We start from the raw sequence: 144179 nt of genomic DNA, 5'->3' as shown, positions 1-144179 counted from the left end.
AGCACAACTTAGCACTGATAAGTTGCTGACTTTAGCTAGAGAAAAAGCTCGTTCTCAAGACTTCGAGTGTGATTTTTTGAAAAGAATGATTCATATTGACTATTTGGAAGCAAACGATTTCCTTGCTGCAACTTTAGACACATGCTCCTTGTTGACAAACCAGGATGTGCTTGAGCTGAAGGTGAAGCGACTGACACATTTACCAGGGAGGCAGTGGCACTGGGACACCACAGAGGACAGCAGTGGCTGCCTCAGGCTTTTCCTTGCAGGTTGTATCGGTTACTTTCGCTGGAATAGTTCTAACGCTGACCTCTTCGTTACAACTAGAGAATATGCTGCTTTAACCCCCTCTCTGTCAACAGTTGAGCTGGTGGTGTCCGGGCGGTGGACTGAAACAGCACACCAAGACAAAAATGACAGTCGAGGCTTTGGTCACCTCCTGCAGTGGCATGAGCAAGGGGCAAGTAGCGAGAGTGTCGCCTCATCCACATTTTATTTTTCCCCCCAGAATAGCACCAGTAGGAGGTCAGATGGATCAGCACAAATATAGGGTCATCTCACCACTGAGGGAACCCCAGCAAAAGTCTCTTGCAGGTTTGTTGGGGAGGAAGAGGAGGGTGAAGGGCTGGGGGTGTGAAAATACTGAATGCTGAGTCAGAGTGATGAAAATCATCTTCATGGCCCCCAATAGCGTGGTCTCGGCAGGGGCCCCGAGAAAGACCTGAGCTCACAGTCTGCAGGTAAGGAAGCCGCTGAGTGGTGTGTTTGAGCTAGGAATGCGGATACAGGCAGGGTCACGCCAGGGGGACCCAGACTGTGGGCCAAGTGTGGGGTGAGGAGGGCAGCTCTCCCTGCCCAGGCCTACCAGGAAAAGTCTTCGGAATTGCCTAGGGTTGGGCCTGAAAGATCACATATAAGATTTTGGCTTCCTGGCCTTTTCGCCAGATGCCTTACTCCTCAGCTTGACTGTCTTGGGTTGTAGAACCCAAGATGTAATTGGGTGTGGAAAGCGACTTATGTCACTATACAAAGGGATTCAGAATGTCTTATTGAGTATCATTCTGAAACCGCCTTTACAAAAATTATACCCGGGAAGATTATGACAGTGAAAGAGGTCTGAACTAACGACTTCATCTTGCTTCTGACCTCCAGGCTGCCCTTGTTCATTCCTGGGCATAGGCCAGACTGACTTTGAGAAGACTTTGGGTTATGGTTTGACTTTGAAACAAAAATATAACAGCCCTTTCCCAAAATAAACCCTCTTCTTGCCTGGGGACTAAACTGTCTTTATAGGACTGATACATTAGCCACAAGATTAGAAATTATGGTTCAGGAGTCATTGTTGAAAAACCTGAGGCCGGTTCTTAAGATATTGCAGACCCTGCATTCTAGTGCACCAACTGGCACCACCCAGATCAATAAACTGGCTCATCAGGTCTTGTGGCCACCTTCCAGGAACCGACTCAGCGCAAGAGGACGGCTTGGACTCCCTATGATTTCATTTCTGATCCAACCCGGCAGCACTCCCCAATTTCCAATTCCCTACCCACAGGATTATCCCTACAAACTCTGATCCCCGAATTTTTGGGGAGGCTGATTTGAGTAATTATAAAACTCTGGTCTTCCATACAGCCAGCTCCGTGTGAATTAAACCCTTTCTCAGTTGCAATTCCCCTGTCTTGATAAATCAGTTCTGTCTAGGCAGTGGCCAAGGAGAACCAGTTGAGTGGTTACAATTCTGTATCCTAGACACACATTTACTCATCTGTTGATTTTTTCCACAGATACTCCCTACAATAGAAGTGTTTCCCACAGTAAATGTTTCCCATAGGATCTTGATCTTTTTTACAAATACGATGTTTTCTTTCCTTAAAAAGCAAGCCAGGCATGGTGGCTCATGCCTGTAATCCCAGCACGTTGGGAGGCCAAGGCAGGCTGATCACAAGGTCGGGAGTTTGAGACCAGCCTAGCCAATATGGTGAAACCCTGTCTCATCTCTATTAAAAATACAAAAATATTAGCCAGGCGTGGTGGCGCATGCCTGTAATCCCAGCTACTTGGGAGGCTGAGGCAGGAGAATTGCTTGAACCTGAGAGCAGAGGTTGAAGTGAGCTGAGATCATGCCTGTGCACTCCAGCCTGGGCGATAGAGCGAGACTCCATCTCAAACAACAACAAGAAAAACACAACGCTATGAAGTTGGTATACTGTTTCTTTCTAAGGCATTCAATCTGTTTTGCACTGTTAGCAATGGATATGAATGTTCAAAAAGGGAGGCATGAAACTAATGTCCACCAAAAATAAGACGCTGAGCCCTTCTGGCTGACTGAACAGGAGACAGACGGGCAGGTTGGTTTCCTGTTTTAAGATGGTCTAGAGGAAAAGCAAAAGGAGCCCTCACCCATGCTGTAGCTTATCTAACTAACTCAGCCAATCAGCAACAAAAGACCCAAGAAGCGATTAACTGCAAGTTGGTATTTCAGGGGGCCTAGGGACTTTCCCAGAGCCCTATATGTAAAGTTAGACTTAAACTCCAGACTAGTTACCCCTTTTTCATTGAAGTGCTAAAACTCATGCCAAGGGATGGAGACTTAAAACGCTAATGCTACATACAATGTATAAAGAAACAGGTTGAATTGCTGTGTGTTAGAAAAACCCCTTCTGTAGATGCCAGGATGTAACCCTTCCTTTTACAAACGCCCTATAAAACTAACCCGCACAGTACTCTCAGGGAACAGCACATTCTTTTTTCTTTCTTGAGCACAAGCTAAAATAAACTTTATTCAGGAGGCCTAGGCAGGCAGATCACCTGAGGTCAGAAGTTCAAGACCAGACTGGCCAACATGGCAAAACCCTGTCTACTAAAAATATAAAAAATTTGCCAGGCGTGGTGGCAGGCGCCTGTAATCCCAGCTACTTGAGAGGCTGAGGCAGGAGAATCGCTTGAATCCAGGAGGCAGAGGTTGCAGTGAGCTGAGATTGCACCACCAAACTCCAGCCTGGCAACAGAGTAAGACTCCATCTCAAAACAAATAAATAAGTAAAGTTTCTCTTTGCTGCTCTATCTGGTGGTCTCTCTTGATTTCTATCCTGGGACATTACAAGAACCCAGGGCATTGGTAAGAGTTTGACCTGGAAAAGCAAGACATCTGGAAGCATGGGCTTACAGGTCACAGGGGCATTCAACGATTTTCTGGCTAGCAATTGGTTGAAAGCTTTGTCTAAAGACTTGAAGTCAGTAGAAAGAAATACTTGAGTTAAGGTAAGGTGAGTTGCGGAAGCCACGGTTCTTATGTAGATGAAGCCTCTAGGTAGCAGCCTTCAGAGAAGATAATCAATGTCTCTTTTCAGACCTTAAAACGTGTCAAACTCTTAATTAATCTCCTCTAATTAATGCAGGGCCAGGCTGCATTAACAGAGATTCTCTGCATTTCCCCCATAAAGACGGCTTTCCAGCACCATTTCAAAATATGTCAAAGAAATATATTTAGGGGTAAAATATTTTTATATCCTTCAGGGTCTGCTATCTGCCATGTGATGCTAACCAGAGTCAGGTTGAAATGTGGAATCTTCTTGCCACAAGAGTCTGTTCTGTCAGTCTTATGATCTGTATTTTCATGTTAATGCTGGTCAGTTGTGCCTAAACTCCAAAGACAGGGGTTATAATGAGGCTTGTCTGAACTCCCTTTCCATCGTGGCCACTGGGAATTCAGTGTTTCAGTTTTCTCTGGGGTCTCATTGGCCCAGAGGGAATATATTTGTTACCAGTGCCCTGAGTTTGAGTCTGCCTTTGCAAAAACTATAACTGAGAAAATTATGACAGTGAAAGAGATCAGATCTTGCTTCTAATGTCCAAGCTGCCTTTGTTTATTTGGGGCGTAGGCTGAACTGACTTTGAGAGAAACTTGATAGTTTAACTTTGAAATAAAGATGATAAAAGCCCTTTCCCAAAACAAACCCCCTTTCTGCCTGGGAACCAGACTGTCTTTGCAGTACCAACAAATTAGCCACCAGATTAGAAATTATGGTTTAGGAATGCAACTGGAGGATGTAAGATTCTGAGCCTCCCCCCAAATTCCTCCTGGGGATAAACATCACTACTGTTAAACATAAGATCAGTGCTTGGAATATTTTGTAGACCCTGCATCAGTGGATCAGCTGGCATGACCCAGGTAGATAAACTGGCTCATCTGATCTTCTGACGCCCCATTCAGGAACTGACTCAGCGTAAGAGGACAAGCTTACCTCCCTATGATTCATCCCTGACCTGACCAATCAGCACTCTCTCGCTTTCTGACCCCCTACCCACCAAATTGTCCCTAAAAACCCTGATCCATGAGTTTTCAAGGAGACTGATTTGAGTAACAATAAAACTCTGGTCTCGCCCACACCTGCTCCGTGTGAATTAAACTCTTTATTGCAATTCCCCTTCCTTGATAAATCAGCTCCGTCTAATCAGCAGGCAAGGGGAACCCGTGGGGTAGTTGCAGTTTCAGGTAATCTCCCAGGATAGAAGTCAAGAGAGATCGCCTGACATAGCAGCAAAGAGAAAGTTTATTTTAGCTTGTGCTCAAGGGAGCCAGCATTGAGAAAGTAAAAAGAATGGGCTGCTCCCTGAGAATGGTGTGTGGGTTAGTTTTACAGGGTCTTTGTGAAGGAAAGGGTTACATCGGGGCACATGTAGGAGGGGTTTTTCTCACGTTTGCACAGTGGTTCAACATGCTTCTTCATACATCATATGTAGCATTAGCATTTTAAATCTTCACCCCTGAGTATGATTTTTAGTATTAAAATGTAACTGTAGGTTGGAGTTTAACTTTACATGGAGGGCTCTGGGGAAGTCCCCAGCTCCCCTGAAATAAGAGCATGCAATTAATCACCTGGAGTCTTCTGTTGCTGATTGGCTGAGAGTTAGTACAGCCTGAGTGAGGGCCTCCAGACCAGCTTACAGTAGGAAGCCAACCTGCCTGCCCATCTCAAAACCGATGTATACTTCGTATGTATTTGTTGAAAAACGTGAGCTTTGACTGAAGAGACCTTCCAAACAGGCTTCGTGTGAGCAACACGGCTGTTTATTCACCTGGGTGCAGGTAGGCTAAGGCTGAAAAGAGCGTTAGCAAAGGGCAGTGGGATAGGAGTTGGTTTTATAGGTTTGGGTAGTTTTTTGGGGGGCGGGGGTGTTGCAGAGTAAGTTCAGTTACGGTGATGGGGTTGGGTGAGAGGTATTTACATTATCATAAGAACAGTTCAGATGGCAGGGTTGGGTGAGGGGCTTGTCCGGGGAAGCTCACTGGGCCATCAGGGAGGGGGTGGGAGACTTCAGCCGAGGCAAGCAGGACTTCCGACTTTCAGGCTCCAGGCTTGCATATGGAGAGCTGACAGTATTGATTTACATCTTTGCTTGTTTGTAACTCCTGTCTCCCTAACATGTATAGAACCAGACTGTAACCTGACCACCTCAGGCACACTTTCTTAGGTCCTCATGAGATCTCCCTGGGCCATGGTCACTCATAATGGCTCGGAATAAACTCCATTAGCACTAAGGAATGAATTCCAAGCACAAACCTTTCACCCCAGATCTGTGTCTTTCTACCACTTCCTCCACCGTTGTGACAGTCATTCCTCTCCACACCCGCCCACTTTGTAAAAACCCAGTGAGGAAATCAGTGTTCCTTCCTAGAGCAAGGTCGAATCCAGGATCCCACAGGAATGTTAACAGCAATCCCTAAAAGGCTGAACTATACTGGCTTAGCTTGGCCTCGTCCTTGTGTAGTCTGGGTGAAGTAGGATGTGCCATCTCCTTAAGACCTCCATTCCCCAGGGCACTTGGGTCCAATTTAGTGGAGTTGAATGTAGCCCTCACACTGGCCTGCCTTGGGATTGACCAGAGTCATGTGTATTTTATTAAGCTCTTGAGTCACCAAGATTTCTTTTGCTTTCCTTTTTGACAGATAAGTAGGTAGAGTTTAGGAGGCTGGCCAATTCATTATCTAGGATAAGGTAGAGGTTAGACTTCTAATGCTCTGGAATTTTCTTAGACTCAGTTTACTCCTGTTGACCTGAAATAAAGAGAAAGCCTCACACCGTCAGGATGGCCGAGCGGTCTAAGGCTCTGCGTTCAGAGAAAGCCTCTTACCAGCTTGAGAAAGGAAAAACTCAAAAATATTTTCCCTCAACTTTCCCATCACACAGAATACTTCTGTGCCCAGATGTGTGAGGTGTCCCCACCCACCAAGCAATTCTACAGCAGCCGACAGCAGCTGAGTGTCCTGTAATTCAGTTGTGACACCATCCACCTGGAAATAGTGTCAGATCCCACAGGTCAAGTACTCCATCCTAAGACTGTCCTCTCCCCACCGACCCCTGACTTCTGATGAAAATCGGAAGCCTCAAATTGTTTTGCCCATGCTTCCGACTGACTTGCTGTTAACTGGGATTTGCACATCCCCTCGCTGGGCTCAATTAATTTTCTAGAGTGTCTCACAGGGCTCAGGGAAACACCTACATTAATAGATTCATTATAAAGAATATTACAAAGGGCCAGGCGTGGTGGGTCATGCCTGTAATCCTAGCACTTTGGGAGACTGAGGCAGGCAGATCACTTGAGGTCAAGAGTTCAAGACCAGCCTGGCCAACATAGTGAAACCTCATGTCTACTAAAAATACAAAAACTCAGTCGGGCATGGTGGTGAATGCCTGTAATCCCAGCTACTTAGGAGGCTGAGACAGGAGAATGGCTTGAACCCAGGAGGTGGAGGCTACAGTGAGCTGAGATCCCACCACTGAACTCCAGCCTGGGCAACAAGAATGAAACTCTGTCTCAAAAAAAAAAAAAAAAAAGGAAAGAAAAAGAATATGACAAAGGATACAGGTGAAGATATGCATAGGGCGAGGTCTGAGGAAATTGGGGGCAGCTTCCATGCCCTCCCTGGACACCATCCTACAGGAAACTCCGTGTGTTCAGCTCTCCGGAAGCTCCTCAAACCCTGTCCTTTCGGATTTTTATGGAAGCTTCATTGAGGAGGGAGACCCTTAATCCTCTTAAGCTTCTAGAAGCCCTTCCCCCTCGACTTCTACATTGCATTTCAATAGGAAAAGTAAAGGCTAGCAGACCCGGCGCCACCCCTAATCGCACTGCTGTAGATCGCAGGCATGGTATGGAAGAATCTTTCTGGAAGGCATTGTTTTTGCTTAAACACGATCAAACCCCCACCTGGTCACGTGCCCCATGCCTACTTCATGGATCAAGACCCTTTCACATGTAATTTCTAGGATTGTAAGCCTTTAAAAGGACAAGGATTTTCTTTGTTGAGGAGCTTGGTTGTTAAAGTATTTTCACCTGCTGCAGCTCCCTGCCGAATAAATCACCACTTCCTGCCCTGTTCAAAAAGACAGCACTTCGGAGTTTCTAAGGATTTTAGCTGTATGCCAAGAGACCACGGAAGACCAAATATATATTTTCCATGATCATGTTGGTGTTCCTTGTTTGTCTCACCAACCATCTAACAGATTCCTCAAGGGCCTGAGATGAGTCTTTCCACTCTGTAGTCCCAGCACCTAGCACAGTGCCTCTCAAACTGTAAGCACTCTGCAAATGCTGAATGAAAACTTTAGATGCCCCAGGGATTGTCTGTACATTTAGGGCTAAACCTGCTAAGACGGCTGCCACAGTAACACGGGATCTCTCTCTCTAGGTGGCTTAGCCATGGGGGCTCAGAGCACTGAGTCTACAGTAAGACTTTTGAGTTCAAATCCTGCCCCTGCCATTTCATAATACACTGTGACCCTGGTCAGGTTACTTCAGTTTCCCCCTCAGTGAATTGAGGATATCTCTTAAGGTTGATAAGAGGATTATATGAGTTAATGTTTGGAAACCACTTAGCATAGAGGCTGGCACAAAGCTGAGAGCTAAGTAAACAGAACAATTTTCTTGACCTTACTGACATCCTTAATGACATCAAACTGTGGGGGATATTTATAATAACTTACATGGTTCTATAGGACTTTAACTTGTTAGACATCTTTCCTGCTGTTATCTTTCTAAAAATTCTCATATCACTTCCACTTGAAGGAAGATTATTAAATGAAGTTTATAGGGAGGTCACCACTTTGGACTGAGCTCCTGCACTAGGCCCACCAGACCAGATCAAACCAAACCAAACCAGAATGGAGTTCCTCATGCTAGGTGCCACATAATCAAACTGCACTTTGAATGGGCCAGTTTAAAAAAAAAAAAAAAAAAAAAATTCACAGCAACCAATCAGAAGGGGCCTAGTTTACCTGAGCTAGCATGACAAGGAGTCCCGTCTGTTTTAACTTTATAAGGAAAGTAACTTGAAATGACCAATCCAGGCTGGGCACAGTGGCTCATGCCTGTAACCCCAGCACTTTGGGATGCTGAGGCAGGCAAATCACCTGAGGTCAGAAGTTCAAGACCAGCCTGGCCAAACCCCATCTCTACCAAAAATACAAAAATTAGCTGGGTGTGGTGGTGTGTGCCTGTAATCCCAGCTACTCAGGAGGTTGAGGCAGGAGAATCACTTGAATCTGGGAGGCAGAGGTTGCAGTGAGCCGAGATCACACCACTGCCCTCCAGCCTGGGAAACAAGAGTGAATCTCCAGCTCAAAAAAAAAAAAAAAGAAAAAAGAAATGACCAATCCACTGTTTTTCCATTTCAGCCCTTTTTTGCTTATAAAGCTGTAAATAAAAGGTATCTGAGACAGGTCTCAATCAATGTAGAAAGTTTATCTTGCCAAGGTTTAGGATGTGCCTGTGGCACAGCCTCGGGTGGTCCTGACAACATGTACTAAGGTGGTGGGGCACAGCTTGGTTTTATACATTTTGGGGAGATGTGAGACATCAATCAATATGTGTAAGAGGTACATTGGTTTGGTCTGGAGAGCTGTGACAACTCAAAGCGGAGGCTTTCAGATCATAGGTAGATTTAAAGATTTTCTGATTGGGGATTGGTTGAAAAAGTTATTATCAATAGAAAGGGATATCTGGGTTACAATAAGGGGTGTGGAGACCAAGGTTTTATTATATAGATGAAGCCTCCAGGTGACAGGCTTCAGAGAGATTGTAAATGTTTCTTAGCAGACTTAAAGAGTCTATTCTATCTGTAATTTCAAAAGGGAAGAAAGTATAATGAGGCATATCTTGTTCCCTCTTCCCATCATGGCCTGAATTAGTTTTTCAGGTTAACTTTGGAATGCCCTTGCCAAGAGGAAGGCCTACTCAGACAGTGGGAAGCTCAGCTTTTTTTGTTGTTGTCTTTTTTTTTTTTTTTTTTTACAAAGCCAACCTCTTCTGCTCAGCCCAACAGGGCACCTGTCTACTTTTACAGAGATGGAGTCTAATTCATGAATTGCTAATTAAACCAATTAGATCTTTAAATTTGTTGTAATTTCATCTTTTGACAATATTATTGTTCCTATTTTAGGGAAGCAGTAACTGGAGTTCAGATTGGGGAGGTGGCAGCTAGCTAGAGGATTCCAGAGCTGTTACTGGCCAAACTACACAAAACTCAAGGGAGAAAAGGTGGATATGGGAGCTGGGGCAGGCAGGGGAGTATTCTGAGTTGAAATGAACTGTGATTGTGTTTTGTGAAAAATATATATTTCTTTTTTTTTTTTTTTTTTTTTGAGATGGAGTTTCACACTTGTCTCCCAGGCTGGAGTACAATAGCATGATCTCAGCTCACTGCAACCTCCACCTCCTGAATTCAGGTGGTTCTTCTGCCTCAGCCTTCCGAGTAGGTGTGACTACAGGTATGTGCCACCACACTTAGCTAATTTTTGCTGTTTTTTGTTTATTAGTAGAGATGGGGGGTTTCACCATGTTGGCCAGGCTGGTCTTAAACTCCTGACCTCAGGTGATCCACCTGCCTTGGCCTCCCAAAGTGCTGGGATTACAGGCATGAGCCACCATACCTGGCCTGTGAAAATTATTTCTTAGTCATAATTTGCCTGTGAGTTTCACATGCTGAAAAACAAGGTATCCAACAAACTCCAAAGAGAGTGCAGATGTCAACTTGGAATTGTCTGGAACTTACTTGATGCAATTTTAAATTATGCCCCCTCCATGGAGGTTTCATAGTTGGTATCAGTGCAGTGACGTGAGGGACATTTACATCAGGGCTTAATCATTAAGTAGATGGGCCTATGGCTCATAGACAAACGTTCACAATAAGCTTCCATCAGTGACTTGGTCGGCGGGCGGGGGGGGTGGATTTAGGAGAAATTTATGAAGAGAATCCACAGAAATCGAGGCCGGGCGCGGTGGCTCAAGCCTGTAATCCCAGCACTTTGGGAGGCAGAGGCGGGTGGATCACGAGGTCAGGAGATCGAGACCATCCTGGTCAACATGGTGAAACCCCGTCTCTACTAATACAAAAAATTAGCTGGGCATGGTGGCGCGTGCCTCTAATCCCAGCTACTCAGGAGGCTGAGGCAGGAGAATTGCCTGAACCCAGGAGGCGGAGGTTGTGGTGAGCTGAGATTGCGCCATTGCACTCCAGCCTGGGTAACGAGCAAAACTCCGTCTCAAAAAAAAAAAAAAAAAAAAGAGAATCCACAGAAATCATGTTAATATTTTAGTGGGACAGCTTTAGGGACACAAACATATTAGAGCAGACCTGAGTCTAGCCCATCTTCCTTTTCCACGAGCTCAATGAATAAACCAAATGTTACCAGAAAGGGGGCCTGATCCAGACCCCAAGAGCGGGTTCTTGGATCTCACGCAAGAAAGAATTCAGGGCGAGTCCATCAAATAAAGTCAAAGCAAGTTTATTAAGAAATTAAAGGAATAGAGAATGGCTACTCCATAGGTAGAGGAGCAGCTCGAGCTGCTTGACTAAGGATACTTATTGTTACTTCTTAATTATATGCTAAACAAGAGGTGGCTTTTTCATGAATTTTCCGGGAACTGAGAGTTCCTCCTCTTTTTAGACAATACAGGTAACTTTCTGACATTGCCATGGCATTTGTAAACTGTCATGGCGCTGGTGGGAGTGTCTTTTAGCATGCTAATGTATTATAACTAGTACATAATGAGCAATGAGGACGACCAGAAATCATTCTTGCCATCATCTTGGTTTTAGTGGGTTTAGTCGGCTTCTTTACTGCAACCTGTTTTATCAGCAAGGTCTTTATAACCTGTATCTTGTGCCGCCCTCCTATCTCATCCTGTGACTTACAATGCCTGACCTCCTGGGAATGCAGCCCAGTAGGTCTCAGCCTCATTTTACCCAGCCTGTATTCCGGATGGAGTTTCTCTGGTTCAAATACCTCTGAAAAAAACACTGTTTTGGTTCAACCATTTCAGCCTTTCAGTTCCGCTCTATGAGGATGTGTGAGGGGTTGGGCTGGGAAAGGGAGTAAGAGGAATAAATCAACTTCCAACTTTGTGTGATTTTTGTACTAATACTAGACAGTCAAATAAAATATAAAGGATATTTAAATGGAGAGAACATCAGAGAGATATGTCTTGACAGTTCATAATGTCAATCTAAAGAAAAAAAACAGAAGCAGCATTAATGTAGAGTTTATTTGGGCCAGAGTGGATGACAGCTGCCCAAGACACACTTCCCATTTGCCCAGGAGAGTACTTCATTCGGCCTTTGTTACAAGCAGGTTTTTAAAGGCAAAGGGGACAAGTAGTGGGCTGATACAAAGTCGTATGACAGGAATTCTCATTGGTTTACAGAAACAGCATTGATTAATGATTGGCTATACATTGTTGTTTTTTTTTTGTTTTTTTTTTTTTTCTGAGACGGAGTTTCGGTCTTGTTACCCAGGCTGAAGTGCAATGGCGCGATCTTGGCTCACCGCAACCTCTGCCTCCAGGGTTCAAGCAATTCTCCTGCCTCAGCCTCCCGAGTAGCTGGGACTACAGGCGCGCACCACGATGCCCAGCTAATTTTTGTATTTTTAGTAGAGACGGGGTTTCACCGTGTTGACCAGGATGGTCTCGATCTCTTGACCTCGCGATCCACCTGCCTCGGCCTCCCAAAGTGCTGGGATTATAGGCATGAGCCACCGCGCCCGGCCTGCAGCTATACATTGTTAAGCTATGGGGAATGAGTTATAATGTCAAGTACATTATTATTAAGTTAATTTATAGGTACTATGGCAACAGCAAGAGGTTTCATGAGATGAATACATCGCTCAAGGGGGATGTATGACATGATTGCTGGCTCATCTTAATGTCTCTCTGGGCCGGGTGCAGTGGCTCACTTCTGTAACCCCACTACTTTGGGAGACTGAGGTGGGCAGATCACCTGAGGTCAGGAGTTTGAGACCAGCCTAGCCAACATGGTGAAATCCCATCTCTACTAAAAATACAAAAATTATCCAGACATGGTGGTGCACACCTGTAATCCCAGCTACTTGAGAGGCTGAGACCAGAGAATCGCATGAATCTAGGAGGCAGAGGTTGCAGTGATCCAAGATCGTACCACTTCACTCCAGCCTGGGTGACAGAGCAAGATTCCATCTCAAATAAAAAAAGAAATGTCTTTCTGGGCCTGATAATTTTAAATGACTCACCTTCCTCAGATAAAAGTTATTTTCATCAGGGGCAGTGGCTCACACCTGTAATCCCAGCACTTTGGGAGGCCGAGGTGGGCAGATCACAAGGTCAGAAGATCAAGACCATCCTGGCCAACATGGTGAAACCCCATCTCTACTAAAAATACAAAAATCAGCTGGGCGTGGTGATGCGTGCCTGTAGTTTCAGCTACTCAGGAGGCTGAGGCAGGATAATCACTTGAACCCAGGAGGCGGAGGTTGCAGTGAGCAGAGATCATGCCACTGCACTCCAGCCTGGAGACAGATCAAGACTCTGTCTCAAACAAAAAAAAAAAAAAAAAAATTATTTTCTTTCCTTATTTCTAAAGACAAGATTAAAAAGAAATTTTCAGACTACCAAGTTGATTAATAGAGATAAAGTGTTAGAAAGTAAAATAGAGGCTGGGCGCGGTGGCTCAAGCCTGTAATCCCAGCACTTTGGGAGGCCGAGGCGGGTGGATCACGAGGTCGAGAGATCGAGACCATCCTGGTCAACATTGTGAAACCCCGTCTCTATTAATACAAAAAAATTAGCTGGGCACGGTGGTGCGTGCCTGTAATCCCAGCTACTCAGGAGGCTGAGGCAGGAGAATTGCCTGAACCCAGGAGGCGGAGGTTGCGGTGAGCCGAGATCGCGCCATTGCACTCCAGCCTGGGTAACAAGAGCGAGACTCTGTCTCAAAAAAAAAAAAAAAAAAAAGAAAGTAAAATAGAAAGAACAAATCTGAGGCTGGGGGTGGTGGCTCATGCTTGTAATCCCAGCACTTTGGGAGACTGAGGTGGGCGGGTCACCTGAGGTCAGGAGTTTGAGACCAGCCTGGCCAACATGGTGAAACCCCATCTTTAAAATAAAAAAATAAAAAAAATTATTAAGAAAAAAAAAAAACAAATCTGTCCATTACAAGCAGATGTTTTTATTTATTTACTTACTTTTTTACTTGACACAGAGTCTTGCTCTGAGCCCAGGCTGGAGTGCAGTCATGCAATCACAACTCACTGCAGCCCTCAAGGGATCCTCCCACCTCAGCCTCCCAAGTAGCTGGGACTGCAGGCACCACCTGACTGTTTTTTAATTTTTTTTTGTAGGGTTTTGCCGTGTTGGCCAGCCCAGTCTCAAATTCCCGGTGTTATATGTAAATTTTCAGTGCCACAAAAGAAATAGCACTCAAATGTAAATTTTCTCAGCAAGACAATTTTTACTTCTATAGAAGGATGCATCTCACAGGTGGAGCAATGGCGAGTGCACACCCAAACAGGGAAGGGGAAGGGGCTCTTATCCCTGACACAGGTAGTCCATACTGCTGTGTCGTTCTCCTATTGGCTAGGGTTGGACCGCACAGTCTAAGCTACTTTTGATTGGCTATTTTAAAGGGAGCAGGGGTATGAGCCAGAGTAGTGGGGGTGACGACTTGGGAGAAGGACAGTTACAGAACAGGTAACTAAAGGTGACTCAGGTCAAAGTAGGTGACCAGGGGAACAGATGTGAACTACTGATTAGAACTGGCGGGAAAGTTGTTTACTAAAACTAGGAGTTGAGACCTAGGAATTCTCTAAAAAAACAACCAACCAACCAGACCAAAACAAAACAAAAATGGGTGTGGGCAAAGAGAACCAGGAAGTTAAACTTTAAAATGGATAACAAAGAATAGGGGAGCTGAACATGCTGATACACTGGTTCTTTGGAGAGGATCTCAGAACTCATTGTACTTAACAATTTACAGGCTAAAAACTTTGAAGAGAAAGTTATTATATCCTACACTGGGCTCAAGCAATTCTCCTGCCTTGACCTCCCAAAGTGCTGGGATTACAGGTGTAGTAATCCACTGTGCCCGACAACAGCAGATTTTTAAATATGTACATCATCTAACTTTTGTATCAGCCTGGTTTAGGGTAAAGGGATTCTGGGGTCCAAGGGAAAACTTTCCCTTTGCCCACTGAAGGTTCACTGAAAATCAGTGAACAAAAGGCAGATTAATAGGAGAAAAGGCATACAAATGTATTAATATGTATGGGAGTCTTACAAAATATAAAAACTCAAAGAAATGGCCAGATGGTTACCTTTTTTTTTTTTTTGAAATGGAGTCTTACTCTGTCACCCAGGCCGGAGTGCAATGGCTTGATCTCAGCTCCCTGCAACCTCTGCCTCCAGGGTTCAAGCAAGTCTCTGCCTCAGCCTCCCAAGTAGCTGGGATTACAGGCACCCACCACCATATCCTGCTAATTTTTTTTTTTTTTTTTTTTTTTTTTGGTATTTTTTATAGAGATGGAGTTTCACCATCTTGGCCAGGCTGGTCTTTAACTCCTGACCTCTTGATCCACGTGCCTCAGCCTCCCAAAGTGCTGGCATTACAGGCATGAGCCACCATGCCTGGCCAGTTGACCTTTTTATACTGTCTTGAGGTTACAGAATGAATGGGGCCTCAGAGTATGGCCAAAAACAAGTTATGGTGGTAGATCAGTTTATAATGGCAAGACAGGTTATGGGAGGGAGAGAAGCAGAGGCCTGGCCTGCAAAGGTGGTCTTGTTATGTAGATGAAACCTTGCAGGTGGCAATCCTCAGAGGGAATAGATGGGAAATGTTTCTTTCAGATCTTTAAAGGTGTCACTCTCAGTTAATGTTTTCTAGATCTAGACAAGAGAGGGACTCAAAGGCTGACTGTATGGCTGCACGTTTTCTTTGCAGAGGCAAATCTCCCCCACCGGAGGCCTTCCCAGGGCTGCCCATGCTTGCAGGCCCTCTGAAGAGCCATCTCAAAATATGTCAAAGAAGGGTATTCTGGGGTGAAATAATTTGGTTTCTCTTAGGATGATGAATTAGACCACAGGTGATATGCACACGCCAGACAAATCTGAACTGCTTCTCATTTCAAGGTCTTAAGTTCATAGCAGTGGGCAGGCAGCCACGGGGGGCAGGCAAGAAATGGGGAGGGCAGGTAGAAACTCGTGAGGTTTTGTGCCCGCTGCTTCTCTCTCTCACCTTCTGCTGTAACGTAACTAATTCTCACAGACTTATAAACAATAGAAACTCTCAACAGAAACCACTTGCAAATTTTATTTCTCACTCCTTTCTGTTTGAACTGCATCAGCAACAATCACTCTGGAGGCAAATGTTCAAAACAGACACAGCCGTACTGGCTGGAAGCAGGTAGTTATTTCTATATGGTGCTTTTGACTATTTCTATATGGTGCTAAGTTCTGATTATTTGGAAACAAAAAACATATTTTTAGCTTTGGAGTGGAATCATCAGTTATTTTGAAAGCCTTAAAGATGGGCAAGGACCTTGAAGAACTTAAAGGTCAAAAAATAAAATACTATTGTCTACTGAAGTATGCTGACATTTATAAACTCGGAAAGGGGAGCTTTCTTTCTCGTGACGGTTGCTGTCTGCAGTCAGCCATTCTGACAGGCTGAAAAGCGTAGCCTTTGTCCAGAAGCTAGAAACAGACATTTCAAAGGAGGGGTAAAGGGAACAGGAATTTATGTTGAGCAGGTTGGTAAGTATACATATTCAACAGGTTACAGGAGGAGCTATGAATATTCATGAAGAGGAGACTCCTGAATGTGTAGTAGGCTAACGTGTGCAACATGTGTCCCATGTTTGCTTTAGGGTGGAGACTTAACATTTTAATGCATTACAATTAGGCCTTATACATCAAAAGGCGGTGGGGGGGTCTCAGGAGGGAATGTTGGCTAATTGCTATGTGGAGGGGTTCTCTTATCAGGAGGGAATGCTGGTTAATTGCTATGTGGAGGTGGTGGGTCTCTTGCTGGTTAATTGCTATGTGGAAGGTGCACAAGGGAGGGAAAGCCTCAGGCAGTTGTTATCAGCAGTGGAATCTTTTGAAAGAGCTGGTTTTGGCTGCCAGAGGCTCACACCTGTAATCCTAGCACTTTGGAGGCCAAGGCTGGCAGATTGCCTGAGCTCAGGAATTCGAGACCAGCCTGGGCAACACGGTGAAACCCTGTCGCTACTAAAATACAAAAAGCAATTAGCCACCAGAGCATGGTGGTTTGCGTCTGTAGTCCTAGCTACTCAGGAGGCCGAGGCAGGAGAATTGCATGAACCTGGGAGGCGGAGGTTGCAGTGAGCTGAGATTGCACCACTGTACTCCAGCCTGGGTGACAGAGCAAGACTTTGAGAAAAGAGAGGAGGAGAGGAGGGGAGAGAAGGGGTGGGGAGGGGAGGGGAAAGGAGGAGGGGAGGAAGAAAGGGGGAGGGGAGAGAAGGGGTGGGGAGGGGAGGAGAAAGGAGGAGGGGAGGGGAGGTGAAAAAGGGGGAGGGGAGAGAAGGGGTGGGGATGGGAGGGAAAAGAGGAGGGAGGAAAAGGGAGAGGGGGGAGAAGGTGTGGGGAGGGGAGGGGAAAGGAGGAGGGGAGGGAAGAAAGGGGGAGGGGAGAGAAGGGGTGGGGAGGGGAGAAAGGGGGAGGGGAGAGAAGGGGTGGGGAAGGGAGGAGAAGGGAGGAGGGGAGGGGAGAAAGGGGGAAGAGAGAGAAGGAGTGGGGAGGGGAGGGGAAAGGAGGGGAAAGGAGAAAGGGGGAGGGGAGAGAAGGGGTGGGGAGGGGAGGGGAAAGGAGGAGGGGAAGGGAGAAAGGGGGAAGAGAGAGAAGGGGTGGGGAGGGGAGGGGAAAGGAGGGGAAGGGAGAAAGGGGGAGGGGAGAGAAGGGGTGGGGAGGGGAGGGGAAAGGAGGAATGGAGGGGAGGGGAAAGGAGAGGGGATGGGAGAGAAGGAGAGGTGAAGGAAGGGGAGGGGAGGGGAGGAGAAGGGTGAGCAGGTTTCTGTTTAGCCTTTAGGGAAGAAAGCCTAAGGGCGGTTATTGAGGTGGAGACTTGCAGCAAGGTGTGTCTGACCTCCCATCCCCTCACAGCCTAGAACTTAGTTTTCAGGGTTACTTAGGAGTCCTCTTGACCAAAATGGTGTTAACCCAGAAAATCTGAGACAGGTCTCAGTTCATTTAGAAAGTTTACTTTTTCAAGGTTGGGGGCACACCCGTGACACAGCCTCAGGAAGTCCTGACAACATGTGTCCAAGGTACCCCAAATCTAAAAGTTGAAATTATATTTTAAAAATATTAAAAAAATAAATATATATATGGTTTTTGTCTCTGTTCCTGGCACAGAGCTCCCAAAACCCTTGGAATTGCCTATGTTAGATATAGTGAACTCTAAGTTTCTCTTCACAGAATTGGTATGTTAGTATGTTCAGCTCTTTTTCTTTAATTCTCCATCTTAAAGTTTAACTTCCTGGTTCTCTGCACCACCTTGCCTCTAGTTTCGGTAAACAACTTTCCTGCGAGTTATAATCAGTAGTTCACGTCTGTTCCCCTGGTCACCTGCTTTGACCTGAATCACCCCTGGTCACCTGCTCTGACCTGTTTCATAACTGTCCTTCCCACCAAACTACCCACCCCACCACTCCAGCTCCTACCCCTGCTCTCTTTAAAATAGCCAATCGGAATTAGCTTAGACTGCAGTCTAACCCTAGTCAATAGGGGAACGATACAGCAGTAGGGGCTACTTGCATCATGAATAAGTCTTCCCCTCCTTGGTCCAGGTGTGTGCTCGCCAGTACTCCATCTGTGAGATGCAACCTTCTATAGAAGTAAATTGCCTTGCTGAGAAAATTTATATTTGAGTGCTACTTCTTTTGTGGCACCATTACATGTAACACCTAAGTGATGGGAGTCTTTATTTTTTTTACTTTATTTTTAATTATTTTTTATTTTTTAAATTAGGCAACTCCATAACCATTTTTATTCTTCAAAAAGAATTAGGTTGTGTGTGAGGGAATTTTATTTTATTTTTTATTGCATTTTAGGTTTGGGGGTACATGTGAAGAACATGCAAGATTGTTGCATAGGTGCACACATGGCAGTGTGATTTGCTGCCTTCCTCCCCATCACCTATATCTGGCATTTCTTCCTATACTATCTCTCCCCAACTCCTCATCCCCTGCTGTCCCTCCCCTACTTCCCCCCAACAGACCCCAGTGTATGATGCTCCCCTCCCTGTGTCCATGTGTTCTCATTGTTCAACACCTGCCTATGAGTGAGAACATGCGGTGTTTGATTTTCTGTTCTTGTGTCAGTTTGCTGAGAATGATGGTTTCCAGGTTCATCCACGTCCCTACAAAGGACAGGAACTCATCGTTTTTGATGGCTGCATAATATTCCATGGTGTATATGTGCCACATTTTCCCTGTCCAGTCTATCATCGATGGCCATTTGGGTTGGTTCCAGGTCTTTGCTATTGTAAACTGTGCTGCAATGAACATTCGTGTGCATGTGTCCTTATAGTAGAACGATTTATAATCCTTTGGATATATACCTTGTCTTCCACAATGGTTGAACTAATTTACACTCCCACCAACAGTGTAAAAGTGTTCCTATTTCTCCACATCCTCTCCAGCATCTGTTGTCTCCAGATTTTTTAATGATCGCCATTCTAACTGGCATGAGATGGTACCTCAATGTAGTTTTGATTTGCATTTCTCTAATGACCAGTGATGATGAGCATTTTTTCATATGTTTGTTGGCCTCATGTATGTCTTCTTTTGTAAAGTGTCTGTTCATATCCTTTGCCCATTTTGAATGGGCTTGTTTTTTTCTTGTAAATCTGTTTTAGTTCTTTGTAGATTCTGCATATCAGCCCTTTGTCAGATGGGTAGACTGCAAAAACTTTTTCCCATTCTGTTGGTTGCCGATTCACTCTAATGACTATTTCTTTTGCTGTGCAGAAGCTGTGAAGTTTAGTTAGGTCCCATCCCATTTGTCTATTTTGGCTTTTGTTGCCAATGCTTTTGGTGTTTTAGTCATGAAGTCCTTGCCTTCGCCTATGTCCTGAATGGTTTTGCCTAGATTTTGTTCTAGGGTTTTTATGGTGTTAGGTCTTATGTTTAAGTCTTTAATCCATCTGGAGTTAATTTTAGTGTAAGGTGTCAGGAAGGGGTCCAGTTTCTGCTTTCTACACATGGCTAGCCAGTTTTCCCAACACCATTTATTAAACAGGGAATCCTTTCCCCATTGCTTGTTTGTGTCAGGTTTCTCAAAGATCAGATGGTTGTAGATGTGTGGTGTTGCCTCCGAGGCCTCTGTTTTGTTCCATTGGTCTATATCTCTGTTTTGGTACCAGTACCATGCTGATTTGATTACTGTAGCCTTGTAGTATAGTTTGAAGTCTGGTAGTGTGATGCCTCTCGCTTTGTTCTTTTTGCTTAGAATTGACTTGGCTATGCAGGCTCTCTTTTGGTTCCATATGAAGTTTAAGGTGGTTTTTTCCAGTTCTGTGAAGAAGGTCATTGGTAGCTTGATGGGGATAGCATTGAATCTGTAAATTACTTTGGGCAGTATAGCCATTTTCACAATATTGCTTCTTCCTAACCATGAACATGGAATGTTTCTCCATCTGTTTGTGTCCTCTCTTATTTTGTTGAGCAGTGGTTTGTAGTTCTCCTTGAAGAGGTCCTTTACATTCCTTGTTAGTTGTATTCCTAGGTACTTTATCCTCTTTGTAGCAATTGTGAATGGCAGTTCATTCTTGATGTGGCTCTCTTTAAGTCTGTTATTGGTGTATAGGAATGCTTGTGATTTCTGCACATTGATTTTGTATTCTGAGACTTTGCTGAAGTTGCTTATTAGTTTCAGGAGATTTTGGGCTGAGACGATGGGGTCTTCCAGATATACAATCATGTCGTCTGCAAATAGAGACAATTTGACTTCCTCCTTTCCTATTTGAATACCTTTTATTTCTTTTTCTTGCCTGATTGCTCCGGCTAGAACTTCCAGTACTATATTGAATAGGAGTGGTGAGAGAGGGCATCCTTGTCTAGTGCCAGATTTCAAAGGGAATGCTTCCAGTTTTTGCCCATTCAGTATGATATTGGCTGTTGGTTTGTCATAAAAAGCTTTTATTATTTTGAGATACGTTCCATCGATACCTAGTTTATTGAGGGTTTTTAGCATAAAGGGCTGTTGAATTTTGTCGAAGGCCTTCTCTGCATCAATTGAGATAATCATGTGGTTTTTGTCTTTGGTTCTGTTTATGTGGTGAATTACATTTATAGACTTGCGTATGTTGAACCAGCCTTGCATCCCCGGGATGAAGCCTACTTGATCATGGTGGATAAGCTGTTTGATGTGCTGTTGCAATTGGCTTGCCAGTATTTTATTGAAGATTTTTGCATCTATGTTCGCAAGGCTGGTGGACACTGCCCTGCCCCCTCCCAGAGATGGGGGGGGCAGGGCGCGGGGGCCTCCCATTTATTCTACACCTCTCATGTCTCTTCACCATGCCAGACTAGAGTCAAGCTCAACAGGGTCTTCTTTCCCTGCTCATTCCGCCAAGTCTGTTCCCTTGGCTGTGATTTCGTTGGATAGTAGGTAGGGACAGTGGGAATCTCGTTCATCCATTCATGCAAATCACTAATTAGATGACGAGGCATTTGGCTACCTTAAGAGAGTCATAGTTACTCCCGCCGTTTACCCATGCTTCATTGAATTTCTTCACTTTGACATTCAGAGCACTGGGCAGAAATCACATCATGTCAACACCCGCCTCGGGCCTTCGCGAGGGCGTTTTTATTTTTTTTGACACAGAGTCTCTCTCTGTTGCCTAGGCTGGAGTGCAGTGGTGCGATCTCGGCTCACTGCAACCTCAGCCTCCCAGGTTCAAGCAATTCTCCTGCCTCAGCCTCCTGAGTAGCTGGATTACAGGTGCCTGCCACAATGCCCGGCTAACGTGGTTTTTAAATCTTTAGTAGAGACAGGGTTGCACTGTGTTGGCCAGGGTGGTCTTGAACTCCTGACATCAAGTGATTCACCCGCCTCAGCCTCCCAAAGTGCTGGAGTTACAGGTGTGAGCCACGGCACTGGGCCTGATAGTCTTCTGTTATTCATAATGATTTTCTTTTGATCACACCTACATTTATGATAATGAGGTGATCTAGAGTGTTGCCCCTAGATACTAAGGATGTGGCTTGTCACCAGAAAGACTAAATACTTAAATCGTTGTGTGACATGGTAAAAGCCCCATAAAACTGCATACCTCAACCATACCTCGGCTTTCTGTTGAAACTGCTCGCTGTAACCCTGATGTGACAGGCAAGCAGTCCAAACCCATGCTGTCTTGGTCCCCAAGACTTATAATAAGTAACTAAGGTCTGTAATTTCCACCCTACCCAGACAATCTGTAAACTAACGCTTATCTTGACTTCTGTGAACCACTTAAGTAACAATCGGAATGTCCAAAGCCCCTCACCCTCACCCTCGCCCAGGAGGTGGTTTACGGAATGCCCAGAGTCCACTGGCCCTCAGAATGTCCGAAGCCCCTAGCCCCCACCCCCACCCAGGAGGTGGTTTATGGGCATAAAAGGTCTTGACACCCTCCTTTCGGGGCCACAGGTTGGACAGACGTGAGTCCTGCATGGCTGCCGGCAATAAAGACCCTGCAACTTGGCATACTTTTGTCTTGGTGTTGACTTTCTATGCTCGCTCTGGTACAACAGTTGGAACTTTCACTCTGTCCCCGACCTCTTCATCTTATGCAAAAAGGGGGAAAGCTGGAGATAGAGCTGTATAGAAACTCTTCACTAAAGAGACTCAGAGAGCTCCCAGGCTCGTGAACACATTGGTGTTGGGCAGCTGGTGCCTGGGAGGTTGCTCTGTGCCCCTCCCCCACACCTTGTCCTATGCCTCTCTTCCATTTGGCTGTTCCCTAGTTGTGTGTGCGTTGTCTCACTCTGTTACCCAGGCTGGAGTGCAATGGCACAATCTCAGCTCACTGAAACCTCTGCCTCCCGGGTTCAAGTGATTTTCCTGCCTCAGCCTCCCAAGTAGCTGAGATTATAGGTGCGTGCCACCACACCCAGCTAATTTTTGTATTTTTGGTAAAGATGGGGTTTCACCATGTTCACCAGGCTGGTCTCCAACTCCTGACCTCGTGATCCATCACCTTGGCTTCCCAAAGTGCTGGGATTACAGGCGTGTGCCATGGTGCCCAGCCTAGTTGTATTATTTGTTGTAAGTTGGTAAATGTAAGTAAAGTGTGTTCCTGAGTTCTGTGACTCATTCTAACACACTAAGAAACCTGAGGAGCAAGTCATGATGAAGGCATCCCCACCACATTGACAAGAATGAAACGGTTATAATTCAGCGTCTATCAGGCTGCATTCTGGCCCCTTCCTCATTGCTTAAATTGTCAAAGCACCCGACACCAACCATTTGCATTCCCATTATCCCTATAGAAAGGATCTCTGATGTTAGAATCAAAAGACTTTTTTGAGGATTGCTTAAGATGTTTTTCAGATCCTGAATTCCAGCAAAGCAGCTAAAGTCAACCACTCTGAAGACCCCCACAGAGGAACCAAATCAGTGTGAGAATACAGCATCTTCCTCTTCCTGTCCCGTGGCTTCACACTGCACTATTCAGCCAATCCACCATCTCCACACTTCGGCCCACTCCAATACCCTTAAAAGCCCACACCCCAAACTCCTTGGGGAGATGGATTTGAGGGTTCCTCCTGTCTTCTTGTTTGGTGGCCCCACAATAATACCTCTTTCTCTGCGCAACCAGATGTCTTGGTGTACTGACTTGATGCACGCGTTGGGCGGTGGACCTATTACAGTTACAGCAGGAACCCCTGAATTATAGCCAGTGAGTCAGAAGTGCAGGCAGCCAGGCCTTGCAACTAGTATCTGAAGTTGTGGGGGTCTTGTGGGATGAGCCCTTAACTTGTGGGGTCTGTGCTACCTCCAGGTGGGTAGAGTTAGAATTGAATGTAGGATGTCCAGTTGGCATCTGGAGAATCAGAGAATTGGTTATTGTGTTGAGAAAACATTCCAGACACATTGAAAGTAGGAGAGAGAGGCAGATGAAGGTTTAAAGTCCAAACCTGAGTTGAAGAGAAATAGTAAAAACTACTGGCCAATGCTGTCTTCTCACTTACTTCATGGGTAAGACAGAAAGCACTGTGAAATACATATCAACAGCGTGTCTTCAAGTGTGATCCTAGGAACAACGGCATGGGGATCACCTGAAGTGCTTGTTAGACCCTGGCAAATACTCTCTTCCTCGCCTGTCTCTAAGCAGGTACCTCTCAACCTCTCAAGTCTCAACAAGGCTGTGACTTCTGGCCTTCCTTGTTCATCTTTGCATTGTCCAGTTTTAGCCAGAAGCCTGCTAAGTCAGTTTAGCCAGAATGCCCCAACCTTGATATCTGATTGGGTTCCTCATCCTCCGCCAATGCCTAGGTGACATCTCATCACTCTGGCCTGCCTTCAGCAAGAATCCTGTTTGGTCGATTTAGCTGGAATCCCCCCATAGCCCTGATGTTTCCTCTGATCCTCCCGCCACCCCCACCAACTCCTCAGCTATAAATTCCCACGTTTCCTTGTTGTATTTGGAGCGGAGCCTAATTTCTTGCCCCCGACTGGATGCAAAACCCCATTGTGGCATTCCCTATAGCTATGGCGATAGTCTCCCTGAACAACGTCTGCCTTGGCCCTCTTTATCAAGTGTCATGAGCAATTTTTTTTTTAACAACACGAAGATTCCTGGATCCCTGCCTCTCTTTAACATGAAGCACCAGAATCTCAGAGCATGAAGACTTGGCATTGTCATTTTTAACATGATGACTATGACGTATGCTAAAGTTTGAGAACTATGGTCCGTCAAAATGAAGAGTTGTTGCCACATGTTGTGGCTCAAACCTGTAATCCTAGCACTTTGGGAGGAAGAGGAGGACACCTTGAGCCTAGGAGTTTGAAACTAGCTTGGGCAACATAGCGAGATTCCGTGTCTACAAAAACTTGAAAAAAAATTGGCGGCTGGGCACAGTGGCTCTTGCCTGTAATCCCAGCACTTTGGGAGGCTGAGGTAAGTGGATCACCTGAGGTCAGGAGTTCGAGAGCAGCCTGTCAAATGTGGTGAAACCCTATCTCTACTAAAAATACAAAAATTAGCCAGGCAAAATGGTGTGCGTGCCTGTAGTCCCAGCTACTCAGGAGGCTGAGGCAGGAGAATTGCTTGAACTTGGGAGGCGGAGGTTGCAGTGAGCCAAGATTGTGCCACTGCACTCCAGTCTGGGCAACAAAAGTGAAACTTTGTCTAAACAAATAAATAAATAAAATTGGCAGGGTGTAGTAGCACACATCTATAGTGCCAACTACTCGGGAGGCTAAGGTGGGAGGGTCACCTGAGTTTGGGAGGTTGAGGCTACAGTGAGCTGTGATTGCGCCCCTACAGTCTAGCCTGGGCAACAGCAAGATCCTGTCTCAAAAAAAAAAAAAAAAAAAAAGTTATGAACAGTCTCTACACACTCAAAATGCCTTTTACTTTTATATACAATATTAGAGCTGCAAGGGCCTGAGTCTTCAAATGTGGACAACAGAAATTGTAATTTGGCCAAGATCACTTGATCAGTGGCCTAACAGACTGGAATCCAAATATCCCTCGGCCACACACCCACATGCATACTACATTTAACTTGAATCTGTTATCCATTATTTCTTACCGTCTATGCAAGGGACCCACAGACTTTCACATGTGAACATTCACTTTTTCTTGCTCAAAAATCAACTGAAATTCAGACAAATCTGAAAAGAAATGACTTAAATTGGAGTATTTATTTTACCTATGGGAAGTTCCAACATCTTGCTGATAATGATGACATCATAACGAGCACAACAAACATGTTTTGTAAAAAGGTTTCTAAGGGACACCTCAGTGTCATTTCTAGTCATGGCTGCTTCTCACTGCCCAAGTCTCACCAAGGAGGGAGATTTTTTGAGTTCATTTCAAGTGGTAAGTACAATGTTATTTTAATGGATTAGAGTATTGCTTCCCAAATGCAATTTCAAACTGCAAAAGGTTAGATCCTGAGGAATGTGTATGTGTGTGCATGTGTGATAAGCCTTTCCTTTGAAGTATTATCCTTTAACCTGGGATTATGTCCCTACTTCGGGGTTGAGAGGGAAATGATGAGGTTGGAATTAAAATGTCTTTCTTGTTATTAATAATGGGTGATAACTTTAAAAAATGTTACCTGGCAAAAATGAATGATGGATTTTTTTCAAATCCATAAAATCAAAAGTTTGTAAACACAACTAAGTTATATTATCTTATTACTATGTTCTTACATAGTGAATCTCATTTTAGCATAAAATCAATGTTCATACAGAAGAGCACACATCCAACATCCTCACCCTTAGTTCCACATCATTTCCGCAATGGTCTCTTGCATGCCACTTCATTTTTCTTAGTCCCAGCATTTTCATGACCAAATTTGTGGCCCCTCCAACTCAGACAACCCGTTTTTGACCACAGCCTCCATCATTCAGTGCTGGTGTTCCACTCCTCCCACAACAGTGGATCTTCACATCCATCCGGGCCATAAGGCCATGGATCACATGCCTTATTCCCTATTAGTCCCTTCTTTTCATTTCTGTCTCCCCAGCTTAGAGTCCATGGTTCACCAATTCAGTCATTTTGCAGTACCCCAAAATCTGTGCCTTCTCTTTTTAAAATAAATGTGGGCAAAACCCGAAGTGTTGCTGGGTAGATTCACGGAGCAGCGCAACCTGGAACACTGCACGTTGGTAATTGTTGGTTTCAACTGGGCACCTACACATGGCCCAGCGACCTTTCTGGTCAACTCCCACTCCTGACAATGATTGTTTCAAGCCTGGCTTACTCTTCTAGCCCTTGATCTCACTATCATTTCCCTAACATTAACAGAGTTCTTGTCTTCTGCTTCACAGAAAATGTATAAGTTACAGTAAGGGAACTTCCTGCCACAAAAACTACAAATTTAAGTTCATTCACACCCACCCTCTCATACTTTCCCATTAAAAAAAAAAAAAAGTTTCTTTGCCTCTTCACACCCCACCCCCAGATATGCTCGGATTTACTGCTTGGGGCTCTTAGGAACCTTACACTGTCAGTTACCTTTCTGGTATCTTCAGTCTTTCTCTTAACTGGATCCCCACCATCAGCATTAAACCTACTCAAATCTCTCTCACTTAAAAACCCCAAATCTTTTAACTCGCCTTCCCCTTCCAGCTCCAACTTTCTCTCGTGTGGAAGCTCCAGTGTATTTAACCTGTCTCCTTCACAGTTGAGTTGCTGTCATTTTTTTAACACCAAAACAATGTTGATGAAAAGCTCGTATATAATTTTGTACACACATAGATGTATGGGTAGGCTGGATTCTAAGAAATGGGACTGCTACTTCAAAGAACAAATAATTTCATAGGTATTGTCAGATTCCCTCCACAGGGAATTTTACCATATTGCACTCCCACCAATGGGAGAGTATACATTTCCCACATCTTGCCAACAGAGTATGTTCCCAAATGGGTTTTTGCCTGTCTGATAGATGACAAATGATACCTTAATGTGCATTTCTCCTATTGTGATGCAGATCAAGCTCTTTATTGAATTTAAGGGACATTTGGGTTTTCTTTTTCTGTGAACTGTCTGTTCATGTCCTTGGCTCATTTTCCTATTGGGTTGCTGGTCTTTTCCTTTGTAGTACGAGACTGCTTTACATAGCAAGGAGACAAGAATAAACTAGATTTTCCTCAACACTTTATAGAACCACCGCTTTCTTACGGGCTTAAAGAACTCATTCATGCCACTCTTGATTCCTCAGAAACGAAGTCCCCTTTTCCTAATTAGGACAATTTTGTTTCTCATTTAAAAGTAATATATGCTCCTTATGGAAATACTGGAAGAAATTTACAACTACCCACAACCCCACTTTCCTATATTCCTTTTCTAAGCATATGAAGTAAAAAGACAGCAAATTCCTGTCAAACGCCCAATGCCCAGAGGAGGCCATCAGTAAAACATCAATGGCTTGCTGCATATCTCCTTAGGCTGTTCTTCCCATTAGACACATTTAAAATATACCTCGTGGAAAAAGTTTCAAATTCACAAATACGGTCACATTTAAGGCCTGAGATGTATGGAAACAAAATATCTTCCTGGCATTGTGGTCATTTCAGGGTCAGGACCTTCTGCGAGGACCTGGGAAGCATTAGGGATCTGTCTGCCCTGTTCAGTAACTGCTACCTCCTCAAAACACTCGGCAAGGGTTCTGGTGCTTCCTCTTCGACTCTTCCAAATCAAGCTTCTGGTGAAAAACACTTTAATTTCCAACTAGTAGCACAACATCATAAACAAAAGAACAAAAAACTCAAAACACATTGCTAATTTTAAGTTTGAATGTATATTTTGAAAAAAAGGAAAATTTGTACAAAGTTGTCACACAGGAACACACTCAGATACCATTACATGCTACGTGTATTTACAAAAGTTACAAATTTAGTTAAAAAAAAAACTTGTCATTAACAAATGTGAATTCATTTTTTGAGCAACAAGAAATCTCCTGTGAAATGTCAAACTGAAAGCCAGTGAGACTCGGTGCAGTGAGGGCTCAGCACCTGCTGCGTGGGGAGGCCTAGAGTCTGCCTCCCGGGCTGGGTGCGCAGCTCTGGCCTCTGGCTGAAAGCCATCTAAGAGTCCTATGCGCCATCGTCCTTTTCTTTCAGTAAATAGTATAAAACATTACTATTTTCCTTTGATTGTAAACATCAACAGAATATAACATAAGAATTTTACTACAAAGAGTGCTATGAGTTTTATTATGACTCACCATCTTTGGAACATTTCCATTTCAGAAGTTTCTGATTTGGTTCACTTTCTTACTTGGCAATGGGGCCCTGGCGGCATCTTCCAGACACACCAGTGTGTATGGAGAAGCGAGCTGCAGGCCCTTCCTGAAACCATGGTCTGTGGTTCTGCCTTTGGAACAGGCTGTGCCGTTTCTCTGCTCAGGCTCCAACGATCTGCTCTCAAGTTACAGACAGCTCACCCCATACATTTATTGCTTTCCTTACATTCTACTTTTTATTATTTAAGTTGTATTTTCATATGTTCCTATAAAATTTATTCATATGATCTGGCTAGTAATCAACAGTTTGGGGTTCTTATACAAAAGCTCTTCAGATATATTGCTGGTATATGGCTCGACTGATTTGCATAGGGACAAATCAGAAGGTATTTATGCTGGTAGATCAGCTGCATTATAGCACCTTACAGTTAAAATTCCACCCCTCTACGAATGTTATGTTTTAGCCTTAAGAGTCAACTTAGTTTGCTCACACTTTCTCTCACATAAAATACTTAGTGTCTTTCTCAATATTAAACATTATTATTAATTTTTTTTTTTACAACAAAGGTATTTAGGACAAAAATCACAAAACCATTATCCCAGATAAATGGTCTAAAAATGCAGTTGACTCATGTTTGCATATCAATTCTAAAAAAAAGGTTCGCGCTTTTGAGCATACCCATAGATGACTAAGTTCTTCCACATCATTTCTATAGTTTGACAAAACTAGATTACACAGTGTTAAGTGGGAGGAATATCATAAAAATTCATTACTTCAATTACTTTTTCACAATTACTTGAAAATTCATAGCATAGCATTACTATAACTTGCTAATCATGAAAGCTGCAAATTAACAATCATTGCCTTTCATAATGACTGCACCAGTATCCATTTTTATTTATTTCTAATTGAATTCAATTGCAACTACCTGACTGTTTGAGGTAGCTTCATAGTGGATCTACCTGATGGAAGGAGTATGTCTCAAAGTACCCTCTGCAGCATGAGAGTAGGTTAAAATGAGAGAGAAATACAGTAGCAAGTATACTGTCTTCTCACTTGTCATACAAACTAAAAAAAAACACCAGCCAACCATTTCTTTACTGATAAAAATACAGTTCTTTTGTGAGCATGGAAACAATACATGGAATCTGTTTCTTTGCATGAAAAGTAGCATCAAAGGAAGAGGACTCAAATTCTGTTGCCACCTTTCGGTTAACTCGGGTAAGGATGTGCATAAACTCAAGCTTGTTGGCGTACTGTTTCAGCATGGCACAAAGCGACTGGATGAACCAGGAGCCATCCCTTGAATTTCGCCAAGAATAATAACCTACAAGGCAAAATACAACCAAAATACCATGGATAGTTGATTTTAGTTGATTCTATAATTATTATGTAGTCATAAAGGCAAAAATAAGCACAAGCTTATTTACTATACAAAGAAAAAAGACACCTTTGGTTTCAGAAGAAATGATGTTGAAGAAGGAAGAACATGTGCTATGCATACACCCCCAACCCTGCTTTCAGCAAAGGGACCTGTGGACTAGCTTTACAAACACTGAATTATTGAAAGTTTTACTTTCTGGACTCCCCTTTCAATAGGCAATAAGAGCAAACACGCAACAGATAAAATGCAAAAGTGAAGATGTATAAAAAGGATTTTAAGTAACACAGTGTTCCAATCACATTTCACCTTATTTTAATACTGACTTAGCCAAGAAATAAATTGCTTTGAGTGTCCTATTTGTCTACAGAGCATCTGAATAAAGTATAATACACATATTCAAAAGGTCCAAAAAGGGAAAATAGTGTATTTATCGTACTTTTTTTTTTTTTTAGGTTTACTGTTAGACCCACTGCTTTTAACTTAGAGGTACTTCGCTTAGGAAGATGCCTAGAGGATAAAAGAAACCACACTGCGCATATTTTAAAATGCAACGCTGCATAAAAATACATTTAGTTGGCTGGGCATGGTGGCTCATGCCTGTAATCCCAGCACTTTGGAAGGCAGAGGCAGGCGGATCACCTTAGGTCAGAAGTTCGTGACCAGCCTGACCAACATGGAAAAACCCCATCTCTACTAAAAATACAAAATTAGCCAGGTGTGGTGGCACATGCCTGTAATCCCGGCTAGTAAGGAGGCTGAGGCAGGAGAATCGCTTGAACCCAGGAGGCGGAGGTTGCAGTGAGATGAGAGAGCGGCATTGCACTCCAGCCTGGGCAAGAAGAGCAAAACTCTGTTTCAAAAAACAAAACACACAAAAAAATTTCCCATTTCCTTCAGGTGTCAAGACCTCTGGCACTCTCAGTTAGTTGTATAAGTAAATGGTGGCATAATCAACAAATATTTATTTAGATGATGACATGTACAGCAGAACTGTAAAAAAGTGGAGATTAACAGCATATTCATGTATCATTTTTTACCTTCTTTATTATCTCCCATTCCACATCTATCCTCTCATATACTAGTCATGTTTATCTTTTTTATTTACTACCTTTCAAATAATTCCTGAGAAACATACTTCTTTTCTTCTTTAAGATGCAGGGAAGCTCTGTTTTGGCCTCTGTTGCCATGTAATATTTTATTTGGTGAAAAGTCCAATGAATGACATTGCGCTAGTCTACTCTACGTATGCATATTTTCTTTTCTTTTTTTGAGAAGGAGTCTCGCTCTGTCACCAGGCTGGAGTGCAGTGGCACCATGTTGGCTCACTGCAACCTCTACCTCCCAAGTTCAAGTGTTTTTCCTGCCTCAGCCTCCTGAGTAGCTGGGATTACAGGCACGTGCCACCACACTCTGCTAATTTTTTTGTATTTTTAGTAGAGACGGGGTTTCACATTGTTGGTCAGGCTGGTTTTGAACTTCTGACCTCAAGTGATCCACCTGCCTCGGCCTCCCAAAGCGCTAGAATTACAGGCATGAGCCACTGCACCCAGCTATGTATGCATATTTTCTAGCCAAACTTTTGACTAAAGACAACTTTTTGAGACTTCTCTTTGATGAAGGTACCCTAAAATATAGACAAGTTTGTATCTTTAGGAATATCAAAATCTTGACAGTCTCTGAAACACACTCTTCGCTGTATAATTCTATGATTAGTCACAGTAAAATTCATTTAAAATCCACATGTAACATTCATTATGTATAACGTTCTCACCAGGTGCTGTGGAGTATGCATACAAGAAGTCGGCCTCCACTGGTATTTTATGACACGCCATGTCATCATCAACACCACTGTCCGTCTCAATGCCACAGTCCAGTTCTGTACCACGGCAGGCCTGGGTATTAGAAAATAAATATTTATTTATAAAAATTTGTGTGTGCACATATAACTTACTTCTAAGAAATTGAAATGCTATGTAAAAATGGATGTTAATTATGTTGAGTCTTTTTGATATGGAAGTATAAAATTAAAATTTACTCCCTATCTTTTAAGTGGTAGTTTAAGTAAATGAAAAGTAACAATAGTTTCTTAGCTTCAGGAAAAAACCACAAATCCTTTGAGTAATTTACAATTGAGAACATTAGCCCCTGATTAATCTTCAATAACCAAATCACTCAGTTATACATTACCTGAATAATGAAAAGTTTGGGTTTTCCAGTTAGACTTCTACAACAATCCCCTCTGAAAAAGCTTGTTATTTTTTTCAGGTCAAGAGGTCCATTTGTTCCAAAAATTATTCCTTCTTCACCATGGCTCAGAAGCACACAAACAAAACTGCTCCTTTTGCTGTGATCTTCTTTAGAAACTGAAAAGACATTTGCAAATAAAAGGAAAAAAATCCATGACTTCATTCAACAACTTCAGACATACTGTATGAGAACATGATGAAGAAACTGAGAATAAAACTAAGAGATCATCTTAACCTAACCTGGGGCTCAGCAACATATCTCAAACTATTTTAGGAAGTTGGCATAAATAACTTTTTTTTAACTTCTTACTAAAATAGGTAAGATTAGAATTATGTATAGTATAATTCCACAATTCTCATATTTTAGAAGTTCACTCTTCTAATTGTTTCTTACCATTACGCATCAATTCCACAATTTCTTCACATGTAAGATCATTTTTATTCCTGACTTCATATTTCAAGTTCATGAATGTTTCCCTGAGGTTTGCTGCATCGACATCTGTACCAGACCGAGATGCCATTCCTTGGAACAGAAAGAAAGTATTTTTCAATACTTTTAATTGTATTGAAAACAAAGAATAACTATTTTGAAATGAAATGAACTACTCAGCAATTCAAAAGTCCACAATAAATTCTTTAAACGAAAGAGAATTCTAACTATTTTGATCATGGTGACATAAAATCTCTTCAATTTTGTAGCTTATAAGATACTTCAAAATATAACCTTATTAGTGTTATAGCCAAAATATCTTTCACAGCTGTTTAGGTAGTAAAAAACAGAAACAACTTACATGTCTAACAATAGGGGTTTGGTTAGACAAGTTATACTCACTTATATAATGGGATATACTATGTTGTCATTTTCAAAGATAAAATTTTGCCATGGGGAAATCATTGTTTAAAAAAATAAAACTAGAAAACAATATGATCCTATAATACATACATATATCTATTACACTCAGAGGAACTGCGTTTCTCTGATTCTAACTTTCCAACAATTTGGAGATAGCATTATAACATTTATAGTGTCTTCAAGGAAAACCCCCAAACGTTATTACTGTTCATCAGATATTCTGCAATGGGTAATCTTTAATCCTTCCAATCACCGTAAGAGTTGTATTATTATTAGTTTCACTTGTGCAGATGTGGGACATGTAGTAAAGTTAACAAACTAGCCCAAAGTGACAAAGTTATGCTGGGCCTATATCCAGGGCTCCTGGCCTTTCTACCACTCCTTTAAAGAATCTTCCACATTAATGTACAGATTGACTGCATGATGCACTCAGACTTCAAAACGCTGAAATGTTGGTAGGAAACACACCTCAGAATTGAGTAAATTTGATGTGTATGAAGACTAAATACAAAAAGTCTATACACATCTCCAAAATGTTGGTGATTATCTAAGCTGTGTGGCAAGGTCACTGGCTTCTGGTGCTGGTGTGTTGGTTGCCTTTTTAAAAACTTTTTTTTGTTTTTTAGACAGGATCATGCTCTGTGGGCCAGAGTACAGTGGTGCAACCACAGCTCACTGCAGCCTCGACCTCCCGGATTCAAGCTATCTTCCGACCTCAGCCTCCCGAGTAGTTGGGATCACAGTTGCACACTACCACACCCTGCTAACTCTTTTTCTATTTTTTGTAGAGATGGGATTTCCCTATGTTGCCCAGACTGATCTTGAACTTTGGTTCTCAAGGATCCTCCAGCCTTGGCCTCCCAAAATGTTGGGATTACAGTCATGAGCCATGGCACCTGGCCCAATACCAGCCTGCCAGAGATCTCATGAGAACCTGACCTTTACATTGCAAACTAGGAAAGGAACTCACTGAGGGCAAAACCCAGATTGCTGGTCTAAATATGTGGGGGAGGTGATGGTGGTAGAGGAATGATATGCTTGTTTTTGGTTTTTTAAACAATGGATTCAAGTGCGAAATTCTACAGGAAGAAGGTATCCTAACTAGATAAACGTGAGGCAGAATTATCTAGAACTAAATTTTCACATATGCATAAAGCAAAAGTAAACAAGGTTTTTTTTTTTTTTTTTTTGCAGTCATCTCTCCCTAGATACATCTTTTAGAAAAGAGAATTTCTAGAATATGCATGGCCAAGTAGTGCCAAGTAGGAATGTGGACATAGTGAGAATGTGAGCATTTTGAAAATAATAATCTTTGGCAAGATAAATGAATATATATGCTATTGCCATATATCTCCAGTTGGAGGAAGGGGTCTCTGGGTCCTTCTGGAAGGACTTGCTGCTTGTGAGAACTGACTTAGCACTGGTTTTAAGCATTCTATTTTCTTTCTCTCTTTTTTTTTTTTTTAGAAAGAAAGAAAGAGAAAGGGGGAGAGAGAATAGGAGTCTTGCTCTATTGCCCAGGCTGGAATGCAATCTAAAAATAGGTATTAAAAACCTCTTTTAAGCCGATAATTGTGCTTAACAGTGGAGACAGGAGGGAATAAGGGAAGAAAATAACAAACAGCCAACCAATATTTCATTTAAGTCTGTGAAATGCTATGCAAATGCTGAAGAGTGATTTACTTCCAATTATGTGGTCACTTTCAAAATAGGTGTAATGTGATACTGAGAAAAATGTATGTTCTGTGGACCTGGGGTGAAGAATTCTATAAATATTCACTGAGTTTACTTGTTCCAGGTCTGAGTTCAAATCATAGATGTCCCTGTTAATTTTCTATCTCATTGATCCATCGAATATTAACAATGTGGTATCGGAGTCTCCCGCTATTATTGTGCGGGAGTCCAAGTCTCTTTATAAGTCATTAAGAACTTGTCTTATGTATCTGGGTGTTCCTATGTTGGGTGCATATATATTTATGATCACTGACTCCTGTTGTTGCATTGATCCTTTTCCATTATGTAATGTCCTTGTTTATTTCTTTTAGTCTTTGTTACTATTAAAGTCTATTTTGTCAGAGACGAAAGTTACAACTCCTGTTTTTTTTGTTTGTTTTTTTGCTCTCCATTTGATTGGTAAGTCTTCCACCAACCCTTTGTTTCGGGTCTTTGTGTATCCTTGCTTGTGAGATGAATCTGGTTACAGCGCACCGATGGGTTTTGACTTTTTATTCAATTTGCCTGTCTGTGTCTTTGATTGGGGCATTTAATCCATTTAAATTTAGGATTAATATTGATATTTGTGAGTTTAATATTGTCGTTTAATGCTAGTTGGCTATTTTGCCCATTAGTTGATACAGATTCTTCATTATGGAGATCCTCTTTACCTTTCGGTAAGTTTTTGGGATGACTGATACTGGTTGTTCCTTTCTGTGTATAGTGCTTCTTTCAGAAGCTCCTGTAAAGCAGGCCTGGTGGTGATGAAATCTCTGAGTGCTTGCTTGTTCGTGAAAAATTTTATTTTTCCTTCATTTATGAAGCTTAGTTTGGCTGGATATGAAATTCTGGGTTGAAAATTCTTTTGAGGATACTGAATATTGACCCCCACTCTCTTCTAGTTTGTAGGGTTTCTGTTGAGAGATCTGCTGTGAGTCTGATAGGCTTCCCTTTATGGGTAACCTGACCTTTCTCTCTAGTTGCCCTTAGAATTTTCTTCTTTATTTCAACACTGGTAAATCTAACAATTGTGTGTCTTGGGGTTGCTCTACTCGAAGAATATCTTTGTGGTGTTCTCTCTATTACCTGGAGTTGAATATTGTCCTGCCTTGCTAGGTTAGGAAAGCTTTCCTGAATAATATCCTGAAGAATATTTTCCAGCTTGGATTCATTCTCTTCATGACATTCAGGTACACCTATCAAACGTAAATTAGGTCTTTTCACATAGTCCCATATTTCTTGGAGACTTTGCTCATTCCTTTTTTATTTTATTTTATTTTTTTTGTGAGACAGAGTTTCACTCTTATTACCCAGGCTGGGGTGCAATGGCGCGATCTTGGCTCACCGCAACCTCTGCCTCCTGGGTTCAGGCAATTCTCCTGCCTCAGCCTCCTGAGTAGCTGGGATTATAGGCATGCGCCATGGTGCCCAGCTAATTTTTTGTATTTTTAGTAGAGACGGGGTTTCACCATGTTGACCAGGATGGTCTCGATCTCTTGACCTCGTGATCCACCCACCTCGGCCTCCGAAAGTGCTGGGATTACAGGTGTGAGCCACCACGCCTGGCCCTGCTCACTCCTTTTTACTCTTTCTTCTCTAATCTTGTCTTCTTGTTTCATTTCATTAAGTTGGTCTTCGACCTCTGATATCCTTTCTTCTGCTTGATCAATTTGACTGTTAAAACCTGTGCATACTACGCGGAGTTTTCGTATTGTATTCTTCAGTTCCATTAATTCACTTATATTCCTCTCTAAATTGTCTATTCTTGTTAGGATTTCGTCAAACCTTTTTTCTAGGTTTTTAGTTTCTTTACATTGGGCTAGAACATGTTCTTTTAACTCACAGAAGTTTCTTATCCACTTTCTGAAGCCTAATTCTGTTAATGGAATGCACTTGTTCTCCATCAGGTCTTGTTCCCTTGTTGAGGAGGAACTGATCCCCTGTAGAGGGAGAGACACTCTGATCCTGGGTATTCTCAGCCCTCCTACGCTGGTTTCTTCCCATCATTGTAAATCCATCCACCTGTCGTCTTTGTAATTACCGACCTTCAAATTAGGTCTCTGAGTGGACGTCCAACTTGTTGATTCCCAGCTCCGGAATCTGAGCAACCCACTGTGCCAGCTAAAACAGTGGCATTAAGATTGATGGTGCTTTTCTGCCTGGGAATCTCTGGTCTGGCTTCCTTCTTGAGTCCCTTTTTCAATCAGCTGGATAGGCGATTCTGCCTTCCCGGAGCTCCAAACGTCAAACAAAAGGGGACCCAGTCCCGTTTACTCTGCACCAAGAACCGCTGCACCGAGGCACCAGCAAAACTACCGCGCCAGCCACAAGAGTCGTGCTGGCGACCCGTGGGGCTCCTCCGCTGGGAATCTCCTGGTCCATGAGCAACAAAAATTCATCTGAAAGTGTGGCGTCCTCTCGTTCTCTGCACTTTCACTGGGAGCTACAATCCTGAGCTGCTAGTAATCGGCCATCTTCTGTGTTTTTTAAGTTAATGGTTGAAGGTGGCATCTCAACTTATAGCCAAAAGCAATAAAAGTGGTGCCATTTAGAGCTCCATTTTCAGCTTTTATCTCCTCACTCCTTATAACTAACCTGACACAAACCCTGCTATCTTCCCAGTGTAATCTGGCTTCCTTTCATTTCTACCACCACTCTGATAGGTACTGTCCTAAATTAGATCTACTATAGCTTCTCTAACCAAAAATTAACTCTAATATAATTAATATGCCAATTCAAAGAATTGTCACAGCATCAATGTAAAAGGGAAACAGCCATAATGTTCATTCATATAGTAAGTTATGTAAATTAAGTGAATGGTGTATTTTGGGGATGCAGTATTATATAATCATTATAACATATAAAAATTATGCAGCAATATAAAAAATGCTATTACTTTAAGTGAAACAAGCAGAATACAACATTGCTTACATGTTATGAATAAAATCCAGCTTTAAAAAAACAAGAAAAAATATCAATACACCAAATGTTAATTAGCTTTTTTGGTATTGTGAAGGATTTTATTATCTGTATTTCTAAAAAAAATATAATTCTCAAATGTAGTACCACATTCGAGTTTCACATAGTACAGAAACCAAGAGGGGGATCTATCTGGTGATCAGGCCATGACATATTTAAAGAGAGAAGTTTCAGTGGTAGAGACAGAAAATAGAAAAAGACTCAAGAAGGAATGGAAACAAGAGTACAAGCTTAAACTACATGTTTTCAAAATTTAAGGAAGACAGGAGGAAGATAAATATCAAAGGAATTAACAGGAACAGGATAAAAGAAAGATCTTTCTAAGATGGGCAATCTCTGTCAGCTTTGTAGGGTAAGAGAAGACGGGTAACAGAGCACATGAAGATACAAGGAAGTGAAGCAGAACAGAAGATGGATTCAGAGCTTGGGCTTTGGAGCCACACAGACTGAGCTCTGCCACCAGACTACCTGTTCTGACTGTGCAAAGTTTAAAAACCTTTCAGAATTGAATCGTTTCTTTCCAGTTGTCATAAAATTAAATAAGGCAATGCTTGTGATATGTCTTGTAATTTCTGGGGAAACAATAAATACTACTACTCAACTGTTTTTTGAAAACCTTCCATTGGGATCAAAAAGGGAGCAGAAAGACGAAAAAGTAGCAAAGACTGTGGAGAAGTCAGGACAGAAGAAGCCAAGCATGTAGACAGGAAGCCAACTGATGGGAGAAGAGACTGTGAAGTTGAGCAGAAGAGTGAAGAGTTCACAGTATATCACAGGACCTGAAGGTCCTGCCCTATCTCTACTTCACAGCTAGTCTGTGTCACAGTTTAATGACTAATAATACCTCAATACTGCTTTTAATAGTATAGCAAACGTAAATGGCACAAATATTTAAAAAGGATTAAAAATTATGTAAGATACACACCAGTGCTTTTATGAAAGTTCTTATTGTTAATTATTATACATAAACCCATTTGAGGATAATCCATTTTATAACTGTTGTCCAGGGATATTCCAGAGTCCACTGATTTGCTTCCATGTATGATCTTTCTGTTTAAAAAACAAATAATAGCTTTACAAAGGTAGAAATGACCATGCTTTCTGTTTATATTAGTGCAATTTTTATAACTCACAGTAACAGTTAACACTTGTTGAATGTTATAAACCAGACTGTTTTCATTACAATTTCACATCAACACGTTACACATGAGCAAATGACCTGACATGAGGCTAAGTAATGTGCTGAAGGTTATGCAAATATTGTGTCACAGCCAAGAAGGAAGGAAAGTATCTGCTGGACTTCAGAGTTCAGGCTTTTAACTTCCATGTTTTACATTTCCTCTAAATTCTTCAAAATTTCACCAAATACCTTTATAATTTAAAAATTACTTATTAACTTTGTGAAATATTTTATTCTTGGAGGTAAGAGTAAAATCTTAAAAGTTACCCTGAAATGATGGGAAATCAACAAAATATAAATATAACTCAAAGCACCATATTTATCACAATTAATAAATTGTTCCTTAAATCCCATGAGCTAAACAAATCCCATGAGTAATTTATTAATATATAAAAACACTGTTGTAAATAATTGAAAATATCTGTAAGTCACTTATCTAAAAAGAACCTCTGCTATCTAGATAAGGGGGTCAGTAAACTCCTTTTTTTTTTTTTTTTTTGAGATGGAGTCTCACTCTGAAGCCCAGGCTGGAGTGTAGTGGCGCAATCTTGGCTCACTGCAACCTCCACCTCCCATGCCCGGTTCAAGCAAATCTCCTACCTCGGCCTCCCAAGTAGCTGGGATTACAGGTATGAGCCACCATGCCCGGCTAATTTTTGTATTTTTTAGTAGAGATGGAGTTTCACCATGTTGGCCAGTCTGGTCATGAACTCCTGACCTTGTGATCCGCCCAGCTTGGATTCCCAAAGTGCTGGGATTACAGATGTTAGCCACCATGCCCGGCCAGTAAACTTTTTTTTAATGGGCTAAATATTAAGTATTTTAGGCTTGTGGGCCATCTGGTCTCTGTTATAGCTACTAAATTCTATTTTCTTTTTTTTTCTGAGACATGGTTTAGCTCTGTCACTCTAGCTGGAGTGCAGTGGCGCCATCATAGCTCACTGCAGCCTTGAACTCTTCCCTTCCTCAGCGTTTCAAGTAGCTAGGACTACAGATAGGCAGTCCCCACCGTGCCCAGCTAATTTCTGTATTTTTTTTGTAGAAAAAGGATCTCGCTATGTTGCCCAGGCTGGTCTTGAACTCTTGGTCTCAAGTGATCCTCCTCCCTTGGCCTCCCAAAGTGCTGAGATTACAGTTGTGAGCCACTGTACCTGGCCATAGCTATGCAATTCTGCTGGTGAAACTGACCTAGGACAATATGTAAGGAAATGGGTGTGCCTATATTCCAATAAAACTTGATAAAAACAGGCCTCAAGCTTGATCCCTGATCTAGACCAAGAGTCAGGAAAAAACAGGTCTAGGAACAGCCAAATACTAATCCTTACAGTCCATATACCCACACACTTAACCTTAGAGTATCTCACATTATACACAATTCTAAAAATACTGTTGGAAAAAGATTAAATGTAGTAAAAGAGTCAAGTTTAGAAAAGAGTTATTTTTAACTAAAGGTGAAGAGCCTCACATTTACAGATTAAATTTAAATCCTGAAAGTGTGACTTGACCTTTAAGTCACACAGATAATGGATCATGGAACTCTGATTCCCAGATCCTGATGCCCATTCCCTACTCGCTCTGGCTGCGTCCTAAGGAGGTAGGTACTTTACAAGCACATGATAGCTAGTCCAAGAGGAGATGCTCCTGATAAAGGCACTGGCTCAAAAAGCCAGGATAGACCGAGGGCAACTTATCACAGGATCAAAACAACCCTAACCTATCTGGGGCTCTCGTGCAACTTGTTATTGAAGTGATGTTCTGTATGACATGAAAAGGTAGTGCCAGGCAGGGTGGTTCATGCCTGTAATCCCAGCACTTTGGGAGGCTGAGGCAGGAGGATCCCTTGAGGCCAGGAATTGGAGACCAGTCTGGGCAAAACAACAAAACCCCCATCTCTACAAAAATAAAAAACAAAGTAACCAGGCATGGTGGCAAATGCCTGTAGTCCTAGCTACTCAGGAGGATTACTGGAGCTCAGGAGTGCAGTAAGCCATGATCATGTCACTGCACTCTAGCCTGGGTGACAGAGCAAGACACTGTCTCAAAAAATAAAGAAAGAAAAAAAAGTAGTAGGAAAATATGTAAATCACTTTTAAAGGGCTTTTTTAAAAAAGAGACAGGGTCTTACTCTGTTGCCCAGGCTAGAGTGCAGTGGTGCAATTAGAGTTCACTATAACCTCTGGTGCATAGCTAAGACTGATGCATAGCTATAAGCACAAGCACCATGGTGGACTGTTTTTATTTTTTGTAGAGACAGGGTCTCATTATGTTGCCCTGGTTGGTTTCAAACTTTCCACCTCAAATGATCCTCCTGCCACAGCTCCAAGTAGCTGGGATTATAGGAGCAAGCCCCTACACTGGCTAAAATGATTTAAATAAAAATAACAACTTTCTAAAATGGGATTGCATTTCAAAAGTTTTCTTTCTAGAAAAATTCCTTTGCTAAACAAAAATTGTGAATCTTTACTGGTAATCTGTTAATAGTATTTCTGTAATAATGTTGTTTAGTAATAAAATTAGTTTGTAATTTCAAGGGCAGGTGAGAATAATAATACTGGGTTTCAGAAATAAACTTTCAGAATTTAAAGTATCATAAGAGTTCCCAAATAAATAATAACATGAATTAAAGGGAATTTGAGTTTTATCTTTTTCCATCTGTTAGTTATTAGAAGCATTAAGCAGAATATTCCAAAAAGACAAAGGAAAAAAAGGGTAAAATTCATCCATAACTAGGCAATTCCTCCCCGGACTGAAAATTAGCATTGCATTTTAGTCTTAAAAACTCATAAACAAGAGGTCAAAAAACTCCTCCCAAACCCAAAACCACTAATCCTAATCCTATGGAGTGATTTGGGAGGGGAGAAAACATCTAGACTTGGGAGTTCTGCCTCTCCTGTGGTGTCCTTTTGGTTCCAGGACTAGGTTTCTAACCCCGGCAATAGGTCTTTCCTTTCATCTTCCCTTCAGTTCTGTGAAAGTTTTAGCTCCATTTTAAAGATGAGGTTGAGAAAAGAAAAGTTAGTTTATGCAAAGCCACACAACTGTCTGAGGTAGGAAGTCGACTTGGTCTCTCTGGCCTGAAAGAGAGACCACTCTCTTTCTGCGTGCCCCATTCCTCAAGGTTTGTTGTTTTACAAACCCCCATCTTTCTCTGATTATAAAGAATTCCACTGAAATACTCACGGTTCCGAATTTTTAATGGATTTTGAATCCACTGAGTTTTCAGTGTTCTCCATGGATACCTTTATTAACTAGAATATAAAGAAAATAGAAGTTAATAAAAAAATCAGTCATAAAACCACTGCATTATATTATCTCCATGATTATTTTTCCAAATTAAGACCTCATTTTCACCTCTACTGTTAAAGGTTTCTGTGAGTCAGTTCTGGGGATAATGATTTTTTTTGCAGTGGTATATACAATTTAGCCTCTCTCTTTCCCATTGAGCTATAAATTATATATAGTGAATTACATAAAGCATATAGATAGAAAGTGTACACCTAGATTTTTTATATTTATATATCCCCATCAGATCAAGATATAGATTACAGACAGTTTATTTCTTTCGTAAGACAACACATCGGGTCATTTCTAAGAATCGCAACTCAACAGTTAAACCAAAAATAAAAAACTTCCCACCACAATGGTACAACTCACATAATACAATTCTACAATGCTTAGATTCCCAAGATACAGTATCAAGATGTTCCAAATCTCCATTAGTCTTTATTCTTTTTTTTTTTTTTCCTTTTGAGACAGGGTCTCACTGTCACCCAGGCGGGAAGGCAGCGACAAAATCAGCTTCAACCTCCTGGACTCAAATTCTCCCGCCTCAGCCTCCCGAGTAGCTGGGATTACAGGCGTGCACCACCATGTCCAGCTAATTTTTGTATTTTTTGTAGACAGAGGGTCTTGCCGTGTTGTCCAGGCTGGTCTTGAACTCCTGGGTTCAAGCAATCTGTCCACCCAGGGCTCCTAAAGTGCTGGGATTAAGGCAAGAGCCACCACGTCCAGCTTAGTTTTTATTCTTAAACTGGATTTTGGAAGCAAAGCTTCTCATTTAGGGTAGTAAAATGGCCCAGGAAACCTAAAAGTAAAAACTACAGTTTCTGCTTTCATTCTTCCATCACACAATTGTATCTCACAAGGTGAACCAGTTCTTATAATCAAAGCAACTATCACTTATTGAGCACTTAATATATACCAGGTACTTTGCAAGGCATTCATTTTTAACCTTTTCAAAATTCTAAAAGTCAGGAAAGCCAACCCTGGTGGTTAAGTGACTTTGTCGATAGTCACAATCTAAGTGACAGGGCCCTCTTCCCACTCTGCCTCTGAAGAAGCCAGCTCCTTACTAGTTTTCTATAGTTCTACCAGGTATTCTCTGGCTTTCCAGAAGCAAAGGTACTTTCCATGGAATCCACCTCCCTAAATAGAGAAAAACAAGAACAAAGGCAAAACAAAAAACAAAAACAAAAAATCTTGACTGACCTTCTCCAGACTCTAGAAACCCTGGCAATGTCAAATATTCCTGTCAAAATACAACTTTTACCTCACTCCTATGATACAATCAGAAATACCAAAATAATACACAATCCTACAACAGAACTTGCTCACCCACAAAAGCCCTTATAGAAAGTCCTAGGTAACTTCCCCCACTTTTTAAATTTTAATCTTTAAAACTGTGGTAAAATACACATAAAATTTACCATTTTTAAGTGTACAGTTCAGTGGCATTGAGTACAGTCAGATTGTTGGAATCCATCACAGAACTTTTTTATCTTCCTAAACCGTACCAAGGTCCCCATTTTCAAGGTCACTTGGAAAACATAATTTCTTCCCTTCTATTAAGGTAAAGCTAAGCTCCTTTCTCCCCTTCCCCGAGTTTTGTGTGCACCCGTGGTAGGGAAAGGTGAAGAAATTAACACAGAGGAGAGCCAGTGTCATCATCTCATTTTAACCACAGGAGAGGGTGGTGTTGGACCTTCCCCAAGAGCCAGTCTATGTTCCACATTTCTATGAAGACTTTGCTTTTCTACCATCTTACTTCCTGTAGGCTTTCTGGAAAACCAAGGGAAGATGTGAGTACAACTGGAATAAATCATCTTTTAGTTTGTCAGTAAGCAAATACTTTGTGCCAGATATCATCCTGAGAAATACGATAGAGTGGAAGACAAGACAAAGTTCCTATCTTCCAGAAGCTCTTACTTTAGATAGAAGAATAATTAGACAGTAGTATACCTGTGGGGTGGGGGTGAGAAGGTACCTCCCAAGTCTGCCAGTGGATGCTTGAAACTGAATACAGTACTCAACACTATATACAGTACGTTTTTTCCTATACATACATACCTATGTTAAAGTTTAGTTTATAAATTGGGTGCAGAAAGAGATTAACAACAATAACTAATAAGGGTTAATTGAACATAAGCACTGCCATACCACGACAGTTGATCTGACAACCGAGACAGCTACTAAGTGACCTGCCAATATGCACTCGGTGCATATTACATATCAATGTCTTTACATATTAACACATTTATTAATAGTAGCTGTCTCTGGGTGATGGCATTACTGACAACTTATTACTCCTTAATATTATTCTATATCTTCTAATTTTTCTATAACATCTGCATTTTTTAAAGTGAGAAAATAGTAACAAATATTATTTTATAAAATAATGTCAACAAAGGTCAGGATTGTTCTAGCCATCTTCAACTCCTGGCCTTATTTGAAGAGTGACAAAAAATAGGGGTATTCTCCTATCAAAGTAGCCACTCTTCCTTGCCTATATAATGCTCAGTACCATGTTCCCATCTATCTGTCTTTCTCTTTTTCTTTCATATGTACAATAAACAAGTATTAGATACAAGGAAATCTCAAACTTCCTTGAACCATAAATGTCACAGAGACCAACTTGCCCCATGCACATCAATTCAAAGTGGACAGACTACAGCCAAAATAATTAGCCACCTGTGGTTGAGAAACAAATTGTGGTTAACTTGATTGAGAAAACAGTACAGAGTAGCCAACAAGTCTGGGAACATAGGTGAACACATAATAGTTTATTGATACTGCAGTATAATCCATGGTATCTTTGTTTCAAGACTTCATGGCCAATCTGTAGAAAGTCTAAAGTGAGGCTGGGTGTGGTGGTTCAGGCCTGTCATCCCAGCACTTTGGGAGGCCGAGGTGGGCAGATCATAAGGTCAAAAGTTCAAGGCCAGCCTGGCCAACATGGTGAAACTCTGTCTCTACTAAAAACACAAAAATTAGCTGGGTGTGGTGGTATGCGCCTGTAATCCCAGCTACTTGGGAGGCTGAGGCAGAATTGCTTGAAGCTGGGAGGCAAAGGTTGCAGTGAGCAGAGATCGCGCCACTGCACTCCAGCCTGGGAGACGGAGAGAGAAAGTCTAAAGTAAAAATCCAGTGGGCCTCATCAAAGATGTATAGATTGCAAATAATGGGAAATGCGAATTAAAGCAACAATGAGATATCACTACACACCTAGCAGAATGGTCAAAATGCAGAACACCATCAACACCAAATACTGGTGAGGATGTGGAGGAACAGGGATTCTCAATCACTGCTCGTGGAAATCCAAAATGGTACAGCCAACTTGGAAGACAGTTTGGCAGTTTCCTACAAAACTAAACATATTCTTACCATATGATCCAGCCATATGGTAAATACGCTCTTTGGTATTTACCCAAAGGAGTTGAAAACTTATGTTCACACAAAAGCCTGCACACAGATGTTTATAACAGTTTTATTCATAACTGTCAAAACTAGAAGCAACTAAGATGTCCTTCAGTAGGTGAATGAATAAACAAACTGTGGCATATTCAGAGAACAGAATATTATTCAGCGCTAAAAACGAATGAGCTAGCAAAGCCATGAAAAGACATGTAGGACACTTTAAATGCATTATTACTAAATGAAAGAAGCCAGTCTGAAAAGGCTATATATACTGCATGATTCCAACTATCTGACAATTTGGAAAAGGCAAAACTATGGAGACAGTAAAAAGATCAGTGTTTGCCAGTGGCTAGGAGGGAGGGAGACAGCAGAGAGAATTTTTTTTTTTTGAGATGGAATCTTGCTCTTGTTGCCCAGGCTGCAGTGCAGTGGCACAATCTCGGCTCACTGCAACCTCTGCCTTCTGATTTCAAGTGATTCTCCTGCCTCAGCCTCCTGAGTAGCTGGGATTATAGGTGCCGGCCACCAGGCCCAGCTAATTTTTGTATTTTTAATAGAGACAGGGTTTCACCATGTTGGCCAGGCCAGGTCTCAAACTCCTGACCTTGTGATCTGCCTGCCTCAGCCCCTCAAAGTGCTGGGATTACAGGTGTGAGCCACTGTGCCTGGCCAGCACAGAGAATTTTTAAGGCAGTGAAGCTACTCTGTGTGACACTAAAACGGTGGATGCCAAGTCAATGTAAATTTGTCCAAACCCATAGGATAAACAGCATCAACAGCGAACTTTATCGTGAACAGTGGAGTTTGGGTGAGGATGATGTGTCAGTGTAGGTTCCTCTGTAAGAATCTACCCCTCTGGTGCAGGATATGTTGATAATGGGGGAGGCTATGCATGTGGGGGCAGGTGGGATATGGGATATCTCTGTATGTTCTTCTCAATTTTGCTTTGAACCTAAAACTGCTCTAAAAATGAAGTCTAATTTAAAAACTGGGAAATAAGACTTAATAACTTCTGAAACTGAACCTGGAGCTCCTGGCAGCATCCTTTCTAACCCCTCGCCCCGTCTGCCTCAAATTGGCTCTCTGAATGCATTTGCCAAATGCAGGGTTCACAGTCTGTGCTCAGGAACCCCTAAATGCTGATCAGCTTCCACAGACAACCAAGGCCCTAAAGATCTCTTTTGAATACTTCTGCAAACAGTCTAGTAACTCATACTGAAATACTGATTTTTAATAAACTTGTGTCTGTTGCCAGCAATAAAACTGTGGGATAAAATTATTCTCTCCTTGTGACTAGTAACGGAAACTTTAGATAGTGACCAGCTTTTCAAAGCCCTATAATATTTACTTCTTGGCTCAGACCAATATAAGATCTCCTGTAAATATTAGGTGACTTTACTAAAAGTCATTTTCTTTCTATACATCAAGTCAATTAAGTCAAAAAATTCAGAGAGACCAATCAATATAAATAACCATAAATTAATCATTTCTGATATTAGACACAACACATAATTTTGTTTTAGTAAGAGAATCGTTGGCTGAAAGAAAAAAACAAATTATTCTACAACAGGATTTAAAATATTGTCTATTTGAAAAAAATTTCTCAGGAACAAATACTATGGTGTACTTCATTAACTTCATTATTAGCTGAACAATATTGCCTCAGTTATCAGTTTATTTTGATATACTTCTAAAAATTTATATGATGATAAATGAAATCCTTACAGCATCAGACATTGCACATTTCCTCTTTACTTGTCATCGTCTGCTGTTTCCACACGAAAGCACCAAATTCATATTCCCAGGAGGTTCCCGCAAAACTCACTAAAGTGCTGCTTAGCATGACCTCACCTCCATTAGCTAATGCCCAGCTGAGTACAAATTATTCTGAGGATGGTGAGCTCATTGAAGCATAAAAGATCTTATCCTAAGGGAAATATTCACTGCCTTAAATGAAAACAAGAATTTAGGTTCTTATAACCTTTTTATTTGACAAAACATAAATAGGAATAGGGGTTTAAAAAATTTATCCTGGCATAGCAATGGACTTAACACAAATTGTTTCTTACTGGGTTGATTAATTCTTAATTAATTATTTTCATCAATTCAGGATGCTGTTGATAAGAAAGGAAATTTCTGAACACATATGTTTACGGCAAAGTTCTCAGCAGACCAACTGACATTATATGGAAACCTGGAACTCAGGTCTCAGAATCACTTTGCTAATTCCTGGATCCCTTAACACTTGCCACCGACGCTACTAACAGTCAGGCTTTCAAACACTAAAAAATGTCAGTATAAATTTATTTCACTCTAAAACAGATAGTTAGACATTTCAAGCTGTGTTTTCCTACACAAGTAAAAAACTGGAATGTTCTCCCTATTTACATGGTGGCTAGCCAACTACTCATTATAATAATGAAGCAAAGCAGAATACACCATCTACAGCATTAAGGCAGAGAAATAAAAATTAATTTCTAAAGTGAAATTTCTATATTAAGCTACAAAGCATCAACAATTTGAAATAACCTGTTATTAAAGAGTGAATGTGTGAAAGTGTGCTTTGGTAGGAATTCAAAAGATGTTAAATTAGGATTGCCAGTTTTAGAGATTCTTAATCAGCTAATTGTTACTGGTTATTAGGGTGTTGCTGGTTCCTATCCTACAGGGAAACTCTGAGGTAAGAAATAAAATCTGCTCTCTGCTCTAAGGGTTTTTAATTCTCAAAGTGAGACCTAAAAACCAACTCAGTTAATTTCTGAATCAGGTCCATGAATATAAATGCTTTTAAGAAACATTTACTAGTAAAGATTTACCAAAACAGTAGCCAAAGGAAGAACAGTGCTGCATGTGACGGGAGAGGTGTGTGTAAAGCGCTGTGTGATGACTGTCCCTCTTAACTGCTGGCTCATACAGACTAGGTACTAAACTCAAAGTACAAGCTATTTTTCGTGAGTCCTCCCAATGACACTCTGAGGCATAAGGATCCCCACTGCAGAGCTCAGGTGACTGAGGCTAAGAGAAGTTAATGAACTTTAAAGTGGCACAGCCAGGATTCAAACTAGGATCTTCCCAACTCAAGAGGGTAGACTCCGACTATTCTATGGACAGTTTAGTACTATGTAGGAGTGATAATGCTTAATTTCAGGGAAGGAAACAAAACCTCAAAATCTCAGAAGCTTTAAATAAGACAAAAAACATAAATAATAGGATAGAAAGTTACTGCAGAGATACCAAAATAACATAATGCACTGAATTCTAATGAATGAAAAAAATGGCAAAAACGATTATGGCATTTCTGATACCACTAGGTAGTTTACTTCTATTTTTCCTTTCTTTCTTCTTTTTAAATTTAACAAACCTTGCATGTGGCATTCAATTTACTTCTAAAGTGAAATAGGCCAGACATGGTGGCTCGCACCTGTAATCCCAGCACTTTGGGAGGCCAAGGTGGGAGGACTGCTTGAGGTCATGTGTTTGAGACCAGTCTGGGCAACACAGAGAGACCCCATCCCTACAAAAAAGTAAAAACAAGTAGATTGGCATCGTGGCACACACTTGTAGTCCGAGCTACTCAGGAGGCTGAGGCAAGAGGATCGCTTGAGCATAGGAGTTGGAGGCTGCAGTGAGCTATGATCGCACCACCACACTTGAGCCTCTAAAAATAATAAAAGTTAAATTACTGTTTTTATGTTCAGCTTTCAGTATAAGTCATTAAGACATATTTCCTGTAACTCTGTTTTCCTCCAAAAGAAAAGTGAAGCCTGTCCAGTAGGACTTCTGGGGAAACTACATTTCTGTCAAACAACTTGAAAAATATCCAGCTTATATTTATGACCTGTCAGAGAGGACAAAGTCTCAAAAACAGTCACTTTCCCAGATTTAGCAAATGAAACAGAAAGAACATCTGTTTCACAATAGTTTGGGCAAGAAATGACTTTGGTTGTAATGTACCAGAGGTTTCATCAAAATCTTTTCCCACCTGGTCTCTGAATTCATTTGGGTACACATAAGAATTATCAAACTGGCTATTGTCATTGGGCCTGGTGAAGCCAATCTTTTAATATTTATTGTGTAGTTAAGGTAAAAATATGAGAACAGGAATGTAAAATCAAATACAGAATAAATCTAAATAAGTTCCATTGTACTATACAAACAAATAAACCATCCTTTCCTTGGCATGGGCCAAGTGACCAGGAAGATGGTATAGAGCACTCCCCACTATTCAAAGCCTATGACACCAGACAGAAAGAATGGCACTTACTATGTGCAAAAGATCTGTCTTCCCTTTGCCAAATGAAGTCCTTTTGGATGGCCAAAAGGAGAAAATGGGAAAGCCTTCACAGATTGGAATAATCTGTACGATATAAGTGTAAAATGGAGGATCTCAGATGCCTTTTTATAAAAATTACAGATAACTTTAAAGCCTTACCACTCCCATCAAGAACCACTACTTTGCAGAATCAGATTCAGGTTTAAAATCACTTGAAGAAATAAATCCTGCTGTCTGGAAGATAGAAGCTGCCAAAAGTCAGATTCAGTAGTATTTATTCATTTGATATTTGGACCATAACAATTTACTGAACACCAACTGTGTGCAGAGTACTATACTAGATCCTGAGTGTATCAAGCAGTGGAAGAGACAAACCCTATCCCTCCGTAGCGCTTATACCAATGCTCGCTGGTATTCAAAAGAGGCTCAACAAGGCAGATGCCAGATGGTGTCCAATACATACCAGGTAGCTTTATCTCATTATTGTAAAACAAAGAAGCTCTACAGGCAACATGTGAAGGCAAGAACAAAACATGCAGAGAAAGAACATTACATAAATCTAAGAATTCCCACATCTTTTTCTGGGCCCAAACACCAGTGTTTCCTATCTTTGGGGTAGAGCTTAAAGATCTAATAGAATAGTAGGCACCAGAAGCAATGTAATATATCATTCATGACAATAAAGACTGCTTTGTAGGGGTATGAAGCAGTGGCAGATTGTGTTACATTAGGTTTGAAAGCAAAACAGTAAAGAAGCATTATAATTGCCTATATCAGATGCCAGTCTCTTCAAATGGCAAGAGGCAAGGCCTTTTTTCAGGATAGCAAAAGCAAATCTGATTTAACTAGGTACAATGTCTAATGTCTGTTATTTTGAACAGGTTTTATTGCCCTACTCCAATAAACTGTTCGCCCATTCATTAAAAAACATTTTCACTTTCAAAAACCTTCTTTTGCAAAAAGGCAAAGCAAAACCAGAGTTCAAGCATCGGGCTGTGATAGAGATGATTTAAGCTTTACGTTTCATTTGTAGAGATCATGTAACCACAGCATGCACATTCACAGTGGCTGAGCCCATCTTGATAGAGTGTGGTCTAACCACCTTGCCTGGCCCTCCTTCTGCTATCTTGCAGGGTTACACTGTTACAATGACTCCATATGTCACCTCTACCATTTCTTTTCTAATTATAATTTGCTAAACAATCCTAAACCAGGTCTACTTTTTCTAGATAGGGCATAATAGTAAAAACACAAATGGATGGGCATTCACTGTGCTGTGCCATGCCCCACATTTGGGGGAAGACACTAAGGAACACCCAGATAAACCAAGGCTGTCCCTCATGGAGTTTGCTTACAAATGCAGCAGGGAAGACAGTAAACAAGCCACTGCAAAGGATATGACACATCTCTCTTAGGAACAGCTGGCTGCAGAAAGAACACATTATAGAAAGATTTAACCCTGAACTGTCTAATGAAAACAGAAATCTAAGTAGGAGCTCTTACTTCTAGGCAAACGTGATGGAGGGAGAAAGGGAATGCAGAGGTGTCGCAGGTAGAACCAGGTATGAAGATCAGCACTGCTGTGCAGAAAGTGAATCGGGGCTAAAGATAAGGCGGGGGAGGGTGCTCGGACCCAACACGTGCTGGGGTTTGTTAGCCATGTTAAGGGCTGGGTTTAACCTAAGGGCAAAACGAGCTTTCTAAACTTTCATTCATAAAGATCCTTCTGCCTGTGCTGAAATAAATAGACTGCAAAGGAGCAGGCGGGTCTGGAAGTGGGGAGACCAGGGAAGAGCCGTGGTCAGGCGGCTGAAATCAGAAATGGAGAGATGTGGACAGATCTGGCAGACATTCACAGGTCGACAAGGCTTGGTGACTAAGTGGGAAAGAAGTAGGTGGGCGAGAGGGGGCTGAGAAGGATGTTTTCTACTTTCCTGCTTGGGTGCCACTTACTGAGAATGGGGGAAAAGAAGCAGGTGTAGATCACCCCCATTGAAACCCAGAGCGCCGAGGGTGAGCAGGCTCGCTAACTCCTCGCGGCCTGGGATTTCAAGGTGGCACCACCCGACTGTGGCCAAGGATACACAGCGACAGGTAAGAGCTGCGAGCACTCACGAAACTCTGCAGGGCCTTAAAGGAATTGGAGTTTCAACCCTGCAACTACCTCCATGGAAGAGCTAAACCGCAGTCAACCCGGGATAATCCAGGCCCCAGGTATGGAAGGCAGCAGAGACCGAACCCTCGTCCAAAACTGGGATGATCAGCCCCGGGGGCCAGTAGCTCAGTCCGCACCCGGCCGCCCCAGCCCTCTTAGCGCCGCTTCCCGGGGCCACTCCTCCGCCGGCGCTAGCGCTGTCCCTTCTCCTGCCGCCTGGCCCGGCCTCCGGCTCCCGGCCCAATCGCTAGGCCTCCCGCCCTCAGAGCTCGGTGTCCCGTGCCCGACCTCCCGGCCCCGGACTCGGTTCCTCCCGCTGCCTGGCATCCCCGGCTCGGTTCCCCGGCCCGGCCTCCCGCTGCCTGGCTTCCCCCGCCCCGGGCCAGGTCTCCCGCACCGCGGGCTTCAGTGCTCGCCTCCGCCCCGGGTGAGGTGGCAAAACAAAGGCTCCGCCACTTAGACCGTGCCCATCTCCTCAGTCTCCCGCACAGCTGCCGAGCCGGGCGGGTGCCGGGCGGGCGCTGGGCCTGGGAGGACGCAGGGAGCAGGCGCAGGACTGACGGCCCGGGGCGAGGGCGGCACTCACCGCAGAATGTCCTCAAACCTTCCACAGCCGCCGCACAAAAACAGCCACCAACTAGGCTCCGCGTCTGCACGGCTTCCGCAGCCCGCGGCCGAGAGTTGTGAGCTCCAGTGTCAGTCCCGCCCCCGGCCCGCCCCTCTCGGCCTCGCGCGTCCCCGAGCTCCCGCCTCTGGGGCGCGTCCCCGAGCTCCCGCCAGCCGGAGAACCCCGCCCCCGGCTGGGCCCTGCGCACCGCCCGCCTCCCTTGCCCCTGGCCGGCGGCGGCACGCCCCGCCCCCGCACCCCGCCTCCGCCCTCACGCTCTGGTCCCGTCCCGAGGCCCCGCCCAGGCCCCGCCCCCAAGGCCGGGCCCGTCGGCCCCGCTCCGGATTTGAAAGCTTAGTCTTCCTGAGAGCCTGCGAGCTTCCACGCCCAGCGCGGGATTCTGGAGGTAAATTGAGGGAAACCTGGAAACTGCCCCGGGCCCAAGGGATACCTAGAAGGGAGACAAGGCCAGGCCTGGTGCCCAGTGTGAGCTCCAGGAAGAAGAGGAGCACGCCGAGAGGCCCACTGGTAATTTCTGTCTCTCCTCCGATGACCTGAGGCCTTTCCTTCTGTTACCCTCAGGTCCCTCTTCCTAAATCCTTAACCTCCTGTCACCAGGGTGCCAGACTCGAAATAACCAGGTCCACGCATGCTGTATGTTTCCACCATGTCAGGCTTCTGTTGACGCTCTTTCAATCTCAAAAGCCACGAGCTGCATGGAGTTCCCAAGGACGCAGTTCTCAGCACTTCCTGGTCACTGGGTAGTCAGCCTGGACACGCAGGCTCAAGCCACTCCACCAGCAGGTAGTGCTGCAGACGGTACATAACTCAACATATAAATGTTACAAGTTAAGCATCCCGCAACAAACAAAGTAGCATTTAACCCGAGGAAAAAGATAGGACAAAGAGATAACGAACCAGACCAGAGTGAACCAGAGAAAAAGAGGCCTGATTTGGGCCGAGAGGTCCTTCTGCAGTTAAAACGGCTGTTTGGAGCTTCCGAAGGCCTCTTTTTGTGTTTTTCTTTTTCTTTTTTTTTTTTTTTTTTTGAGATGGAGTCTCCTTGTCGCCCAGGCTGGAGTGCAGTGGCGTGATCTCGGCTCACTGCAACCTCCGCCTCCCGGGTTCACGTGATTCTCCTGCCTCAGCCTCCCAAGCAGCTGGGATTACAGGCGCGCGCCACCTGGCCCGGCTGATTTTGTATTTTTAGTAGAGAGTGGGTTTCACCTTGTTGGTCAGGCTGATTTCGAACTCCCAACCTCAAGTGATCCGCCCTCCTTGGCCTCCCAAAGTGCTGGTATTAGGGGCGTGAGCCACCGCACCCGGCCAGGCCTCGTCTTTTGTAGTCAGAGTCCTGTGGTGAGAACTGATAGTAGAAGAAGGTTCTTGTTTGTGTCCTTACCTGGTTGGATGCGGTCTATTTTTTTATTTATTAAAAAAAATATAGTATCCTTGTTGGCAAATGCCTTATGAAATATAACATGGAGTCTTTTCCTAAGATGGAGTTATTAACAGTTAGTTATTAACAGTCAGGGGTGTGCTATACACTGCCCTACCGACCCCATTCCTATTTTGGGTCATGAACACATTTTAGATCCTGAAGCAAACTGAATTGTTTTCGCAGAAGAATTCATCAACACGTGTGAGCTCGGCATTCTGCATCAGATTTCAAAAGGTTCTTGACATTCTGAAGTCAGGTCTGGGATAGACTGTTCCTAACACTTGTGCCTATTCGAGTATAGGGACTGTATTCTGCACAGAAATAGACTTAGTTTTTTATATGGTTACCACTTGCTGAGAGTTTTTTGCATGCTCTTAACATTTTCATAATACATTTGCTTGTTTCATTCTTTCAGCAATCCCTCGGGGTAGGAATTCCAATCCCTACCTGGGTTTAAAGTGGTTGAGTAGTTTGCTCTTGCTTAAAAGAGAGTCACAGGAGTTAAACTCAGATCCTACGAATAAGACTTAAGCGTTTCTTTATCCCTCCCGAATTGAGCGAACACTAATATTTGACAGTCCTTTTTTTGCCTCAGTAAAACTGAGAAATAGGACCCACTCCCATCCCTAACAGTGGTTCTGCGGGGCAGTAATTTGCAAATTACTGGGGACTAGTGTGGTTGAACTAGTCCTTACCCCGTTGTGATGCCCAAACCCCTTCCTGTGCTAAACTTTCTTCCCAAAATGAGCAAGCATCAGCAGCAATTTTCTGGTTTCTTTAAGTTACATTAATTTAGTCTACAAACTTTTTTTTTTTTTTTGAGACGGAGTTTCCATCTTGTTGCCCAGGCTGGAGTGCAGTAGCGTAACCTTAGCTCACTGCAACCTCCACCTCCCAGGTTCAAGCAATTCTCCTGCCTTGGTCTCCCGAGTAGCTGGGCTTATAGGCGCCTGCCACTATGTTCAGCTAATTTTTGTGTTTTTAGTAGAGGTGGGGTTTCACTATGTTGGGCAGGCTAGTCTCCAACTCCTGACCTCAGGTGATCCACCCACCTCGGCCTCCCATGGTGCTGGGATTACAGGCCTGAGCCACTGCTCGGGGTCAAACATTTTAATTATAGCAAAACGGTAGGCTGGAGGCAATGTCTTCTGGCTGAACACAGTAATTTCTCTTTACAGAGGTATCCCAGAGGTGACAACTTGATCTAGGCCTTGAAGGGAAATAATTTGGGAAAGGCGATGCGGGGCATTCCAGGTGATGGACATTCCAGGTGAGAGAAATGTGAGCCAGGGGGGTTTCTGGAGTGGTTCAGGAGAAAGGAGAGTTCATTATCAACTCATTTGGTGAGGTGGTGGAAGAGTAAGAAATGAAATAGGTAAATGATTTAGGGCCAGATTCTGGAAGGGAGTTTAGATTTCATGAGGTTAGTTTACCTGTGTGAGTTGAATGTTGCTATGAATCATTATCCCTGTGAAAAGTGATGAAAATGGTTTTAAGGGTGATTGGTCTGGCAGTGATGCTGTTTGGTTGGGAGATCCTGTGGGGAGGGTAGAAAAGAACTGGAAAAGCACAATATATCGCTGTGTGTTTTCTTACCCCTTACAAGAGAATTTTGGGAAATTTAAAATGAGTTACTTCTGCTCAAGCATAAAAAAGCAAAGTGACTGAAGTGGGAGAAAAAAGAAAATCCAGTCACTTATACTTAATTTCTTAAGGTGTTATTCGTCCAGAAAGTGAACTTACAGAATAATATTTTTGTAAATGCTTTTTGATTACATACTTTATAATAAATACTTTAGCACATAGTATGAATGCATTCCAAGAGGCTAGAAAAGGGATTATATTAAGAAAACATTGTAAAACACCAAAATATTACTAAATAGTACAACTAGAGTATTGGTAGAAAACACAAAATACTGATAATCTAATTTCAGGGTAGAGAGAGAAGTCGGAATTGGGGAAGAGGAATTGACTAGTGATGAGAAAAAAAAGAAAAGGAGGGAGGGAGGGAGGAAGGAAGGAAGGAAGGGGAGAAGGACAAGAGGAAGCCGGGAAAGAAGGGAGGAAGGAAGGAGGGAAGGAAAGAAGGAGAGAGAAAGAGAAAGAAAGAAACTGGGAGGGCCGGGCATGGTGGCTCACGCCTGTAATCCCAGCTCTTTGGGAGGCTGAGGCAGGAAGATCACCTGAGGTCAGGAATTCGAGACCAGCCTGACCAATATGATGAAACCCCATCTTTACTAATAAAACTAGCTGGGCATGGTGACGGGTGCCTATGATCCCAGCTGCTCGGGGGCTGAGAGAGGAGAATCGCTTGAATCTGGGAGGTAAAGGTTGCAGTGAGCCGGGACTGCACCACTGTACTCCAGCCTGGGCAACAGGAGCAAAACTCCATCTCAAAAAAAAAGAAAAGAAACGAAACTGGGAGGACTAGGCTAGGAAGAACCATGGCCAGGCCGGCTTCATGTCCCCCCAAAAACCAGTAAATATGAAGCATGCGCCCGCCCCACTCCTTCAGCTTCTCCTGGGATCCAGGCCATCAAGTGTTACAGCTGGGCAAGTCTGGGCATAAATGCAGGGCAGCTGGGGCTACTTAGGTCTGTGCCATCTCTCCTCTTCCATCCCTGTTGCCTCTTCTCCCACTGTAGTTACCTGAAAAGGACTAACATAGCCTTTAGATTTCTAGCTCAACCACCTTCAGTTGAAAAATCGGTATCAAACATGCTTAATAATAAAACATGGTTAAAAAACATTGTGTGCAATGTTAAGAAGTAAATAATAGAAACTCTTGGAGCCCAATCTTTTAAAATAAATAAATGTTTTCCTTTGGAACTTGGAAACTATTACTAAAAATAATTCAGTCCCTGGGTGGAAAGGAGCTTTGATATACAATGATGTAAAAGACAACACTCTTTCACCACTGGAAATTAAAAGCATTTCTAATATGGTGACACATTCCCCCAGAGGGGAGGGATGAGGAATGTGATAGTCTCAAACCACAATGCCAGATGCCTTCCTGTTCTCCATTTCATTTGCTTTTTGTAATTCAACCCTCTTGCCGGTCTAGACAAAGCCCCAGTTGTCTTCTGATGCTCACCCATCTGTTAAAATTTTCAAGCTGTGTAGACATGAAGGGGCATGATATATACTGAACTTCTCTTTCTTCTTCTGTTGACGCTCATGGTTTCCCTAGTTCAGTGAGTCTTAAACTGTTTTTTCACTGTGATTCCGTGATGTTCATGTATGACATACTCCCATGGTCCTACCAAGATTTTTACAAAATCAAAACAATTTTTCCTGATAAAATTTCAGTGTCCCTAAGTGTGAACACCCACATAGTCATTTGTAGTCAGTTACTGGTTAGATACTAGCTGGATGCAGATGTGATTGCATTCTGTATTTATTTTCTTCACTATTAATCAATGAACTTTGTTAAAAGTTAGTTTCATAATAGAAAGCCAGTTTCTCAATTAGGTTTATCTAAGTGTAGTAGATTTTTATCCGTATGTGAAGCAGATCAAAGTAACTGAATACTCAGAATCTAGCAATAAGGCGCCATATCACTTTGTATTGACAAGTTTGTATTGACAAGCCATATCACTTTGTATCTCCTCAATCCAGTGAATTGATAGTTTTCCTAAGCATATCTGTTATGAAATTTACATGAATATATTTAGAATTATATTTCTGTTTCCTAGTTTATAATTTATAGTTTTTATGTGGATTAGGTATAACTGAGAGAATAATCTTTCTTAGGTCTGTTGTGATTGATGTCAAATTTGAAATCTGTGGATAATACGCCTTTTTTTTTTCTAACAAGGTCATGATGTTCTATCCTCTCTCTCTTTTTTTTTTTTTTTTTTTTTTTGAGACGGAGTCTTGCTCTGTCGCCCAGGCTGGAGTGCAGTGGCATGATCTTAGCTCACTGCAACCTCCGCCTCCCAGGTTCAAGCAGTTCTCCTGTCTCAGTCCCCTGAGTAATTGGGACTACAGGCGCCCACCACCATGCCTGGCTAATTTTTGTATTTTTAGTAGAGATGGGGTTTTACCATATTGGTCAGGCTGGTCTCAAACTCCTGACCTCAGGTGATCCACCCGGCTTGGCCTCCCAACGTGCTAGAATTACAGGCATGAGCCACTGCGCCCAGCCTACCCTCTCTTAATCTTTTAGGGAGATTCTGGTTTTCCTTCCAGGGAGTATTCATTTGCCAATGAGTTTGTGTTGCTACGAAGTTTTCTGCTAAAATTCAAGACAGTGTTTATCAACTTAATAAGCACAAACATGTTACCAAAGGCAAATATGATTTTACCCTTAAATGATTTAGTACGTATTATTATTTCACTTAAAAAACACCCTAATATATCTATTTCCACATAGGTAAATTATGACAAAGATGATATTAATGAAGAGAGGAACTATTTCTGTGTCAAAACTAGCCCCAAACTTACTGGTGTGAAAAAGACAAAACAACCAAATTTATTTTTTCTCATACGTCTGTGGGTTGGCTGGGCAATTTGGTAGGTCTCTCTGGGACTCGCTCAAGCTTACTAATGCATTGAACTCAGATGATGGCTAGATGTCCAGAATGGCCCAACTCACCTATTGGACTGCTTATGCCGGCTGTCAGCCACAATTCCTTGGTTCTTTTCCTTGTGGCCTTTTATCCTCTATGAGGCTAGAGTTATGGCCTGGCAATCTCAGGGCAGGACTCAAGGATAACCAAGTCTGCTGCAAAGGCACTTGTTAAACCTCTGCTTGCTTCACTTTTGTCAACGTCATGTTGGCCCAAGACAAGTCATATGGCCAAGCTGAGTGTCAGTGTGAGAGTGAGTTCAGGTACCATTTCTTCATGGGAAGAATGGTAAGGGGTTTGGGCTGATTTGGCTGTTTTTAATCTGCAGTGTAAGTTTCCCCACTCTTCTAAAAACCTATTTTTTTTCTTTTGTAAATGAATTATCATCCCAAATTGGAAAAGTATTGCCTGGCCCCTGACTTTGGCATGGCTGACATGGAGGTATTATATAGAAAGAAAAATCATCCATTACTACAGACATCCAAAACTAGCCAATATTGTAATTTGCATTCATATTCCAAACTGAAAGTTGTGTTGAGAGAGAAGAGGTGAAATGGACAGAAACAGAGGAAAAGGGAACTAAGAGCTTTACATTAGTGTCTAGAAATGAATTTTACACTGAGAAATAATAGCACAAGAATGGTGGACAAGGTCATAGCACGTGATACAATAAAATGGTTATAATAAAAACCAAAATGGGCCAGGCGTGGTGGCTCACGCCTGTAATCCCAGCACTTTGGGAGGCTGAGGCGGGTGGATCACCTGAGGTCAAGAGTTCGAGACCAGCCTGACCAATATGGTGAAACCCCATCTCAAAAAAATAAAAGCAAACCCATAATGATACAAAAAGTACATATATTTACATGAGGCTCTGTAATTTAGAGAACATTTGCATGTGTCTTTAATCACATTTATCTTCACAGTAAGTATATAAAGTACTCAAGATGATATTGATTCCCATTTTTCAGTTGATTAAGATTCAGAGAGCTTCATTAACCTGTCCAAGGTCCTAATACCATTAAATGAAGAACCAGGATCTAAGAATTCTGATAACTAGCCTTGCTCTCATTCTGTGTTAAAACTTCATGCAAAGAATAAACAAGGAAATAAGTGTCAGGAAATGAGTTTTGAAACTTTATCAAACAAAATATATTCTAAGCAAAGAAATTAATGGCTTTTTTTTGTTTATTGTTTATTTTAGTAGTAACTGATAGAAATATAACGTGGGATAGGATTTATTCTCTCCATACTTCTGAACCAATGAACAGAAAATGGGAAGCAAAACTGAAGCAAATTGAAGAGCGAGCATCTCATTATGAGAGGAAACCACTGTCCTCAGTGTATAGGCCAAGATTGTCCAAGCCAGAAGAACCACCCTCCATTTGGAAACTATTTCATCGACAAACTCAAGCTTTTAATTTTGTTAAAAGCTGTAAAGAGGTAATTTCCTCCTCCTCCTCCTCCTCTTCTTCTTTCTTCTTCTTCATTATAATTTCAGTTCTTTAAAAAAAAATCTATTATTTGTCTTCATTTCAGGCCATGTATTATTCTACCAAGAGAATTTAATGGCAATCTTAATGTCACATGATTTCGGAAAACTATCCCTGTGAATCATTAACCATTTAATTTATATTAGTGATGAAAAAGAGTGACACATCCAGTGCCAATTAGGTTTTTAAAATTGTAATGACATTTAAATGAAGCTTTTGCTTAGAGGGAGGGGAACCATATTTATTTCAACACATTAAGCAAGTAGGAGAAAGAAGTGTCAGCCTTTCAAAGAACGTGATGTTCAAAAATAAAAATCACTAAATCAAGCAAGTATATTACACATTCTTTTTTTCTTGGGCACCGTAAAGAATATAAAGAAATATGAAGGCTGGGTGCGGTGGCTCACCCCTGTAATCCCAACACTTTGGGAGGCCGAGGAGGGCAGATCACAAGGTCAAGAGATCCAGACCATCCTGGCCAACATGGTGAAACCCTGTCCCTACTAAAAATACAAAAATTAGCTGGGCATGGTAGCATGTGCCTGTAGTCCCAGCCACTTGGGAGGCTGAGGCTGGACAATCTCTTGAACCCGGGAAGTGGAGGCTGCAGTGAGCCGAGATGATGCCGCTGCACTCCAGGCTGGGCAACAGAGAGAGACTCCATCTCACAAAAATAAAATAAAAAAAAGAAATACGAAAGAAAAATCAGATGCATATATGATAGCATAAATGTACTGAGTCTGATCACTGATGCTGTGTAAATCTCCAAGTGCTAGAAGTTTTAGAAGGACTCTTTCTTGCTGGGCGCGGTGGCTCACGCTTGTAATCCAAGCACTTTGGAGGCCAAGGCGGGCGGATCACCTGAGGTCGGGAGTTTAAGACCAGCCAGACCAACATGGTGAAACCCCATCTTAAAAAAAAAAAAAAAAAAAAAAGGACTCTCTTTCTCTAGTAAGGATATACTTACTCAAATCTCATCAGAATGGTTTAAGAAATGCCTTTCTTAGTCATTTTGTGTAAACCTAATTCAAGCAGCAGAAATTAAAATACCAACAGATTCATTTAAACTGGAAATTTAAAAATATATAGATAGGGTGTATGCTTGCTGGACTTGCTAATCAGTCTATAACTTTTATTTCAAAAATATTTTTATTAGGGTTAAACAAGTGAGTCCTGTGATTTTTCACACATGAAAAGAAAAATACGCTCAGCAGCTACCTTTAGCTAAGAGGAAACAAAAGAACTGGTGGATGTATTCCTCTATTAGAAGAAACTTTATGGCAGGAGGCATGAACAATTATATTTAAGCCACTACCACAGTACTAAACCTTTAAAAAAATTGTTCTGACCGGGCACAGTGACTGAGTGCCTGTAATCTTAGCATTTTGGGAGGCTGAGGCAGGTGGATCATTTGAGGTCAGGAGTTTGAGACCAGCCTGGCCAACATGGTGAAACCTTATCTTTACTAAAATTACAAAAAATTAGTCAGGTGTGGTGGCAGGCACCTGTAATCCCAGCTACTTGGGAGGCCGAGGCAGGAGAATCACTTGATGGAGGTGGAGGTTGCAGTGAGCCGAGATTGCACCACTGCACTCTAGCCTGAGCGACAGAGTGAGACTCTGTCTCAAAAAAAAAAAAAAAAAAAAAAGTTTCTACATACATACTAGGGAATTTACTAATTAATTTTAGCCCAAATCATTTATAATAATAAGTAGTTCTGAAAAGTAAGTTTAATTTCATAAACTAAGAAATCAAACTGTCATAGGGAGTCAAACTAGAGTAGTATTTTTCAGAGTGTTTTTTTCTCCTTTTTTCTCTGGTCTGCCTATTCTAATTGTTTTCACCTTTTATGTGAATGACTAAAAATAGGTATAAAATAGATTTTGAATGGCATAAACCTAGTGACTATTTGTCTTGTTTGTAATAATATAGATGTTCAAATTCCAGTTTCTGAGGACTTGAATGAAAAATTCTTTGTGAATATTCAGCAGCTACAGTTGAATTTAGGTTTGCATTTTGTGAATTTTTCTGAATTCTTTTTTGATTTATGTAGGATGTTCATGTATTTGCTTTGGAATGCAAAGTGGGAGATGGACAGCGTATTTACCTTGTGACAACCTATGCTGAACTTTGGTTTTACTATAAATCCAGGTAGGTAGCATGCAGCAGAACCACACATTAAGCTAGAGTTCCATTTCCTTTGCCTAGTAATTTTGGTGAAATTAGTTCAGGCTGAATTGGCTTCCACAGTTCTTGACCACACGATTAGTTGCTCCTCTGCTGTTAGAATTGAATTCTGGAGTTTTCTTGCCGTAGCAATGCTGGAGTATCTCACCAGGTGCTGGGAGAAAATAATCACATACACGAATATATGTGTGTACCCAAAGGGAGTTTTGAAATTTCTCTTTTGCAAACAGGTATTAAATTATACCATTAATCATAAAGGAATATTTATGTTATTGACCTAGTAATAAAGAAATATCTGCTTTATCTTGACTTTATTATTACTAAATTGTTATTAGTGTTATTTATTTATTTTTTATATTTTTGTGATGGAGTTTCACTCTTGTTGCGCAGACTGGAGTGCAATGGCACGGTCTCTGCTCACTGCAACCACCACTTCCAAGGTTCGAGTGATTCTCCTGCCTCAGCCTCCCAAGTAGCTGGGATTACAGGCGCCTGCCACCATGACCGTCTCATTTTTATATTTTTGGTAGAGATGGGGTTTCACCATGTTGTCCAGGCTGGTCTTGAACTCCTGGCCTCAGGTGATCCACCCACTTGGGCCTCCCAAAGTGCTGGGATTACAGGCATGAGCCACTGTGCCCAGACTATTAGCTTTATTTTAACTGAGTAATCTATTCAAGTATTTCTCAGACTTGTGTAATTTATGGAAAAGGAGAGTAAATTGCTATGCATGCCCTACATTAACTTAAAATACTTTTATTCAAATGTTGCTAAGTAGCTTCAAATATGATACTGGATTTATTTATGTTTATATACATGCAATACCAATTAGAGTTGAATTAAAATCATTAAGATAATGTGACAGATGTTTTGCTGAAACTCAGTCTCATCTTGCAATGTAAATATGGTACTGACTTCTACAAGGGTGTGTGTGTGTGTGTGTGTGTGTTCATTCAGTTCCTCCACTACCTGTGCACCCTGATGATACAATTTTCCCATAACTTCTCCCTCTTCAAATTACTACAAGCCCTTAATTTGTATAGGATGCCATCTGAACGTCACTTAGCCCAAATTACCATTTGCAAATTAAGTCAGCATCTCTTCCTGTTTTACCCATGTCAAAGTCATTCCTTTTAATGCCGGCAAGAATGTAACTGCAAACATGAGCTTTGAGAGCTTATCAAAGTGATTCAGATTTTTTAAAACAATTTTTAAAATATTATCTTGCAATGAAAACACAGAATTTTAAAATTCTCATGGAAAATTCATGGAATCCCAAGAATATGGAATCCTGAAAAGAACCTTCTTTTTTCAAAGAATGTTCAGATTTTCTTTGAAAATCTGTTTCATGGTTAACACTAAAAACAAATATAGAGGTGTTACACAATATCAAAATCATCTATGAATAAATAATATGTAAGATCGACTGCATTTTCCTGTTAAATAATGTTACAGGATATAATTGTTACATTTTGCTTGATGGAAACCCTTGATACTACGAGCCATAAACCTATGGGCAACAGAGCTGACTTGGTCTCAATCAATCAGTTAATAAAGGTCTAAGATATCAATCTAACAATGTTGAATTATTCAATTTAGAAAAAATCTCTTACACTGCTATGAAGTTATTCCTGAAAATGCTGTGTGCAAGCTTTATTTTGATTTGGAATTTAACAAACCTGCCAATCCAGGAGCTGATGGGAAAAAGATGGTTGCATTACTCATTGAGGTAAATGGCAGAGTCAAGTTTTCCTTATTTCTCATCTCTTCATTGGCTTATTCATTCAGTGAATTCAGCCTACATAATATGTAGGTCCTGTATCTGTTCTTTTTCTTGCTACTCTTCCTTTTGACTTTGATTTTTTAATATTACTAATATGAGTAAACTGAAAAGAAAGGAAAGTTTAATTTATGTTCATATAATTTGCTATATTACTGTCAGTTTAAAAAATGCTTTGAAAAAGATGTCAGTTTGGAAATTTTCCATATTTTAAAATTATGTATTAATTATCTGACTTCCACTATAAATAGCTGACTTTGGTAAAAGCCAGGAAAAATAATCTTTACTGTAAAAATTGGGTACTGAGATGAACTTCAAGAAAACTGACTACAAATAGTATCAGAATTTTCGAGCTTGCAGGAATTTTGGAAATTATTTTATCTTGTCCCTTTCTAAATGAGGAAATTAAGGCCTGCTTTTTAAAAATCATGGAGTTGTAATCAAAACCCTTATGTTCTTATTTCTCTTAAAATTTTGTGCATACTTACCAAGTTTTATGGTCATTAACTTACCCTAAAAAATGCAACGTGGGCCGGCTGCAGTGGCTCATGCCGGCAATCCCAGCACTTTGGGAAGCCAAGGTGGGAGGATCGCTTGAGGCTAGGAGTTTGAGACCAGCCTGGCCAACTTGATGAAACCCTGTCTGTACTAAAAATACAAAAATTAGCTGAGCATGGTGGTGCATGCCTGTAGTCCCAGCTACTTGGGATGCTGAGGCACGATGATTGCTTGAACCCAGGCGGCAGACCATTTCAGTGAGCCAAGATCACACCATTGCAATCCAGCCTAGGCAACAGAGTGAGACCCTGTCTCAAAAAAAAAAATTATTTGCATTTTACTTGTGTTTTTTAGTATGCGTGTCAAGCTCTTCAAGAGTTATACGGTGTTAATTGCTCAGCTGAAGATGTTTTGAACTTGGATTCTAGCACTGATGAAAAATTCAGCCGGCATTTAATATTTCAGCTCCGTGATGTGGCATTTAAAGATAATATTCATGTTGGTAAGTACACTGCTTTTTAAAAATCATAGAGTTGTATTCAAAACTCATATGTTCTTATTTCTCTTAAAATTTGGTGCATACTTACCAAAGTTTATGGTCATTAACTTATTCTAAAAAATGCAATGTGATTCTTCATGTTTTCAAGGTGTTCCCTTAGCTTTAGACCTATCTATCTGTTCTAGGCACATCAACCTATTCAGGACATCTTTGGCGTTAGCCCCTCTAATCATAGATACTGGGATATCCATCCATGTCTGGAACTGGTTTCTGCTCCAGCAGGATTTATTTCAGTTTCATGGAAAGTTCATGAGAGGTCTTTCCATTTCAAGCCTTATCTGCAGTATCTTGTATCTGGATTTCTGACCTTTGCTTCAGCCTTGCTTTGGGGCTTCAGTCCCAGGTTGTATCAGAGGCGGTTTGTTTATTGTTCCAGGCTGAGCTTTAGGGTTGGGAGAATTCTAGATGTACAAGTCTGAAAGTGAAACCAGATTATTTGTCTCAGGCCTGGGCATTTAGAGATACAGGCCAAGGTGTAAAACAAAGTCAGTTCAAAGGAGAAACACGTAGGCAGAATGGGAACACCAAGATGAAGGTCTGAATAGAAGCCAAATCCTGAGTGCTTATCAAAGCAGGGGTAGGGCAAGGGTCTGAACAGCAGGTGATTGACTGAAGCTCAGGTAACAGGTAATTTGGTTCAGAGCTGCTGGTGCCTTAGAGTTTCACAGCCACCTAGAGTAAAAGCCATGGACATAGTCACTAAAGCACTGGCATCAAAGTCGGGAACCTGATTGCTGGATTACGGGAATGTGGCCGCAGAGACCCAGCATACTGTGTTCACAAGGCTCTCATCACCTGCCTGTTTCTCGTTAGCTCAGCTGGACGTTCCTTCTCAGTCTCTCCCCTTCATTCTGTGAGGAACACACCCGTACAAACCCAAAGAATGGACTTAGAGGCACGAAGAACAGTGAAGTGAGACTCTTAATAATGATTGGGTGTCTGGTAGGCAGGCACAGCTGGGACAGTTACAGCATGTAATTTATCTCCTAGCGTGCAAGTCCCTCCCCCAGTTACTCATTGGTCGAGTACTATGGGGTTACGTTGCCTAAGTTTCATTATCCCCCTTATAAGGTTACACCCCATCTCCGTCCCCACTTAAGTTTCTATTTCCCAATAACAAAACTTTCTTCCTTTTTATGGGCGGACCCCCCCTCTACATTCTGTTCACTTATTGTGACTCTAGGTGCGTGAACTGTGTGGTTTGTTACCTTTGCAGCTGCCTGCGAATACTTAGATTTATCATGCCTTGAAAATGGTCCATTTAAAATGTTTTCTCACAATCCCTTAGATACTGGTAATGGTAGAGTCCATCTTTGACCCTCTTCCCACTCCGTCCTCACCCTTGATCAGCCACCTTCATGGCTTTGGTGTGCATCTATGTTATGACTCTCAAATCTTTATCTTCAGCCCAGATTGTTCTAGATGCCAGACCCATCCAGTCACCTGCCTCCAAAAACTCCCTGTACAGATGCTTCCAACTCAGTGTGTCCTGCGCTGAGTTCCTCATCCTTCCCCAGAGTCTCATCTTCTCCGTGATGTGGTTGTCAGTGAGTGGTGTCACAGTTACCCAAGTAGACACGTTGGTGTCATCCATGCCCTCTCTGTGCCTCTAACCCTGCTTAGCCAGTCAGCTGGCTAGAGTGAGCTGATTCTGCTCCCTGTGCGCCTCAAACCCTGCAGTGATTATTCCCTGCCTTCGGGCAAAAGCGTGGATGCCTTAAGCCCGCTGTGCGCCAGACTTATCTCCTGCCACCCTGCTCCTTGCATTCACCTCCTGCCCTGGGCCCCATTTCCTCTAGTCCTTGGGCCTTTTAATTTTTTGATGCTGCTGTCTATCTAAATCGTGTGCCTCCAGATTGGCCTGGCCTGTTAAGACTCTGTGTAGACATCAAGCCATGTGAAACGCTGTCTCTGTCACATCTCAAACCCTAAGCCTTACTTAGGTTAGTGTACCTCTGGGTTGCAGAGAACATCCAGGGCTTACTGTGTCAAAGCATTGACCACTTCCTGAGGTCATTTCCTGTTTTCTTTGTCACTTCCTCTATTTTACTTAATGTTTCTCTAGGGCAGGGACTATTTCTTATTCACTCTTATATTTCCAGAGCTTAGCACATAATAAAAATATCATTATCAATAATATTACTAATATTGTCACTATAAGAATAACAATAGTGATAATAAATGCACATCGGCAGCCTCATCTCCCACCACCCTGCCCTTTTCATTCAGCTCCTAGTGTGGGCCACATTTTCTCTAGTGCTTGGGCCTTCACACTTTCTGATGCTGCTGTGTAAATCGATGTGCCTGCAGATTCACCTGGTCTGTTCACCTGGTCCTCCTTACCACTCATGCATTCATTCAGAAGGTATTAATAAATACCTTTAGGGACTTGTCCCAGGGCTGCACAACCAAGGCTTTTAAGCAGTTACATGTGCCAGGTACTGTGCTAACCCCTTAATTTCATTTTCTCGTTTACTCCTTACAGCAACTCCAAAAGGTAGGTGCTGTTATTATCCCTGTTAAGCAGCTGGGGAATGTGAAGGTTTAGATTTGACGGAAGTCACAGAACTGGCAGATGGCAAAGCCATACCTGAATCTGAGCTGCCTCTGACTCCAGTCCCTGTGGTTGCTGCCTTTCTACCGTCCATGGCCTTCATGCTCAGTGTGTCTGAATAAATCCCTTCTGAATGAATGCATGAAGAGTGAGGAGATGCTCCTGTCAGGGTGTGGAGACAGGGACCAAAGAAGCTATTTCTTTGCTTGCCGTTTACTGGTCATTGCCTGCTCTTTGACTACTGGCTTCAGGCTGAAAGCTAAGAATCTCTTGGTCAGGGAGAAGAGGAGAATAGAAATTTTTATTTTTATTTTTATTTTTTGAAAGAAAGAAAGAAAGAAAAAAAATGAAAAAGAGGAAGAAAAAGGAAGAGAAAGAGAGAGAGAGAATGGGAGTATTGCTTTCTTGCCCAGGCTAGAATGCAGTTTAGTAATGGGTATTGAAAACCTCTTTTATACCAATAATTATACTTGATGTAGACAGGAAGGAATAAGGGAAGAAAATAACAAACAAGCAGCCAATCAATATTTCATTTAAAACCTATGAAATGCTATGCGATTACTGAGGAGTAATTTACTTCGAATTATGTAGTCACTTTTGGAATAGGTGTGAGGTGGTAATGTATGTTTTGTGTATTTGAAGTGGAGAGTTCTATAAATATTTATTAAGTTTACTTGTTCCGGGTCTGAGTTCAAGTCCTGAATGTCCTTGTTAATTTTCTGTCTCGTTGATCTATAAAATCGTTAGCTCTTCTTGTTACATTGATCCTTTTGCCATTATATAATGTCCTTCTTTGCCTCTTTTGCTCTTTGTTGCTTTAAAGTCTACTTTATCGGAGGTGAAAATTGCATCTCCTGCTTTTTGTTTATTTGTTTATTTTTACTCTCTGGTTGGTTGATAAATCTTCCTCCTTCTCTTTGTTTTGAGTCTTTGTGTATCGTTGCATGTGAGATGGGTCTGGATGCAGCATACCGATGGGTTTGGCTTTTTATCCAATTAGAATATATATAAGTTTAATACTGGCATTTGATGCTAGCTGGCTGTTTTGCCTATTAGTTGGTGTAAATTTTTCATTGTGTGAATGCTCTTTTCTTTTTGATATATTTTTGGAAAGGCTGATATTGGTTGTTCTTTTATATGTATAGTGCTTCTTTCAGAAGCTCTTGTAAAGCAGGCCTGGTGGTGGTGAACTCTCTAAGTACTTGTTTGTTCGCAAAAGATTTAATTTTTCCTTCAATTATAAAGCTTAGTTTGGCTGGATATGAAATTCTGGGTTGAAAGTTCTTTTCTTTAAGGATATTAAATATTGGTCCCCACTCTTTTCTGACTTGTAGGGTTTCTGCTGAGAGATCTGCTGTAAGTCTGATAGGTTTCCCTTTATGGGTAACCTGACCTTTCTCTCTGGCTGCCCTTAGTATTTTCTCCTTCATTTCAACCCTAATAAATCTGGCAATTATGTGCCTTGGGGTTGGTCTTCTTGAAGAATATCTTTGTGGTGTTCTCTGTATTACCTGGAGTTGAATATTACCCTGCCTTGCCAGGTTGGGAAAGTTTTCCTGAATGATATCCTGAAGAGTATTTTCCAACCTGGATTCATTCTCTTCATCACATTCAGGTACACCTATCAAACGTAAATTAGGTCTTTTCACATAGTCCCATATTTCCTGGAGACTTTGCTCATTCCTTTTCATCCTTTTTTCTGCATTCTTGTCTTTTCGTTTCATTTCACTGAGCTGGTTCTCGACTTCTGATATCCTTTCTTCTACTTGATCAATTCGACTGTTTAAACTTGTGCATGCTTCGCGAAGTTCTCGTGTTGTGTTTTTCAGCTCCATCAATTCACTTATATTCTTCTCTAAATTGTCCATTCTCGTTAACATTTCGTCAAACCTTTTTTCAAGGTTCTTAGTTTCTTTGCGTTGGGTTAGAACAAGTTCTTTTAATTCACAGAAGTTTCTTATCACCCACGTTTTGAAACCTGCTTCTGTTATTGGAACACACTCGTAATTTATTAAGCCTTGTTCTGTTACTGATGAGGAATTGCGATCCCCTGTAGAGGGAGAGGCATTCTGATTTTGAGTATTCTCTGCCTTTTTACGCTGGTTTCTTCCCTTCATTATATATTTATCTGTCTGTCGTCTTTGTAATACCGACTTTCTAACTAGGTCTCTGAGCAGACATCCAACTTGTTGATTCTCAGCGCCAAAATCTGAGCCATCCACTGTGCCGGCCAAAACAGTTGTGTTAAGATTGATGGTGCTTTTCTGCCCGGGAATCTCCGGACTCTGCACCACAAACTGGCGCGCTAAGGCGCCAGCAAAACCACCACGCCAGCCACAAGAGTCGCCCTGGCAACCCGTGGGGCTCCTCTGCTGGGAATCTCCTGGTCCGTGAGCAACAAATATTCGTCTGAAAGTGTGGCGTCCTCTAGTTCTCTGCGCTTTCACTGGGAGCTACGTGCCCAAGCTGCTAGTGATCAGCCATCTTGGATCTCTCTCGAGAATAGAAATTTGTGAGGTAGCAGCAGTTTCTGCTACAAGTATCTTCTGAAACCAGATGGCATTCATCTGGGCTTTGAATATTTCATTGTATAGTCAAAGGTCAGAAAGGCTTTACCAGCAGAAGCAAAACTATGGAGATAAGCGTGCGTGCTAATCTGGGGACAGTGAATGGTCTAGTGTGGCTAGAGAGACGTGATCAGACCTTGTACCTGGGCTGTCACCTCAGACCCTTTCCCTGAGAATTAGGAACTGCCAGAGCCAGAGGTGCAGAGAATATGAAGTAATTCACAATTTTTCCTTGTTTTTTTCCCTCACTCTGTCTTTTGATGACATTTCTAGTTGCTGTTGTCAGCCTTTCAGAAAAGAGAATTCAGTTAAATGTAAGAGATCATGGATCTTGATCTGCCTAAAATACTTATTTGCCAGTTTGCTGTCATAACCTGAAATTTCTGTGACTGACTAGTCTTTTGAGTTATTTCCAGCAAATAAGATAGTTCCTGTCCTCGTCGGGGTTGGAGGCAATAAAAAGCTGGACGGGAAGTAGGAAGCAGTGTGGTTTGCTGGGGCCAGTGTGTTAGTGTTGATGCTGGTGACTGTCATCATGTCGTGGTCCTGGCCATGGCCGCTCCGGGCCAGGGTTCCAGGGCCTGTGGCCTCCCCAGCACTGCCATTGCCACCGGTCCTGCAAACACGCACTCTCTTCTGTCATTGTCCTGAGTCAAGTAGCTGCAGTGCTAAGTTTTCAGGAAAATTAGCTTTATCAGTTTATGTCTATATTGCTTTGTTGTCCTTTGATATGTTGTAATTTCTTTTCGTTTGGTGTTTACTTTTTCCTCCCTCATTCCAGAAGTAATCCATGCCTTTACGGACATACCACTGCAAGGACCAAACGCTTTTGCTTTCGTTTTGATGTTTAGTGCTTTATAAGAAATTGGATTTGTTTCTTTGAGTAGGGAAGTCATTTTTTTTGTTTGTTGGTTTTTTTTGTGTGTGTGAGACGGAGTCTCACTCTGTCACCCAGGCTGGAGTGCAGTGCAGTGCCATGATCTCGGCTCACTGCAACCTCCGCCTCCCAGGTTCAAGCAATTCTCGTGCCTCAGCCTCCAAGTAGCTGGGACTACAGGTGCCCGGCACTACGCCCAGCTAATTTTTGTATTTTTTGTAGAGACGGGGTTTTGCCATGTTGGCCAGGCTGATCTCGAACTCCTGACCTCAAGTGATCCGCCCAGCTCAGCTTCCCAAAGTGCTGAGATTACAGGCTTGAGCCACCGCATCTGGCTGAGTAGGGAAATGACTAAATCTAATGTGAAGAAAGAAAATTTTGAATTTAGAGCATGCATTTGTTATAATGTAAGGGCCCAAGCCTTTCTGGTAAGTAAAGTGAAGAATGAATCTAAACAGTAACGGTTCTACAGGTTAATTTTTTTTTATAGTATTGCATTTCTTGAGTATTATTATACATGAAGCAACTTAATAGCCAAATTATTATTTGATTCTATGTTATAAATAATATGTGCAAGTTTGAGGAAGGTCCGGAATTTATAACCAACTTTTCATGGTACAGATAGGACTACTATTACTCCGAGTTCTTAGAATAAATGTTGAAGTACAGTAATTGTATTGAATTGCTTTAGTTGTGGACGTTAGCTCCGAGGCTGTAGTTCATTTTGTGCCCAGTTTGAGGCAGAGGTAGGAGCAGCAGCCTTGGGGGCTGATGGCTGTGACAGCCAGGGTTTGCTGAGCATGTCGTGGAAGTTAAAGGAGAGAAAATAAGCTTGTGAGAAATTTGCCAGCACCCTGACTCTCCAAGATTTCCTCAGTGCTTCTGTTAGCTCGGCAGCAATTTCCTCATGTAAACCTTCATTCTTCATTATTATTATTATTATTTTTACAATCCCGTAAGGGCACCAGAGCCCTTCATTCTTAAATCATTGAATGTGAAGATAAGTCCTCTCAGGATGTGTTAGTAAGTAGCGTTTTCTTGGTGATGGCCTGTTAGGCTCAGGCCCATACCAGCAGCATTGACACATCTTCTCAAATTAACTGTCCCTTCTAAAATGATTTGTTTACCTCTGACACCAGGCTCCCAAGTCAGTGGAATTGAAAAGGTGAAAGATTTTGTAAGAGGAAGGAAGTATCAGGAGTGGCATGTAACACTTTATAGCAACTTGGGTTTGAAACCAGTAATCAAAAAATGGTTTTCTGTGTCAAATTGTCACATGTGGATTCATGGCTAGACCTTAAGATACGGTGTGTGGAAAGAAGAATCAGGGGAATCATAATACCTTTTCTCCTTAGGTAATTTTTTGAGAAAGATTTTGCAGCCTGCTTTTTACTTCCTTGGCAGTGAAGATGATGATAGTGCTCCAGAGACAGGAGGCCACGGATTTCCCCATTTTTCTGAAGCATCTACAAAACAAGGATTTTCTTTTAACAAAATGTTCACAGAAAAGGCTGTAGAAGAAAGCTGGACATTGAATTCAAAGAAACTGGAGAGGCTGGGTTCAGCTGAGCAAAGCCGTCCTGGCCTTTCATTTCTAGTTGTGAAGAATAACATGGGAGAGAAGCATCTGTTTGTAGATCTAGGTAAGTAACGTTGACAGCTGTCTCCCTCAGACGGTCCTGGTGCTTTTGTGCGGGACAGGTCGGTGCCCACTCATCACTGTGCTCGGGTTCTCGCTTCCTCCACTCCCCAAGTCACCAGCAGGAGGCGACCAGTGAGCTCAGGTGCTGGGAATCCATGAGGTCTTTCTCCAGAGATCCTAGGGGGGTCCAGGCCGGCCTGGGCTCCAGCAGAAGGTGGTGTGACTGGCTTCAGCTCTGCATGTCCAGGGGATTCCTGTCGAGGGAGTTTTGACAGGGGACAGTTGGATTGGCTTCCTCCAGGACTGCTGAGAGTTAAGTCAGAGTGCAGAAATTTAAAAACCAGACCCAATACAGCGCAGTACTCATGTGGTGCAGTAAGGCTGGGTGTTTTCCTTGCTGAAGCTCTCTGTGGTAGTGGCAGTGTGCATTTCATCAGCTTTCTTGCTGTGTTCAAACCAGTGGTTTCTCAACCCGCTGTGGCTTTCCTCTAACAGTATGGGTTAGTTTTGCCTGTATCTTTACCTTGTAGTTGGAGTCATATACAGTTGACTCTTCAACTGGTCTCAGAGCATGAGAATGTCAAAAGCCCTGGGCTGACAGGACTTGAGCATGATTCAAGCGGCCAGTCGAGACCCCTAACACAGCAGCTCTAGGGTGATGAACTGCACCTCATTTTTATACGGAGGCTCTCGCTTGTGATTTGAAAAGCCATGACAGCAGCATTTTTGCTGTTGGCTTTGAATACCTCGAAGGGCTTCAATGTGTAAAGATTGAGGGAAAGTACGTATAGGTTACAGGTCAGATTCCTAGGCCAACAGTGGAACCGAGATTAGGGAAGTGATCCTGCTGTATTGTATGTCTTTGTAGTGCCTCTGGCAATCAAGCACCCGAACTGGGAAAGACAGACCAGTGCGAACTAGAGGAGTCATGTGGGTAGAGGTGAATTCTTCCAAGCTTAGAGTTTAATATATCAGATAGGCATCACACTGTCTCATAGAGTTCTATATATTAGATAGGCCCCACACTGTGTCACAGATTTTATATATTAGATAGACCCCACACTGTCTCCTAGAGTTTTATATATTAGATAGACCCCACACTGTGTCATAGAGTTCTATATATTAGATAGGCCCCACACTGTGTCACAGATTTTATATATTAGATAGACCCCACACTGTCTCCTAGAGTTTTATATATTAGATAGACCCCACACTGTCTCCTAGAGTTTTATATATTAGATAGACCCCACACTGTCTCATAGAGTTCTATATATTAGATAGGCATCACACCGTCTCCGAGAGTTTTATATATTAGATAGGCATTGCACCGTCTCCTAGAGTTTTTTATATTAGATAGGCATCGCACTGTCTCAGAGTTTTATATATTAGATAGGCATCGCACTGTCTCAGAGTTTTATATATTAGATAGGCATCGCACTGTCTCAGAGTTTTATATATTAGATAGGCATCGCACTGTCTCTGAGAGCTCTATATATTAGATAGGCATCGCACTGTCTCAGAGTTTTATATATTAGATAGGCATCGCACTGTCTCTGAGAGTTTTATATATTAGATAGGCATCGCACTGTCTCTGAGAGTTTTATATATTAGAGAGGCATCGCACTGTCTCTGAGAGTTTTATATATTAGAGAGGCATCGCACTGTCTCTGAGAGTTTTATATATTAGATAGGCATCGCACTGTCTCTGAGAGTTTTATATATTAGATAGGCATCGCACTGTCTCTGAGAGCTCTATATATTAGATAGGCATCACACCGTCTCCGAGAGTTTTATATATTAGATAGGCATCGCACCGTCTCCGAGAGTTTTATATATTAGATAGGCATTGCACCGTCTCCTAGAGTTTTTTATATTAGATAGGCATCACACTGTCTCAGAGTTTTATATATTAGATAGGCATCGCACTGTCTCTGAGAGTTTTATATATTAGATAGGCATCGCACTGTCTCAGAGTTTTATATATTAGATAGGCATCGCACTGTCTCAGAGTTTTATATATTAGATAGGCATCGCACTGTCTCTGAGAGTTTTATATATTAGATAGGCATCGCACTGTCTCAGAGTTTTATATATTAGATAGGCATCGCACTGTCTCAGAGTTTTATATATTAGATAGGCATCGCACTGTCTCTGAGAGTTTTATATATTAGATAGGCATCGCACTGTCTCTGAGTTTTATATATTAGATAGGCATCGCACTGTCTCTGAGAGTTTTATATATTAGATAGGCATCGCACTGTCTCTGAGAGTTTTATATATTAGATAGGCATCGCACTGTCTCTGAGAGTTTTATATATTAGATAGGCATCGCACCGTCTCTGAGAGTTTTATATATTAGATAGGCATCGCACTGTCTCTGAGAGTTTTATATATTAGATAGGCATCGCACCGTCTCTGAGAGCTCTATATATTAGATAGGCATCACACCGTCTCCGAGAGTTTTATATATTAGATAGGCATTGCACCGTCTCCGAGAGTTTTATATATTAGATAGGCATTGCACCGTCTCCTAGAGTTTTTTATATTAGATAGGCATCACACTGTCTCAGAGTTTTATATATTAGATAGGCATCGCACTGTCTCTGAGAGTTTTATATATTAGATAGGCATCGCACTGTCTCTGAGTTTTATATATTAGATAGGCATCGGACTGTCTCTGAGAGTTTTATATATTAGATAGGCATCGCACTGTCTCTGAGAGTTTTATACATTAGATAGGCTTCGCACTGTCTCTGAGAGTTTTATATATTAGATAGGCATCGCACTGTCTCTGAGAGTTTTATATATTAGATAGGCATCGCACTGTCTCAGAGTTTTATATATTAGATAGGCATCGCACTGTCTCTGAGTTTTATATATTAGATAGGCATCAGACTGTCTCTGAGAGTTTTATATATTAGATAGGCATCGCACTGTCTCTGAGAGTTTTATATATTAGATAGGCATCGCACTGTCTCTGAGAGTTTTATATATTAGATAGGCATCGCACTGTCTGAGAGTTTTATATATTAGATAGGCATCGCACTGTCTCTGAGAGTTTTATATATTAGATAGGCATCGCACTGTCTCTGAGAGTTTTATATATTAAATAGGCATTGCACCGTCTCCTAGAGTTTTTTATATTAGATAGGCATCGCACTGTCTCTGAGAGTTTTATATATTAGATAGGCATCGCACTGTCTCTGAGAGTTTTATATATTAGATAGGCATCGCACTGTCTCTGAGAGTTTTATATATTAGATAGGCATCGCACTGTCTCTGAGTTTTATATATTAGATAGGCATCGGACTGTCTCTGAGAATTTTACATATTAGATAGGTATCGCACTGTCTCGGAGAGTTTTATATATTAGATAGGCATCGCACTGTCTCTGAGTTTTATATATTAGATAGGCATCGCACTGTCTCTGAGTTTTATATATTAGATAGGCATCGGACTGTCTCTGAGAGTTTTATATATTAGATAGGCATCGCACTGTCTCAGAGTTTTATATATTAGATAGGCATCGCACTGTCTCTGAGTTTTATATATTAGATAGGCATCGCACTGTCTCTGAGAGTTTTGTATATTAGATAGGCATCGCACTGTCTCTGAGTTTTATATATTAGATAGGCATCGGACTGTCTCTGAGAATTTTACATATTAGATAGGTATCGCACTGTCTCTGAGAGTTTTATATATTAGATAGGCATCGCACTGTCTCTGAGTTTTATATATTAGATAGGCATCGCACTGTCTCAGAGTTTTATATATGAGATCGGCATCGCACTGTCTCAGAGTTTTATATATTAGATAGGCATCGCACTGTCTCTGAGAGTTTTATATATTAGATAGGCATCGCACTGTCTCAGAGTTTTATATATTAGATAGGCATCGCACTGTCTCTGAGAGTTTTATATATTAGATAGGCATCGCACTGTCTCTGAGAGTTTTATATATTAGATAGGCATCGCACTGTCTCTGAGAGTTTTATATATTAGATAGGCATCGCACCGTCTCTGAGAGTTTTATATATTAGATAGGCATCGCACTGTCTCTGAGAGCTCTATATATTAGATAGGCATCGCACCGTCTCCGAGAGTTTTATATATTAGATAGGCATCACACCGTCTCCGAGAGTTTTATATATTAGATAGGCATCGCACTGTCTCAGAGTTTTATATATTAGATAGGCATCGCACTGTCTCTGAGAGTTTTATATATTAGATAGGCATCGCACTGTCTCTGAGTTTTATATATTAGATAGGCATCGGACTGTCTCTGAGAATTTTACATATTAGATAGGTATCGCACTGTCTCTGAGAGTTTTATATATTAGATAGGCATCGCACTGTCTCTGAGTTTTATATATTAGATAGGCATCGCACTGTCTCTGAGTTTTATATATTAGATAGGCATCGGACTGTCTCTGAGAGTTTTATATATTAGATAGGCATCGCACTGTCTCAGAGTTTTATATATTAGATAGGCATCGCACTGTCTCAGGGTTTTATATATTAGATAGGCATCGCACTGTCTCTGAGAGTTTTATATATTAGATAGGCATCGCACTGTCTCTGAGAGTTTTATATATTAGATAGGCATCGCACTGTCTCAGAGTTTTATATATTAGATAGGCATCGCACTGTCTCAGAGTTTTATATATTAGATAGGCATCACAGTGTCTCAGAGTTTTTTTTTTTTTTTTTTTTTTTTAAAAGCTCTTTTATACTGATAATTATACTTAATGATGTAGTCAGGAAGGAATAAGGGAAGAAGATAACAAACAAACAGCCAACCAATATTTAATTTAAACCTATGAAATGCTATGCGATTACTGAGGAGTGATTTACTTCCAATTATATAGTCACCGTTGGAATAGGTGTGAGGTGGTAATGTATGTTTTGTGTATTTGAAGTGGAGAGTTCTATAAATGTTTATTAAGTTTACTTGTTCCGGGTCTGAGTTCAAGTTCTGAATATCCTTGTTAATTTTCTATCTCGTTGATCTATAGAATCGTTAGCTCTTCTTGTTACATTGATCCTTTTGCCATTATGTAATGTCATTCCTCGCCTCTTTTGATCTTTGTTGCTTTAAAGTCTACTTTATCAGAGGCGAGAATTGCATCTCCTGCTTTTTGTTTATTAGTTTATTTTTACTCTCTGTTCGATTGGTAAATCTTCCTCCTTCTCTCTGAGTCTTTGTGTATTGTTGCATGTAAGATGGGCCCGGATGCAGCATACCGATGGGTTTTGGCTTTTTATCCAATTAAAATATATATAGGTTTAATACCAGTGTTTGATGCTAGCTGGCTGTTTTGCCCATTAGTTGATGTAAATTTTTTATTGTGTTAAAGTTCTTTGCTTTTTGATATATTTTTGGAAAGGCTGATATTGGTTGTTCCTTTATATGTATAGTGCTTCTTTCAGAAGCTCTTGTAAAGCAGGCCTGGTGGTGGTGAACTCTCTAAGTACTTGTTTGTTCGCAAAAGATTTAATTTTTCCTTCGCTCATAAAGTTTAGTTTGGCTGGATAGGAAATTCTGGGTTGAAAGTTCTTTTCTTTAAGGATGTTAAATATTGGTCCCCACTCTTTCTGGCTTGTAGGGTTTCTGCTGAGAGATCTGCTGTAAGTCTGATAGGTTTCCCTTTATGGGTAACCTGACCTTTCTCTCTGGCTGCCCTTAGTATTTTCTCCTTCATTTCAACCCTAATAAATCTGGCGATTATGTGCCTTGGGGTTGGTCTTCTTGAAGAATATCTTTGTGGTGTTCTCTGTATTACCTGGAGTTGAATATTACCCTGCCTTGCCAGGTTGGGAAAGTTTTCCTGAATGATATCCTGAAGAGTATTTTCCAACCTGGATTCATTCTCTTCATCACATTCAGGTACACCTATCAAACGTAAATTAGGTCTTTTCACATAGTCCCATATTTCCTGGAGACTTTGCTCATTCCTTTTCATCCTTTTTTCTGCATTCTTGTCTTTTCGTTTCATTTCACTGAGCTGATCCTCGACTTCTGATGTCCTTCCTTCTGCTTGATCAATTCGATTGTTTAAACTTGTGCATGCTTCGCGAAGTTCTCGTGTTGTGTTTTTCAGCTCCATCAATTCACTTATATTCTTCTCTCAATTGTCCATTCTCGTTAACAGTTCGTCAAACTTTTTTTCAAGGTTCTTAGTTTCTTTGCATTGGGTTAGAACAAGTTCTTTTAATTCACAGAAGTTTCTTATCACCCACGTTTTGAAACCTGCTTCTGTTATTGGAACACACGTGTAATCTATTAAGCCTTGTTCTGTTACTGATGAGGAATTGCAATCCCCTGTAGAGGGAGAGGCATTCTGATTTTGAGTATTCTCTACCTTTTTACGCTGGTTTCTTCCCTTCATTATATATTTGTCCGTCTGTCGTCTTTATAATTACCGGCTTTCTAACTGGGTCTCTGACGTCCAACTTGTTGATTCCCTGCGCCGAGATCTGAGCCATCCACTGTGCCGGCCAAAACAGTGGTGTTAAGATTGATGGTGCTTTTCTGCCCGGGAATCTCCGGACTCTGCACCAAGAACTGGCGTGCTAAGGCACCAGCAAAACCACCACGCCGGCCACAAGAGTCGCCCTGGCGACCCGTGGGGCTCCTCCACTGGGAATCTCCTGGTCCGTGAGCAACAAATATTCATCTGAAAGTGTGGCATCCTCTTGTTCTTTGCTCTTTCACTGGGAGGTACGTGCCCGAGCTGCTAATCATCAGCCATCTTGGATCTCTCTCCCAGAGTTTTATATATTAGATAGGCATCGCACTGTCTCAGAGTTTTATATATTAGATAGGCATCGCACTGTCTCAGAGTTTTATATATTAGATAGGCATCGCACTGTCTCAGAGTTTTATATATTAGATAGGCATCGCACTGTCTCTGAGAGTTTTATATAATAGATAGGCATCGCACTGTCCCAGAGTTTTATATATTAGATAGGCATTGCACTGTCTCTGAGAGTTTTATATATTAGATAGGCATCACAGTGTCTCAGAGTTTTATATATTAGATAGGCATCGCACTGTCTCAGAGTTTTATATATTCGATAGGCATCGCACTGTCTCAGAGTTTTATATATTAGATAGGCATCGCACTGTCTCTGAGAGTTTTATATATTAGATAGGCATCGCACTGTCTCTGAGTTTTATATATTAGATAGGCATCGCACTGTCTCTGAGAGTTTTATATATTACATATGCATCACACTGTCTCAGAGCTTTATATATTAGATAGGCATCGCACTGTCTCTGAGAATTTTACATATTAGATAGGCATCGCACTGTCTCTGAGAGTTTTATATATTAGATAGGCATCGCACTGTCTCTGAGAGTTTTATATATTAGATAGGCATCGCACTGTCTCTGAGAGTTTTATATATTAGATAGGCATCACACTGTCTCAGAGTTTTATATATTCGATAGGCATCGCACTGTCTCAGAGTTTTATATATTAGATAGGCATCGCACTGTCTCTGAGAGTTTTATATATTAGATAGGCATCGCACTGTCTCTGAGAGTTTTATATATTAGATAGGCATCGCACTGTCTCAGAGTTTTATATATTAGTTAGGCATCGCACTATCTCAGAGTTTTATATATTAGATAGGTATCGCACTGTCTCCGAGAGTTTTATATATTAGATAGGCATCGCACTGTCTCAGAGTTTTATATATTAGATAGGCATCGCACTGTCTCTGAGAGTTTTATATATTCGATAGGCATCGCACTGTCTCAGAGTTTTATATATTAGATAGGCATCGCACTGTCTCAGAGTTTTATATATTAGATAGGCATCGCACTGTCTCTGAGAGTTTTATATATTAGATAGGCATCGCACTGTCTCTGAGAGTTTTATATATTAGATAGGCATCGCACTGTCTCAGAGTTTTATATATTAGATAGGCATCGCACTGTCTCAGAGTTTTATATATTAGATAGGCATCGCACTGTCTCTGAGAGTTTTATATATTAGATAGGCATCCCACTGTCTCTGAGAGTTTTATATATTAGATAGGCATCGCACTGTCTCAGAGTTTTATATATTAGATAGGCATCGCACTGTCTCAGAGTTTTATATATTAGATAGGCATCGCACTGTCTCTGAGAGTTTTATATATTAGATAGGCATCGCACTGTCTCTGAGAGTTTTATATATTAGATAGGCATCTCACTGTCTCTGAGAGTTTTATATATTAGATAGGCATCGCACTGTCTCTGAGAGTTTTATATATTAGATAGGCATCGCACTGTCTCTGAGAGTTTTATATATTAGATAGGCATCGCACTGTCTCTGAGAGTTTTATATATTAGATAGGCATCGCACTGTCTCAGAGTTTTATATATTCGATAGGCATCGCACTGTCTCAGAGTTTTATATATTAGATAGGCATCGCACTGTCTCTGAGAGTTTTATATATTAGATAGGCATCGCACTGTCTCTGAGAGTTTTATATATTAGATAGGCATCGCACTGTCTCAGAGTTTTATATATTAGTTAGGCATCGCACTGTCTCAGAGTTTTATATATTAGATAGGTATCGCACTGTCTCCGAGAGTTTTATATATTAGATAGGCATCGCACTGTCTCAGAGTTTTATATATTAGATAGGCATCGCACTGTCTCTGAGAGTTTTATATATTCGATAGGCATCGCACTGTCTCAGAGTTTTATATATTAGATAGGCATCGCACTGTCTCAGAGTTTTATATATTAGATAGGCATCGCACTGTCTCTGAGAATTTTATATATTAGATAGGCATCGCACTGTCTCTGAGAGTTTTATATATTAGATAGGCATCGCACTGTCTCAGAGTTTTATATATTAGATAGGCATCGCACTGTCTCAGAGTTTTATATATTAGATAGGCATCGCACTGTCTCTGAGAGTTTTATATATTAGATAGGCATCCCACTGTCTCTGAGAGTTTTATATATTAGATAGGCATCGCACTGTCTCAGAGTTTTATATATTAGATAGGCATCGCACTGTCTCAGAGTTTTATATATTAGATAGGCATCGCACTGTCTCTGAGAGTTTTATATATTAGATAGGCATCGCACTGTCTCTGAGAGTTTTATATATTAGATAGGCATCTCACTGTCTCTGAGAGTTTTATATATTAGATAGGCATCGCACTGTCTCTGAGAGTTTTATATATTAGATAGGCATCGCACTGTCTCTGAGAGTTTTATATATTAGATAGGCATCGCACTGTCTCTGAGAGTTTTATATATTAGATAGGCATCGCACTGTCTCAGAGTTTTATATATTAGATAGGCATCACACTGTCTCAGAGTTTTATATATTAGATAGGCATCGCACTGTCTCTGAGTTTTACATATTAGATAGGCATCGCACTGTCTCTGAGAGTTTTATATATTAGATAGGCATCGCACTGTCTCAGAGTTTTATATATTAGATAGGCATCGCACTGTCTCAGAGTTTTATATATTAGATAGGCATCGCACTGTCTCAGAGTTTTATATATTAGATAGACCCCACACTGTCTCATAGAGTTCTATATATTAGATAGACCCCACACTGTGTCACAGATTTTATATATTAGATAGGCATTGCACTGTCTCAGAGTTTTATATATTAGATAGGCATTGCACTGTCTCTGAGAGTTTTATATATTAGATAGGCATCGCACTGTCTCTGAGAGTTTTATATATTAGATAGGCATCGCACTGTCTCTGAGAGTTTTATATATTAGATAGGCATCTCACTGTCTCAGAGTTTTATATATTAGATAGGCATCGCACTGTCTCAGAGTTTTATATATTAGATAGGCATCGCACTGTCTCTGAGAGTTTTATATATTAGATAGGCATCGCACTGTCTCTGAGAGTTTTATATATTAGATAGGCATCTCACTGTCTCTGAGAGTTTTATATATTAGATAGGCATCGCACTGTCTCTGAGAGTTTTATATATTAGATAGGCATCGCACTGTCTCTGAGAGTTTTATATATTAGATAGGCATCGCACTGTCTCTGAGAGTTTTATATATTAGATAGGCATCGCACTGTCTCAGAGTTTTATATATTCGATAGGCATCGCACTGTCTCAGAGTTTTATATATTAGATAGGCATCGCACTGTCTCTGAGAGTTTTATATATTAGATAGGCATCGCACTGTCTCTGAGAGTTTTATATATTAGATAGGCATCGCACTGTCTCAGAGTTTTATATATTAGTTAGGCATCGCACTGTCTCAGAGTTTTATATATTAGATAGGTATCGCACTGTCTCCGAGAGTTTTATATATTAGATAGGCATCGCACTGTCTCAGAGTTTTATATATTAGATAGGCATCGCACTGTCTCTGAGAGTTTTATATATTCGATAGGCATCGCACTGTCTCAGAGTTTTATATATTAGATAGGCATCGCACTGTCTCAGAGTTTTATATATTAGATAGGCATCGCACTGTCTCTGAGAATTTTATATATTAGATAGGCATCGCACTGTCTCTGAGAGTTTTATATATTAGATAGGCATCGCACTGTCTCAGAGTTTTATATATTAGATAGGCATCGCACTGTCTCAGAGTTTTATATATTAGATAGGCATCGCACTGTCTCTGAGAGTTTTATATATTAGATAGGCATCCCACTGTCTCTGAGAGTTTTATATATTAGATAGGCATCGCACTGTCTCAGAGTTTTATATATTAGATAGGCATCGCACTGTCTCAGAGTTTTATATATTAGATAGGCATCGCACTGTCTCTGAGAGTTTTATATATTAGATAGGCATCGCACTGTCTCTGAGAGTTTTATATATTAGATAGGCATCTCACTGTCTCTGAGAGTTTTATATATTAGATAGGCATCGCACTGTCTCTGAGAGTTTTATATATTAGATAGGCATCGCACTGTCTCTGAGAGTTTTATATATTAGATAGGCATCGCACTGTCTCTGAGAGTTTTATATATTAGATAGGCATCGCACTGTCTCAGAGTTTTATATATTAGATAGGCATCACACTGTCTCAGAGTTTTATATATTAGATAGGCATCGCACTGTCTCTGAGTTTTACATATTAGATAGGCATCGCACTGTCTCTGAGAGTTTTATATATTAGATAGGCATCGCACTGTCTCAGAGTTTTATATATTAGATAGGCATCGCACTGTCTCAGAGTTTTATATATTAGATAGGCATCGCACTGTCTCAGAGTTTTATATATTAGATAGACCCCACACTGTCTCATAGAGTTCTATATATTAGATAGACCCCACACTGTGTCACAGATTTTATATATTAGATAGGCATTGCACTGTCTCAGAGTTTTATATATTAGATAGGCATTGCACTGTCTCTGAGAGTTTTATATATTAGATAGGCATCGCACTGTCTCTGAGAGTTTTATATATTAGATAGGCATCGCACTGTCTCTGAGAGTTTTATATATTAGATAGGCATCTCACTGTCTCTGAGAGTTTTATATATTAGATAGGCATCGCACTGTCTCTGAGAGTTTTATATATTAGATAGGCATCGCACTGTCTCTGAGAGTTTTATATATTAGATAGGCATCGCACTGTCTCTGAGAGTTTTATATATTAGATAGGCATCGCACTGTCTCAGAGTTTTATATATTAGATAGGCATCACACTGTCTCAGAGTTTTATATATTAGATAGGCATCGCACTGTCTCTGAGTTTTACATATTAGATAGGCATCGCACTGTCTCTGAGAGTTTTATATATTAGATAGGCATCGCACTGTCTCAGAGTTTTATATATTAGATAGGCATCGCACTGTCTCAGAGTTTTATATATTAGATAGGCATCGCACTGTCTCAGAGTTTTATATATTAGATAGACCCCACACTGTCTCATAGAGTTCTATATATTAGATAGACCCCACACTGTGTCACAGATTTTATATATTAGATAGGCATTGCACTGTCTCAGAGTTTTATATATTAGATAGGCATTGCACTGTCTCTGAGAGTTTTATGTATTAGATAGGCATCGCACTGTCTCCGAGAGTTTTGTTGGAATCTTCAGTCTTCACATCTGGGAAAAATAGTTCCTCCAAGTTTGCTTTTTGAAATTTCTTGGTTTTTCTTGACCTTTTTCACTTGCATTTAAATTGTAGAGTCAGTTTACCAGTTTATGCAAACAAATCCTATTAGAATTTTTTTTCTTTTTTTTTTTGACACAGAGTTTTGCTGTTATTGCCCAGGCTGGATACAGTGGCGCGATCTCGGCCCACCACAACCTCTGCCTTCTAGGTTCAAGTGATTCTCCTTCATCAGTCTACCGAGTAGCTGAGATTACACGCATGTGCCACCACACCCGGCTAATTTTGTTCTTTTAGTAGAGATGAGGTTTATCCATGTTGATCAAGCTGGTCTCGACCTCCTGACCTCAGGTGGTCTTCCTGCCTCAGTCTCCCGAGGAGCTTGAATTACAGTCATGAGCCACCACACCCGGCCAATTTTGGATTTTTAGTAGAGAGGAAGTATCTCCATGTTTGACAGGCTGCTCTCGAATCCTGACCTCAGGTGATCTGCCTGCCTCAGCCTCCCCAAGTGATGGGATTACAGGAATGAGCCAGCATGCCTGCCTAGAATTTTTATTTGGATTACCTGGAATCTATAGATCAACTTGGGGAGAATTGACATTTTTTATAATATTGAGTCTTCCAATGTATGCACATGATAAACCTGTCTATTTACTTAAGTATTCTGTAATTTCTGTCAGTAATGTTTTACAGTTTACTGAATAGAAATCTTATTCATATTTTGTTAGATTTATTCTACAGATTTGTTTGTTTTTGAGCCTTCCTTTTTCTCTGGGATTTTCACTCACCGTCTTGGAAGCTTTCTGGTAGTGTCAGCCTTTCTGTTTGTTTGTAATACCTTTGTCCGTCTTTTCTATTTGTTTTCAATTGCAGAATTGCTGCAAAATAATCTAATTTGTTATTTCAGGATGTGGCATTCTTCCATGCTGACTGCAATTTATTTTAATTTATATTGTGGTTTCATTTTGTTTATTTTGTTTGTAGCTATATATAGAAAATAATTATTTATTTTATTAATGCTATATAAAATTTTAATACTTGCTGACTATAAAACTAATCACAGAAATCATACTTTCATATTATTTTATTAATTTTCGATGTAGGAGTTTATACAAGAAATAGAAACTTTCGACTGTATAAATCATCAAAAATAGGAAAGTGTGTGGCTTTGGAGGTTGCTGAGGAAAACAAATTTTTTCCCATACAGTCAGAAAACATTTCTGAAGAATATCAGTATTTTCTTTCTTCTTTGGTCAGCAACGTCAGGTATGTAGTCACGGCATCAAACCATTTTGTATTCATGAATATTAAACAGTGAATGGCATTGTATATTACTAATATGTCAGTCATCTAAATTCATTCTACCTTAAGAAAAAGTGAGTTCTTACAGTTCTAAGTTAACTCTTCTCTTTTCTCCATTAACTGAAAGATAATAGTAAAACACATTTTTGAACCACTTAATTTTCCCTTTATGTCTTTTCAGGATTATATTTAGTATGTTTTCCAATTTTTCTAAAATGATTATCACTCCTATAAAGAAGAAAACAATACTACTAGTATTGCATTTGGAAATATAATTACTATTAAAATGTCTCATTTTCTTTTCATGTATGCATGAAATTATGTGCAAATTTTATGTACATATATATAATTTACATAGCTCCTTTATTCAAAAAATATTCTTGAGATTGTTATTTAGATGATTGTCATTTATTTTTTCTTCTTGGTGTTATGAATATTTGTTAAGAATTTGCCAACAATTAATTATAAATAAAACTTCTAATGCCTATATAAATTTTCATTATATTGACACTCTGGAATTTATTATGAGTTCTACTATTGAACCTTTAGGTGCCCATGTTTTGATCATTTTCTAAAAGAATTGAAGTTGGCTGGGCACAGTGGCATGTGCCTTTAGTCCCAGCTACTCAGGAGGCTAAGGTAGGAGGATCACTTGAGCCCAGGAGTTCAAGGCTGCAGTGAGTTATGATCGCACCACTGCACTCCAGCCTGGGTGACAGGGAGATACCCCATTGCTAAAAACTAAGATAAATAAATAAAAATAAAATCTGTGAAAGTCACCTTTCAGCAGAAATACAGTAAATTCTCATTTCATGTTGATAAGTTATTGGAAACTGAACTTTAAAGGAAGTGATGTATAACGAACCCAGTTGTTTTTTCTCATCAGTGTTGTAAGGCAGTGGTACCTGGGTCACGGACCAGGGGTCTGTGGTTAGGAACCAGGCCCCACAGCAGGAGGGAGCAGGAGGCGGGCGAGATTACCACCTTCCCACCTGAGCTCCACCCCCTGTCAGAGCCACAGTGGCATTAAGTTCTTTCTGGAGTGCAAATCCTGTTGTGAACTGCTCATGGGAGGGATCTAGGTTGCACACTCCTTATGAGAATCCAATGCCTGATCATCTCAGGTGGAACGGTTTCATCCTGAAACCGTCCCACCTCCCTCCTGGGTCTCCACACCATGGAAAAATTATCTTCCAGGAAACCATTCCCTGGTGCCAGAAAGGTTGGGGACTGCCATTATAACAGAAAACATTATTCAGAGGCGTGCTATGTGTCATTTCTCTTAAAGTCGCAGTTTCCAAGAATCTGTCCATGGCATTAAGTGAGAACTTACTGTATTTGCCTTCATTCCCCGTTTTTCTAGGCTGGCAATTTTTCAGCCCAAAATGTGGTTAAGGTTCAGACTAAATTACCATCAACTTGCCATAAATCTTTTCCTTTTGCGTTTCTTAAATAAAATTTTTTTTGAGACAGTCTTGCTCTGCTGCCCAGTGACATGGCATGAACTCGGCTCACTGCAAACTCCGCCTCCCAGGTTCAAGCAATTCTCTGCCTCAGCCTCCCGAGTAGCTGGGACTACAGGTGCATGCCCCCACACCCAGATAATTTTTATATTTTTAGTAGAGATGAGGTTTCACCATGTTGGCCAGGCTGGTCTTAAACTCCTGACCTCAAGTGATCCGCCTGCCTTGGCCTCCCAAAGTGCTGGGATTACAGGCATGAGCCACCATGCCTGGCCACCTAAATATAATTTTAAGGAAAAATTCTCTAGAAATTAATTTTAATAATTGTTTAATATACATTGCTGTAGGGGTAGTTGTATCAGGTTATACAGCCATTACCCAGGAGGGTAGAAGATGGATTGTTTTTCTTCATATATAATATATATATATATATATTTGTACTCTTTGAATTCTTTTGATAACATGTCTTAGAAGTAAGGTCTGAGTTTCCTACTTTTTTTTTTTTTTTGAGTGTCCTACTTTTAAATGGAATTGATACACCTATCTTATGGAGTTGTCCAGAGGATTTGAAAAGTTAAAACTGCACAGAAAACATTTACAGCTGTGCTCAGCACGTGGCATCTACTCAGTAAATGTTGGTAACAGTAGTAGTATCTGAGATTCTGGAAGTGCTGTAGTAGGAGTGTGAAAATTGTATAATTCCTGCCACCCTCTGTTGGCACCAGAATAAGGTCAGTTTCTACCATGTATGGAAAAGTGCAGAAAGCGACACTGTTAGCTGTAGCTCGTATGAAAAGCAACTACAGCCTGAAGTGCAGGCAATGTCCCAGTTACCCAGTCCTGTTTCTTTAGCAGTTTATATAGTACTCTCACAGAGGTGGAGGGTTCTCTACTGAATACAGTTATCTTGTCTTTTGTGTATTCCAAGTAAATGCCAGGTATTTTACTTCCTGAAATAAAAGCTAAATCCTTTATGGTTATGAATGTACCTCTTCTTTCTACTAATTTTAATCTGTTTTTTCCTTTGCTCTCACCCCTCCTCTTCATTTCTTACTGTGACACTTCTAAAATTGTAACAAAAATTTCAAAGGCTCTTTATGTTTGGTGAATAGAGTTATGTAGTCGTCCCCTGGTGTCTGTGGGTGTTTTATTCCAAGACCCCTGTGGATACAAAAATCCATAGATATAAAAGGGTGTACTATTTTCACATAACCCACACACATCCTCCATATACAATACTTCAAATCCTTCCATATTACCTGTACCTAAAACAGTGCACATGCTATATAAATAGTTCTTATACCATATTGTTTTCAATTTGTATTATTTTCATTGTTGTATTGTTTATTTTTATTTATTTACTTATTTTTTTGAGGTGGAGTCTCGCTCTGTCCACCCAGGCTGGAGTGCAGTGGTGCGATCTCAGCTCACTCCAACCTCCACCTCCCGGGTTCAAGCAGTTCTCCTGCCTCAGCTTCCTGTGTAGCTGGGATTATAGGTGCCCACCACCATGCCTGGCTAATTTTTATATTTTTAGTAGAGATAGGGTTTCCCCATGTTGGCCAGGCTGATCTCAAAACTCCTGACCTCAAGTGATCTGCCTGTCTCAGCCTCCTAAAGTGCTGGGATTGTGGGTGTGAGCCAACACTCCTGGCCTATTTTTATTGTTTTTTAAAAAATATGCTTTTGGATGGGCACAGGGGCTCCTGCCTGTAATCTCAGCGCTTTGGGAGGCTGAGGCAGGTGGATCACCTGTGGTTGGGAGTTTGAGACCAGCCTGACCAACATGGAGAAACCCCGTCTCTACTAAAAATACAAAATTAGCCAGGCATGGTGGCAGGTGCGTGCAATTCCAGCTACTTGAGAGGCTGAGGCAGGAAAATCACTTGAACCCAGGAGGCGGAGTTTGTAGTGACCCAAGAATGCGCCATCGCATTCTAGCCTGGGCAACAAGAGAGAAACTCTGTCTCAAAAAACCATGCTTTTGATCTGTGGTTGGTTGAATCCGCAGATGTGAAACCATGGACCCACAGCTTCAGCAATCCTAGAGTCCCCTGAGCCATTCTGTAATTAAGGATAATGTAAATAATCACCAACCTATTCTTTAGAAAAAATACTTTCTTTAATTGACAAATCATATTGTTTTTGTATGTGTAGGGTTCGTGGATTTGTGGGCAAATGTGGTATAAATGTCCTGGAACAATTATCTGCCGAACAAAGTATTTCAGTGTGAACTATTTGGAATTCAGTGTTCTTTCTGTAGCCAGGCCTTGTTAGTTCTAGTGTAATGGTACTTTTTTTCTTTTACCTGTTTCTTCTTCAGGTTCTCAGATACTTTAAGAATTCTTACATGTGACCCATCTCAGAATAAACAAAAAGGAGTTGGATATTTTAACAGTATCAGCACTTCAGGTAAATTTTTTGATGTTTGTTTTTCTTTTTGAGACAGGGTCTCTCTTTGTCACCCAGGCTGGAGTACAGTGGTGTGGTCTTGCTTACTGCAGCCTCCTCCTCCCAGACTCAAGCCATCCTCCTGCCTCAGCCTCCAGAGTAGCTGGGACTACAGGCATGCACCACCACGCCCAGATTTTTGTATTTTTAGTTGAGATGAGATTTCACCATGTTGCCCAGACTGGTCTCCAGCTCCTGGGCTCAGGTGGTCTGTCTGCCACAGCCTCCCAGAATTCTGGAATTACAGGCGCAAGCCTCTGGCACCTACTTCAGGTAATTTTTAAAAAATAATTTCCTATCAAAATGTAAGATACAGAATCTGTTTTGCCTTTAACATCTTAAATCTTAAATATTCATAACCACTGATCTTTCAAAAACTATGGCTAGCCAGGCATATTGGCTCACACCTGTAATTCCAGCACTTTGGGAGGCTGAGGTGGGAGGATTGCTTGACCCTAAGGGTTAGAGACAATCCTGATCAAATTAGGAAGACCCTGTCTCTACAAAAAGTACAAAAATTAGCCAGCAGTTGTGGTGCATGCCTGTAGTCCCAACCACTTAGGAGACTGAGGCAGGAGGATCTCTTGAGCCCAGGAGGTCAAAGCTATGGTGAGTCTTGATGGTACCATTGCACTCCGGCCTGGGCAGCAGAATCAGACCCTGTCTCAACCAATCAGTCATCAATAATCAATCAATCTACTTCTAGCTTTCTATCTCAAATGAGAAGAGTATGAAAAAGATGTTTATTAAAGTATTATTCACTAATTTTCATTTTATGGTGTTTTTCAAAAAAATAATGTAGGTTATTTGTATAAAATAAACATATAAGAAAGTGAAAACTAAAAGTATTTTTACACCCTTCTGTCCACAATCAAAGGCAGATAACCACTGCAGTCATTTTCTTTTTAACCTAGAAGAGCTTTTCCTATATTTCCAATGTAGTGGAGATCTTCCTGAGTCTTTGAATGGTTGAATGGTTTTTCACGGTACAGCTCTATCATAACTTACCCGTTTCTCTACTGAAAAACGTGTAGTGTTTTTTCCTAAGATTTCTTACATAAACCCTCCAGTAAAATTTTTATACACATTTTAGTATATTGCTATTTAAAATAGTGAAAACCTGAAGCAATCTAAATGTACAACAAAATTGGATAGGTTGTATACTATGAAATCCTCTACCTGTTAAATTTAAATTGATAAAGCCTTTTTAATGTGGAAAACACCCATTTGTAATGTTAAAAGAAAAAACAGTCTCAAAAATTATGTGTATGGTATGATTAAAAGCTAACTTTAAAATATGGATAACATTTTCTTATGTTTATTTTCTCCTGTTTTATATCTTTATAGACATTGATTTAGAGTCTCTTCCTCACATTTCCACATTAATGTATTTTCCAATATTTATCCAATTATATATATTATTTTAGTAAGTGAAACATAGACTTCATTTAAAGAAAACTAGATTTTTGTCCTTAAAAGTTAAATGATACTTAAAATAGGTCATTCTAAATTACTACAGTAGGTTTTTAGATAGAAAATATAATTGGATTGTTAGTACTTTCAAGCTAAAGACCTCAGGGCACACACCTGTAGCAAGTCAGCTGAGTGTATTACCAGAGCAGCAATGGCAAGCACACACCACGGGGAACCTCAGTGGAGTGGGGCATCTCGGGAGGAGGTTGGAAAGGACTGGTAAGGTTGGATTTGGGCTTGGAATGGGTGGTTTGGGGGAGTATACCAGGAAGCCTGGGGTTTGTTCTGAGTTGGGTGTTGTCAGGGACGATTCTAGGATTGGGTTTTTTTTTTTGAGACGGAGTTTCGCTCTTGTTACCCAGGCTGGAGCGCAATGGCGCGATCTCGGCTCACCGCAACCTCCACCTCCTGGGTTCAGGCAATTCTCCTGCCTCAGCCTCCTGAGTAGCTGGGATTACAGGCACGCGCCACCGTGCCCAGCTAATTTTTTGTATTTTTAGTAGAGACGGGGGTTTCACCGTGTTGACCAGGATGGTCTCGATCTCTTGACCTCGTGATCCACCCGCCTCGGCCTCCCAAAGTGCTGGGATTACAGGCATGAGCCACCGCGCCCGGCCCAATTGGTTTTCTTAGTAAAGCTTAACTGAAAGGAAATCAGACTAGAAATTAACACTGTAATTGGTTTAAAAAGAAAAAAAAAGCAGCAGTCACTCATATTATCCAGTATTGTGGGTGTTTGGTCATTTTTGTGGTTTGGAAGATGTTCCTGTTTTGTCTGTGTTCAGACATGATTACAGAGTGGTCATCTTTTGCCTTGAGTCCTCATGACCACAGGATCTTATCTGTTGTTGAAGTTCTGGGAGATTGCCTTTGTTCACAGGAGAAGGCCCAGGCCGAGGTAGGTGTGCCGGGCTAGCACAGGGCGCACCAAGGCCTGGCTGATGGAGCTAGGCCTGCTGTGGACGTGAGGGGCTGTCATTCTCTTTGCCAGAATGAAGACAGCAGTTGAAATTATTTCAAATGCTTTTTATGAAATTAGTTAACATTGGCTGGGCATGGTGCCTCATGCCTGTAATCCCAGCACTTTGGGAGGCTGAGGCAGACGGATCACGAGGTCAAGAGATCGAGGCCATCCTGGCCAACATGGAGAAACCCTGTCTCTACTAAAAATGCAAAAATTAGCTGGGTGTGGTGGCACACACCTGTGGTCCCAGCTACTCAGGAGGCTGAGGCAGGAGAATTGCTTGAACCCAGGAGGTGGAGATTGCAGTGAGCCGAGATCATGTCACTGCTCTCTAGCCTGTGCAACAAGAGTGAAACTCCATCTCAAAAAAAAAAAAAAAAAAAAAATTAGTTAACATTTGACCAATTGAAAAGTTTGAATTTTACCTGCCTCCTTGTAGTGTAACAAACATGAATTGACTGAAATTGCTAAAAGTGGGGGAAAGTTGAGAGCTTGCAAAACCCGTAATTGTACTCAACAACATTTAATCAAAATTTAACTTCTCAACTTTCAGCTGTTGTAATTTATAAAAAATTCTCTCTGTTGCAGTACAAAGCACTGAAGGTTTTCAGTGTTCACCCTATCCTGAAGTTGATCATTTTGTTCTTTCTTTGGTGAATAAAGATGGCATTAAAGGAGGTAAAGTTAATCTCATTCTTTATTAACTGTTATATGATAGAGTGATGGTACCTTTAGAAACATTATTTGCATTTTAGGAATTCGGCGTTGGAATTACTTTTTCCCAGAAGAATTATTGGTTTATGATATTTGTAAATATCGTTGGTGTGAAAACATCGGAAGACCCCATAAGAGTAATAATATCATGTAAGTAATATCATTAATGATTTGTTTTTATTTAACCAATATTATATTTTAAATGTTTATAACTTTTTTTTTCTTGAGACGAAGTCTCACTCTGTCACTCAGGCTGGAGGGCAGTGGTGCGATCTCGGCTCACCGAAACCTCCGCCTCCCAGGTTCAAGCCATTCTCCTGCCTCAGCTTCCCGAGTAGCTGGGACACAGGCACGCACTACCATGCCCAGCTAGTTTTTTGTATTTTTAGTAGAGACTGGATTTCACAGTGTTAGACAGGATGGTCTCAATCTCCTAACCTTGTGATCAGCTCGCCTCAGCCTCTGCAAGTGCTGGGATTACAGGCCTGAGCCACTGCACCTGGCTTATAACTTTTAAATAAACTTGAGAATATGAAAATTACTTTGTTTTAAAAATAAATTTAGTTGTAGTAAATTTCCTTTTTTTTTTTTTTTTGAGACAAAGTCTTGCTCTGTTGCCCAGGCTGGAGTACACTGGCGTGATCGTGGCTCACTGCAACCACTGTCTCTGAAGTTCAAGCAGTTCTTCTGCCTCAGCCTCCTAAGTAGCTGGGATTACAGGCGCATGCCACCATACCCGGCTAATTTTTGTATTTTTAGTAGAGACATGGTTTCATCACGTGGGGCAGGGCTGGTCTCGAACTCCTGACCTTGTGATCTGCCTGCCTCAGTCTCCTAACGTGCTGGGATTACAGACATGAGCCGCTGCGCCCAGCTGTTGTATTGAATTTTTGTCTGTTGTATATGGTTAGCATTTTATAATATTTGATTTAAATGCTGTAATTATTGCATTGCTTCTGGAACGTCAGCTCTATGTGTACTTTATTTGCTGAGATAACCCCTTAGTGTATCTGAAGAGGACAGGGGTGGGGTTGATAGGACTGGGAGAAGGCCATGGGGGGAGCAGTGAGGGTGGGAAGCATGCCTCTCCTTCCTGTTCCCACTGGCCCTTGCCACCTTAGGGATTCTACGTTGAAGTGGGCAGGTTTGGGCAAGAATGGATCTTCTCAGTTAGTAGCAAGAGCTGGAGCTAGGACTGTGTTAAGTTGTTCAAGACACAGCATGGCATTGAGGGTACTGGTATTTATTGAATGCCTGCTGTATATGCCAGGCCCTGTTGAGATTTTCTTTAAAATGCCTATAGCAAGAGGGGGGAAAGCAAAGGATGAAGTAAAACCAGAAATAGAATTTTAAATAATAAAAGGATGTGGTGAGAATAGAGATAAATAGCAATCCAGTAGTTACCAGTTATGATGTGAGAAATTTTGCTGTTTTTTTTTTTTCTTTAGTGAGGTCTTAGATAGGAGCTGTTTTCTGTTTCATGTCAAAGCAACTCCTGTATCATCAAGCATATGCGGCCTATGTGTACGACGTGGGAGAACGATTGGGAAGCTGAAAACACATTGGGTAGCATGGTCCAGTGCATACTTGATATACTTAGATTAATTCAGTTTAAAAAAAGCTTAATATATGCTCAATACACAAAGCTATAACAGAAAACATGAAGAGGTCACCCATAGTGCCATAGCCTGGGGATAACTGCAGTTACAGTTTGAGTATCTTCTATTCTTTTTTCTATGCATATTCCCAAAATTATTATATGATGATCATACCACTTTGAATTATATATCCATAATCTATTCTGTTTTATAACTGTGGAATATATCATACATATAAAAGTAGAGATAACACACTTTTTTAAAAAAATGTTCTGAGACAGAGTCTCGCTTTAGCCCAGGCTGGAGTGCAGTGGCGCGATCTCAGCTCACTGTAACCTCCACTTCCTTGGTTCAAGTACTTCTCCTTCCTCAGCCTCTCAAGTAGTGGGATTACAAATGCGTGCTCCTACCCTAGCTAATGTTTGTATTTTTAGTAGGGATGGGGTTTCACCATGTTGGCCAGGCTGGTCTGGAACTCCTGACCTCCAGTGATCCACTTGCTGCAGGCTCCCAAAGTGCTAGGATTACAGGTGTGAGCCACACCCAGCTGAACACACTTTTATTTGCACATTTTAAAGATTAAAATACCTGTTGTATCTGCCACCCATCTTCAGAACCAGAACCTGATGAAACCTCAGAAGCACCTGTGGGCCCAGCCTCAATTTCCGTCTCTCCCTGGCCCTCAGAGATTGTAGCCATTATTCCGGATTTTGTGTTCATCTTTTTCTTGCTTTTATGATTTTTCCCATATACGTTCATATCTCTAAACAATATACTGTTTTCCTTTGCTTGTTTTGTAAAAAAAGGTCTTTTCACTTGCCTTGCGGTAGCATATCTATGATCTTTACCCGTGTTGCAGCATGTAGCTTTTGCTTCGTGTCATTATTGTATAGCATGCATGTATATAAACATAAACGTGTCAGTTTATCTATTTTCCCACAGTGGACATTTGGGTTGCTGTTATGAACCATGAAGCTGGGAACCTTCTTGTACATATGACCTAGTACACATGTTGCAAGAGTTTCTCTAAGTGGACTTGCTGTGTCATGCAATATGCACATATTTAATTTCATTAGATCATAAATTGTTTTCCCAAATGGATGTGTCAGTTTATAGTGCTGCCAGCAGTGTTTTGAGATTTTCTACTGCTCCATATTCTCACCAACACTTTAGTATGGTTAGGATTAAAAAATTGATTTTGCTCATCCGGCAGGTATAAAACAATATGGTGGTTTTCATGGGAATCTCCCTGATTACTAATGAAGTTAAGGATTGGGTAATTGAATTACATTCACACAAATCAGAAATCTTGCCCAGTATCAAGCTTTACTAATAATGTAAGGACACAAGGACTGAAAAGGCACAAATGGGGCAGAGCGAGGCCTGGGGCATCTGGCCTGGCTTCCCTAGCGCTTCCTGCCTGCCCTCTCTGACTCAGGCAGAAACCTGAGGCAGAAGTGAGCAATCCCTGCACACAGCAGGAAGCCCCAAGGTTATGAATTACCTCATTTTACACTCACGTTGCATAGCTGGGTGACATTTCTGGAGAGCATGCCTCATAATCCATAGATTCCAGGCTTATTTACCAAATGCAATTCTAAAGTCAGAAACATCCTACAAAGAGCAATCTGTAGGTAAGGACTGACCTCCTAGCGTTTGGTCCAGAAGTTACCAGATTTTCTTGGTTCATGGTTCCCCTGGTGTCTTCGTTTTTTCACATTTTCTCTGAGGCCAAAATAACTACCTGAGTTTTGTTAATGAATTAGTTACTTTCAAACAACTTGATAAGTATTTATGTCCTAACAATTTAGTAGCAGTTTGAATAATAGTATCCATAAACTTAAAAAAAAGACAAAAAACTTTTATTTCATTCTTAAATACTGTTACTTATTAATGGGATGTATACACTCTATTTTTTTTTTTTTCATTGTTTTGAGACAGGATCTTACCCTGTCACCCAGGCTTGAGTACAGTGGCACAGCCCAAGCCTGAGTGCAGAGTGCAACGGCTCACTGCAGCCTCCATCTCCTGGGCTTGAGTGATCCTCCTCCTTCGGCCTCCCGAGTAGTTTGGACTACAGGTGTGCCATGATCTCTGGCTGATTTTTTTATTTTTTGTAGATGGGGTCTCCCTGTGTTGCTCAGTTTGGTCTTCTGCCCTCAAGCTATCCTCCTGCCTCAGCCTCCCAAAATGCTGGGATTACAGGTGTGAGCCACCTCGTCAGCCCTATGTATGCCCTCTTAAACCTTGGAATCAGATTAGACGCCACCATTCCCAACTAATATCTTGTTCTCCATTGATGTTAATGGCGCTTTTTATTACAAACACACCCCCAAAGTGCAGCTCTACAAAGATGGAACATAAATGAAAGAAATGAAGTACAGTGTCACGTTGAACATGTGAACTGTAAGCAAGGCGTTTTCTGATCGCTCAACAAATGTCAAGTTTCACTGTGCTTTTTAGAAATGTTTCAATATCCTCCAGTGCCCGGGGCACTTCACTGTACAGTTTGGGAGCCACAGCATTAGCTCATCGGTTGGGAAATCTGTTCTAGAATGTTTAAGGAAAGATTAGACTTAAGTCGCCTGCCTTTTTTTTTGCTCCTGGGTACATGTCCCTTACCACCTTCCCCACCCTGACTACCTCAGGGAATGTTAGCCATCATTTCCTTTTCTGTGAAATGTGGGAAAATTTTAAACTAATCAAATTTTTAAGAATTTTAGTGATTGTAGGATTGTTTAGGTTTTCTGTTGCTTAATTTTGCTTAGTTTATTTTTATCTAGTACTTTATTTTACAAAATTCAAAGTTACTGGCAAAAATTGTTCACAATATTTTTAAAAAATATATATATATGCTGCATTTAATTTCTAATAACATTTGTGTCTTTGCCTTATGGTAAAATGGCAATTTTACTCTAATTTCATTTTCTTCAAATGCAGGCCTTGTTGATTCTTTTTACTTTTTGCTATTTATGACTTCCTGCCTTTTATTTTATTTATTTTTTTGAGATGGAGTTCTGTACTGCTGCCTGGGCTGGAGTGCAGTGGCGTGATCTTGGCTCACTGCAACCTCTGCCTCCTGAGTTCAAGCAATTCTCCTGCCTCTGTTTCCCAAGTAGCTGGGATCACAGGTGCCCGCCACCATTGGGACTGGCTCATTTTTTGTATTTTTAGTAGAGATGGGGTTTCACTATGTTGGTCAGGCTGGTCTCAAATGCCTGACCTTGTGATCCACCCGACTCAGCCTCCCAAAGTTCGGGATTACAGGTGTGAGCCACCACGCATGGTCACCTGCCTTTTATTAGGGTTTATTCAGTTGCTTATTTTCCACTTTAGTTACTTAATCCATGTATCTTTAGCCATTCTTCTTTCATAACACAAGCTTTTTTTTTTTTGAGACGGAGTCTCGCTCTGTCACCAGGCTGGAGTGCAGTGGCACGACCTCGGCTCACTGCAGTCTCTGCCTCCCGGGTTCAAGCGATTCTCCTGCCTTAGCCTCCTGAGTAGCTGAGATTACAGGCGCACACCGTCACACCCAGCTAATTTTTGTATTTTTTAGTAGAGACGCGGTTTCACCACGTTCGCCAGGATGGTCTCGATCTCTCGACCTCGTGATCCACCCACTTTGGCCTCCCAAAGTGCTGGGATTACAGGCGTGAGCCACCACACCCGGCCCATAACACAAACTTTTAAGATTGTCCTCTAAAGGTCACTTTAACTGCATTTCATGTATTTTAATATGTACACTTCCAGTCCATTCATGTCTAAGCATTTTCTAATTTCCACTATTTTTCCTTGAGCCATTGGTTATTTCAAAATGTTTTTAATTTCCAAATATTGTATTTCTATTAGCTTTTTATTTCTAAATTTTGCTTTATGCTCAGAGAATGTGTTCTGTATGAACCGATAATTTTGATAAAATTCACTTTATAGTTAGCATGGAATTGATTTTATAAAGAGCTCCTTCATGTATACCTATTAGATCAAACTTCTTAATTGCTTTTTGTCATTCATGTTTTCTGTATCCTTATTGGACCTTTGTGGTTATTTGATCTATAAATTACTGAGAATATGTTTTTTAAAAAACCTTGATTTATGGTAGATTTGCTTATCATTATAGTCTTGTCCATTTTTGCTCACATATGCTGTATCATTTGGCGAGTATAGGTTGAGAATTGTTCTATCTTCCTGGGGGACCTTTTGTCAGTATCTACTTTTTGCCCTACAGTTCATTTTGTGTGATTTTTGGCAACCATCATTTTGATACGTATGTATCTATTTCCATGCTTTTACTTTTTTTCTCCATCTTTAAGTCTTAGGCATTTCTTGGAACAATATGCAGCTGGATTTTGTTTTCTACCCAGTCTTGGTATTAATACTAGTTTTTTTTTGTTTTTTTAAACAAAGGATTCTGGTTGATCTGAAAAACGAAGTTTGGTATCAAAAATGTCATGACCCTGTATGTAAAGCAGAAAACTTCAAATCTGACTGTGAGTTACTAATTTTTACCTTTACCACAAAGTAAAAATTATATAGGTATAATATGTAAGTTTTGCTATCTTTCTGATTCAGGTTTCCCATTACCTGCTGAAGTATGTCTCCCATTTCTTTTCAAAGAGGTAAGTGCAGATTTTAGTGTCTTCCTCCTTACCAGGGAGTTCTTGGTACAGTAGTGTACATGAGCCATGAGTAGTGTCCAAATAGCTTTGAAAAACATTTGGTACCTTGTTTTTACTCATGACTGTATTATAGGAATATATTGTAGTGAATTTCCCATCTCAGCACATATCTCATAATATACATCTTTTCACTGCTGCTTGAGACGTACGGTTTAATCGGTCCCAGACATTTAAGAAGTTTCCCATGTTTTGCTTTTGAAAGTAACAAAATACCCATCTTTGTGTTTCTTTGAACATCTATATCTGTAGGATGAATTTCTAGAAGTAGAATTGTGTCAAAGGGCATATTCAGTTTTCATTTTGGTAGGTATTGCCAGATTGCCAAACCAGCATTTTTCTCTTAAAGATTTTTTATTTACCCAAATCATTAGCATGCATTGTGGAATGAATCGAAAATACATACAATTAGTCGAATGCGGGGGCCCATGCCTGTAATCCTAGCACTTTGGGAGGCCGAGGAGGGTAGATCCCTTGAGGTCATGAGTTCGAGAACAGCCTGGCCAACATGGTGAAACCCCGTCTCTACTGAAAATACAAAAATTAGCCAGGTGTGGTGGAGTGTGCCTGTTATCCCAGCTACTTGGGAGGCTGAGGCAGGAGAATCCCTTAAACCCAGGAGGCAGAGGTTGCGGTAAGCTACATAAAATTATAAAATACTCAAAAAGCAAGGGCAAACAATCTTCCTCACTCATTTGATCAGAGATAACTGATACATATTTTGACATGTACCTTCCAGAACTTACGTATGCTGTTTTTTTTGAAGTGGTAGCACACATACCAGTTCATAGTTTTACTTCCACTTAAAAAGTATCACAAATATTTTCAGTAGTACCTATTACCAAATTGCTCTCTGTAAGAATTACCGAATATTAGACTTCCATAGATTGATGAAAGCACCCATTACTCACACTTTGCCAACAGTGCTTGTTTGCCTCGAATCAATACTAATCTGGTAGGCAAAAAGCAGTACCTCAGTTGTTTTAATTTCCATTTCTTTAATGAACTCTTTTCAGATTCACTTGTTTGTTTAATGAAGTGCCTGTCCTATCCTCTGTCCATTTTTCTGTAACTTTTTTGCAATAACTTTAAGTACTCTTTTTGACGTATTTCTTTTATACTTTTAAATTCTAGTTGTTTTTTTTTGGTCACATCTATCAGCTTTTTCCTTTACAGTGTTATGGTTAGAATAAAAATTACCTGCTACAAGCAGAACAAGTGACTGATTGGGTTTATATTCTAGAAAACTCAATCTGGTTGATATCTACTGTCTTAAAACATGTCTCTCAAAAAAACTGTCTGAAATGGTGGAAATCCCGTTCTTGGTCTGCAGGAGCTGGACATAAAATAACTGATAGCCAGATTCTCTGGTAAAATACCAGGTTAAAATGTTTTGAAACAACTAAGAACAAAGTAAATTTTTAAAAATAAACTTTGTCACCAAGAGGAGGATGTCTGCATCATCCTTGTTGGTCTGGCTTGTGATTTAGACATTCACAATTGCAGTGCATTTTTAAGCTATTTTTTCTGCTTATCCAGTTAACACCTCAAAATGCCAAGTTGAAAGTAACTTTGGTATAATGTATTACCACTACTTGGACATACCCTTTTAAAATAATAAAACAAAGAAAAAGAGGCCAGGCTCGGTGGCTCCAGCCTGTAATCCCAGCACTTTGGGAGGCCGAGGCGGGTGGATCACGAGGTCAAGAGATCGAGACCATCCTGGTCAACATGGTGAAACCCTGTCTCTACTAATACAAAAAATTAGCTGGGCATGGTGGCGCGTGCCTGTAATCCTAGCTACTCAGGAGGCTGAGGCAGGAGAATTGCCTGAACTCAGGAGGCAGAGGTTGCGGTGAGCCAAGATCGCACCATTGCACGCCAGCCTGGGTAACGAGCGAAACTCCGTCTCAAAAAAAAAAAAAGAATAGAATGAACACCCACGTACCTATCACTTAGTTTTCAGTTAACATTTTGCCTTTCCTGCTTCACTTGTTTAAAAAATATTTTAAACTAAATTACCAGTTGGTGTTATTTACCTGCTTTTCTGTTGCAGTGATTATCTTACTTCATTGGTCACCTGAACTTACAGAAATGTACAATAGGGAACTCTGCCATCTGTCCTTCATGGGGTTGCCATTTGTTAGCATTTGGTTACATTCACTTTCTCCCTCTACTGTATACATATGCATTCTTATTTTTGATGACTCTTAAATTGTAGACATCAAAACTCTTCATCTCCTAATATTTAAGTATGTAGCTAAAGGAATTTTTATAGTATTTTAATGAGGGGGTGTCATGTTGCCCAGGCTAGTCTCAAACTCCTGGCCTCAAGCAGTCCTCCTGTCTCAGCCTCCCAAGTAGCTGCGATTACAGGCATGTGCCACTAAACTGAATAAGGACATTCTTTACATAAATAAAATTATTTAGTGGGAGGATCAACTAAATGTCCATTCTGAAGACATTCTATGGCAAAATAATTGATGTAATTTCAAATTTGCAGTTTCAAGTTTGTCTAAGCTTAAGTGCAGCAATGTTTCACTCAGTGCACTCATTCCCATGGTAAGATATCAGAGAAAGCATTCCTCCAGCATATTCACTTTAGTATCTTGTCACTTAATACCTTACTTCAACATAGAGTATATGGTCAAATCACATATGCTGAGTAAATATTTTCATATCCCACTCGCTCACCTTTCTCCACTGAAATAAAGGAAGAAGAGTTTACAACAGATGAAACTAGGAGCAGTGAAACCCAGAATCCTCGTAAGCCATCACCTAGCAAGCTGTCAATAGGTGCATCTGCTGACACAGACTGGAATAATGGCATTGATGATGCTTATTTTTTAGAAGCTACTGACGATGCTGAATTAGCTGAAGTGGCAGAGAACAGTCTTCTCAGTTACAATAGTGAAGTGGATGAAATTCCTGATGAACTAATTATAGAAGTATTACAAGAGTAGCTAATTCACTCTGGACACTTGTCACCAGGCTATAATTTGCCTGTCTGTCAGATTTGATAAATATATTGTTAAACCTGTTTACATAAATTAAGTTTTATCACTTTTCCAATTTTTGTTTTTTACTTCTATAAACCAATTTCACTGAAAATTAGTTTTGGTGTACTTAAATTCAGTAAAAATCCCCTTATTAATCAAAATTAGTCTATGTTCACATCAACTTAATTTTACAAGTTTATTACAACTTTTATATCTGGGGCTGATTAGACAAGGTGTCAACATTTTAAAATTTATTACTGAAGATATTAACCAGAAAAGATGATGACCTCTAAAACTACTGATGCCATTTAACATTGTTCACAACCATTTAATTTGAATAACAAATTTTAGATTCTGGTAAGTAGGCCTTAACTGCTTTGCAAAACTATTTAATAAAGTAGTTTCAGAAGGTAACAGCATGAGACTAGTCTTCCTATAGGCACGTTTTAGTAGACTGCTCTTCTCATTCCTGGTCAAGGAGCTTCTCTAACTGATGGTTGATATTTTGCAGATGGCTTTCGGCTCCCAAAAGTGTTCTTGCTTTAAATAACAGAGCTGGAAGGCTGGATGAATCATACTGTTGAAAGAAAATAATTTATATAATTAGCAATATCAAAACTTATTAACCTTGTCCCTACATAGCTCAATCTTATGACCAGTGCAAATTCTGATAGAGCTTTTTAACTAGAACCACTAATAAAATTGGTTTTCATCCATTTCCTTAGAACATTAATTGATCACAAAGTTGTTAGGAGCTGCTCTGCAAAGCTTGAACTGTTCTCATCCCAGATGATTCAAAGAACTGTGTCATCTCTATTACTGAAGACAGAAAATCATGCCTGGGACATGTCAAGACTTGATTTGGGCAAGTCTGCTTGTGCTGTGTGGGGTCTGCTCACAGAAAACCGTAAGATAGGTTTTACTTTAACTGAAAGAACTAATGGAATGAGAACACCAGACCCATAAAACATAAAAGTTTTTAAGAAAAAAAAAATCATCTAGAGAGATTATTTTTTGGGAAAATCAATTAAATGTCTCAAAGGTTGCCAATCCGAATGTTCTTAATGATTAAAGTTAAAATTAGAATACAAACCCAACATAAAATAGAACACACAATATCTAACTCACGATTTCGAAATAATTAAAGTCAAACTTCCAGTTGCAAATTGTATCTAAGGGTGCATGATTAATTTCTTACAGAATTTTATCATACTTTGAAAGTTTGCTGTTTAATATCATGTTTTCAAGATGACAGCAGAAAAGCTGTCACACCATCACTACCATACACGATACTGAGATTTTATGCAAATATTTGACAAGCTATGTGTTCAAGCTCTCCCAGGCACCTGCTCTAGGGAGGGATAAAGGTCAGTAACTCACATTTGTCACTAAGTGTTTAGAAGTAAGACATATACCCAAATATCTACCATCAATAAGGCAAAAAGGACAGTAACTACAAGAGAAGTGTAAAAAGGCACTAAGGTCACGCCAAGATCAGGATACTCATCCAGTGGTGTGATCCAGACAAGGCAGAGACACCAAACCTTGCTTTTAACCAAAGTATTATGTTCAGGCTGAATCAATGCTACAGGTAACTTCTCCAAATTGAGTAACCAAACTCCAAATCAAACTTTGGACTAGTTAGGTAATTTAAAAAATACCTTTAAAAGCGTTCTAGTTCCAGATCTCTAATATATAAATAACCTTTAGGCTCAGGAAAATTAACTTAGATAATTGTCAAAACCTTAACACTGAATTTAGAAGAATACAAATCTGATCATAAAATATATGTATACATTAAATTATATCTACATATTTTATATAAAATCCTATTAGGGTATACAATTTTTTTTTCTAGAACTTAAATATTTCTAATCTGAGGTGGATGGGATAACAGTACCAAAGTTTGCAGTAAAAATCCAGAAGCAACTATAAAATATGTTAATAAATCTGTTTTCCTACTATATTCCTTTTTAATGTTTCTTAATTTTTTTTGAGACAAGGTCTTGTTCTGTCACCCAGGCTGGAGTGCAGTGGTGCGATCACAGCTCAGTGCAGCCTGGACCTCCAGGCTCAATTGATCTTCCCACCTCAGCCTCCAGAGTAGCTGGGACTACTGGCATGCACCACCACCTGGCTAGTTTTTGTATTTTTAGTAGAGATGGGGTTTTGCCATCACCCAAGGCTGGTCTTGAACTCCTGGGCTCAAGAGATCTACCTGCCTTAGCTTCCTGAAGTCCTATGATTACAGGTGTGAACCACCATGCCAGCCTGTTAACTTCTAAAATCATACCTACCAGTTATATGGGAAAATGGCTTTTCACATACAAAAGATGCTGTGAGGGCTAGACAAAATAGAAATGGCTGGTCTTTCAAACATGGCTGAGTGGTCTTATAGGAATGAAAACTGTAAAAAAGTAGAATGTGATTTTTCAGTTGAGATTTATACGCAGGATATAAACTTCCCTTGAAGAAATTCAGCTGTCCGAGTGAAAATACCTTACACAAATCAGCCATTCTAGACATCACTCCTCCAGCCTTAAGTAGCTAAGAAAAATGCTGATATAATGAAGTTTCACTGGCTTATAGTGATACTATTTTGGGTAGACTCTAATTCTGTATCTCCATTTGTCTTTCCCCAAAGCTTCTGATACTTTAGCATGCAAATACCCTCCCACAATCATCTTCCGAAGCACAATAAAAAATAAAATTGGAGTTACCATTTCCTTTACATTTGGTTCTTTCGCTTGAACATCTGAATAATCTTGATAGAGTTGTTTTAAATTAGATAAGAAATATGCTGCATGCCTAAGGGAAGACTTTCTCTCTTTAAGTTCATCATATTTGGTTTGTAGTTTTTTCAGCTGTGGCTCCATCCTAAAACAAAAATAAGTGACATAAAATGTACCGGCTTATCGTGTGTGAAACTGAGGATACTGGTACGCTGAGTGAGTATGAAGAACCAGGGTTGGCCAACTAGATGACTAAGATTCTAGGTTTCAGTTTAAAACATAGGAAAAAAAAAAATCTCTGAAATACAATGCACAATGAATAATTAGCAGTGACATCCACAGAAGAATATGCCTTATAAATGCGAAATTCATCAAGCCATTCAAGTCTTGGGAACTACTGGATCAAGTGCATGCTTGGCTAACATTCAGAGGCTCGCGCCAGAGGAGCCAGGCACTACAGTTCAACACAGAAACCATGGACAGAAAGCTTTCCCAGTGTTCCTTCCTCTTATCAAATTTGTCCACTTTCTAAAGTCTAATAAAACCAGTGGAAGACTGTCAGTGCCTGGATGAAGAATGTGTGACCCTGGGCAAACTGCTTCATCTCTCAGTGGGTGAGTTTCTTCACCTATAAAATAAAAAGGGGTAACTTGGGTTTTATGGCCCAACAAAAAGAGGAGGGGCAAATGCTGCCAATTTTGCATTTTGCCAAAAAAGACATAAAACTATTCTCTAATTTCATAAAAGAAAAGTCTTCTTTAACGATTCTTTACATTGAACAAGTGGAGCACTGGGGAAAACTCACTACTGAGATGCCAGCCATGGCCAGGAGGGCTGGATTTAGAGTCAGTCAGCTGACTGTGAATCCTGGCTCCCCCACTTCCTAGAGCTGCACCCGTGGGCAAGTTACCTCCCTGTGCCTTAGGTTTTCATATGGCAAGTTAAAAATAATGATATACCATAGTTTTTCTTATTATGCCCTTTCAAAATACATTTCTCAAAACTTCTAAAATTGTTATCTAGAAAAGAAACAAAAGTCAGTCTCAGTAGACAAGTCTCAGTAGTCTCACACTGAAGACAAGTGTAACCAGGCATGGCCTGACTGTAGCTATAACCACTTATCTCATAGGACTGTGATTATGATGAGTTAGCATAGAAAGCATTTAGGAAAGTGCCTGCCACACAGGAAGCTTGTAAATGTCAGCTTTCCTTATTACCTTTAGTTTTCTTATTTTGTCCTGGGTCAATGAAAACCTTATCACAAGCCAGCACCTGTCCAGAGACTTGATTTAGAAACCAACAGATTAGACAACCCGTTTTCTCCCCATTAAACTCCTGTTGCGGTCTTTTTGTTTTTGAGACATAGTTTCACTCTGTCGCCCAGGCATGTTCTTGGCTCACTGCAACCTCTGCCTCTCCCATTCAAGCAATTCTCGTGCCTCAACCTCCCGAGTAGCTGGGATTACAGGCGCGCGCCACCACGCCTGGCTAATTTTTCTATTTTTAGTTAAGATGGGGTTTCGCTATGTTGGCCAGGCTGGTCTTGAACTCCTAACCTCAAATGATTTGCCTGCCTCAGCCTCCCAAAGTGCTGGGATTATAGGCACGAGCCACCATGCCTGGCCTGGCACTCTTTTTTAAACTTAGTTTTGACTAAGTTTTAAAAGTTTCAACTTTTAATTATACACGTTCTTTTCGGATAGTATCACTTTCTTTCACAAGCTATTGTAAAGCTCAGGAACAGAGCACATCTGGCACTGCTTTACTACTCTAGCTCTCACAACAGTCCTGGCCTCAAAACATACTTGTGGCCTGACAGCTGATGTGTGCTCCCGTCTTCCTAACCAGAAATTGGGGGCAGCTCTGGCCTGCAGGGCCTGGTAAGGTCACCTGGCACACACTTAGGATGTGATTCACATGCATGCCACTCCAAGGCATACCCTTCAACAATATCAACAACAATTGTCAACACTTATACAGCACTTGCTGTGTGTGCCTGTCCCTATGAAACACTTCCTATATCTACTCATTAAATTTCCACAACACTCTATGGAGTATGACCATTATTATGCCTATATACAAAAGCGGGAACTAAGCACTAGGACATTAAGTAACTTGGTCAAGGTTGCATAGCCCGTAAGTGGCAGAGCTTGGGTTCAACCCAAGCATTCAATGCGTAGATTCTAGAATTCAACCCAGGCAGCTGAATTCTAGAATCTACGCATTCAATCTCTTAAGGCCAGAGCTAAGAAATCTGTGGAGATAGATCAGTGTGGAATTCTCCTTCACTAAAGGGTTAGGCAAGTAGGAGCATACCCTACCTTCACTGAGTATCCGAGCACGAAGATAACCTGGGGCTTTAATATAACACAGAAGCATCTGTCAATCCCTTAAATGACACACTGTAATTACATCCTTTTAGGTAAGTGCTCAAACAAGACTTGATAGTATCTTACCGAAGCAGTTCATCCTGGACTTCAATCATACGCTGCCTTTTCTTTTCGATATCTGAAATCATCTAAGTAACACAATCATTTGTGTTAAAATTAATTTTGTGACTGTTTGAGCACTGCCACATACACTGCCAGGTAATGAAGTCCAGTGGAAAACAAGACAGACCCAATTCTTACCATTATAGACTGGTCTAATGGGGAAGACAGACATTATTACATACATACAGTACGTAATCACAACTTGTGATACTTGCTGTAAAGGAAAAGAAGAGAGAACTCTGGAAACGAAAAGCAGGGGTATCTTCCAAATGACTGGAGAAAAGCAGGAGTCAGTACTGGACCCTGTGACCTATAAAGTAAGATTTTATCTAGGCGCACTAGGAAACTATCAAAGCAGGGGAGTGTTGTGATCCACTCTATTTTAAAAGGAACATTTCAATATATTTTATTATCTCAGCCATTTAGTCACTTTTAGTGATTACCTAATACTCCATTGTTAGACATTCATAATGTTCCCATTTCATAATGAGCAATGCAGAAATGACCAGTACAAATTTAAAACTGAAAAGAAAAACAAACACCCCAAAGCTTGTAATCACTGGAAGGAAAAAGTATGTATTTCAAGTCCATTTCCATTTTAAATGTAGAGGTAGACTTCCACTCCTGGATTCAACTCTGATGCTCGAAGTCATTTGGTCCAACCATTTACAGGTGAGCAAAGGAGGCTCTTGTGCTTATCACCACTGCAGACCCAGGGGTGTACAGCCTATAGGAGGTAGAGCACTGAAGTAGCGGAGCCAGGACTAGACATGAGGTCTCCTGACCCCTAACCCAGTCTTCTTCCCAGGCTGTCCTTCTACCTGTGACAATTCTTTATTCTAAAGGGCTGTGCTTTTTGACATTCAAAAAAGCAATAAATATATGTTTATATATATCCATATAAGTGGTCATTTTGGACTTGGTAGTCATTTTTAAGCTGACTTTGGGACATTAATAAAAATCTTAAATTTCTGTCTTTAATTATAAAAACAATTATTTTGACACCTGTGCAGCTTTAGGAATCAAGTGATTAGGATCCCCATTCTTTACCTTGCATTAATAATACCAACCAAATCAACCACAAGATCAAGCAAATAAAAGCCTAACAAGATTATGAAATCTATTCACACTCCAAAGACTGTAAACTCAGAGTCAAGTCTTCATGTAACTCTACGTCAGTATTGTATTTGACTCTATGACTCTCATCACATAAATAATTTACCTTAGCATTCTTCCTTTTCAGATTGCTCAACATCTGGCTTTCTTGAAGCTACACAGAACAAAAAATACATATGTACATTACTTTCCAAAAGTAAATTAGTTTCACATGTATTACATTTAGTTTAAAAACAGTTATGTGGAATATGGGTAGTTCTAATCAGTTTAAAACCATACTGCCAGCAAATGCAAGCTTTTCTAAGACAACAATATGCTGCTTCAACATTAGTGAAAGACAAAAACAAAAACCTTAGGCCAACAAATGTATGTCAGGGAGCTTACCAATTTGGTCATTTGTTCTTTAACATCATAATAAAATGTGTTCAGGGCTGCCTTACAAATTTTAGAGTCTATTCTTTTTCTGTAGAGGAATTAAGAAAAAAGTCTAAGTACCATAATGGATTTTGTCAGGCGTTTCATTTGCTTAGCATATAAACAAACATACACATACAATTTGGCACATACTTTTTAATTTTAAAAATCTCTTATTTTTTATAATTTCAATTTTTATTTTAGATTAAGGGGTTTGTTATATGGGTATACTGCACGACACTGAAGTTGGGGTACAACTGACCCCATCACTTAGGTAGCAAGCTTAGTACCCAACAAGTTGTTTTTCAGCTCTTGAATCCCTCTCTTTCCTTGAGGAGTCCCCAGAGTCTACTGCCATCTTTATGTTCATGTTCACCCACTTATAAGCAAGAACACGCAGTATCTGGTTTTCTGTTCCTGCTATAATTCACTTAGGATAATGACCTTCAGCTGCATCCACAATGCTGCAAAGAACATGATTTTGTTTTTTTATGGCTGTGTAGTATTCCATGGTCTATACATATCATATTTTCTTTATCCAACCCACAGCTGATGGGCACCTAGGTTGATTCAGTCTTTGCTATCATGAATAGTGCTGCGCTGAACATATGAGAGCACCATTCTAAATAAGATGGCAATGGTTAGTCTGCAGCATTTTCTCAGGCTGAAAAAAATACTGGAAACATGTTATCAGCAAAAGAAAAAGAAAAATATTTTTCCCTAAGCCCTCTGGTATGGGGTCATCTTAATTCCCTGATATTGACCAACCTCACAGGTGATACCAAGTAAGGTAGAAATGCTTACGGCTAGGCTAATTCCAGTCTTTTCCTGCTACCTGACAGACCCAGCAGGCTTTATTCCCTCCCTCTTTGCCTGTTAGCAAGAGGAAGAGAAACTGTGTAACACATTTGGATTGGCCAAAAGTAGCCATAAATAAGGTGTTTAGTTCTTCAGAAACTTTAAGCTGACACAGACTTCTTCAGGTCCCTGTCACTGGGGAGAAGAGATATGGTGGCCAGGCTGATTCTCCTGGCTTGGCTCACTCACCCATTAAGACGGTTATTATTAAAAAACAAACAAAACAGCAAGTGTTGGTGAGAAAGTACAGAAATAGGAACCCTTGTGTTGCTGGTGGAAATGTAAAATTATATAGTCACTGTGGAAAACAGTATTGGCAGTTTCTTAAAAAAAAAAAAATTAAACATAGAATTACCATATGATCCAGCAATTCCTTTTCTAGGTATATACACAGAACTGAAAGCATGGGCTTGAATATCAATTGTACACAATGTTTGTAGCAGCACTATTCACAATAGCCCAAAGGTGAAAACAACTCAAGTGTCCACTGATAGATGAATGGATACAGAAAATGGGTTAAGGCTGGGCACAGTGGCTTATGCCTGTAAGCCCAGCACTTTGGGAGGCCGAGGTGGGCAGATCATGAGGTCAGGAGTTCAAGATCATCCTGGCCAACATAGTGAAAGCCCGACTCTACTAAAAATGCAAAAATTACCCAGGCGTGGTGGCATGCGCCTGTAGTCCCAGCTACTCAGGGAAGCTGAGGTGGGACAAACACTTGAACCCGGGAGGCAGAGGTTGTGGTGAGCCAAAACCACACCACTGTACTCCAGCCTGGGCGACAGAGTGAGGCTCCATCTCAAAAAAAAAAAAAAAAAAAAAAAAAACACAAAAAACAACAAAAAGAAAATGTGTTAAAATAATGACTGCATAACAATGTCTCAGTCAACAGTGGATGGCACATACAATGTACCTAGTGACACCACTGCTGACATAATGTCATAGCACAATGCATTACTCACATACTTGTGGTGATGCTGTGTAAACAAACCTATAGTGTTGCCTAGCTGTGCAGAAGTACAGCGCATATAATTACATATACTACATAATACTTGATGATAAATGAATATGTTATTTGTACAATATAGTACACTTGTTGTACTATACTTTTAATCGTTACTTTATAATGTACTTCTCCTTATTTAAAAAAAAAAAAAAAAGTAAACTGTAAAGCAGGTCTTTCAGGAGTATCCCAGAAGAAAGCACTGTTAGAACAGGAGATGCCGACTCCATGTGCCAAAGACCTTCCAGTGGGACGCGGCATGGAGGTAGGAGAAAGTGATATTGATGATCCAGACACTGTGTAGGCCTAGGCTAATGTGTGTGTGTGCATTTGTGTTTTAGTTTTTAACAAAAATGTTATAATAGTTAAAAGAACAAACTTTTTAAATAGAAGAAAGCTTATAGAATAAGGATATAAAGAAAGAAAATATACAGCTGTATAATGTGCTTTTAAGCTAAGTGCTATTGCAAGAGTCAAAAATTAAAAATTTAAAGTTCATAAAGTAAAAAAGTTATGGTAAACTGTTTACTAAAGAAAAAAGTTTTTAAGTTTAGTGCAGCCCAAGTGTACAGTGTTTATAAAGTCTACAGGCATGTAACAGTAATGTCCTAGGCCTTCACATTCACTCACTGACACCCAGAGCTACTTCCAGTCCTGGAAGCTCCATTTGGGTTAAGTGCCACATACAGGTGTAACATTTTTTATTTTTTAATTTATTTTTTTGAGATAAGGTCTCACTCTGTCACCCGAGCTGGACTGAGTGGTGTGATCATGGCTGAATGCAGCCTCAAACTCTTGGGCTGCAGTAATCCTCCTGCCGCAGCCTCCTGTGTAGCTGGGACTACAGGCATGTGCCACCACAGCTGCTTAATTTTTAAGTTTAAGCCCCATTTAAAAAAATAATTTCTAATGTAATATATTTATATTATTTGATAATGTAATATCAAATCATGATTTTCAGATGTTAAAATACTTTTTAAATATGCCAGTCACGGTGGCACATCCTGTAATCTCAACTAGGCTGGAGGCTGAGGTGGGAGGATCCCCTGAATGCAGGAGTTGGAGACCAGCCTGGGCAACACAGTGAGACCCCATCTAAAGAAAGCTTTTTTAAAATAAGAAAAACTGGTCAGGCCTCTGCATATGGCTTTTTCAATCACAAAGGTGATGGTCTACACAAGACAGCTCTTCCAAATTCTAGCAACATAAAAGTCTGGCAAAATTCAATTAATTGAATCAGCTATAGAATATTCTAAGAGTTTGTAATGTTGCATTTCATGGCATACTTCCCTACTTATACATAACCTGCTTATCGTCAGTTTATACTGATGTCACAATGAAGCTATTCAGGTGTGCGTGCTAGGTAGAGGATATTAAAAACAGACCTTTAAATAGTAGTTGACTTAATTTCGAAAGAGTGAAGTGTTTCATGTAGCTGAGAACACCATATTGTCAAGGAAACAAAATGAGATTAGTGATTCCCCAGAATTTGGTATGACAAAAACACATGGTTGTACTGCAATGTTAAAAGTCTAAGAAAAATACTATGCCTTTTCTAAATCATTTCTTATATCAAGAACTTATTACCAGTTACTTACAATGCCATTTTCCCCTAAAACATCAGGAACCTATAAGCTTCCTATAATACATTTGTGAATGGGAAAAGGATAACACAAGCAAGACGTTCTTGAGTGTGTTAAGAGAACTGCGCTACTTTTAACAGGAAACTGGCTCTGGAATATACAGTACAGAAGAGTAAAACAGGCACTTCCCACAATGATAATGATGAGTTCACATGACAGGCTGGCTCCTTTCCCTAAGCTAACCCAGAACTAGAGGCAACACCACTGAGAAAATGGAGAAAGCTGTGAAAACCCTGAGGGGGAGGTCATGTAGAGAGGATGACTGCTGTGAGGAGTAGCACTGTGGCCAGGGCAGGAACAGAGAGCTGAAGGAAGCTGATTACTGCCTCCTCCCATCACCGATCTCATCAATAGTGCACCTGATCCACCCCCGCTCCCCTGCCCCTGCAGCAACTCAGACCTCTATCAGTGTGTCGTCAAGACTGAAACTGGGGTTGGGCTTGTGGGGGCCTGTAGAAAAACAAGGAAGGCTGACTGACTTTGGGCAGCTGTTTCCTCACCCTTCCCTGGCCAAACCCCCATGCTGGAGAATGATGACTCAGAGAGTCCATCTTTTCTTCCTGCTGCTCCTCTTTGGAGGGCGAGGGGTGAAGTGCTGACCTGACAGGCTGCTTTGTGAGATGAGTCGCTGAGGCTGCCCGATAGGGCTTACCCCACACCTCCTGCACTCACTGGCACTAACAGGGACTGAGGTTTGACCTTCTTCAATCCACACTGTCTGACAGAAGCTGACAGCCCAGGGGAAAATAAGCTCAGAGGCTGGAATAACAAGACACTGGAGGAACCCAATTATTTCAAAAAGAAAACACATATCAGAAATCTTAACAGAAGCAGATATTTTAGAAATAGTTGATCCAGTAATTTTAAATTAGCCCAACAGATATTCTGACGATATTAGCAGCATAAAACATGAATATAAGAAGACACAAAAAAGCACCAGAAATAGCCAGATGTGGGTGGCTCACACCTGTAATCCCAGCTGTTTGAGAGGCTGAGACAGGTGAATCACTTGAACCCGGGACCATCTGGGAGATGGAGGTTGCAGGGAGCCAAGATCACGCCACCATACTCCAGCCTGGGTGACAGTGAGACTCCGATCCAAAAAAAAAAAAACCCAAAAAACAAAAGCAGAAATATTAATATAAAAGCTGCTAAGCTAAATAAAGAACTCAACAGATGAGACAAATGGCAGAATAGATATTTCTGAGAATAAATTAGCAAATCTAATTTCTTAGATTGAGGAAATCTCCCAGTGAATGAAGCAAAGGATAATAATTAGAGAACAAAAAAGAAAATTGTTTAAAATTGTTTTAAATTCTTAGAATTAAAAAATGTAATGTGTTCAATAGTAATAGATTAAAAAAATTAAAAATAGGCCAGGCATGGTGGCTCATGTCTGTAATCCTGGCTAACACAGTGAAACCCCGTCTCTATTAAAAATACAAAAAATTAGCCAGGCATGGTGGCTCTCGCCTGTAGTCCTAGCTACTCGGGAGGCTGAGGTAGGAGAATTGCTTGAACCCGGGAGGCAGAGGTTTCAGTGAGCCAAGACTGCACCACTGTACTCCAGCCTGGGGGACAGAGTGAGACTCCATCCCAAAAATAAAATAAAAGTAAAAATTAAAAAAAAACCTTGGAATGAAAAGGTCAGATCCAATACAGTGAAATTTAAGAATATCAAAGAAAAAAAAAACTAAACAGTTTAGAGAGCTAAAGAACAGACCACATATAAAGAAATAACAATTAGATAGACATCAAATTTTCCAAAAGCAACACAATGTAAAAGAATACAAAGTTTCCAAAGCATTTAAGAAAATAATTTAAAACCTCAAATATTATATTCAGCTAAGCTGTCATTTAAATTCAAGGATATAATCAAAATAATCAGAGGGTTTAGAAGTTTTGCAACATAAAGAGCCACGCTGAAGTGTTGGATAAAGTATTTAAATAAGAGAAAATGCATAGCTATAGGATGTTGCAAGAAAATATATAAAAGTGATCAAATACCTAAGTAAATTTTGTTATTGTCTTAAAAACAGAGACACACACACACACAACAAAAGTGGAAATTTTATCTACCTTAATCTAGAATTAAAGGTGGGAAGTTATAAACACAATTTTTTTAAAGTTAAATTCAGAACATCAAAAAGTAGAATAAAAAAGTTAAGTGAAAACATATCAACATGTTCAAAATACAGTGATAATTACAATAAATGTTAATGGACTAAACTCAACAGTGGAAATTCAAAGACTGATGTACCGGATTTAAAAAGACTAATAAGGAAGTAAAAATTTAAGGTCACAGGTTGAAAGTAAAAGAAATTAAAAAGAATGTAAAATCTGACAAATGCTAGCAAAAGAAAATGGTGATGCTTATTAGTATCAGGTAGAGTAAATTTTAAGACAAACAAAGTATGGTTAGGAATAGGGTGGGTGACCAGATAGAATGTTCAATCTGTAAAACAGAGCAATTTTAAACATGATTTTCCTGATAGTCTCTAAATATATACTGCACAAATGAATAGAAGTACCAAGAAAAACTAAACATAGATCCAATAATCAGAGATTCTATCCAGATCCAGTGATCAGAAATTCTACAAAGACCATGTACAAGGTCATGAAGAAAGCCTCAAAATTAAGAGAAACAAATAGATATCACCAGGCCATGATCTCTGACCACAACATATTTAAGACAGAAAGTTAATACAAAAATGTAAATTTAAAAGTCTACATATGTGGACATATAAAAATATATAAATTCTCCAAAGAATTAAAGAAAAAATTATAATAAAATGTAAAAATATCTAAAACAATGACAATGAAAATAAGTACATAACAAAAACTGTAGGATAAGCAAAATTGGTGCTTCAAGGGAAATTTATTAGGTAAATATACCACATCATCAAAAGACTTACGCATACTCTTGGTGGACTTTCCCAAATTCAGGCAAAACAACATTCATCTCCATGATGTCACTGGTTTTCTTTCCGTCTAGACCCATGTGCATAGTGTTGGAAGTATCTAGAATATTAAGATAACATGCTGATTATTCGTATTTTAGCTATAGGTCCAGAGTTCTGAAAGCCTGACACAAAAACAGTCCCACTGAATTGTAAAAGATATCTACAGCTGAAGAATCAGAAAAGGAGCCATACTCACTTCTTATCCCTGTGCATAGTCTTGCAAACCCCTACATACACTTTCACTCTAACTGCTGTCTTGCTGGTTTTCCTATTTCTGCTAAAGCAAACAAAAGCATTGCTGCCTTTTAATCACCTGTGTCTTTATTTAGTAGTCTGCTGTTATTTAACATTACTGGGGATAAGCTCTTCACTGTTAGCTGTATTTTCTGAATTTTAATCCATCTGGATAGGCCACTCATAAGATACAATAAGATTACTATTTAAATAATTGTAGTAATATACAGCAATATACCAGACAGGAATCTGAAGACTCAAGCAAGAAAGTATCTGTGAATGCATTTACAAAATCTATAAATTACATCTGCAAGGTGTTATCAATTTCCAAAGCATATCCCAATTTTTTCTTTTTAAAAAAATTTTTTGAGACAGTGTCTTACTCTGTTGTCCAAGCTGCAGTGCAGCAGCACAATCACCACTCATTACAGCCTCAAAGTCTAGGCTAAGTAATCCTCCCACCTCAGCCTCCCAAGCAGCTGGTACTACAGGTGTATGCCACTACGCCTGGCTATTTTTGAAAATTTTTTTGTAAAGGTGGGGTCCCACTATGTTGCCCAGGCTGGTCTTGAACTCCTGGGCTCAAGCAATCCTCTCTCCTTAGCCTCCCAAAGTGCTGGGATTACAGGTGCACCCACTATGCCCAGCCCCCAATTTTCTGTATAATGTTAACATAAGCCATTGGCAGGATAGTCTACTCTTCTTCCATAACTAACTCCTTGTTTAATACGGCAATACTGACAAACATACTGGGAGTTTGTCTCCAGATTCACAATAACCTGAGCACAACTCCTGGCTGTAGTGGATTAATGAAAATCACCAATTCTTTGCCACTCTTGCCTATTTCCGTTCCCTTGAATCTAAGATAGCCCTATGATTGGCTTAATCAACAGAACATGAAGAAGTAAAAGGCCAAGTCTCAGGGGATCAGCAGCTTCTGCTTTTCAGCTCCTGCAATGCTCCCTCTTGTATGTCAACTGTCACATATAATTCTGACTACCAAAGAACAGGCAAGCCCAAGCTAGCCACTGAAAAAGAGGGCACATACAGGAGGAGTAAGACACCAGACACATGAACACAGACATCTTAGACCTTCCACCCTCGCTCAGCCATTAAACAAACAGAATTGACCAAAGCAAAACTGTAAGCAAGTAAAATGATGGCTGTTGTCAATCAGGGGCTGGCAAACTTCTGTGAAGTGCCAGACAGTAACTACCCTTGACTTCATGGGCCAACTGCTCAACTCTGCCATTGCAGTGTGAAGGCAGCCACAGAAAATCCACAGAAGAGCTAATCTGCCTGTGATCCAATAAAAGTTCATTTTCAAAAACAGGCAATGCACTAAAACTGAACTGTAGATATATACGTATTTTTTGAGACAGAGTTTCACTCTTATTGCCCAGGCTAGAGTGCAATGGCACCATCTTGGCTCACAGCAAACTCTGCCTCCCAGGTTCAAGCAATTCTTTTGCCTCACACTCCTGAGTAGCTGGGATTACAGGCACATGCCACCATGGCCAGCTAATTTTTGTATTTTTAGTAGAGATGGGGTTTCACCATATTGGTCAGGCTGGTTTCAAACTCCTGACCTCAAGTGATCCACCCTCCTTGGCCTCTCAAAGTGCTGGGGTTACAATGATGAGCCACCACGCCCCACCCAACCCAGACATAAGTTTTCTAAATGATGTTTTAGATTACTAAGTTTTAAGGTAATTTGTTAGGCACTAATATATACCCAAAACACTGGCTGAACTCACTTATGACAAGTTTTTTAACCTAAGTCTCAATTTTCTCACCTGTAAAAATGGGGGAAATAATAGTATCTATATTTCGTAGGCCTATTATAACAATTAGAGAGAAGATGACATTAATTATTCAGTATAATGGTTGGCACATAAATACTTTGTCTTTGTTGCTATTAATTTCTAAAACAGAAACTGGTAGGAACAGAAGTTAGTAAAAGGTATTCTGTTAATGTTTCCAGGCCAGACCCCTAACACTGCTAGCCACAATTCAGCCACTACTCCTAATATACACAAATCCCTACTCACCTAAACTCAAGACCCCATGATTTTTAGAAAAACCAGTAATCTGCAAAAAGTGGTTCTGCTTTTATAAAAGGCACAGTATCTAAAAATCTTATTAGTCTAAATAATGTTTTCCCCAAGTTCTCAGGACTAACAATTTTTTTAAAGTTTAATTAAGAAACATTGGCCGGGCATGGTGGCTCACACCTGTAATCCCAGCACTTTGTGAGGCTGAGGTGGATGGATCACCTGAGGTCAAGAGTTCGAGACCAGCCTGACCAACCTGGTGAAACCCCTTCTCTACTAAAAATACAAAATTAGCCAGGCATAGCAGTGCATGCCTGTAATCCCAGCTACTCGGGAGGCCAAGGCAGGAGAATCGTTTGAACCTGGGAGGTGGAGGTTGCGGTGAGCCAAGACTGCACCATTGTACTCCACCCTGGGCAACAAGAGTGAAACTCTCTTTATTTTGGCATCAAAATTGATTTATGATGAGTTATTTTATACACATGAGAACATTTATAAGTGTGTAATATAAAAATGCCTAATAAAAGGGATGCCCATAGGACCACAGTATAGCTGAAGAGAGCATTGGCTGGGTGCAGTGGCTCACACCTGTAATCCCAGCACTTTGGGAGGCTGAGGCAGGTGGATCACTGGAGGTAAGGAGTTCAAGACCAGCTTGGCCAATATGGTGAAACCCTGTCTCTACTAAGAAAAAAACCAAAAAATTAGCCAGGCTTGGTGGCAAGTGCCTGTAATCCCAGCTACTCAGGAGGCTGAGGCAGGAGAATCGTTTGAACCTGGCAGGTAGAGGTTGCACCGAGCAGAGATCACACCATTGCACTCCAGTCTGGGCAACAAGAGCGAAACTGTCTCAAAAAACAAAAGAAGAGAGAGCGAGCATTAACAAGACACTGGAAGCACTCTGCGTACCCGACTCCCATGTTTTCTGAACAGTGTGTTTATATTACTCATTATAATTCTATTGCACAGGAATGTATTCCTAAACAATGTAGAGTTTAGTTTTGCATGTTTTGAACCTTTTTATAATTGCTTATGCACCAGTAAAAGTTTTGCTTTTGTATTCCATTCCATAAATATACTGCAATTTATCTATCAATTCTAATGTGATAAGTTAGTTGTTTGCTGTATTTTGCTAGCATGAAAGACAATGTTAAGAGTACATATATACATGATTCACAGTCATGTTCAAGAATTCCTCTAGTAAATATACTCACCAGCAACTGCTAGGTTTCAAAGTCTGAATGGTTTTTCAACTTTGCCAGAGATCGCTTCTCAGCCTTTTGGCTAAGATCAAGTGTAGTAACTTTGCCAGAGAATGGCCAAAATTATTCTCAAAGTGCTTATATCTCTTTATATCTGCAGTGGTTAAGAATCTCCACTGACAACATCTTCATTAAATATGGACTTGAGAGACTAAAATACTTGCCAAACTAGAAGGTGCAAAAGGGTGTCTCATTGTAGCTGTAAATTTAAATTTCTGTGATTAAAAACAGATTCCCTTCAAATGTTTCTTTTACTGTTTCGTCTTCTGTAAAAATGTTGGTGTCATCTGCCCCTTTTTCTACTAAGTTGTCTTTTTATGGATACTCCTGTATTTTCTCTAAAAATTGTCCAATTTTCCCTGTGATATTTAAGCCTTCAATTCAAAACTTTTTAGTGTGTGCAAGCCAGAGGCGGTCTCATTTTTCTATAGGGAAAACACTGTCACAGAACCACCTTTCCCACTGACCAGCAACAATAATTCTGTCATGCATTCATCAAGTTTCCATAAATGCAGGGTCTCTTTTCTGGTCTATCTTTTGATGTCAGTGTCCCTAAGATTAGAATTAAATATCTGTTAGATCAGGAGTCCCCAAGGCCCTGGCCACATACTGGTATCAGTTTGTGGCCTGTTAGGAACTGGGCCACACAGCAGGAGGTGAGTGGCAGGGTGAGCAGGACGAGTGAGCATTACCACCTGAGCTTTGCCTCCTGTCAGATTCTTACAAGAGTGCAAACCTTATTGTGAATTGCACATTCAAGGGATCTAGGTTGTGAGCTCCTTTTGGGAATCTAACTAATCATGCCTGATCCGAGATAGAACAGTTTCACCCCAAAACCATCTCCAACCCCCATCCATGGAAAAATTGTCTTCCGTGACACCAGTCCCTGGTACCAAAAAGGTTGGGGACTGCTGTGTTAGACCTGCCCATAAAACTATATAGAACTGAGGGGTTTTTGTTAGTTTAATAAAAAAACATAAAACTAGTGTTTGAATTTGATAGTTATAGGATTATTTTAGTTTTCTTCTTCAAAATCCAGCTTCAGTGGTTTTGCATTTTTCTAGATATGTGTTCCAATATAGGAGAGGGATGGTATCTTCTTTTCATCTATTTTGGAAGGGGGCTGGATTCATTTTTAAAATTTGTTTTTAATTGACACATAGTAATTGTACATATTTATGGGAACAGTGTGATGTTTCAAAACATATGTATTGTGTAAAAATCAAATTAGGGTATTCAGCATATCCATCACCTTACACATTTATCATTTGTTTGTGGTAAGAAGACTATAAATATCCTCTCTTCTAGCTATTTTGAAATGTGTCATATTGTTAACCACAGTCACCCTAATGTGCAACAGAATACCTGAACTTATACCTCCAATCTAATTGTAAATCTGTACCCACTGACTAGCCTCTCCCTATCCCCTGCTCCCCACCAGCCTCCCCTATTTTAAATTTATTCAAATGAAGTTGTTCATTATATTCTTAGTAACATTTTTAACTGTGCAGCTTCTGGTAGGAGTATAAAATTATATTATACAACCACCTGGGAATGCTGTTTGCAAAGTTTGGCAGTTTCTTGTAAAATTAAACATATGCCTACCCTATAACTCAGCAACTTCACTCCTTTTTATTTACCCAAAAGAAATGAAAACATATTTTTGCAAAAAATGTGTATAGTATGTTCACTGGCTGGGTGCGGTGGCTCATGCCTGTAATCCCAGTACTTTGGGAGGTCAAGGAGGGCGGATCACGAGGTCAGGAGATCAATACCAGCCTGATCAACATGGTGAAACCCTGTCTCTACTAAAATACAAAAAATTAGCCAGGTGTGGTGGCATGCACCTATAGTCCCAGCTACTTGGAAGGCTGAGGCAGAAGAATTGCTTGAATTCAGGAGGCAGAGGCTGCAGTGAGCTGAGATCATGCTATTGCACTCCAGCCTGGCAACAGAGCAAGACTATGTCTCAAAAAAAAAAAAAAAAAAAAAAAAAAAAGAGTTCACAGCAGCTTTATTCAAATAGCCAAAACCTGAAAACAACTCAGCTGTCCATCAGTAAGAGACTGGATCAACTGTGGTGTAATCACACAATGGAATAAGCTCAGCACTAAAAATGACACCAAACAACAGGGATTGACTGCAAAAACACTATGCTGAGTGAAAGGAGTACACCTTATGTGATTCCATCTATAAGAAGTCCCAGAACAGGCAAAACTAATCCACAGCAGAAAAAGTGTCCTTGAAGCTACTGCCTCTGGAGATATGGTGTGGGGACTGACATGAAAGAGGCATGGGGGAACTTTCTGGAGTAAAGCCTTTACATGTTGACAGTGGCTTGAGTTACACAGGTGTTTGCATTTCCCAAAACCCAGCGACTATATACTCAAGAGCAGGGCATTTTATTGTACTGTATATATATTTTACGTTCAAAGAAAAAACTGTAAACAATGAACTCAAGTTAATCATGTGCATACTGAAGTACTGCAGAGGAAGTACTGATGTCTACATTATTTTAAAATGCCTTAAAAACCGGACTAATGGATTATTTAATACTTGCTTTACTACCTATCTAATAAAGTAAATAATAAAATGTTAACTGTAAAATCTAGGGAGTATATGAATATATACTACAAATATTTTTCACCTTAATTGTATGTTGAAAATTTTATGTACTTACAATTTACTACTTTAATAAATTAAGAATAGGGTCTTGTGGGGAGTTAGGGAGAGATAGCACAGGGAGAAATGACAGATATAGGTGAAGGGGAGGAAGGCAGGAAATCACACTGCCATGTGTGTACCTATGCAACAATCTTGCATGTTCTTCACATATACCCCAAAACCTAAAATGTAATAAAAAAAAAAAAAATAGAGTCTTATTTTTCTTATGAAATTCCTGAATGAGTGACAAAGTATAAAGCATCATTTTCTACCTGAATCTATGGCTTCACTTCCTGATTTCTTCCTTTTGTCATAAGACATCTTCCCCTTTTTCTGAGTTTTCTGCAAAAAAAAAAAAAAACCCCACAGCATTTAATTTTTAAGAAAAGTTTTGTCTTAAATCATAAGGATTAACACTATTATCAAACTGTCATTCAGTATTTTAGCCGAGCACAGTGGCTCAGGCCTGTAATCCCAGTACTTTGGGAGGCTGAGGTGGACAGACCACTTGAGGTCTGGAGTTCCAGAACAGCCTGCACAATGTGGTAAAACCCCCGTCTTTACTAAAAATTATACAAAAATTGGCAGGGTATGGTGATGCGTGCTTGTAATCCCAGCTAGTCGGGAAGCAGAGACAGGAGAATCTCTTGAACTCAGCGGAGTCAGAGGTTGCAGTGAGCTGACACTGCACCACTGCACTCCAGCCTGGGCACAGAGCAAGACTCCATCTCCAGAAGAAAAAAAAATTAGCTACAATTCTTTTAGTTCTAAAATAGATTATTTATATAAATTATCTACATTAATATATGGAAGCATTGCAAACAAACTGTCACAAAATAAGAAAAAATAAAACTGATAACAGATGTTGCCTTGATAGAAAAACTGAACTTTCATTACTTAAGATAACATGTGGAATCAGCTCAAATTTCTGCTCTCAGCTGTGGTAAAGTAACAGCTTCCAAACTAGCTCTCTTGCCATAAACAACCATAAAATGGGGGAACAGGGGTGGCAATTCAATTCAGGTACCGGAAAATAGGCAACACACAAGACTGAGTTCCTGGAGAAAGAGAAAACTTGGAAGGTGAACCCCATGACTGCCATCCCCACTCCACACACAGTTGCTAGATGGGACATAGTGAGCTAAAGTCTAAGCAGGGCATGACAATCCTACCCAGCTGAGAGGCACTTGGAATAAGTTGCTCAGACGAGAGCACAAGCACCTGTGTGGTGGGGGCCTCCTAAAAGTCATTGTCAGAGTACTGCCTATGTGCTGGGTGAGACCACACAAAGCCTACCAGAAAGCGCTATCATGGGGATAACCATAATCAATAACAAAGGACAAACAGCACTGGGGTCATGGGACAAAGTAAATGTACCTGGGAAAGAGACAACTCACGGCTCATCAGAAATCATATAAGACCAGAAGACAACAGAATGGCATAAAGAGCTGGGGAATAAATCTGTCAACTCAGAATTCCATAGCCATTGAAACATCCTTTAAAAACAGAGTTAAAATAAAAACACTTCCAGATAAACAAAATCTGAGAGAATTTGTCACCAGCAGACCTGCCATGAAAGAAATGCTAGAAGATATCCGGTAGGCTGACAGAAAAAGATATCAAACGGAAACTTGTATCTTCAAGCAGGCAATCCGTGAAATAGAAAAAGGAACAGATAAAAGACTACAGAACTGCTGCTGCTCATACTTTTCTTAAAAAAAAAAAAAAACTCTTTCAGCCAGGTGTGGTGGCTAATGCCTGTAATCTTAGTACTTTGGGAGGCCAAGGCAGGCAAATCACAAGAGATGGAGACCATCCTGGTCAACATGGTGAAATTCTGTCTCTACTAAAAATACAAAAAGTAACTGGGCATGGTGGTGCATGCCTGTAGTCCCAGCTACTCAGGAGGCTGAGGCAGGAGAATTGCTTGAACCCAGGAGGCAGAGGTTGCAGTAAGCCGAGATCATGCCACTGCACTCCAGCCTGGTGACAGAGCAAGATTCTGTCTTTAAAAAAAAACAAAACAAAAAAAAAACAACAACAAAAAAAACTCTTTCAAGCAGAAATGACAATACTATAAAGTTAGATTAATAACACAGAAGTAAAACATATGACAAAACACAGAGGATGGGGATGGATAAATGGAATACATAATATTGTTACATAATTACATTTATGTAGTGGGAGGGAGGTAGTTGTCAAGTAGAATGTATGAGATGGTAACACACTGATTTTAAATAGACTTTGCTAATTTAAGGATATATTTTTAACCTAGGAGCAACCACTGAAAAAAATTTAAAAAGGTATAGCTAAGAAGCCAACAGAGAAAAATAAAATGAAATACAAAAATAATATTCAACTAATCCAAAATGAGTTAGGGAGATAAAACAGAATCAAATGGAAAACAGTATGGTAGATGTGAAAGTCACCAAGTTTAAAATTACATCAAAAGTCAATGGACTTTCAGCGCAAGTTAAAAAAACACCTCCTCTATGTAACTGATGAATCAAGCAGACCATACCCCCTCATCAAAAACAAAAAAACAGTAAGGAGACAAAATCTCTGAACCACACTATCAGTCAGCTTGACCTCAATTGACATTTACAGAACACAACAGCTGCAAATTCAAGTACACATGGGATGTTCACCAAGATAGATCAGCAATAGAGATCATGTTTTGCTTCCATTTGTGTAAAGACAGGAAATAAAAATAAGAAAATATATTTACATTTGTTTACATATACAAAAGGAAACTCGAAGGATATATAAGAAACTATAAGGTTACCTGTGTGTATGTTTAGCAGGTGGAAAGGTGAAGAAGACAGGGTAGCAGGGACACCTTATTATATTTAAAAAAGTTTCAAAACATTAAGTTCAAATGAATTAACAATCACATATTAAAAACTTGACCAAAAGACATTACATGTCAAGAATTTTAGAACCAATAAGACAACTCAGAATTCTTTTTTTGTTTTTTGAAATGGAGTCTCGCTCTGTTGCTGAGTATATTGGCATGGTGATCTTGGCTCACTGCAACCTCCACCTCCTGGGTTCAAGTGATTCTCCTGCCTCAGCCTCCTGAGTAGCTGCAACTACTGACGCCACCACACCTGGCTAATTTTTACATTTTTAGTAGAAACGGGGTTTCACCATGTTGTCCAGACTGGTCTCGAACTCCTGACCTTAAGTGATCCACTCACCTTGGCCTCCCAAAGAGCTGGGAAAACAAGCCTGAGCCACTGGGCTCAGCCAAGATCCAGAATTCTTACCAGCAATTTTTTTCTAAGGAAATGATCCAAGGAATGCACAAACATTTAGCTACAACAAAATCCATCAAAGCACTTACAATTTTTAAAATAGCAATTCTTCATTAGTAAGAGATTACTAAACTATGCCATATCCATGAATGGAATGTTATGCATTCATTAAAATGGTATTGTTGAATACTTAATGACAAGTATATGATTTCACTTAGGGTAATAAAAGCTCACTGAAAGGACCGAACAGCATAGACCAAAAAACATGGTGGTTATTTTGGGTTATGGTATTATAGGCGATTTTATCTTCTTTTCTATACCGTCTACTTTTTTTTTTTTTTTTTGAGATGGAGTCTTGCTCCGTTGCCCAGACTGGAGTGCAATGGCACAATCTTGGCTCACTGAAACCTCTGCCTCCCGAGCTCAAGCGATTCTCCTGCCTCAGCCTCCTAAGTAGCTGGGATTACAGGCACACACCACTGCACCCAACTGATTTTAGTATTTTTAGTAGAGACAGGGTTTCACCATGTTGCCCAGGCCGGTCTTGAACTACTGACCTCAGGTGATCTACCCACCTCGGCCTCCCAAAGTACTGGGATTACAGGCATGAGCCACCATAACCAGCCATACCTTTTAGATTTTCTAAAACAAACATTTTTATTACATTAAATACAAAATTTATCTTTGAAAAGATAAAATGTTTCATTTCTTCCCTAAAATTTTTCAACAAACTTTTTTTGCTCTCCAAGGGGATGGCAGACACTCTTACCGATTGACTTTCTATTGTCAAGTTCTCTTTTTCAACAGAAGGCTGAGCACTAAGGGGTCCTATCTTTCTAGAAGTGACCGACTCAACTGGCTTCTCTAAAAGATCTGAAGATGCTGTAGTTGGAACAGCCTCATGTCGCTGTGTACTTATTTTCTCTGCTGATTTAACTTTTCTTCTTACATCAATTCCTTCAGTGCTTTCAGAGTCATCACTAATGGGCTTGAGCTTTCTTCCTGACTGTGTGAAAGAAAAAACAGCAGTACTTACATAGAAAATATATATGCTTATAATTCTTACTGTAATAATAGAAAACTATCTAGTCCACATTTCTCACTTCTAAACTTCAAAACTGAACATAATAGGAAGATGACAACATAATTAGTGGATAGAACAGGAAACCAAAATGAAAGGTTACAATAAACACTCCCAACAATTTACTTTGCCTTTTTAAATCACAACCTAAACACAGTATAACAATGCTATGAAAATTGACAAGGTACATAAAGATGTGAGACCTCTTTAATGAAAAACACTTCAGATACAAACATATTTTGCTTTTTACTATAAAAGTATTTTCTAAAAATAGTACTTCATAAAAAATGTTGCTATGGAATATTTTCTCTATTTGCATCCAATCTAAACAGGAAATGAAATATTTCACAGAACAGTTTCTCTATTTGCATCCAATCAAACTATAACATATTAAAATTAAGGTAGAAGAGAGAATATTCCTACATACCTTTTTGGCACTAATTTTCACAGATTTGTTTTCACTTGTTTCATTTCCAGAAGTGTCTGAACTGTAAAAAGTACAAGTCATCAATATCTTGCACACATTCCATTTATATTCACATGTCTTCTCTAAACTTGCTCATCCAACATGAAAACAGACTTAATTTAATGAGGCGCTATCCTACTTGTCACATACAAGCTTGCTACCTTCCCAGATTTAGTGGCTGTCTCCCACATCTTCCCACACCCAGGCCACGTGAGTTTCTCCCAGGCAAGCAAGTAACCTGTTCCATCACTGCAGCAGCTTGTGGTCACGTCTGAGAACTGTACTTTTCTCCAAGTTACCAGTCCCAGGCATATGGTCCATCATTTGTACTAAAAGCTAATCCACTAGGCCCATCCTTAGGTGATAGTAAAGGGAACACCTTCTCTTTTTGTTTTTTCTTACACCCCCCCCCCCACATCCTGCTACCGAGACGGAGCCTTGCTTTGTCGCCCAGGCTGGAGTGCAGTGGTACAATGGTTCACTGCAACCTTTGCCTACTGGGTTTAAGCAATTCTCCTGCCTCAGCCTCCCAAGTATCTGGGATTACAGGTGCATGCCACCATGCCCAGCTAATTTTTGTATTTGTAGTAGAATCAGGGTTTCACCATGTTGGTCTCAAACTCCTGACCTAATGATCCTGCCTGCCTCGGTCTCCCAAAGTGCTGGGATTACAGGCATGAAAAGGAAAAACAGCCCTAACTTCTGATGGGAGATGAAAATTCATCTTTTTATTCTGTTTATTACAACAAATTTATTTAACACCAACCTCAAAATGCAAAGGGCAGTAAATAAAATTACTTTAACATTGAGAGGCTTTCCTTCGAAGGGTTCACTGTCTAGTAGGAAGGCCAAAGATAGTGCAGAGTGATGACCTGGCAAGCATCTGACAGAGAAGATGATGTGGAGATATGGCTGGGGTATTAGGAAAGGCATCATGGTTACCACACTTGGGCTGACTGGTAAAAAAAACTTCAGAAAAACAAGTGTGGAGAAGGGCATTTAAAGCAGATGGAACAGTTAATGTAAAAGCACAGTGGTGTAAAACAGCCCAGCATGTTCAAGAAATGTGCAACTGGCACAGATAGAATGTATCTTCTAAGAGAAGATAATGAATGCTAGAGAAGAAGTCAAAGGCTATGACTGACAGGCTGCAAGGCACCCACAGAGGCATGCTGCGTGGGTTTCCTACATTCAGCAGCAGCCTCCAGCTGCAGTGCCTTCTGGATCCACTGTAGCATTTGGGCAGGGGCTACAGCTATGGGCAATCTGTAGCCAACAAGTAAGCACAGCAAGGGTCTGGGGCCTGGCTGTTTCTACCCAATACAGGCCAGGCCTCCTTTAGCAGACATCGTTCTTCCAGAGCTCTGCAGTGGGTTGGTCAGAACCATAGGCACTGCAGTGCAGTTTGAGGCCATCTCTGCCCAATCCTGCTTCTTCCAACTTTATTTACCCTTCACAGATATCACTAATAAATTACCCCTTCCATTCCTAACTGCCTCAGTGTTTTCTCACCCAAGGATCCAAACCGGCACATGGGCCCTCTATGCCATGCACACAGGCAAAGGGGAGCCCTAATAGGAAGTGGGCATAGAAGTAAGACAAGACTGGTGTTTTTAAAAGATCACTCTGAAAGGTGTATGGGAGGGTAGGCCAGAGGGAAATGGCACAAGAAACAAGGAGACCAGACAGGAAACTACCACAGGAGTGCTGGTAAGAGTGAAGTTCCTAAACCATGGCAGCCACAGGGAGGTGGCAGGGGTGTGGAGAGGAAAAACAGATTCTCAAGGCAGTCACAGGCCAGAAAAATAGGACTGGCCAGACAGAACATATCAGAATTGATTCCCAGATTGCTGGATTGGAGGGGACTGGGTGAATGGCAAGCCCTAGATAATACCAAAAGAGTTCATTAACACTAGATGAGGTCATGTTACTAAATGGTGTTACATTAAAGCCCTGTGTTAAGTGTCAAAAAAAAAAAAAAAAAAAAAAACACTAGATGAGAAGGAAAAGGATGAAGCTCCATTTTAACTTTGTTGAGTGTGAGGTGCCTATGGGCATCTAGAGCAATATGGCCAATGTGCAAGACATCTTGGAACTCAGGAGAGAGGCTAGACAAGAGACAAATTTGAGAAACAGTGGCATACAGGTAGTTAGAACTATGAGCGTGAACTGGGGTTGATAGGGAAGAGAGGGCCGAGAGCAGAATCACCTACACATAAAGAAAAAACAGGAGATGAAACAACCAGAAGCAAGATGGCTGAACAGAGGATTCCACCAATTGTTCCCTGCAGGCAAGTTTAACAACTATCTACACAAAAGGAGCACCTTCACAGGAAACAAAAGTCAGCTGAGCACTCATAGTGCCTGGTTTTGACTTCCTATCACTGAAAGAGGCACTGAAGAGGGTAGGAAAGGGTCTTTAGCCGCTGTTACCACCCCTTCCCCATCTTCCAACAGTGGCTGTGTGGCACAGGGAATCTGTGCTCTTGGGAGGAGAGTGCAGTGATTGTGAAGCTTTGCTTTGAATTATGTGTTGTCCTGTAACAGCAGAAAGAACAGAAAAGAAAGAGGCTGAACTAAACTGGTGCCCAATCATGGAGGGAGCATTTAGATTGGTCCTGGTGTGAGGGGAATCACCCATCTTAGCAGTGAGAGCTTGAGCTCTGACAAGCCTTGTTACTGAGGGCTGAAGCGCTCTGGAGACCTAGATGAGCTTGATGGGCAGTCTAGGCCACAAGGATGGCAACTTCTAGTACTGAGCTGGGCTTGTAGCCAGTGGACTATGGGGGCATGCGACCTTCTAAGACACCAACCAGTGTGGCTAAGGATGTGCTGGCATCACCCCTGCCCCAGGCTCAGGCAGTACAGCCCATGGCTCCAAAAAAGACCCCTTTCTTCTACTTGAGGAGAGGAGAGGGAAGAGTGGAGAAGACTTTGTTTTGCATATTGGATGCCAGCTCGGCCACAGTAACATAGGCACCAGTCAGGGTCATGAGGCCCCCAGTGCAGATCACAACACCTAAGTCCTTTCAATTATCTGGAAAATCTTCCCAAAAAGGATGGATCCAAACTAGCCCAGACTCCAATGACTACCATAAATACCTGACTCTTCAGTGCCCAGACAATGATGAACATCCATAAGCATCAAGACCATCCAACAGAACATGACCTCATCAAACAAACTGTAAGGCACCAGGGACCAATCCTGGAGAAACAGGACTTATGTGACCTTTCAGACAGAGAAGTCAAAATAGCTGTTTTGAGGAAACTCAAAAAAATTCAAGATAACACAGAGAAGGAATTCAGAATTCTATCAGATTAACAAATAAATTGAAATAATTTTTAAAAATCAAGCAGAAATTCAGGAGTTGAAAAAAATGTAACTGACATACTAAACAATGCATCAAAGTCTTTTAATAGCAGAATCTATCAAGCAAAGGAATGAATTAGTGAGCTTGAAGACAAGCTATTTGAAAATATGGTCACAGGAAACAAAAGAAAAAAGAAAAAAACAATCATGAAGCATGCCTACAAGGTCTAGAAAATAGCTTCAAAAGAGCAAATCAAAGAGTTATTGGCCTGAAAGGAAAGGTAAAGAAATGGGGGTAGAAAGTTTGTTCAAAAAGATAACAGAGAACTTCCTAAATCAAGAGAAAGATATCAATATCCAAGTACAAGAAGGTTATAGAACCAACATCAAGCAGCTTTAACCCAAAGAAGACTACCTCAAGGCATTTGATAATCAAACACCCAAAGGTCAAAAATAAAGAATCTAAAAGCAGGCTGGTCCGATGGTAGCGGGTTATCAGAACTTATTAACATTAGTATCACTAAAGTGACACACGACCCCCCACTGCTGAAATTGACTGGCTTAAAAAAACAAAAAGAATCTAAAAGCAGCAAGTGCAAAGAAACAAATAACTTAAAATGGAGTTCCAATACATCTGGCAGCAGACTTTTCAGCAGAAACCTTACAGGCCAGGAGAAAGTGGCATGACATATTTAAAGTGCTGAAGGAAAAAAACTTTTACCCTAGAAGAGTGTATCTGGTGAAATATCCTTCAAACATGAAGGAGAAATAAAAACTTTCCCAAACAAAAGCTGAGAAATTTTATCAACTCCAGACCTGTCCCAAAAGATATGCTAAAGGGAGTACTTCAAGCAGAAAGAAAAGGACATTAATGAGCAGTATGAAATCATCTGAAGGTATAAAATTCACTGGTAATATAAGTACACAGAAAAAGACAAGACAACAACACTGTTAACTGATGTGTATAAACTACACTTACTGTAAATAGGAAGACTAAAAGATGAACCACTCAAAAATAGTAACTTTTCAAAACATAAACAGTATAATAAGATATAGGCATAATAATGGGTTATAAAACAGTACTTGGAAGCTTCGTGGTAACCTCAAAAAAAAAAATACAACGAATACACAAAAAGAGCAAGAAATACTACCAGAGAAAATCACCTTTACTAAAAGGAACACGGGAACAAAGAAAAGGAAGAGAAGACCACAAAACAATCAGAAAACAAATAGCAAAATGGCAGAAGTCCCTAATTAACAATAACATTGAATGTAAATGGACTAAACTATCCAATCAAAAGACATACAGTGGCTGAATGGATTTAAAAAAACAAACAAACAAACAACACAAGACCCAGTGATTTGTTGCCTACAAAAAACACATTTCATCTATAAAGATACAGACTGAAAATAAAAGTATGGAAAAAGATATTCCATGCCAATGGAAACCAAAAAAAGAACAGGAGTAGCTATAATTATTTCAGACAAACTAGATTTTAAGACAAAAACTTCTCTTTAAGAAGACACAAAAAAGGTCAATATATAATGACAAATGGTTCAATTCAGCAAGAGGATATAACAATTTTAAATATACATGCACCGAACACTGGAACACCCAGATAGATGAAGCTAATATTATTAGAGCTAAAGAGAGACTCCAGTACAACAGCTGGAGACTTCAACACCCACTTTCAGCACTAGAGAGATCTTCCAGGCAGAAGATCAATAAAGAAACATCAGACTTAATCTGCACTGTAGACCAAATGGACTTAATAGACATTTACAGAACATTTCATCCAACAGCTGCAGAATATACATTCTTTTCCTCAGCACATGGATCATTCTCAAGTACAGACCATATGGTAAGTTACAAAACAAGTCTTAAAACATTTTTTAAAAACTGAAATAGTATCAAGTATCTTCTCTGCAGAATAAAACCAGAAATCAGTAACAAGAGGAATTTTGGAAGTTATACAAACACACAGAAATTGAACAATATGTTCCTGAAGGACCAGTGGGTCAATGAAGAGATTAAGAAGCTGAAAAAGTTCTTAAGACAAATGATAATGTAAACACAACATACCAAAACCTATGGGATACCACAAAAGCAGTACTGAGAGGGAAGTTTATAGCTATAAGCTCCTACATCAAAAAAGAAAAACTTTAATAACCTAATGATGCATCTTAAAGAACTAGAAAAGCAAGAGAAAACCAAATCCGAAATAGAAGATCAGATTTTATAAATTTATAAATTTAAATCAACCCAATAAAGATAGCAACTTTGCTTCTAACTTAACAAGCAGCTCTTCAAAGTGATTATTACAAAAACAAACAAGGATAGTCAATAAACCTGTAAAAAACAATCAGGAAGCAACCAGCACTACCAAATACTTTGTTATTATTACAAAGCCTCAGCAATAATGAAGAGCAACAATGATGCATGACTAGACAAAAAAACACTGACATTAAGGACAGAGGCTAAAATGGACCCCAATATAGACAGAATGTAATATATAACATGAGTGATGTCTCAACAAGTGATGTACAGGAACAAAGGGTCATTTGATAAATTTGAGAGAACTGAGTAGTCGTGGAAAAAAGGAGAAAAGCTGCATTTATACCTCACAAGAATAGAAAAGATCAAGGATTTTAATATAAAAATAAATCATAAAAGTTCTAGAAAAAACATGAAAGGAGATGCCTAACTATGACTCAAAAATCCCTGAACCCTAAAGAAAACAGTTGATAAATATATCATTGCATCTACATAAAACTAAACATTTTCTATGTGGTTAAAACAACAACAACAAAAAACCATTAGGTGTTTTGTCAAAAGACAGATAAACAAACTAGTAAAAAAAATCTATAACATAGGGCTAATCTCACTAATGTTTAAATGAAGTCACAAAGAAAATGACCAACATCAACTAGAAAATAAGAAAAAATGACATAAACAGTTTTGCAGAAAGAGAAATTCAAGAGCTTTCGAGTCATTGCTGCTCAATTACTCCTAAGAAGAATACAAATTAGAACTAGGCTGGGATAGCATTTTTGACCTATAACATTGGCAAAAGTCCAAGTTTCATCTCACTTTGGTGGCAATAACTATAAAAATGACAAACATATTTCATTTGACCCAGAATTTCACTTTTATGACTATATCCTATAGGTACACAGGCACGAGTGTGAAACAGCACTCCCAGTGGTACTGGGAGTGAGAGCACAGACTGGAAACAATCCCAGTGCCCATCCATACGGGACTGGGTAATCACACCAAGGAACATCTATGCTGTGGAAAGGGTAGAAGAATGAGAAAGCTCCATGCATGTGTATTGAAGATGTATTAAGTGAAAAGAGCTAGGTTGCAAGCTATGCTGCCTTTTGCACACAAAAAAGGATTAAAATCTGTATTCATATTCACTTTTATATGCACCAAGAAATTCTGGAAGGACATATAAGAAATTAACAAGGGAGAGGGAAGAAGTGGGTTCTAGGAGCTAGGTGGATAACAGACATGCTATGAAGACTTATTATAAACCTTTTTATATTTTTAAACCATGTGAATGTGTTCCCTACTCAAAATATTCCTCTCTAAAAATTACATTCACCACTGTTTAAAGTGGAGTGCATGTTTTCCAAATGTATGACTTTTATTAATTTTCAATAACATGTAAAAAAAAAAAAAACTGGAGTCTTCAAAATAACTAAGTACTATAAAACTTCCCTAATGCAGACAATCTCAAAATGACTTCCTAAGATTTCTGCCCAACTGGGATATTTAATAACTGCAGTTTTGATACTTGCTAAATACATTTAGTAACTGGAATTGACCTATTACCCAATAGAGGTCCCTAAGTGAAAGAGCTACTCTAGTTAATAATTTATAATTAGTACTACAGTTACTGAAGAGTTCTGTAGAACTCAAATTACATAATTTGCTCTCAAGTTGTCTCTATAAAATCATTTTTATAGAGATTTTCCTGACCTATACCTTCACATAAATCTGAAAGACTCAAACCAATGCGCCTCTGGGACAATGCATCTGAAACAGACTTTGTATTGCTTTGTAATTATCATCCACCATATACAAGGAAATATCTCATTTGTGAGAATTAGAGAATCTGTAAATGAAAGGGACCTCTCAAAATCACTTTAAATTCTATGCTCATAAAATCTTTCCCTACTTTCTTATGTGACTCAAAGCTAAACTATCGTCACAGGCATGATTTCTAGGATAAGGTATGAATTATGTCAGTTATCACAGCTATTATAATTATTATAAGTAATGTCAATTATTAATAAAGTTTTTATGCCCCAGTTCTCTTGAGAAAAAGCGTAACAAGTTGGCTCAAAGGATCTTATTAGCTTCTATCTTAAAAAGTTTCTCGGGAGAGAGATCCAAGATGGCTGATTACTAGCAGCTCGGGATTGTAGCTCCCAGTGAAAGTGCAGAGAACCAGAGGATGCCACACTTTCAGATGAATTTTTGTTGCTCACAGATCAGGAGATTCCCAGCAGAGGAGCCCCACGGGTTGCCAGTGTGACTCTTGTGGCTGGCACGGCGGTTTTGCTGGCGCCTTGGCGTGGCAGTTCTTGGTGCAGAGTGAGCGAGACTGGGTCCCCTTTTGGCCGATTCCCAGGCAGAAAAGCACCATCAATCTTAACACCACTGTTTTGGCCAGTGCAGTGGATTGCTCAGATTTCGGCGCTGGGAATCAAGTTGGACGTCCACTCAGAGACCTAATTTGAAAGTCGGAAATTACAAAGACGACAGGTGGATAAATTTACAATGATGGGAAGAAACCAGCGTAAAAAGGCTGAGAATACCCAAAATCAGAATGCCTCTCCCTCTACAGGGGATCACAGTTCCTCATCAGCAATGGAACAAGCCCTGATGGAGAACGAGTGTGTTCCATTAACAGAAGTAGGCTTCAGAAGGTGGATGATAAGAAACTTCTGTGAATTAAAAGAACTTGTTCTAACCCTAATGCAAAAGAAGCTAAGAACTTTGAAAAAAGGTTTGATGAAATGCTAACGAGAATAGACAATTTGGAGAGGAATATAGGTGAATTAATGGAGCTGAAAAACACAACACGAGAACTTCACGAAGAATGCACAAGTTTTAACAGCTGAATTGATCAAGCAGAAGAAAGGATATCAGAGGTCAAAGACCAACTTAATGAAATAAAATGAGAAGTCAAGATTAGAGAAAAAAGGATAAAAAAGAATGAGCGAAGTCTCCAAGAAATATGGGACTATGTGAAAAGACCTAATCTACGTTTGATAGGTGTACCTGAATGTGATGAATAGAATGAATCCAAGTTGGAAAATACTCTTCAGGAGATTATTCAGGAAAACTTTCCCAACCTAGTAAGACAGGACAATATTCAACTCCAGGTAATACAGAGAACACCACAAAGATATTCCTCAAGAAGACCAACCCCAAGGCACATAATCGTCAGATTCATCAGGGTTGAAATGAAGGAGAAAATACTAAGAGCAGCCAGAGAGAAAGGTCAGGTTACCCACAAAGGGAAGCCTATCAGACTTACAGCAGATCTCTCAGCAGAAACCCGACAAGCCAGAAAAGAGTGGGGGCCAATATTCAACATCCTTAAAGAACTTTCAACCCAGAATTTCATATCCAGCCAAACTGAGCTTCACAAGTGAAGGAAAAATAAAATCTTTTGCAAACAAGCAAGTACTTAGAGATTTCACCATTACCAGGCCTGCTTTGCAGGAGCTTCTGAAAGAAGCACTGTACATATAAAGGAGCAACCAGTATCAGCCTTTCCAAAAATATATCCAGCTAGCATCAAATGGCAGTATTAAACTCATATATATTATTAACTGGATAAAAAGCCAAAACCCATCGGTACACTGTATCCAGACCCACCTCACATGCAATGATACACAAAGACTCAAAACAAAGGGACGGAGGAAGATTTACCAACCAAAAGGAGAGCAAAAATAAATAAATAAAAAGCAGGTGTTGCAATTCTCACCTCTGATAAAATAGACTTTAAAGCAACAAAGATCAAAAGAGGTAAAGAAGGACATTACATAATGGTAAAAGGATCAATGCAACAAGAAGAGCTAACGATCCTATATATACACATACCCAATACAGGAGCACCCAGATACATAAGACAAGTTCTTAATGACTTATAAAGAGAATTAGCCTCTCACACAATAATAGTGAGAGACTGCAACATCACATTGTCAATACTAGACTGATCAACGAGATAGAAAATTAACAAGGATATCCAGGACTTGAACTCAGACCCGGAACAAGTAAACTTAATAAACATTTATAGAACTCTCCACTTCAAATACACAAAACATACATTCTTATCAGTACCATACACACCTATTCCAAAAGTGACTACATAATTGGAAGTAAATCACTCCTCAATAATTGCATAGCATTTCATAGGTTTAAATGAAATATCGGTTGGCTGCTTGTTTGTTATTTTCTTCCCTTATTCCTTCCTGTCTCCAGTGTTGAGCACAATTATTGGCATAAAAGAGGTTTTCAATTCCCATTTTTAGACTGCATTCTAGCCTGGGCAATAGAGGAATACTCCCATTCTCTCTCCCTCTTTCTCTTCCTTTTTCTTCCTCTTCCTCATTCTTTTTTTTTTCTTTTTTTTCTAAAAAAAAAAAAAAAGTTTCTCAGAAATCCCATTAACCATGAATAAACAATTGCTTGAAATATACCAGTACCTTCTTTTTGCTTCTTTTCCTGGAGAAGTTGAAGGAATAGACAGGCCACAATGTTTGGAGAGTTCTTCCTCATCAGCATATATAGCTGTGCTGTGTAAAGGAGGATCTTTCAAAAGGCAAAAAAGAAACACAACTTTAAAAGTCTGGCTATTTGGGCAGTATTGAAGTTTATTCCCTTACAATGGAATACAAAACAATCTTTGTTTAACTGACTTACAAAATCAAAATCAATTACTTAGGCCACTTCCCAAATGTTTTTGATCTCACAACTCCATTCCCACTATAAGCCCAAGAGAAGTGAAAAACTTCCACATAAAAACTCATACATATATGTTCACAGCAGTGTTCATAGTGGCCAAAAACTAGAAATCACCAAAATGTAACTGATAAGTAGGTAACAAGCTGTTGCATATCCAAACAATGGAGTATTACCGAGCGATAAAAACCTGTAGGAAGGAAGTAGATACACACTACAACATGGACAAACCCTGAAAACACAAGTCACAAAGGACCAAGAGTCTAGGATTCCACTCTTATGTCCAGAAATAGCAAATCCATAGAGACTAGAAGGAGATTCATGGCTCCAGGGGCTTCAAGGAAAGGGGAATAATAGGGAGTGACTGCTCAGGGGTACAGGGTTCTCCACAGCGTGATAATAATTTTCTGGAATTAGATAATGCTGATGGTTGTACAACCTTGTGAATAAACTAAAACCCAATGACATGTACACTTTAAAAGGGTGAATTTTATGGTATGTGAATTCATTTCCATTTTTTCAATTAGGGACTTTAGGTTAAGATCTTTTAGATTTAGATTTTAGATAAATAGAACATTTTTATCAAGTCATAATAAAAGACATACTCTGGCAAATATATTTCACCTTACAAAATGTATAATATTTTCTTTTAACAAAAAATTAAACCAAAGTCTTCAAAATTCTCCTAAAACTTATTCCAGCAAAAATGCCTGGCCACTGCAGTTCTGCATGTGGGTACACATGGCACTTTCTCTGTCATTTCTGTCCTCTGGAGTGTCCAGTGACACACAGTGACAGAAGCAGCCTATCCTGACAACTCACACACTCCTGGACAGCCAGGTATTGACTTTTTACCCAGCACTCCCAGGAACATAAGTGAAGCTCTCCCACTGGTTCTCCTGAATTATCCCCTGCCCCCATGAAATTAGGACAAGGGAAAATTACCCATACTCTTCTCCTCCCTAAATCAGTGGCTCTATCAAATGGTGCAGTGAAGCGAGAAATGTATTCTATGTTCCTCTTGTTACAGAGTACTATAGTAAGTGTCCTAATGTGACTGGATTGTTAAGGAATGCTACTAGAAGAGTGCCTCTTTGATAATGTTCTTTGTTTCAATCTATTTAGAAGTGAGAAAAATTAATTCAAATTATTAAGTACTCCCCAAAGAACATATTTACTATATGCAGACAACTAATTTTTACATTTGAAGATACTTCTATTTTTTATTATGCCTGGCCTAAACATTGTTTATTTAGAGTTACGTTAGGATAAAGATTTAAAATACTAACCAAAGGTCTCATTAGGTTCTTCATCTTTCTCATTTTCACCTGGCCTGCCAACGCTTGAGACATCAGAATTATCAGGAAAATCAAACACATCAACAGGCTTGCACTTTTGACCAGCTTTCTAAAAGTGAATAAAGTCGAAGTCATTGAGATGGCTCTCACAAAGAACATCACAAGGCTGATTTATGTAGCAAGGATATTCTTGTAATCACTGCTGCCTAAGGAAGTAATCCTTATGCATGGGGTGATGGATAGACTACCTACTCTGATTGGGTCATTTACAACATAGTCATGTATGGCAAGATCAAACTGTACCCCACAAATGTGTACAATTACTATGTTTCAGTTAAAATAAAGAAAGAAACAACCAAATATAACACTTTTTGGGGACACAGACTTTTTTGATAACCTAAGGTATGGATAGGTAAACTTTTTCTATAAAGGACCAGAAAGCAAATATTTCAGGCTTTGCTGACCATAAGGTTTCTGTTTTGAGTACTAACTCAGCCACTGTTGCATGAATGCAGACAGTAACAACACAGAAAAGAATGAGCATGGCTGTGTTCCAATAAAATTTGACTTCTGAACACTTCAATTTGAATTCCATATCATGTTCATGTGTTATCAGATAGTCTTTTCATTTTATTTCAACCATTAAAAAATGTAAAAACCATTCTCAGCTTGCAGGGATATACAAAAACAGTTAGCAGGCTAAATTTGGCCTATGGGCCAGTTTGCCTAAACCTCTGACCTAGGGAAAGTGATGGGTCCTGTTTCCAGAAATGTGCCCATATACCCAAAAGTTCATAAACAGTTTTTAAGGGTACACATGGGTAAAAACTCCTGACTAAAGGAGACACCAGGGTTTACAGTTTAATATATTGACAAGCCCATGAAGTCTGCTACCTCAAATCTAATGAGGTATGAAAACATATATAAAATGAAAAAAACTTCCATGGTAGTTCCGGAAAATGTGGAAGGGTACTATTAACAGATACGAAAATAAGAAAATTCTGGAAGATATAAAGGAGGTCAAATAAAATTGGCAAACAAAACAAAAATTTGACCATTCAGATGCCCCCCAGTAAAAGACTTATTCCTAGAGTACTTGAGGATGAAATGCTGAGAGAGCTGGCAGGTCTTCCAGTCTCTCCCTAGGGAGCCTCCACCAAATGTAAAGAACTGCCTTGCAGAGGGAAGGACAGGTAAGCTGAATCCATTCCAGGTACTTTGGGCTTTCAGCTAAGGCTGGAGCTTAGAGAAACCCCTCCAAGGCACACTGGACTTTGGCTACCAATGGCAAGAGCAGGCAGGCCAGCTGAGAGAAATCCACTGAAAGGACCAATGAAGTAATGCTGGAGTGGGAGCAGATGGCTGAGCAAAATCTTGCAGGGGCATCCCAGGGTTTCCCAGAGGGGAAAAGAGCTATCCTCTGCAGGAAGGGCTTAAGGACCATGCAGGACAGAGAAAGTCCAGGGCAGAATAAGCAGAAGGAACTCCTTCCAGGGTGCCTGGCACTGTCACACACTGTTAACGTGAGATTACAAAGCCAGCCACACGAGCCACTGGAAAAGAATTTGGAATTAGCTATAATAAGTGTTACAGAAATGTACACGCCTTTAACATACATTCTAAGACTCTATTAGAAAGAAAAGTAAACCTGTAACATGAACTAAGCGCCACAAAATCATAAACAAGTCTTTTAAAACCACAATAAGAAATGACTTTAGGTGAAAAAAGCAAAATATAGAGCATTGTACAATTTTTATATGAAGTCAATTATCTAAACGAAAATAAAACCAACCTAGGCTCAGAAAAAAAGGAAATTCTAAAACATTAACAAAAGTAATTTTCTTTGCTATACTGGAAAAAGTGTGAGGAAAATGAACACTTTTTCACTACAATAAACACTGAACTTGCCGAATGAGGTCTACAAAACTCTGAGGTAGCCACAAAATGCTATTTTGTACTGTCAATTTTGAGGAAATCACAACACAAAAAGATAACTCACATCTTTCATGGAATGTGTTCTTTCTAAGGCGTTCTTTGACTGTCTTGCACTATTAAACAGCAAAAAAACACAAGAGTTAGGAGATAGTTAAAATAACCAAGGAAACAGCATAGTTATAACTCTTTGCACGCATTTTTACCAGAAGAAAAAAGAACAAAAACAAAAACCAGAACCCATATTCCATCATTTTTATAGGTCAAATCATATCACCAATTTATAAAATAACATACTTCTCCCCCTCAGGGACATGGGAAGTTGGAATCCTGCTGTTACCTTTTTCCCTGAGGCCTTAATCAATCAGCAGTGATTGACTTTCTCTGCAGAGCTGAACAAAGGAGTGGTAGGCTAACACTAAACTCCGACACCTGCTCCATCTTGTGCCTGGCTCTTGCACATCCTTTTCTCATTTAATTCTAACAGTCCTATAAGGCAGAAGTGAATCAATCCCGTTACAGATGTAGGCTTGCCCACAGCAACACCAGGCAAGGAAGGAGACAAGCCTACACTGAAATTTACATCAGTTCAAATCCAGGGCCTGCCCTCGACATCCCTTCACACTCAGTTGGGCCATAGCTTAAAATGATAAAGTTGTATATATATATATCTTCAACAAACTTCAAGGAAACACATATAACAATGGTGACTAGAATAAAAAAGGGAAATAACAGTGGCAGGGAATATATTACATAATATTATTACTAATAATATTGCCAGGAGTCAGTGAGTATGTACAGAGCATCCTCCATGGACCAGGCATTGTGCAAGCGTACGAGGATACTATGGGATAATACAGTACATAAATCCCGACTTTAAAATATGCCATGCTGATTGCAGCCGTATTTTCCTCATTTGCAGACAGCAAAGTCAGCTTACTAAGTCTGAACCAATGTTTGAGCAACCTTTTGATAAAATTACAAGCAGAGAAGTTGTAAACATAGTATAAGGACCTTCTGCATGCCATTTACCCAGGTTCACTCACTGCTTACATTTCGTCTCTTTTGCGCTGTGTTTGTAACTGGAGATACTGTGCACATTCACCCACTAAGTACTACAATTACGTCTTTCCTAAGAAAGCGGGCATTATCCTACATATTCATGGTACAATTTCTAAAATCAAAAAATTTAACACTGACACCATGATCTAATCTACAGTCCATACTCAAATCACATCAATTGTCATGTAATGTCCTTTAAGACTGCCAGGCCAGCATTTTTAAAAAACCAAAAGAAAGGGAAGAAAATGAAACATTGCACTGGATATACTATGTCCATAAGCCTTTTGTTTTATGTGTCGATGTGTGCACACGTGTACTAAGTGTGATGTAAAACATCATTACTGTGAATCAGTTTAAAAAAATAGTTGGAAAAGTGTTTAGAGCTGGTGGTTCCCAGACTTGAGTGGCATCGCAATCCTCAGGAGGGCTTGTTAAACAGGTTGCTTGGCACACCCCCGGGGTGTCTGATTCAGTACCTCTGGGGTGTGGCCTGAGATTCTGCATTTCTAACAAGTTAATGATTTGTTTATTTGATTCATGAAACCTAAGGAAGAAGGTATTCGTTTTACGGCAATTTTATACATGATGATTCTGGGGTTCGGAAAAGTACTAATCAAGGGTCACACAGCCGAGTAACAGAAACACAATTACAAACCAGACCACATAAACTTCTTAACCTAAACTCTTTGAGCTGTCTTGTCCTTTCTGGTGATGGGGGTAGGGGAGTGGGGGTGGTGGTGGTTCAAGGTCCCTCCTTACTTTACGCTGGAGTCAAGGTAGGGCTTCCGAGAGAGAAACCTCTGACAACCCATAGGTAAAATTTATGGGCCGGGCGCGGTGGCTCACGACTGTAATTCCAGTACTTCGGGAGGCCGAGGCAGGCGGATCACTAGGTCAGGAGAGCGAAACCATCCTGGCCAATGTGGTGAAAGCCCGTCTCTACTAAAAATACAAAAATTAGCTGGACGTGGTGCGCATGCCTGTAGTCCCAGCTACTTGGGAGGCTGAGGCAAGAGAATCGCTTGAACCAGGGAGTCGGAGGTCGCAGTGAGTCAAGATCGTGTCACTGCACTCCAGCTTGACGACAAAGCGAGACCCCATCTCAAAAAAAAAAAAAAAAGAGAGAAAAGAAAAAGAAAAAAACTTCTGTTATATGTGTATTAGTGTGTTTTGGGAGATGGCATGAACAAATTTCATGAGTCTCAAACCCAAAAATGTTTAAAAAAAAAAAAAGACAACAAAACCCACTACCCTTTCAGATAAACTTGAACCCTTTTCGGCTGACATTCTTTCCTAATCCTCTTCTCCCCTGGCGGAGCCTTCAGTTCTTCTCCACTGGCCACAGGAGTCAGGACTCGGTTTCCCGACCTACCTGCGGTGTCCTGCTCCAAGTCTGCACCCTAACCCCGCATCTAGCAGCACCTCCTTCTCCAGGCAGTGTTCCCAGGCCCAGCGGGAACTGTTCTCTTCAGAACGTCTTGGGGTGTGGTCTTGTGCACCGTCAGCAGCAAGCTTGGATGGCCATTCGCCAACGAATCAGCGACCAGTGTTTTAGAGTGCGGTTTTGCAACCTACCAAACACACCGTTTTTTTGGTAAACAAAAACTGCTCGACCCATTCTGGAGAAGGGCGAGCGGCAGCCCAGTTCCCCCGCCAGAGATGTGCTCCAGTCTCGGGTCTGTGGTTTGCAATACGGAAACACCAGAGTCTTCAAGAGAAGAAAACTGACTCCCAGAGAGTAAACTTCACTAACCACGTCTGGCAAATCGTAGGCGGTATTTCCTGAATATTTCGCTTTCAAGCCAGCACCTTGAGACTCACTACTTTGGACGGCACTCTCCCCCGCAAAGCCGACACTGGCTAACGTCTCTCCTACCCGCCAGGCAGTGCTAGGCCCCGACCAGCCCGTGCGGGTGGGATCACTGTTATCCCCACTACACGGACGAAGAAGCCGGGGCCCCGGGTGACTGGTCACGCGGGCGAGCTCCAGAGCCGAGCCCGAACAGCACCGGGACCTAAACCGCGACAGGCGAGGAAGCAGTTCAAGCTGGCCTCCCGCCTCGCGCTGCGGAGGTCGGCAACACTTACCCCTCAGGCTTGGGAGGCCGCGACCGCCGCCGCCGCCGCCGCCGCCGCCGCCCCCGCGGAGCCATAGCGCCGCTCTCCACACCCTCGCAACGGATTGAAAGCATCCTCCCAACTGACTGGAAGCACCCGCGAGACTGAAAGCTTCCGCCAAGCCCCGCGACGCTCCGAGCAGCCAATCCGAGCCGAGCACGTGCGCATGCGCCGGACTTTCTGAGCGGGCCCCGGGCTCCACCCCGGCCTGGAACGTGAGGGAAAACCGGGCCTGGTTATTACAGCGCAACGGAGCTGGAGTCCATGCCGCACAATCAGTTGCCTACGGTCCGCCGTGACGTAATATTTCCGGGCTTTCCCTCCCACCCGCACCGCCTGTTTTTCTACGCCCGAAAGCCTCGGAGCCTCGTGGGCCCGCCCCTTGTGGGGCGGGGAAAGAGGAGGAGCTAGTGTCCCCGAGGTCGTGGGCAGGTAAGTGGGTGGGCCTAGCCTTGTGGTCGCAGCTGTTGTTAATGCTGGTGAGGCCGCAGTCGTCCTGCCAGACGGGATTTGGCTTCCAGTTGCTGCTTTTATCAGCTGTCTGAGCTTATGTTACTTTACTTCTATCCCGGTACCTTCATTTGTCAATGGTCCCCGTTCCTTATGGAGCTAATATTCTCCCCTTCTTTTGTTTCTGTTTAAAAATGTATACTGCAAAAGAATGAAATTGAATCCTTACCTTACACCGCATATAAAAATTAACGCAAAATGGATCAAAGACCTAAATATATAGGCTAAAATTATAAAACTCTTAGAAGAAAACAGGGCAAAAGCTTCATGACATTGCGCTTGGCATCATTTCTTGGATATGATACCAAAAGCAGTTTGGGATGATGAAAACGTTCTGGAAATAGTGGGGGATGGATGCATAAGGTAAAGGTACTTAGTGCCACAGAACTGTAAATTTAAAAACGGTTAAAATGCCAAATTTGGTTATGAATATTTTACGACGATGAAAATATTACCTTTCATGTATATGAAAGAATATAAAATGTGTAATGTAAGGATAAAAACAAACATCCGTGCAACCAGCACTGGA

General features: G+C 40.5%; 3 protein-coding genes and 1 pseudogene across 9 annotated transcripts; 2 read left to right on the top strand and 2 right to left on the bottom strand.

Moving 5' to 3' along the window:
• Positions 1-27775: 27775 nt before the first annotated feature.
• Positions 27776-42860, bottom strand: CASP3 (caspase 3). 2 transcript variants are annotated; one of them, XM_012472572.2, is made up of 6 exons: positions 41775-42850; positions 38340-38464; positions 32264-32392; positions 31811-31986; positions 31395-31515; positions 27776-29566 (listed from the first exon to the last, which is right to left on the bottom strand). In XM_012472572.2, the coding sequence occupies exons 1-6, from the start codon at positions 41825-41827 to the stop codon at positions 29337-29339; spliced, it is 834 nt and encodes a 277-aa protein (XP_012327995.1). In that variant the 5' UTR covers positions 41828-42850; the 3' UTR covers positions 27776-29336. The 2 variants fall into 2 exon arrangements, with proteins under 2 accessions (XP_012327995.1, XP_064225910.1); XM_064369840.1 differs by lacking the exon at positions 31395-31515 and having other exon boundaries at positions 29399-29566; positions 41775-42860.
• Positions 42861-52674: 9814 nt separating this feature from the next.
• Positions 52675-102268, top strand: PRIMPOL (primase and DNA directed polymerase). 5 transcript variants are annotated; one of them, XM_064369822.1, is made up of 14 exons: positions 52675-52728; positions 54942-55033; positions 59536-59774; positions 61878-61975; positions 63611-63740; positions 64644-64791; positions 72202-72489; positions 85663-85825; positions 89648-89736; positions 92801-92890; positions 92968-93076; positions 98932-99014; positions 99097-99143; positions 101915-102268. In XM_064369822.1, exons 2-14 carry the CDS (start codon positions 55021-55023, stop codon positions 102161-102163), a joined length of 1746 nt encoding a protein of 581 aa, XP_064225892.1. In that variant the 5' UTR covers positions 52675-52728; positions 54942-55020; the 3' UTR covers positions 102164-102268. The 5 variants fall into 5 exon arrangements, with proteins under 5 accessions (XP_064225892.1, XP_064225902.1, XP_064225901.1 ...); XM_064369824.1 differs by lacking the exon at positions 52675-52728 and adding an exon at positions 52769-52850; XM_064369832.1 differs by lacking the exon at positions 72202-72489.
• A 113-nt stretch (positions 102269-102381) lies between these two features.
• Positions 102382-143247, bottom strand: CENPU (centromere protein U). 2 transcript variants are annotated; one of them, XM_012452859.2, is made up of 13 exons: positions 143237-143247; positions 140028-140076; positions 138020-138137; positions 136475-136580; positions 126400-126460; positions 125661-125897; positions 121907-121976; positions 115373-115478; positions 108924-109002; positions 108646-108693; positions 107388-107449; positions 104920-105076; positions 102382-102776 (listed from the first exon to the last, which is right to left on the bottom strand). In XM_012452859.2, the coding sequence occupies exons 2-13, from the start codon at positions 140034-140036 to the stop codon at positions 102663-102665; spliced, it is 1167 nt and encodes a 388-aa protein (XP_012308282.2). In that variant the 5' UTR covers positions 140037-140076; positions 143237-143247; the 3' UTR covers positions 102382-102662. The 2 variants fall into 2 exon arrangements, with proteins under 2 accessions (XP_012308282.2, XP_012308281.2); XM_012452858.2 differs by lacking the exon at positions 143237-143247 and adding an exon at positions 143111-143145.
• LOC135272214 (U2 spliceosomal RNA) lies at positions 118973-119059 on the top strand (annotated as a pseudogene).
• Positions 143248-144179: the final 932 nt, after the last annotated feature.

Source organism: Aotus nancymaae, unplaced genomic scaffold, assembly GCF_030222135.1.
Source record: "Aotus nancymaae isolate 86718 unplaced genomic scaffold, 86718_ANA_hifiasm-v0.15.2.pri h1tg000006l, whole genome shotgun sequence".
Classification (NCBI taxonomy): Eukaryota; Metazoa; Chordata; class Mammalia; order Primates; family Aotidae; genus Aotus; species Aotus nancymaae.
This window is presented reverse-complemented; position numbering and strand designations above follow the sequence as displayed.

Bases quoted from the DNA above. Each gene is read 5' to 3' on its own strand.
- CASP3 (XM_012472572.2), bottom strand. From the start codon at position 41,827: ATGGAGAACACTGAAAACTCAGTGGATTCAAAATCCATTAAAAATTCG. The intron at 38,465-41,774 runs GTGAGTATTTCA...TTTTTTAAACAG, and splicing joins TCCATTAAAAATTCGGAACC to AAAGATCATACATGGAAGCA. The intron at 32,393-38,339 runs GTGTGTATCTTA...TTCTGTTCCAAG, and splicing joins GAACTTTCATAAAAGCACTG to GAATGGCATCTCGGTCTGGT.
- PRIMPOL (XM_064369822.1), top strand. The intron at 59,775-61,877 runs GTAATTTCCTCC...TGATTTATGTAG, and splicing joins TTGTTAAAAGCTGTAAAGAG to GATGTTCATGTATTTGCTTT. The intron at 85,826-89,647 runs GTATGTAGTCAC...TTTCTTCTTCAG, and splicing joins TCTTTGGTCAGCAACGTCAG to GTTCTCAGATACTTTAAGAA.
- CENPU (XM_012452859.2), bottom strand. The intron at 121,977-125,660 runs GTAAGAGTGTCT...TTTTTTTTGCAG, and splicing joins TGACAATAGAAAGTCAATCG to AAAACTCAGAAAAAGGGGAA. The intron at 108,694-108,923 runs GTAAGCTCCCTG...TGTTCTGTGTAG, and splicing joins AAGAACAAATGACCAAATTG to CTTCAAGAAAGCCAGATGTT.